The following is a 117435-nucleotide window of genomic DNA, read 5'->3' on the forward strand; positions in this document are numbered from 1 at the left end:
TGCGGAATTCATCGAAATAAGACAGCAGATCATTTGGCTCGAAGGCCTTAAGCTAACCCAGCGGCAAGTGTGTATTGATGTCATGGACACATATCCTTGTCTCATAGATTCAATTAACAAGGAATGGGCGGTAAATTGGCGTGAAACAACTTTATACGAAGGAAGATGGTATGCTGAAATAAAAACCTGCTTGGTTTGCGGAAATTCATTACGTTTCAAAATACTTTTATACGTTGATTAACAGGCTAAGAACCGGACAGGCTACAACTGAAGCGTACTTGCACAAAATTGGACAAAGAGATAGCCCGAGCTGTGACTGTGGATCTCGGGGGGACATCAACTACTACATACTTGAATATCCACTATATGAAGATACAAGATCGGAATTAAGACTCAAACTACTACAACACAACTAGTAAGAAACCAAAGATATTAGAGATATATTGAAAACCAAAAATTTCGATATTTACAAGGCTACACTGAGAGAAATGGATTGTAAGCACTAAAAATATACTATAAGGTAATATAATATTTAATACGTATGTGACAGCGAGACGAGATTGTACTGAAGCATATAAATATAATGAAGATAATACAATGAATTGCTGCATGTTTAATATTTTTTCTATAATACGATTCGTATAATCTATTTCTCTCAGTATACAGTCAAAACTCGTTCTCCGTCAAAACTAGTTTTAACCATAAAAATCGGTCAAAAATAGTTTTGACTGCAAGCTTCGGTCAAAATCCGTTTTGACTGATATATATCGGTCAATACTATTTATAACTGAAAAATAGCGGTCAAAGAGGGTTTTGACTGAGAGTGTCAGTCAATAAGAAAAGTAAGAGCAAGCAAGGACTGGCGTCAAAACCAATTCTCCACACCGAAATGAACAGTCGTTGCCAAGTCGATCTCATTGACACGCAATCGCAAGCAGACTGTGAATACAAATTTATTATGGTCTACCAAGATCATTTGACTAAATTCGTGGTTTTACGATCTCTTAAAACAAAAAGAGCTACGGAAGTTGCGCATCACTTGCTGGATATTTTTTTAACTTTTGGAGCTCCATGCATTCTTCATTCAGACAACGGCAGAGAATTTGTGAATTCAGTTTTAAAAGATGTGGAAAATATGTTGGTCTCTTGGATGCGGAAAAACAAAACAACTAACTGGTCTAATGGGCTCAGATTCGTTCAATTTATGAAGAACAGAGCATTTCATTCTGGCATAAAACAATCTCCATATCGAGCAATGTTTGGATCTGAACCAAAAGTGGGACTAATGACATCGAATTTACCTTTAGAGGTGATTAGTAAACTAGAAGATGAAGTGCAGGTTGCAATCACTGAAATAAATCAGAATTTGAAACACAATAAAGAAAACGAAAGTGGAGAAGAAAATGACGAATATTACAAGGAAGATGAAGGAAATAAAATAGAAAAGGAAGGCGAAATTGCTGAGGTAGAGAAAGATTAAGAGAGAGCCACACCTTGTAGTAGTAATGAATTATTAATACTAACAGCAAGGAAAGATGCTCATTACAATTTGGAAAAGCAGGCGGAAAGAATGAAAAAATCAAGTGATCAATCACATCCACCATTGAATGTCGGAGATAACGTTACTATACCAGTTCCAGACGTGGACAGAGGAAAGGCGGAACTCCGTAATATTATTGGAATTGTACTAGAAGTGAGTTCAGAGCAACTATATAAGATTGGTACAAGGGATGGCATATTGGACAAATTATACTGCAGGTGAATACTCATACATACAAGGCCAGCCATACACAGGTAACATTAAGTCTGCTATAAGCAATGACTGCATGGCGAACCTCGGATATACTACTGTCGCCCGTGTATGATCGGCTTAAGTAGACGTAAATGTGTATGGCCGTAGGGGCGTGAGTCGTGAAAAATGCGTTTATTTTTATGATTTTCTTCTTTTGCTTTAATAGGTCAGAATGTGATGGCTGTAGCGAAAAATTCATCCGTCGTGATGAAGTGCCAAACGTTACAATTACTTTAAGAACTGCTGACAGGAAAGCTTCTATAGGAACAGAGCAAGGTTATGCAAGATGTGTTTGTTTTAAAGGTTGTACCAATAATAAATGTTTATGTAAGAAAAAAGGACTATTATGTAATTCTAAGTGCCATAATAGTTTAAGTTGCGCAAATAAATAGTTTCGTTTAGATGCCTGTAAGATTTATTTAACCAAGATTTCATGAAAAAAAAACAGATGGTTTTTCTTCCTTTCCTGTTGCTCAAGCATCCACACCAGTCTATCTCTCACCTACTAATGCTTCTGCTCTCCCCCTCTCCTCTCCTCTAACCGAAAAAGAATTTTGCCTAGCAATTATTGGTGAATATACTTTTGACTAACGCTCTCAGTCAAAACCCTTTTTGACCGGACTACAGTGAAATTCCCCTAACTCTAACTTCTATATCTCGAATTATCCTCTAAGTCGAATAATTTTCCTAAGCTCAAGCGTTTGACTAGGCTTCAAATGTGTTTAAATGTGTTTCTCCAACTCGAATTTTCCATAACTCGAAGTCTTCTTCCGCTCCTTTAGTGATTCGAGTTAGGGGAATTTCAATGTAGTTATAACTGAATTTTGTGGTCCAAACTAGTTTTGACCGAAAACGCGTTTTAACTGTAACATATATATTATTTTATTATTAAGAGTGAAAAGTTTATTTAATGAAGGTTTTAGATAGGGAAGATAAAACGTACTTACAATTTGTTATTTTATTTGTTTACTTATCTAGTTTTTTGTGTTCATTCTTTTCTTGTGTTCTAGAAATAATACCTATCATTGCTGTTTAGAAGGAATGCTTCATTCCTGAAGAGTTTATGTGTATGTTTCCTTTTTTCCTTTTATTTAAATTGCATGAGTTACATGGCTTTTGTTTTATTTTTATTTTATAATCATTGCTACATTTGAAATGCTTTTGTTTTTGAAGTTATGCATAGAGAATCGCTACGCGGGGCTTTTGTTTTGGTTTTTGTTAATTGCCTTTTAGTATAGTAAATAGAAACAGCGTACTAGAATAACAATACGCAATTTAAACGCAGTGACTGGAAAGTAATAAGGACAAGTTTCCAAATCCCATTGCCAAGCCTTATCATTGTGAAAAGAAGAAGGAAATCAGAAGTAGGTAGGCCGAACCTGTTTACAAACTAAACAGTTCAGTTAGCAGGTTATGCAGATGACATCAATATAATGGAACAATCATTAACGATAGTACAAGAAATATAGCTCACTAAAAGAAAACGCGAAAAATATAGGACTGGAAATTAACACAAGCAAAACAAAAATCCTAATACAGTCAAGAGATGGTGTGGTACTCCGCTTGGAATAACTGATAACAACATCAAATATGTTTCGCTACCTAGGAATGATACTTATGATGGAAAGGAAGATTCAGATATAAAAACGTAAGTACATGCTAATGGAGCGTATTTTGCCTTGCTACATGTCTTCAAATCACTAAACCTGCACAGAAACGCGAAGATACGTGTGTACAATCCAATAAGTCCATCCTATATCTATGTATAAAGCCTATCCTAATATACGGCTCTGGAACATGGAGCCTTACATAAAAAAGCGAAAATACAATTGACACCTTCTAAAGAAAAGCATTGAGTATATTGAGTACAAGTATTCAGTACAAGAAAACGGGATACATGGAATGAGATGTAATCATTAAATATACCGAGAACAAAGAGAACCAACCGGAATCAGAGCTGCAGAGGGCAGGGCATGTAACAAGAATGGGTGAAGATTGTTTACCAAAAAGAATAGCAGATAGTAGAATGCAAAAAAAAAACGCCCAGTAGGAAAAACAAAGAAAATGTGGGAGGAGGCAATAGACGCAGATACTAAAAGGCTAATACTCGTGAACAATAGGAAAAGGATGGCAATGTAGAAAGACGAGTGGAGGCGAAAATTGAGGGAGGTCAAAGCCAAATAGGAACTTTAGTGCCACAGTAGAGAAAGAATTCCAGAAGAATGGAACATAGCCTTTATTTCCACCATACATAAAAGGGGAAAAGGCAAAACTGCGACAATTACAGAGGTATAGCAATGACGGTCATGCTATATAAAGTATATGGCCAGATTCTGGAAAACAAATTAGACCTAGAGTACAAAGATATGGAAGCTGTGGAGCAGACAGGATTTCGCGTTGGAAAATCAACAATAGATCATCTTTTTTGTGTCTCCCAGTTAATGAAAAAAAAAACAGTGTAAACAAGAAATCCACATAGTGGTTATAGACCTGAAAAAACGTATGATAGCATCCCACAAAGCAACTTATAGGAAGCAATGAAAACAATGAACAACAATGAAATTAAACAGAAATTTATACTAACAAGCATTAGTAAAATCAAGATTGAGAGTGTGAAATGACTTCCATATCACTTAAGGACTCTAGCAGGGATGCTGCGTATCGACGACCTTTTTCAAAACGAAAATAGAAAAGTATGAGTAAGATATGGAATAGATGACCAGGTAGCTCTTAGAAGAATACAGTGAATGGGGTGCAATGGATGAATAGCGTGGGTCTTTTTTCGAATTTGGAAGAAATTATTATCAGCAAATGTCGACAGAATACGATCGTGATATTATGATCTTACCGATCAAGACTTGATTAAACGAAAACGTTTAAGGTAAGTTAACTCAGGTTAGGTAAGCAGGAAGTAAAAGATTTAAAAGTATTTATTGTGTGTGTGGTTTATTAATAAAATTAACAATTCTCGATTTACGACAATACCGACCTACAATGAAGACAGTTTCAGAATCAGCACAACATTCTACCTTATAAAAAAATATCACAGTCTTCGAGATTTTTCTTGTAAACTAGTGTTATTTGTCATTTTAAACAACTATTAGTGACTAACGAATGTTGGGTAAGAATTTGACAGTTGCCTTACTACTTTACTTACAAATTTGTTTTCATAGGTTACAAGTAATGAAAACATTTCAAAATCGAGGTTGTATCTTTTTGCGAATAACGCGAAAACGGTGCATTTAATCAAAAATTTTTAAGAGTGAAAATCATTTTAAAGTAAAATCGGCTTTTAGAATCAGTTGGAAATGAAAGGGTTTAGACATAATAAAAAAGTTTTAAGGAAATAAACCTTGTTTGCTCGAAAACGGTTCGGAAACAAAATAACAGGTACTGATTCAAAAAAAAAGAAAGGAGATATTAAAAGGAAAAGATCATGAATAATTATTATTATTAATTTCTTACTTTATTGTCCCTATCGCGATTTCGACACTATATCACAGTTTTTATATACAGGGTGTCACACAAAAAACGCCCCAAGCTGTAACTCTGTCATTTACATTCCGATTTTCATGAGCGGGGTATCAAATGAAATGGTTTTATGAATACTATGATTCATGCCACAAATAAATTTTTTCCAAGGCCGTCTTCAATTTTAAGCGATTATTAACTTTTGCTTTTCAAATTGCTGTATATATTTTTCTTTACGTCATTGGATAGAGATTGCTTTTCTGAATCCATTGATGTACAATACATCCATTTTGAATATAATTTTAGTAGAGAAAAGACACCTGTATGTACAGGTTGCCACACAAGAACGCCGCTAGCTGTACCTCTGTCATTTACCTTCCAATTTACATGACCTAGCTATCAAATGAAATGGTTTGATGAATACTATGATTCATGCTACAAATAAACTTTTTCCAACGCCATCTTCAATTTCTAGCGATTATCAACATTTGATTTTCAAATTGCTCGGTATGTTTTCTTCACGGTATTGGATAGAGTTTTTTTTTCTGAATCCAGTAATGTACAATACATCAACATTAATTGTAATTGTAGCATAGAAAAACATTAAAATAGTTTCTGAACATTCTCTTAAAGTCACTTGTATTATACTGTAGTGTGCCATGGGATAAATGAAAAAACAACTTATAAGTATCATTTACAACTGCTTCGGGCATTGACATAGCATTTAATGACTGTTATCAGTTTTGTGTGTTATTTTTTTCCATGGCACACTGCAGTATTACAGAAGTGACTAAGACAATGTTCCGAAAATGTTTTAATTGTTTTTCTCTGCTAAAACTACAATTAATGTTAATGTATTGTAGATCGATGGGCTCAGAAAAAAATCTCTATCCCATAACGTGAAGAAAAACATACTGAGCAATTTGAAAATCAAAAGTTGATAATCGCTTGAAATCGAAGATGGCGTTGGAAAATGTTTATTTGTAGCATGAATCATAGCATTCATCAAACCATTTCATTTGATACCTCGTTCATAAATATCGGAAGTTAAATGACAGAGTTAGAGCTTACGGCGTTCTTGTGCGACAACCTGTATATACAGGTGTCTTTTTTCTGCTAAAATTACATTCAAAGCGGATGTATTGCACATCAGTGGATTCAGAAAAACAATCTCTATCTAATGACGTGAAGAAAAATATATGGAGCAATTTGAAAAACAAAAGTTAATAATCGCTTAAAATTGAAGATGGCCTTGAAAAAAATTTATTTGTAGCATGAACCATAGTATTCATCAAACCATTTCATTTGATGCCTCGGTCATGAAAATCGGAATATAAATGACAGAGTTACAGCTTGGGGCGTTTTTTGTGTGACACCCTGTATATTATAATAATGCGTAACTTATAAAAGTAATTTTTAAAAGTCGCGTTACAAAGGCGAAGTCAAAATATGTGTGGGTGGTTCGGGTCGAGCCGTATTTCCAGGTCCAGCCATTCCACCCACCAAAAAATATTAATTTTAATTATTTTTTTTTTTTATAAGGAAAGTGTAGATGTTTATTTTATTTTATTTTGGCAACGGACAAATTTTCACTACTGGGCGCGTCAAACGACCAATGCAAGTTTTTAAGGTGACTACTCTGACTACCACGTCTTTTCCGGGGTGAATTTCTTCAATTCTTCCAAGATCCCATTGGAAAGTGTTGTGGAAGTTGTGGAAGTGTGTGTAGGTAGTCGTGTTTCCAACGTTTCCAAAAATCTTGAACGGTTTTTTGTAGAAGCTGCCATCGAGCGAGACGACTGCAAGGTACCGTGGATAGATCAGGATCTACAATACAAGAATTTAATGGTTCAAGATGTAAAAAGTGACTTGGAGTTAATGCTTGCAAATCGTTTGGATCACTTGACACGGGAGTCAAGGGTCTTGAATTTAAAACCGCCTCTATCTGTGTCAAAACGGTATACATTTCTTCAAAGGAGAGCACTTGACTACCAATAACCTTTATCAAGTGAGTCTTAACTGACTTTACATTGGATTCAGCTAAACCATTAAAATGTGGTGCTCCAGGTGGGTTGAATTTCCATTCTAAGCCAAGTTTGACACCTACGATTTCTGCCATTTCTTTCAAACGATTATTACAGCCTATTGGTCAATTGGTCTGAGATAAGTATAGAACATCGTCCTCGATGGGAAACGAATCGGCGAAGTGCTGCTAAAAGTTTTCAAAAGGTTTCAGGTGAATGGCCTTGGTGGCCGTACAGACAAAAACACAGATATACGACTTGACAGATTTAGAACCTCGACTTCTATTTAATGTGGTAAAAACAGGTCCTGCAAAATCCACTGCAGCTTTGGAAAATGAATTTTTTGAATTTAATTTCTTCGATTCGGAACTTAGGGAGATCTGACATGACTGGTGCGTACGAACGTGGTTTCATCTTAAAACATGGAATGCATCTTGATAATACACGTTGGATTACAAATCTTGAGCCCATGATCCAAAATTGTTGCATCACCAATGATAATACAGTTCGGTATCCCGGATGCAAGAACTCACGATGAACCTCTTCCACAATTAATTCACTTAGTCGCGAATTCCGGGGCAACAACACTGGATGTGTCTGATCGAACGGTAACTCAGATTGTTTTAATCGTCCACCCACCCTGATCAACCCGTCACGATCGACAAATGGAGATAATGAATGAAAGGGTTTAGGAACTGATTTATTGTGACGGATAGCGGTGAATAGAAAAGAAAACGTTTGAGTTTGCACATGCTGAATCAATAAATATAATGCAACCTGCAATTCAAATGGTGATAATACCATAGAAAATGATTTCTTTTTTCATTGGCAATGAAGAATGAATCGCTTACAATAAACAATAATACGTTTTATCTTAGATAAAGAAGAAAAACGATTAAGGAGAGTATCAAAGATATGAGATTCAATCACAATAGCATTTATGAAAAGTTGTCTTTGTTCCTCTATTGTGTCTTTCGTTTCAGCAGTCATAGATGGACTAGACGGCCAATTATCGGAATGATCACAGAGCCATGATGGGCCCTGCTACCAAAGATCGGAATTGATTAATTGATCAGGAAACAATCCATGAGAACCGCAATCCGCGGGATTATTTAATGACTGAACATGTCGCCAATGATGAATCGGTAAAATTTCTTGTATTTTAGTGGCACGATTTGCCACAAAGACCTTCCACCTTTGAGCAGGAGATGCAAGCCAAGACAGCACGACTTGGGAGTCTGACCATGCATAAATGGATGCAAACTGAACTTTGTGTGATAAAATTTCATTGATATGTTCAAATAACTCAGTAAGCAGAAGAGCTGCACAGAGTTCTAATCGAGGAATAGAAATAACCTTTAGAGGAGCTACACGAGCTTAAGCACAAACAAAATGAGTATAACATTGGTTTTTATTAGTTGTTGTTCGAATATAGGCAACGGCACAATAACCTATTTGCGATGCATCGCAAAATAAATATAATTGAATGCTGGTGGGATTATCAAGGATCATACAACGGGACAGGTTAAATTTTGATAACAATGGGAGCTTGGATTTAAACATGTTCCATGAAGTCTTGATAAATTCCGGAGGGGAATCATCCCATGACGTTTTCAATTGCCATAGCTGTTGTATCAAATGTTTGGCCTTTAATGTACACGGTGTTAAAAATCCTAAGGGATCGTAGATTCTGGCGATCTCTGATAGAATTGTTCTTTTTGTACATTGAGTAACACGGGCTGTATATGAATAAGTAAATGTATCCTTGACTGGATTCCACTGCAAGCCCAGGACTTTGACGCAATTTATTTCTTCACATTCGAAAGATATTGTTGATAATTGATCAGAAATAGGGACAGACGATAATACTCTTTCATTATTACTTGCCCATTTACGAAGTTCAAAACCACCCTTTTGTAACACCATTATTAATTCTTTTTGTAACTTAAGTAGATCATCGATGGTGGAAGCACCGGTGACGATATCATCTACATATATATGATGTTTTAGTGATCCAGAAGCCATTGGAAATTCTTGTGAATATAAATTGGACAACTCTAAAATTGTGCGAAGCGCCAAAAAGGGTGATGAAGCAAGCCCATATGTTACGGTATTCAATCGATATTCTTGGATTGGTTTATCAGGAGATGATCTCCAAATGATTCTTTAATCTCTGTCTTGGGGCCTATGAAGAATTTGCCTATACATTTGTTTTATATCACAAATGAAAGCATATTTAAAGCATCGAAAATTTAACAGAATTTTCATTATATCTTGTTGTAGTTTTGGGCCGATAAGAAGGTTATCATTTAGGGATTCCCCATTTGATGATCGCGCTGAGGCGTCGAAAACTATTCTTAGTTTAGTGCAGGAACTTTCTGCTCGTAATACACAGTGGTGTGGAATATAGTATGCTAAAGGAGATTTAGTAGATTCATCAGAAATGATACTTATGTGTTCAGATGATATATAATCATTCATAAATTTTGTATAATCGTTTCTTAACTCCACATTTTTGGAAAATCTGTATTCCAGAGAATGAAAACGTTTTAAGGCAGTTTGATAGGAATGGCCCAAGGATGATTTATCACTTTTGAATGGCAAAGATACAATAAACCACCCTGAATCAGTACGCTGGTATGTACTCTTGGAATGGTCTTCACATTTTTGTTCCTCTTTAGACAATGAGGGTTTTATAGGAATAGATTCCATCTCCCAGAATCTCTTCAGGCATTGATCTAAGGGATTTTCAGTTGTTGAGAGACAAGTTGTCAACGAATATGTTGAAGGAGACCTGGATCGGTCCATTAGAATCCATCCAAATACGGATTCTAAGGCGATAGGATCGTTTTTTCCACTCGAATCTCGTGCACCAGTGAGGATGTGCGGTACTAATTCCGCTCCAAGTAATAAATCGACTTCTTTTACTTTAGAGAGTTCTTCGGAGTGATATTCTAATTTACGAAGATGGGGATATGATTTTATATAACTTGACATTAGTGGTTGATCGGCACAAATGTTTGGTGTGATTATGGCATTGAATTCAAATTCAGGTGTAGTGTTGGTACAAGGCTTAATAAGCCAATAAACAGATCCTCGGTTGCATATTGACGTTATGGAGTCGAGGCCTTGGATTTCAATTGAAGTTCCAAAGGTGCGATGGAGTTGAAGACGTTTCGACAGTTTATGAGTGATGAAATTCGACATGCTGTTAGAGTCTATCAAGGCTCGTACGACATGAAATTGTCCAAATCGATCTTTAATGTGGAGCAACGCAGTTGGCAGGATCACATGGGAGACTTGCGGTGACGATGACGTAGTTTCAGCATTCAGATTGCAATTGGTAACTTCAACAGAAACTGAAGATAATTGTGGAGGTTTTAAATGCAGTAAAGAATGATGAGGTTGTTGACAATGCTTGCAGCGTCGTGTTGATAAACATTTATTAGTTGAATGTTTTGAATTTAAACAATTTCGACATAAATTATTTTCTCTAGCATAATTAAGTCTTTCAAGAGGTTTTTTGGAACGAAAGTTGGTGCATCGATAAATCGGGTGTGCTTCTGAACACAATGGACATTTAGTATTCAGTGGTGATTGTTTAACTTTCAGATTGACAGAAGATTTTGTTGGATAATGAACAGAAGCTTTATTATAATTACGGGAAGTGGTTTCACATGTAGTGAGTTGTACTGCATCCAACGCCTTTGCTTGTTTTCCAGGAAATCAATCAGTTGTTAATATGTAGGAATTTCGTGTGAGCTGTGCTCAGTCTCGAATTTAGTTTTGGTAGATTTATTAAGTTTTTGTAAAAGAATGTTGAATAACAGAAAATTCCACTGATCCACAGGGAAGCCAAGACTTCTGAATCCTTCGACATTTTCTTTAAAGTATCGACAAGTAAACGAACTGCTTTTGGAGATGATTCGGATAACGATTTTGTGTGTTGTATTTCGTTGTAATACATAGTAGCGAGATCTCGGCGATTCCGATATCTGCCCTTTAAGGTGGTATAAGCAATGGTGTAATTGTCTTCTGTCACTGGCAAGCCTTTTATTAAGTTCAAAACATCATCTACAACGTGTCGAAGGAAGAATACGAGACCTGCAGGATAACGAATCCAAATCCGAGAATTATTGCCGTGTGCGACAAGCCGCACAAATTGATGTATTTCACCATCACGTTCAGGCCCTTTACACCTCAACCGGGCGGATTAGAGTTCTTATCTGGCAAGGATTACTACTTCATATCCACGTCATCAGGTGCTCCACCAACAACATGAAGATCGTCTTCAAGGTTTGTTGTGCACCCGACGAAATGCAGAATAGCACCACCGCCAGACTACCAAGTTCTACCACCCCCGGCATGATTTGGCCCCACAGATCCACGATAGGACTTACATCTACTCAACCCACCACGTTATATATACCTCGAACGGAGCCTACATCTACACGAAAACCGACAAAGAAAATATCCGGCTCGAAGGACCAATGTTTGCTCGAAAACGGTTCGGAAACAAAATAAAAGGTACTAATTCAAAAAAAAAGGAAGATATTAAAAGGAAAAGATCATGAATAATTATTATTATTAATTTCTTACTTTATTGTCCCTATCGCTGTTTATATCACAGTTTTTATATATATTATAATTATGCGTAACTTATAATAGTATATTAAAAAACAAGTTTCGTAAGACACGCTTGAAATGCACGAATTCAAGTTGAAAAACGAGTGGCGAAGCCACGAGTTTTTTAATGAATGAGTGCTTTAAGTCTTATGAAACGTGTTTTTTATGCTATTTTTTGTAATTCGCGTTTTTATACTTTTTTTTAACAGAAATAAAGTAAATTTTGGCAATGTAGGGAAATAGGTATGTAGCAGTTGGTAACACCGGAACACTTGAAAATAGAAATTTTGAATTGACAATTAGAAACTGTCAAAACACAAAATATATTCACCTGAAAAAAATGTTTGATGTACACCTCCCAAAATAAGAGAAATTGCTCAGAGTCAACATGTCCTCATCATTGTGGACCTTGTATTCGATGCTAAGAACGTGTTTAAACATCCATAGACAAAAATTGTCACATTGACAACTAGAAAAATTAATGACCCAATGTCACCAACTTGAACTGGTTCCATAAAATGTTACTAAAATCTCATTACAGCATCGGATGCTGTAAGGAGTCTCATTACAGCACCCGTTTGAGTACTGTTATAGCTTCCATTACCGTAGCGAATTACAAAAAAGTAATTTTTAAAAGTCGCAAGGCGAAGTCAAAATATGTGTGGGTGGTTCGGGTCGAGCCATATTTCTTCAATTTTTGCTAAGAGCCCGCGCTTGCGCAGCCAACCTTTATGAACAGTCTGTATAGCGGTGATCCCGTGGTTGGATATTTTCAAAAGTGATCATACCCCCTATGCCACCTTTGAAATTAAGAAAAATCAATTTTTTTTCTTAAAAGTGTTCTTTATACTGTCTAGAATGAGAATCCATTGACAGAAAACATTTGCGGAATGTTTTTCTGCCTAAAAAATTGATTTTTGTAACACACCTCACCGGAAATTCTAAGATTTCTGTAACCACTTTTTGTTTCATTTTTTATCCATTGTATATGCAGGTATTTTGACCTTGTTATACAAAAAAGTTAAAAAAAACATAAAATATCATTTTTCAAAAACGCTATTGAAGGAAAAATGGAAGTGGACTCCGTCGTAGAGATGTTTCAACGATCCGAAGAAAAACATAATTTGAAGTACTGTTTGTACATAGGAGACGGAGACAGCAAAACCTTCAAAGGTATTATGGACGCTCAGCCCTATGACAGTGTAATAGTAACCAAAAAAGAATGCGTCGATCACGGTCAGAAATGAATGGGCACACGGTTACGAAATCTAAAAAGAAACACCCGCGGATTAGGAGGCAAAAGAAAATTAATTGATGAACTTTCCTTATATTTGGATTGGCTATTCGCAGAAATTGCGATTCCGTGAAGGACATGAAAAAAGAGATCTGGGCTACTTTGTATCATAGAATTTCAACAGATGAAACTCCAAAGCATGACAATTGTCCACTTGGTGCTGACTCGTGGTGTTCCTGGCAAAAAGCGTACGCTTTGTCAGAAATCGATGAGTACACTCACAAGACAGTAATCGGCAATGATGTTTTCAACGCAGTGAAACCTGTGTACGAAGAACTATCAAGGGAAGATCTTTTGACAAGATGTTTAGGGGGATATACGCAAAACAGCAATGAAAGTTACAACGCCGCGTTATGGTCTATCGCACCAAAAACTATTCATAGTGGCAAGAAAGTGGTTGACATTGCGTCTGATATAGCTGTTTGCAATTTTAATGACATTATGGAAATAATGCAAGCACTGAAATTAACAACCGGAAGATCGTGCTTCGAGTTTTGTCATGAAACGGATTTAAATCGCATTGCCCGCGCTGAGCGCTTCATGACTGCTGAGGCTAAAGAAGCTCGTAGAAGCCTACTGTCAGAAAAGCTGCAGAAGATGAAAATAAGCTTCAGGAAGGACAGCTGTATGGTGCAAGAATCGCTGATTAGATGTATCTAGAAAAAATATACAATCTTTTACATTCGAAAACTTTAAACGCGTTTTTCTGGAAACTACATTTTTCAAATCTCTGCACACGATAACTTCCACATTTTTCAACGGATTCTCAAGATTTTTTTTTTCAAAAGTTTGTATTATCTTATTGTATTATATGTCTCCGATTCTCTGTTTTACAACCATTTTTATGTACGTTTTTTATCGATAAATACGACATTTCTTGTAAAATCGTCAAGTTTTAATTATTCGACTTACGCGTTAGGAGAAATCCTGCGCACAGTTTGACCCTGCACGATTTGCAAGCCTAACATTACCGACATCTAGCGAGTGCAATTTTAATAATTGTTAATAAATAAAATATGTATTTAAAACTAGAAAAGTAGCTTATTCGCACCATGCAACCCGTTTTGAGAAAACTTCTTTCGTCTGATTGCAAAAAAATTTAAAAATACCTATTATTTTCGGGTCTTCAATGTGGCATACCCCCTTAAACGATGTCTTATGATTGTTTTGTGTCACTGTTTGCCAAATTTTATCTTTCTACGACAAATCATATTGAAAATTGTCATCACTTTGACTGTAGTATTTGTTATTAAAAGTATGCCACAGCTTACAGAAACACTCTGTATAATACTATTCATATAGGCATAAAATAATTTTCTGCTATAAATATGCAACTGTTATTGCACTAAATCAATTTAAATTTTATTGTATTAATTAATAATTCAATAACACTTTTTGGGAATAACAATAAAATCAATAATTAACGTAAATGAAAGTATTAAGTTTTTAAATCCTGCTTAATAAAGTAATACAAAATTAAGCAGGGGTATTTTGTATACGCAGTTATTATTATCAAAATAAAAAAATCTAAATAATAATAATATTTGCAAAGATACAAAGAGAAATAAATAGTTTTTAATTCAAATTAAAATAAATAAATTTTAATCTAGGGTTTTTCAGTTTATACCAGCTTGAATGTTGGCAGCTCTGATCAGGACGGCACTTTTAAAAAGTAAAAAAGCACTATTGTCCGGTCGCTTGATGAGCTCATAAACGAGTCGTTTGATTTGGGTTTTTTCCAAATCAATTCTTCGCCCCCAAAAATAATGCGAGTTACCGTAACCGGTATATGACATTAAACAAAAAAATACTAACAAAATGAACGGTAGGTTAAAGATACGCTTTGTTTTTATGTAAATTCTATCAAAAAAAGTCCGCTTTGGTTTAGGCATGTCTGGTTATGTTCTACACTACACTCTTCTTTGTGCACGTACCACAATAAAAACTGTAAACCTTCTTTGAACTTGTATTTTAGAATCTTAATTTAAACACCTGTATCAATAAGTTGTTTGTGAGTATTATTGTATGATTTTCTTCGTTTAACCTTTAAAAATTGTTTTATTTTCTATTTTTTGTTTGCCTTTTATTTGTTTTATTTTTGCAACCAATTTCGACATTTACAGTTTTTACATTGCCTGGGGTTGCTGATATAGGAATGGTGTGGATGGGTGCAGGACAAGCTGCTGCTGACATGTCTCTCGGATTAATACCAAACGAAACCAACGAACTCATGTTGGAACAAGACAGTCCTTACTATACTCCGTCACATCATAGTGCATCAAATCATTCTCTGGATGATATACAAAACATGCACAATTCACCAATGGTAATGGTATAAAAAATAACACTTTATTAAAAAAAACTTCTTTCTTCATTAATATTCACTTCATTGTTGCTTAAAATTGGAATGGACAAATTTAGTAGTTGGTTCAATAAAAAGAAAGAAGGTTTTTACTAATAATTTTTCAATGAAAAAGATTCCTCTAAAACAAACTGAGTTTAAGTTAGTGATTTAAAAATTAACATTTTGATCTGTCATTTGACAGATTTTGCAGGATATACTTGGGAATATTCACAACAAATATATTCAAGATTAATAATAATGTATGAAAAACCATGAATTGGAAATATTAAATACAAAGTTAATAACATACCATGCTGTATCTGTTATGTCATGTATAGCAAATTTGCATATCTGTTACAATGCAATATTTCATGGTTATAAATATTCAAGCAATATTTGAATTTCAAATATTAAAAAATGTTACCTTGACAGAATCATTCAAAGATTTTGATCAACTTCTTTTGTAAGTTCCTTGATACTTCCCTGAAGTTGTTTAAATGTTATAATTTCCTGGTACAGAATGATCTAAAATAGATAGCTCTACTTGACTGCAGTCATGATATATTTATTATCCAGCTCTATTTCAGCTTGTAAGCAACTATTGTTCATTCATGCAGTATTAATTTTTGGTACCCAGTAATCTTCAGAGAGGGTAGGATTTATTTGTAATAGGGATGGCAGAAAATGTGGCTATGATGCTGATTCCAGCTGACCTGGTCAGTTGATTGAAAATCCAGTCCAGTTGAATCATCCAGCAAATGTTCTTTTTTAATGAATATTTATTTTTTTTAATATTATGATGAAATGTCAGTGAACGCATTTCAAGTATGATTTTTACCAAGAAGTAACTTATAATCCAGCTTAGCAAAAGGCTAGAATTCAGGTTTTTTGTAATCCAACCAAACGACGATTCGTTTCACCCTTAATTTGTAGCAACAGAGTAGTCTTCAACAACTTCATTGTTATTGTATTCAATAGTTGACTCAGTATCTAAATCAAAAATCCTACAATATGAACAATGAAACAGGGTTACACAAATATTACCCCTTTAAAATGAAAATTTAAGAATTTCTGTTATGTTTTAAATTAAACACACAAATAGAACACAGTTTGGCCTGTATGACCATTTGGTGGATTGAATGACTAATTGCCAACGATTTTGTCGGTCCTAACCTTAGGAAAAGAAGCAAAACCAATTATCAAATATCTCATAGACCCATAAATTTGCCTTGGAGTAGAAGTGATTGAAGCACGACGACCCATGTAGGAGAAGGTTGACGAATTTTAAGAAAAAGAGATTTTGATAGAATTTGTATTAAGAGCAACTTATCCTCGCCATATGATCTCAGAATCAATAACATATTTTTGGGCTATAAATCTCAATATAAATATACATTCAGAAATTCTCAAAAATAATCAACAATGGATTATGTCATAACCAAAAATTTATACATCAGTACAAGAAGAAGAACATAAACAAATACAACAAATAAACATTGAATTAGTTTAATCTATCGCATATAACAACAATAAACAGTACATTTAACAAATAAAACACTTATATAGGTAGAAGGAGCCCACTCAATAGTGGCCCCAAAAACAAAACTAACCTTTAGGTAAACTTAATACTGGTATAATCGACATTAAAAAATGGGTATAAAAATTTAATTTATTTACCATTTTGTGCAATGTACTTTATTGATAAATATTTTGGATTAATTTTTTGATGTAGATGCGTGACATTCCATTTCATCAACAAGTCTTGTAAAGTTAGATTTCTAATCACTGATGCTTAATCATATAGATGCCATTAAGTGGTCATCAGTCAGAGAACTCCTAAATTGCGATTTGATGTTCTTCTTTTGAGAAAACGCTGCTTCACATAAATAAGTGGAACCAAAAAATGCAAATATCCTCATTGCCACCGATCTCAATAATGGATATTTTTCTTCTGGTAATAAATTCCAAAAATAATTATCATTTACACATCCTTTCAGAATTATATCCGATTGTATTGTTAAAGTTTCTAACTGTAGAGCCAATGAATTAAGTTGAAAAGGAAATTAAATAAATTCAAAAATCGGTTGAAGATTACTGAGATTTACAAATCGTCTCTCAAATTCATGATTAAAATTTTCCGGTTCAGACCAAACATTTCAATATTACATTCACCAGTAAGTTTAATATCTTTTTCTAAATATGGAAATTTTTAAAATGTTGCCTTTTTAATTGTGAAAATTGCAAAAAGTTTTAATTTTGTTTTAAAAGCATTTACCGAATTGAACAACTCAATAAGCGAGTTGTAATGGCCCATAAAATCCATAAGAAATGCAATTCTTTTTACCCATACTGGATCTTCCAATTGTTCATGTTTTTCTCCCAATGTGTTCAAGAATACAATAATGCCTGAAACGCGATTTAGAAATCTTTCCAAAATATTCCTTGGCTGAGGCACCTAACATGATAAAAAAGAAATAAATCTTCATATTTCGAGTTATTGTCTTCAAGTTAACTAGGGAATAGACGCCTCCTTATACTATAGAATTAGCAATTTTCACTGCTACATCCATAATATATTTAACATCCAAAATTTTTACACATAAACCATTATTATGAATTACGCAATGAAAGGATATGAAATCAGGAAACTGTTCATTTTGTTTGCAAAGGGCTAAAAATCCATGATTTCTACCAATCATTGAAGGTGCTGCGTCGATACACATAGCAAAAAATTTATGCAAAGGCAAATTTGTTTTTTTGGATAATGGCATAAAAGTTGCCATCATATCTGGAACTCGCGTTATTCTTTTCGGAAGTATTGTTAAAAATTCTTCTTTTCCCAAAAAAAACATTCTTATAATATTTGTTGACTCATCAAACTATACCGAAAAGAAACGACAACTTTATATGGATCAAATTGTCGAGTTACAGTGTTATTCATATCTTTAATACGACGAGTTACGAGAAAGTTGCAAATCTTTAATTACATTGCGAATTTCACTTTTATTTTTAAAGTTGGAAAATAATTTCTCGCAGCCCTCAAGAAAAGCTCCCTTAAAAAATATCCGATCCCGATAAGGCTATTTATGTTTTGCGAAAACATGAGTTATAACCAGAGCCGCGACGTTGTCGGGCAACTCATTGGCGGCTCGTCGCTTTACGGTAGACACTCGGACCACATGGACCACATCACGCCACATATAGTATACCACGCCACTGGTTGAGTTTTAGTTAGACAATCGGCCAAACACGTATTGAACGCTGCACCGCAGAGAACCCCCCCAAATTTTACATAGGCCAGCATTCAGCCAGTATCGTTACGTTGCGGCACATCGATGTGCTCGATAAAAGCATGTTACTACTACGCTATAACCCGTTCGCTGCTCTATATAGATGGTGACATCAACAGCCCGAAACATCGCGGCTCTGGTTATAACATAAGATGCTTCAGTTGCCATTTTGGATTGATGCATAGTGATCGCAATTTGTAGTAGGATAACAGATTGATGGGTTCTTCATTCCGTCAAGAATAGGATGTTTGATTCGTTGGCGGTGGTCCATAACTGAATTCCGTATTCCAAAACAGGTTTCAGTATAGTGTTATATATATATATAAACAACTTATTGTCTAGACTGAGTTATGAGTTCCTATTCATAAACTAGTACATTTTCCTATATAGCATCGCTTGTTGCAGCCGCTTCGTCCATATTTCTTTTTGGTGATCCAGGTATCCAATATTTGACGTCATTTTAAACGGGCAAAGGTATCTTGTTTAATGGTGTTATGGGTGAACTTACTAAGATTTATTTTTACTTGCCACTGTTCTAGCCACTCTTCCATTACTTATTTCAAGGGATACATGAGTAGCCATAATTACTGTGTCATTCGTATATGTTGGAATCATGGCGTTTTTTGTCGTAGGCAAATTGACTGTGTATGAAAGGTTTAAGGTATCGGTAGCAAAGGCGAATATGCGTCATTGTGTCTTACATGAAAATATCTATAAAAACATCTATGAAAGCAACTGTATAATACTTTTTGGCTTCCAATGCATCTCTGGCTGATCTGATTACTGTGTGATTAGTCTTTTATCTATTATGATGTTCTAAAGTCTCTTCAATAAGAGTTTTTCAAATACTTTTGAAAACAATGGCAGTCCGAAGATAAACGTCAAGTCGTGCAGTTTTATAGAAAGCGTTCAGTGAGGTGTCAATTAATTTTTTGTGCTGAAGTAATTCTGGGTGGGATTGAAAGACATTTCGTAGATGCTCCGCAAAAATGTTTGTTTTCTCTTCGTTACTTCTCAAAACTCCATCACTTTTCCTATGTTAGCTTCCATATTGAATAATTCCTTTCCTTATCGTTAGAGGATTAATAAGAAAGTTTTCAAGATTTTCGTTTTTGTATCCTTTTAAGGCTTCTTGCAGCAAACGGATTATTATTATTCCTGTTTTAGTGCCAGATTTTCCATTTTTTAATCATGTTGCTAATATCACTTGTTTTTCAATGCATATTGTTAAGCTATTTACCGCTCTTTCGATATCCGTTTTGGAGGATAAGAGAAATTTTTAAGTTAATTGAATCGGCACTCATTTCTTGGAGAGTAGTCCAATTAGCCATTTGGTTTGTCAAGTTAGGTTATTTGGGTGCATAGTGCATGAAAGATCAAAACACGGGTCTTCAGAAAGCTATCATCTCCGGTATCTTTCTCATGCTGCAAGATCAATAAGTTGGTTGTCCTAGGGATAGTATGCATAACTTATCTTCTTGTAAGACTTTGTGCAGGTTTCTTCCTCTCTCTATGATAAGTCGTGACTCCCAAAGAAAATCTTTTGCTTTGTAAGCGCATTCAGCTATCAATCAGTAACCTAATGTTACAAAATATTATCTAAAGTGTTGTATCTTTATCGACTTATTTGGGAGACAATATACTGGCGATAAGATTAAAAGGCCATGACAACGCTCGTAATTCAATAAGTTTGATTTGTCATATGTGCTTTGCAGATTAGCAGGATATCTTCTCTAAAAGAATGGAAAGTGAATTCTATGGGCTATTAATTTGGCGATTAATTAAAAGTCAAAGGAGGGAATCAAATGAATTCATTAACACCGGAAATGCAGAAAGAGGTACTTTGGTAAAAAATATCCTACAATAGGGAAATTGTACCAAATATATCAGAAATTTTAACCGACAATGATGCTGTAATAGAAAAGAAAAACGGAGATACCATTGCAAAAACGTAAGAACAGAAAGAATCGAGGCCACAGCAATATCACCAATGAGTTACTCCAATATGAAAGAGAACCTAAATCAACAATTAAAACACTAATAAGAAAAATTTTATTCTAATATTGATTCCCAGATGAATCTTGCATGAAACCCATCATTGTCATGTCATAAGACATAACAGAAAAGTTATAACTAGCTTTTATCTGGGATATCTTCTTTAAAAGAATGGAAAGAGACTTCTATGGGCTATTAATTTGGCGATTAATTAAAAGTCAAAGGAGGGAAACGAATTCATTAACACCAGAAATACAGAAAGAGATACTTTGGTAAAAAATATCCTACAATAGGGAAATTGAACCAAATATACCAGAGATTTGAACCGACAATGACGCTGTAATAGAAAAGAAAAACAGAGATACCATTGCAAAAATGTAAGAACAGAAAAAGTCGAGGCCAAGACAATATCACCAATGAGTTACTCCAATATGGGAAAGAGAACCTAAATTAACAATTAACAACTTGAATAAAAAGAAAAATTTCCTAATATTGAATCCCAGATGAATGACGAACTAGTAAAACGGCGATAAATAATGCCATAAATTATACAAATTTACTCTGCATCACCCTAAAGTAAAACACAAAAATCATTACACACAAGATAAATGAACGAATTTCATTAACAAACGAACAATAAGGATTTAGATCACAAAGATCTTGCCTGGACGGCATCATTGTCATAAGACAAATAACAGAAAAGTCATACCTAGCTTTGATCTGCTTTTAATCTGCAGAAGGTTTTCGACTGAATACAGTTAAAGGATATAATATACCTTCTTTCAAGATTCGATCAACAAGACTGCAATTAGACTTATACTAATTAATGCAGCAAAAACCCGACCCAAGACTCCCTTTACAGCACTTAGACCCCAACGGGCTCTTTGTACATCCCCACAATTAACAATTCATTCAAGGGTCAGAAAAGGTGTTAGACTAATGGGTTAGAAGACATTGAGATAAGAGGCTGTTGGAATGCATTTGCTAACAGTTACTTAGACCCATTTCATGAAAATTCTTATTAGAATATATGGTAATTATAAGTTTTTAAAGTAAAATTCTCGTGATTTTTCTATCAGTTGTCGGATAATGAAGATCTGATCTCTGGTTCCTGCAGGGATTTGTCGTTTCAGATAGTAATTTATCTTTTGATCGATTATTCTCAACAGGACTCTGTTAGCATGAGAGATAAGTGTGATCCTCTGGTAATTCCCACATTTTTGTGTACTAGTATAAAGCGTCAAGGTGTTGTTCCAGTTTTTTACATATCTTTTTAATGCAGTTGTTTTTATCTATTTCGGCACTTCTTTTGAATTTGTTTCGATATCACTCATCTTCACTAGATTTCTCTCTTCCATTAGCTTTATTGTTTCCTGGGTAGATCCAGTGTTTATGTTGTTTATTCTTCTGTCCCTTTTTGTAGATCTCTGTAATTGTTTCTTGTATGTTGTGTTTGAAGCAGCTCTATTTATGCTTTATACATTGATTTGTGGTCGTCTTGAAGGTCTGGATTATCTGGAATATGACTATGTCATATAATATAATCACGAAAGAAGCTAATATTTCTTGATAAATTCTTCTTTAAATATTAGTCATTTATGAATTTCATATTTACTAATTTAAACATTTTGATTTTTTGAAGGTTATGGAAGGATTAGATATGTTACCAATGGTTGATATAAAACAGGATAGTAACGGAAGTTACATAGATGATGATAATTCGGAACCTGTTTACATGATAAATACAGCCACTCAAACGATACCATGTCCAACGAGAAAGATAAAACCGGTAAAACATCCAGGTTTAGTTCTTAAGACACCAATTGCTTACCAAAGTAATACTGATCCATCTGTCATACCTATACAAAAAGACGGAATAGCGATATGTGAAAAATGTGGCGCAATGGGTGTTAAGCACGCATTTTATACAAGAGAACGTCGGTTTTGTAGTATGGCTTGCGCTCGGGGTTACAGCGGTTTAGTACCGGAACCTTTGCCTCAATCGCCTCAAACTACCCCGGAACACAAACCCTACGCCCACCATAGTTTTAAATTGGAGTCTCAGGAAGATCTCTCAGGTTTAATCTCGGACCAACCGTTGCCTCAATTAGTAAGACCGCCGGAACTGCAACCAATCGATGATAACCTTCCGTTAACTCGACGGAAACCTCCCGAATTGGCGAATACTTTTGATTGGGATCGACAACTTGAAACCGAAAATTTCGTTGCCGCTCCGGTTACATGTTTTAAACACGTTCCAATGGCGGATATTTGGGGGAGTATTTTACCTGGCATGAAAGTTGAAGTTGAAAACACAGATTGCGATAACATCTCCGATACATTTCCCGATTCATTTTGGGTTGCGACTGTTATGAAAATTATAGGTTATAAAGCGCTTTTGAGGTACGAAGGTTTTGGTTCGAATTCGACCAAAGATTTTTGGGTTTCTTTATGTTCAAATCAAGTACACCCGGTCGGTTGGTGTGCAACGCGCGGTAAACCTCTTATTCCACCCAAAACTATTGAAGATAAATATGGGGATTGGAAAGATTTCTTAAGGAAGAGGCTAACGGGCGCGAGAACTTTGCCTTCTAATTACAGCAATAAAATTAACGACAGCCTTAAATCGAGGTTTCAATGCGGATTAAATCTCGAGGTTGTTGATAAAAATCGAATTTCCCAAGTGAAAGTTGCTATGATCCATAAAATCGTTGGCAAACGACTTAATGTTAAATATTATGATATGCCACCTGATGATGCTGGATTTTGGTGTCATGAAGATTCACCTTTATTACATCCGGTTGGATGGGCTAAAAAGGTACTATAATTCAAGATGTTTCTCTTTGTTTCACTTGTAATAATCCGTTTTGTATCAATCTAAATGATTTCTAGGTTGGTCATCATTTAGTAGCCCCATTAAATTACCTCGAAAAGGTTCACGAAGGTATTTTCGACGAAGAAGACGCAACGGACGAATTATTCACCCCTTTTCAAGTTGGTTTTAAAGAAAACACCGGGTATTCCGGTTTTTCAATCGGAATGAAACTAGAAGCAATCGACCCGTTAAATTTAAGCTCAATTTGTGTGGCGACTGTTATGGATGTTTTAAACTACGGTTACATCATGATCCGTATCGATACTTACGATTCAGACGCGACGGGTGCCGATTGGTTTTGTTACCATGTCAGTTCACCATGTATATTTCCCGTTGGATTTTGCGAAAAGAACAATATCCCTTTAACGCCACCAAAAGGATATGACCAATTTACGTTCGATTGGAATAGTTACTTACAAAACACTTATAAAGTTCCAGTTACGGTTAGTTTGATAAATCATTTTGTTCCAACGCATGGATTCCGGGAAGGAATGAAAATTGAAGCAGCTGATTTAATGGATCCGAGATTGGTTTGTGTAGCGACGGTGGCTAAAGTTGTGGGGAGGCTGTTAAAAGTACACTTTGATGGTTGGGAGGAGGAGTATGATCAGTGGTTAGATTGTGAAAGTCCGGATATTTATCCAGTTGGTTGGTGTCAAAGCGTTGGGCATAAATTGGAGGGACCTAAACAAGAACCGAAACTGTTAACACCGCCGAAAGGTAATACTTTTAATTTTTAACTTAAACATAATTGTTTTTAAGTTTATATTTCATTGGTACTAAATCAAAGTTTATATCGTGTGTTTCTAATAGTCTCTTCAATAACTTCATAATGAGTTTTCTTAACTATTTGCTTAATTTTAGTAAATTAATTCAGAATTATTCATTAAAACTTTAAAATTAACAAATTAATTATGATACATTTTCTCAAAAAACAAACATTCTTTTTTGTTTTCGTAAAAATCATTGCAATTGTCCATTAGAACCAGGTCCATTGAGTAAATATACCCTCTAACTAGGGCTGCCAGCTCTATTTTTTGTTTTACTGGGCTTAGCTGGAAAAAATACGTGATTTGGGGTCAAAATATATATGATTATGTATAATAAAACTCCACTTATTTATGTTTTGATACTAAATGTATTACAAAAAAACACATTAAATGTACACTTATGTAACATAAAGTACATTCATTTTTCCATAAACAAATTACTTACTTTTGAGAATTACCTACTTATATTTTTGGTTGGTTTTAGTTAAGAACTTCATCATTTTCTAAAATATATTTATAAAAGTCTTTGCATGACAAATTAAAGTTGCTTTTTATTGGTAATTCTGCCTTCACACTTTGTATATCTAATCTGTTTCGAGTCCATATATTTCTGCACAAGGAAAAGATTCTTTAAGCCTGTGCATTGGAGACTAGGATCAAAAACACAAACTGAAATAATTTGACAAAAAAAATGGTTTTCATTAATTTCATCTGTTGTTGACTTTAGAATGCGTATTCCGGTATCGAGGACTTTAGCACAAAATACTCATATAATGCATCTAGGTCGACATTTATATTTAGCCGAGTTATTAGTATTTTCGTTAAAGTCAACTCATGATTCAAGATACTTGATTGCGTCTCTGTACCAGGTGAGAAATATGGATTTATATTTTTCTACTTCAGTATTAGGTAATTTTCGAAGTGATTGTTGCACATTCATAACAAAGAAAGCGTTTTCAAGACGTTGCTTCAGTTTTTGCATTAAACGGTCCATAATTCTGTACACACGGCATATCAGCCTGTTTGCACCTTCAAGTTGGCCACGACATGGTGGTAAAACGCCAAATATATTTCTGCTTCCAACACATCTTCGGTATTTCCGGTACCCGAACCAGATTCTGCATTGCCGCAGAATCAGTAGTCTTAAAATATTTGAGAATATTTGTATGTTTTCAAAGCCATCAGATTTTTGTAGAGTCTTCTATTTCTGAATGCAACGATAACCATCGAGTAGTCACAGGGCAGGAATTCTATATCCATGAATTGAAACATCTTTAGCTCACCTGTTCTCTTTGCGTGACTTTATAAATGCGAGAACTGAATTAAAACGACCAAAGTTCACATTGGCGTTATCAGCGGAATAACGAGATGTTTTTCAATTTCAAGCCATTTTCGGCAAGTTTGTTTTTTATGTTTGTAAATATATCGTTTGATGCCTCTTTAGCGTCTTCATAGTAATCCAGTAAATAGTTTCTCAAGCCGTCTTGTAATGTGAAGTATCTTACCACTAAAGGATTCATTTTAATGTTACCGTGGTTTGCTGCATCTGTACCTATTGAATAAAAATGTCTTTATCAACCAATCTCTTCACGGCTGGTTTTATGGACAGAGGAGCCAGTATGGCACCTGCTATGCTGGATGATTTGATGCTTCCTAATTTCATGTCACTAACATTTTGGAGTCCGAGTATATCATCGGAACCAGTTTAGATATGCAGTCTAACGAAAGGTAAGATGTCTGTGCACTATGTTTAGGAACTTTTTCGATGATAACGTGCCTGCTTGGAATCCAAAGAACTTCGCAATACATTGGTTGGTTTTCACCTGTTTGACTCTATTCTGATGTTCGACACCCCTTGAAGTGCTTTTTGCACAATGTGCAGAAAACTTTGAACGCCTTGTCCTCACAAGGTTTTATCAAAAAAAACTAATCTCCCAATCATACTTGTATTAGCAAACACGTTTACGTTTTTTAGAAGTAACTGATTCGCTGCCACTGCTGTCAGATGACAGCAGTGGCATCTGACGATCGTGGAATCGATTTTGTCGTGTAAACACGTATTAATGATAAAAACTTCTGGAAGTCACTTCTGGAAGCAACTTCCGCAAGAAAACTTGGTAGTGGACACACGGCTTAAAGTTTAGTTAATTTAGTTACTAAACTAACGCGGCCGCCGAATCGAGCAATTCTAGTTATGTCAGACACAGGGTTGGGAATACGCAGAATCACACCCTCGGTGAAACCAGTAACAACTAACGAATTTTTTTATTATTTTTCTATGTTTGTAATGAAAGAAACGCAAAATGTTCGTTACACCAGGCGCACTCAAGCCGTGTAGCGGGTATACATACCAGAGTTTGGGAAACATTGTTCTAGGAGAATCTTACTTACATTATTGTAGGATGACACTAAAATATAATGTTTGATATTTCTTGTGTAGTGTATTGTTATTTATTTTTCAATTTCGATCAAAAATTTCAAAATTGTGTAAAATTATTCAGCAAAGAATTTTTTAACAATTGTATTTTTAAATAAAAAAAAATATGTAATCAGTAAAAAAGTAAATAGATTAATGGAAAATAAGGATTCCTGGAAAAAAAGAACGCTTTTTACTTCTAGTAACAAACATGAAAACCCAATCAAAATGGCAATTCTCATGGAACAACTTTTTACTCACGTGTCATGATGTGGGATCACTGATAAGTCTTCTTCGTCCAATACTACAGTTCACTGTGAGCTTTGGCTTGCTTGGCAACACGTTGTCATTTCGATCGGTCAGAAGCTGCACGCTTCCGGTTTCATATACCAAACGTCCTAAAGCTCTCCATCACATCATCCTTCCATCTTTCTTTGGCTTTCCCTAGCTCTCTGTCCACGTGATATGCATTCTACAATTCTCTTCTAATATTCTTCTGTCTCTCTGCATCATTTCCAGTTGTTGTGTCTTTCAAAGACTCTTAATTTGTTTTGATCTCCAGTAGACATGATGCATCTTCGCATCCAGATGTTGTAAAATCTTGAGTTTCGTTTGTCAGCCTAGTGTTTTACTCATCATTAGGTGTTTGTTAGTACTTATTGCCGCTAAATATTTTAGCATCGATTTCTTCAGTGACAATATTTAGTTTGTTCACTCTGGATCCTAAATATATGAGCCTGTACTCGTTCAAATGAGTAATTTCATATGTAGTTTTATTTTATTTTGGATTCGTTACTTATGAGTCCTATATATGAGTCCTTCTGAAATTGAATTCCAAGCATGCAAATTAACAAATTTTTATTACATTTTTAATTTATGTGTTCAAAAACGTTTATTTTGATTTATTTCAGTTGTTTTACGCTTTTGGTGAACATATATAAAAATAAAAAACAATTTAACATTAAAAAAAATATTTCAACCCTAATTTCAAACGAAGAGTTCATCAGAGCTCCATTGGCTCATTCACTATCAGAATCTTCTGCGATAGATTCCTCATCTTGCCAGCCATGTAGGGCTCAGCAGAAATCACCATTTCTAAGGCTTGTTTACTATGTGGCATAGATTTATTTCGTGGTTTTTGTCTAATGCTAGACAATAATGGATCTGAGCAGAGCAATAATTTATTCATTACGTCTATATTGCATTGTTCTTTAGAAAATTTTCTTGCGTAATTCTGCCCTATCGGCAAAAGAACATTTTCTATAACAATTGCGGCATGGATATAAGTTTATGTACAGTCAGAAAAAAAAGTGATGCGTCGACTTTCGTTCGTATAGGCCGTCCAAATTACATTGTCGGGGTTCATTTTACATACCGTATATGGGATTTTGTGTAATTTGGACGGCCTATACGAAAAAACGTCGACGCATATCTTTTTTTTCTGACTGTACATCTTCGCAGTCTCATACCCATATAGAGCACACTTTTTTAAATCCACTTTATGGGAACTTGAAATAACTTCCAAAATCCACACCGGTGATTTCGGCAGCAACTTTGGAATTTTCAAAAAATCTTCCGCTGGTATTCCCATCATTAGTATTGCTAAAGTCAGCTTTTTTTCTTTGACTACCATTTTTTCACAGGAATTTTGTATGCTAAATGCATACGAAAAAGCGAATCCTAGCATGCAGCAACGATAGCCCAAACTGTATTGCGTCAATGTCGACAGTTTTCTTTATGTTGAGGTTATTAAATTCCTTTGATGTCGCACCACAAATGTAGCATCTCATGGTTGAAGTAGTGACTGTTGCAGCATTGCATACTTTGGCGTCGACCATAGTCACAGTCATGATGTGTTTTGTATACAACAGCATTTCTCCTTGTACTAACTCGCTGTTTTGCAATGCCTTAATAACGTCTTCTACGTACGCGATTTCAGATTGAATGATATCCACTGTTTCTTTGACAAATCTGATCCTTATTGGTCGATAGTACCGTGGCGAAGAAGGAGTTGGATTTTGCCAAACAACTTTTTTGTTTAACTCACAAACTAACCGTAGCGGAACAAAGCAACTTTGGAAAATGTTGCTGTCACTCCAATCGCCGTCCTTTATTTTTTGTTTGAATTGCGTTTGTACCTCTTCTAAATACATAGCCAAACGTTTAGCTGTGTGGTCCAATAAATCCTGCATGGTAATTGCATTTTGATATGCATTTGCTGCGGAGAGTTAGAAATGTCTTTAAGAATATTGGACGCAATTCTCTCTCCAGAACTTTGAAAGGATGTTTGAGAAGCATGCATTAACACATCTTTTTCTACAACAAAAAGTCAAAAAGTGGTCTACGCGTTACTACTATAACCACAGAGGTATCCTCTGAATCTTAAACAAAATGAGAATTCGTTTAAAAGAAAAATAAATAAAATAGTAAAATTAGGTGGTCTTGTACTATATCATTCATTAGACCTTGAAAACTATGATTGCACGGAAGATCGCGGCTAATCCCAATGTTTTACCACACTCACATTTTAGACCAAATTTTCATGCCATAAACTAAACGGTCTCCCACAAACAATGAGAATCAATCACAGTTAATAAGTAACTAATAATTTAATAGCGCAATACAAGTTCTTAATAGAATTCGTGCAACAAATTTTACGTTAAAAAGACACAGACAGCGGAGTATGACTACAATCTATGCCTATTTTTACTGATTTCCATTCTATACTTGTAGTTTTTATTGGAGATATGTTGTCTCAATAGCAATTGTCCACGAAAAGGAATTATTACTTAGTCAAGCTATCATTACACCAGACATATTGTCAATAACAAGTCCAACAGTAACTGTATATGAAGGGGCAACTTATCCATTTCAACTTCGCTTCATTATGTTATCATTGGATTCTATTAAGAAATTGCCATACAACTCCTAATCTGCCGCAAATTCAGAGAAAGATGTGTACAAAATTTTCACTCAATTACAACAAAAGACACAAATATACTTATTAAAAAACTTTGTATAAGTAAAACAACACAAAGACAACTTATCCTCTTACCTCTTTTTCATTTTCTTCATTTATACATCTAAATAATGTACATTGTACATGTTGTACATGTACAAAATAGATTTTTTGAACAAAAATTTTATGTTAGATTTTGTAGAATGAATTAGATGTTCTGTCTTTTTTAAAAATGTATCAAATTAATTAATGTTTTTAAAAATAAAGAAAAAATTTTAATAAATTAACATACATATTAAACATTTAAAATAATATTTTCAATTAAATATTTTAAATTATTTTTATTTATCTAACAATTTTTGGAGCATAACCTAAATCTTACTTCTTTTCTGTTTTATATTTTTTTGTTGGTGTTTTGTATATTAAAGCAGCTAAGTAGAATTTCAATTAGGTATGAAGAAACGCGGCAGGAAAAAGAAAATAAAAGAAACGTCATCGCCAAAAGCTCTCTCTCAGAAAAGTGTAAAATCCGAGGATTCGATGGATGTGGATCCAGATCGTGATATGAAGTCGGAAGCGGATATAGAAGAAGAACCTTTAGAGGTTGAATCGAATCAGCAGGATCCTACAACGGGTAACAATGAAAATTTAGGATGTTTACCTCCGGCCGAAAGAAAAGCTACTTCTTACATTAACGTAAATATAACCTGAAATTATCTAAAAGAAACTTAAACAAATTATTCTTTAAATTAATTTTTTGTTTTTTTTTTTGCAGACGTCTAATAATACAAGTACAAAACTTATACCTCGATTAATAGATAGTAGTGGAGGATCTTGTGAATCTAGCGAACTCTGTCCAGACGATTGGAATGTTTTTGATGTGGCGCAATTTTTAAGGGTGAACGATTGCGCGAATTATTGCGATAGTTTTAGTAAACAGGTAAACAAAATTTCTTTTAATATTACTTAAGATCATAAAAGCATTAGCATAAATGATTAAAACATTTAGTAATAATTAAACTTACTAAAAGTAATTGTTTTTAATATTCTTGACATAAATGATTTAAAATACTTAATTACAAATTTTCATGTCTAAGATCGACTTATAAAAGCCGTCTCTTTTTCACCTATGCATATTTAGTATTATTGCAAGGCTTTAGTAAACGTTTAATAATTAGAATCAACTCTATAATCCAGTACTCAAGAAAATAATGTGTTCTTTACTCCACAATGTCTATTATTTGGTGGATAGGACACGGAACAAGGCATAGGGGGCGGTCCAAGATAAGATACCTAGACCAGGTAAAGGGCGACCCCAAAACCATGACAGATGTCTTGTAACAGATCAGGATGGCGAAATATGCTGGAACAGGTCAAAACTCACAGAGAGTTGTCGGGCCGTGTCTATATTATATGGCTATTGCGATCGCAGTTGACTGTTATAAAAGTTACTGTTATCGCTAGAAAACTTTCTACTTTTGATATAGCAGTAGCGTTACACCCAAACTTGACGTTACTGCCATAGCAGTCTACTGCTACGTGTGCTACGCCGGCTTTCACTCTATCTTATAAAATATGATTCATCAGTTTCACAAGTCCTGACGTTTTTCTAGGGTTCAAAAGCAATAGAGTTCAGTACATATTGGATGTATTAAAAATGAAGGTGTTCCTCTAATAATACTGTTGGTGGTGTATTTCTATAGATGGCAATTTTGGTTTTCATCCATCTCGAAATCATGGACGATCGAGCTGTACATGATTGGGCAGCACTACTTCTTGTTGGCTTTAACCCTTTGGATACCACAGGTATTCAAAAACCACTGTCGAAAAAAATCCCTAGCAGCACCACCGCGTTTTCTCTAAAGAGGTACAAAAAGACCCAAACGACGTGATAGCGTTTTCATTAAGTCGGTGTCAACAATATTTAATTAGATAAAATATTGAAAAAATTGTGGTGAAGCAAACTTTATGAAACACAAATTACTGAAATTGTTTTCGATGGGGATCTAGTCTTCAGAAAGCAGTATTTAATCTTCCAGAGCAGTATCTAGTCTTCAGAAAGCAGTATTTAATTTTTTAGAAGCAGTATCTAGACGTCTGCCAACGTTAGGTATGTTTTGTTCTTGATACTGACAGCTACTTCTTTCTGGGTGTCTATCATCTTTTTGGGAGCCTCTTATTATCTACGGATCTTGTACCACCCGGTACCTCATTTCTGCAGCTGTTACTTTGCTTTTGTGCTTATCCTGCATTGGCAAAGTTTCCGTATTGGTGATTTCCTGTCCTGTGCAATAACAAGACAAGTCCATTGGTTTCTTGTTCATATTCTTCGCATTCTTTTATTGAACACATAAGTATTGCTATGAAAAATCATATTTGGTTTATAATCAATTTTTTGTTTTCTCTGAACAGTAATTTAAGACTTCATATGGACTTTGAATAATGTAATTCCTGTTTTTTGCTGAAGTCTAGTTTATAACTATTGCAATTTCAGACTTTTTCTTGCAAATTAACCTCCTGACCAGAGTATTCCCGACTATTCTCTTAAGTTTGGTTTTTCACCAGTATAATTCTTAAATTTTTGCTGAAGTATGGATTATGATTATTCCAGTCTTTTTTAAGTTTATTTATATTTCTTTAATTATATATATTTTTTTAATTAAAATGCCCTTTTTAATTTTGATTTTTAATCGCTTTCAAAAAAATTTTCAATAAATGAGTGAAGAGAGGCCCTGACATATGAAATCTGGTAAAGCCCGAGGTTTTGATAAGATGCATCCCGAATTTCTCGTCCATTTTGGACGGGGGTGCCTTCGGTGGTTATCTAAGTTTATTATACTCACATACTATCGACATGGCGTCTGCAGAGGGCTTTTAAAAGATCCAAAATAATAGCCATCTTAAAATTGATTAAACCCCTGGAGCAGGCCGAAAGTTATCGTCCTATCGCAATATTGAGTTTCTGCTATAACCTTCTCAAAAGGCTTATTCTGCACATAATTGGTCCCAAAGTTTCATAAATTATACCCATCGAACAAGCTGGTTTCAGAACACAACAAAGCTGCACCGACCAGATGCTGCTTTCAGAGATGCTCCAAAACATTTGTAGATTTTATCATTATAAAACTTATTGGCAACATATTGTCCAATAGATAGTTCTGCGTAACTGTGGAAAACAAAATGACCAACGGACTCTCGCGGGACTCAGTTCTTGCACCCGTTTTTTTAACTGTATATACCGAACCTACCAACCATAAGGTCAAGAAAATTTATCTATGCTGATGATATAGTACTCGCCACGCAACATAAAATCATTAAGATCACTGAAAAGATCCTCTTTAATGACCTAAGAGCTATGAGGAAGTACTTTTATAACTGGAGACTAACACCTCACCTAAAAAAGACTGAGATCAACCCCGTTTCATTTGAATAATAAAATGGAATATTTAATAACATAACCCTGTAGCACTAAAATTTCTCTAAATACTTAGGCGTCACCTTGGACTCTGGGGATTTAACCCCCAACCAAGAACCAAAAGGATTTGTACTTCCCCGTCTGTGGTAGCAGTCCCCACAAATGTTGTCATCGTCTCAGTGTCTGCGGAGCTACAAAATAATCTATTCAGCACATTGTGCAACTTTTTTGATGCTAAATCCGTAGCTCGTAAATTGCTAGCCGAATTGGATATAAAATTTTAAATTTTGGTTGTACTTTCTATTGACCGTTATGTATATTGTTTTGTATATTTTATTCGTTGTTCGTAACTTTTACCTACTATAGTTTGTCCGTTTTATACCAGGTGTTTAAAAATTGTGTTCTGATATTTCACCCACTTATAGTTCTCATCAAGATAAACAAAAAAGTCTCGGTAAACTTAGGTCTCACTGAATCAGTTACATATTGGCGTGGGGGCCACGATGTAACTGATCGCATGTGCGCGCCATTCTCAACATGGGAGAGTTCTGAAAGATATTCGTACGTGGAGTAGGCATGTAAAATAAATAATCGAGCCAAAGACACCAGGGAGGAACACGAAAATTAGCGACCGATAATGTCTTTATAAATGGCCTTATAAATGTCTTTATTGCACAAACCATTGAATACAATAAAAGAAAAAAATATATAATAATAACAAAAATTGTATCTATACTGTAGATAAACTCTAAACTAGAATGTTTAAACAACACATACACAAAAACGAAAAGGAAAAAAATGGCATTGTGCAATAGGCGGGCTCCAGATAACATCTGTTCAACCAACCTTACCACAAACATAAACTTAATATTAATTATACTACACGAGTCCCAACACAACAATGACTTATACAGGGTGTATCTGAATGACTGCAATAAACTTCAAGGGGTGATTCTTTAGTGAATTTTAAGGGTACTGCTGGTGACCCTGGACCCAGATCAGAGAAACTCTGTTATCACAACTCAGTGTGTTTAATGTTCTCTTGCAGTCATTAACCAGAGCCGACACTGTTTTCACGGCTTGCAGCGCTTGGAGAGCGGCTTGACTGTCTGAGAAAATTCGTATTGTCATGTTCTTCACCCCTCTCTCAAGAAGGATTTTAGCACCCATGTCAATAGCAAATATTTCCGCCTGGAATACAATACAGTACGTACCCAGGCTGTAGGTTTGCTTAATTCGAGGTGTCTGGCATTATACTCCTGCTTCGCCCCCTTCCGGCGTTTTTGATCCATCTGTGAACATGCAAATATCTGCCTGAACCAGAGAATTTTTATTTTCGATGTAGGACTGCCGCTCAGGCAGCACAATCTGGTATCAAACATTAATCACTGATAGTGATCCCGCCAAATCTGACGGCATTGATAACACAGTATGTATCAGTGTTTATAATGTCTTCCGCAGCCCATTAGTAGGACATGTCGGAACAGTTTTGAGCATATTGCTTAAATCTGTAAATGGTTGTTCTAGCCACTTTCACTATATGCAAATGCAGAGGAGATAGGCCAAACAGAACCTTTATTGCTAGAGTTGGCATTGTGCTTATCGCACCAGATATTGCCAATCCAGCTACCCGTTGAATTCGTGAAAGTTTACTGATAACTGAAGTCTGTCGGACTTTCCTATACCAGGCTGCTGCTCCGTATGTGATCATAGGTCTAACCACAGTCACATAGAGCCAGTACAGTCTTTCAAAGGTAAGACTCCAATTTTTTTCACAAAGACTGCGACAAGTCCATAAAGATAGTCTAGCTTTGTGCAAAATTCCCTGCAAATTTCCATTCCATGACAAGGTTTTGTCTAGGATTACTCCTAGATATTTGACTTCCTTTGAGAAAGGAATTTCTTCACCTTGGATAGTTGGGCGGATTAATCCATCCAACTTTCGTTTTCTGGTGAAGGGCACAACTCCCGGCCTGAAGCGTATCGTGTCACCGTGGAGTGAAGTAGAAACTATTCTACTATCAAGCATATTGCGGATCCAACCCGCTATAGTTGCTTCCACTCCCTTGTCAAGAGCAGCTCTTTCAAGAGATTGTGGTATTGCGTTGTTGAACGCTTCTTCTATATCCAGAAACGCACAAACCAAGATTTCTTTATTGCTGCATGACGTTAGGCTGATGGGTCGAAAGGCATTACTAGTAGGGACCGAACGGCCCGCTTTGGGTATATAAGATACCCTTACCTTGGTCCATTCTGCCGTATTTCCAGGCACACTCGCTCTGAAAATTTTTACCAAAATTGGCAACAACAGTTACCTTCCTTGTTGTAACAAAGCAGGAAAGATATTGTCTTCTCCAGGCGACTTCAACGGGTTAAATGTTTGAATCGCCTGGTCCACGGATGTGCAAGTGACGACGTTTCTAACCACACTCCAATCCGTATTTGAGGGGCGCTTTGCCTTGCAGGAATAGCCCGCTGTGGCATTATCAGCCCTCATCTTTAAGCTTCCTGGGAAGTGAATCTGCATGAGAAGCTTTAACGAGGCTCTGCTATAGTCCGTAAAACTACCGTCAGGTCGCTGCTGGGTGTATCTTTCACTCCCTCACAGAACCTCCTCCAAGACTCTCTGTTTGCCTTACGTATGTTTTTGGTGTAATTCGTTAGAGCTTGTTTATATTTCTCCCATTCACCTAATGTCTGAAGGTGTTATCTATTGTTAAACCAAGACATTTTGCTTCCTTAACAACATTGATTCTTGAACGATTTATATTAATATCAAGATCCAAGTTCAGCCCTGTGACCCCCCTCCCTCTCCCGAAGCATGTACACGCAGACTTATCAGGATTAATCTTTAGTTTATGGAACGTTGCAATATTAAATATAGTAGACAGGTCCTCATTAATACGCATCTGTGCTAGATTCTTATCATTTTCATGTATATAATCAACAGACATATTGACTTTACAATATTGCACCCGTCTATTAAATTACGAAGCGTACAAAGAGAACAAGAGAGGCCCCAACATCGAACCCTGTGGTATACCATTCAAAACTCTAACTGTGTGAGACAAATCATCACCAATCCTTACCCTTTGAGACCTATCACAGAGGTAGTCAACCAACAAAGATACCGCATCTGAACTTAGCCCCAAATCATATAGAATCTCACCCAAAATCACGTGATTAACGGGATCAAACGCTTTAGAAAAATCCAGGGAAACCACAGCAGTATACAATCCATTTTCCGTGTTTAATAAGAATATCATCAGTTAGGCGCAACATTGCAGTTGCCACTTCGAAAGCCAAACTGCTCCTAAGGCAACAAGCTATTACTCTCCACGTAACTCACCAACTGCTGCTTCATAATTTTTTCAAGCACCTTAGATAATGTTGGAAGAATACTTATTTCCTAGGAAATTTACTCTCCGAAAGACATTAATTGAGAAAGTGAGTCAGATACGGCAAAATCAACGGACTGCAGAGATGTATCATTCCTATGGAAATACCATCACACCCAACTGAAGCGGATGTGATGGAAGCCAGAACAGACCTATGATAGAAAATTTATCATTCGGAATAATTGCGGAAAGTTGATCAATAAAAGAATATAACGCTACGTTATTCAAAAACGGAATATAAACACAACAAACATGAATCAATGAACCGCCATCACGCATTGTTATGCCAATAACATCCAGCCTGATAAACCTATATTGATATAATTCATAGAATTTTGTCTTACAGTTAGAATTTGTAGGACGAAAAATTTTATGTCAGATTAACTATTTTTAAAGTTTAAAACTGTACAAAAAATTAATTTAAAAATGTGTATTAAAAAATGATTTAATTTTTCTTGTATTTTTTAGAAAGTGGATGGAAAAACGCTATTATATTTGAGTAAAGAAGATATTTTGGCATACACGGGTGGTAAAGTTGGACCTTCTTTGAAAATTTTCGACTTGATTCAACAGCTAAAAGTGAAGATGAACCCGTCACAGTCTCGTCACCTCAAAGTAGCAAATATCAAAAAGTTCTTATAGTGCCTCATTAAAACAAAAAACAATAAGTTTATTAACTATGTTTTAATTATCTAAGTTTCAAGAACAATTTCAACAACAACAAATAAATCAAGAATAACAACACTTTTTTGTTCATTATCACCGTTTCTTTTTCTTTTATTTCGATTGAAAGGCGCTTTTTCAAAAGAGATATAATAGGAAATAAGAATGTTATAAGTCGAGAAGTATTTATTATATTTTTAAGTAATATTTTTCTCAAATAATTTTTTTTGAGAGATTAACTTTTTTTTAATTAATATTACTTTTTTTAAGTACAGTGTGTAAGGTTTAAAAAGTACGAAGACGTAAACTTAGTAAAAATAAAGTACCAATTATGTATATTTTAGATGAAAATTATTATATCCTATTTTTTGTTTGTTGTAAATCGAACTTTGTGTATTCTTTTTATTTTCGGGATGTGGTGGGGTGAAGTGTGGACGTTTCCGGGATAAAACGGGGCAAAGGGGGAATGACGCCGATCGGTTTCCTTTTGTACCCGATAGGAGGGGCTACAGCGCCAGCTGGCAGACGTTGATAAGTACTATTCTACTTTAATCCGCGTCATAAATAGTACCACTATATTTTCGCATTTATTTCGGGTTTTTACCACTTAACCTCAACGATTTTAAGACGTTTCATTTAAAATAAGGAAATTGGAGAGTTATCTTGGGAGTTTTGAACGTTTTCGGTTTGAAATGACGGAGGGAAATGATTGGACAAGTTTGGCGTATGAACACACGGACACTAAAACGGCCCCGGTCTGGGTCTCAGCTGTTTCCCGCCAGAAAACCGCTGCTATTCGGTGGCGTATGTTCGTGTTCGGCGGCGCGCACGTTAACTTCTAATTGAATTTTTTTCGGAAAAAAAGCGTCGTTGAAGAATTTGAAATTTTCGATCGCGCGGAAAAAATTATATAAACGAGTACGAATCGTGTCCCGAATTGTAAACGAGGGGGACGTTTTCGGTGCCGCGCTGCCCGCGAGATTATGTCTATTTATGAAGACAGGGGCGCGGTAGAGGTACTACAACACACGGAGAGGGACAGTCCGGCTAACGTTAACAGGTAAGCGGATATTTTTTTAAATTTCTTCTCCGCGTGGTTTCTTACAAAAAATTTATTATTAACTTTAACGAAAAAAAATATTTTTTTAAATACAACTTTATTATTATTTTTTAAATTTAAAGCGTTGTTAGTATCGAATCGGGGCTTGTACGCGTCCGCTTGGTTTTAATAGGAATTTTTGAATGCCGGCATCTCACAGCTGTTGTCCCCGCCATTTTGTGGCGTTATGTCTCGTACACACTCACACACGTTACTCACTCACACTGATAGACGCACACTCTTACAAAACGGCGACCAAGTATGGAATTTTAAATATTTCCACACGATCATTATGTGTTTTCTCTCTCTCTTTCATTCTTATATACGTTAACAAAGTTTAATCAACATTTTTTACTCAATAATTTCAATTCAATTTCGATAAATTTATGACATGTTTTTTTTTTAACAATGTGATGTAATAACACAGCTGACTTGATGTTGTGTACTTGTAAAATTTAATGAATAGTAATAATAATAATACGTCTTAAACTACAAGGTTGAATAGAAACCTTTTTTTTTATTTGATTTTTAAATTTAAATAAAAATTTTTACATGATTTATTTATTTTTGTTAAATTCGTATTACAAGTTCAAGAATAATAAATGTAATAATAGAAAATTATGCATTTTTCTGAGTCATTCTTGTTTTTAAAATACATTTTATTTATGTCGCGATTTTTTTATTGTTTTATTTATGCACAAGATTTTTAATTTATCAAGATACGAAGATTATTTATACAGGTGTCCGGTATCTTCCACATCAGAGCATTATACTATTGTAGGATACATTATTCTAAAGCGATCTTTCTAATAAAATTTTTTCGAAATGTTTATAATAACCGTACGGGAACTGTTTAAACTCATCCGCTATTATCTAATAGCGGACGACTTTGATGCACCGAAAAAGTTTATTTCTCTTCCCGTGTCGAATCTATTGGCAAGTACAATTTTAACAAGTAAATTAATACAGGGTCATCCACGACGACCGTCCATTAGAACTTTACAGGGTTCTGGCCCATACAAAAATTTGAAAATTCAGATTTAAGTATTATTAATTGCGTTCTCTTCGACTAAAATATTTTCAGATTTCTAGCACTTCCGGTTATACCGGAAGTCGCCACCTACTTTATTTTTTTAAATGGAACATCCTATATATTTTTACATATTTGGATTTGTCTATTTTCAAAGTTTATGAATGACTTTACTTTTTGCAATTTGATTCGGCCGTTCTCGAGTTATTCGAATTCTTCTAGAAAAATCTGCTCCAGTAGACATTTGTTAAAAAAATCAGAGAACACTCGATTTTTGGGATATCAATTTAGGATTCAGAACATGCATAAGCAACATGATGGAGTGTGTTTTGGTGCCGAGTAAGGCTGTCTAGATCGTTTGGTCACTTTACTACGGCACGTTAACTTTTCGAAATTTGGAAATCCCATAACCTAATTTTTTTAAATGGCACCCCTCATATTTTATTACTTAGTCGTCTTCGATGTCTCATTTTACATCTTTTATATCCCATATGTCCTATACCTAACATTTATAGTTTAGGAGATAATTAGGGTTTTTTGAAAAATGCACACATATCATATCGATATTTAACCTAGTGTACCATAAATACCTAGTGTGATCTAGTGTATAACCATATGAACTGGCCTTTTAAAAATTTGCGGACTTCTGTGTTTGATGCCAGCTTTTTACTAAAATATTTTCAGGTTCCGGGTGCTTGCGGTTACACAGGAAGAGGTGACAATTTTTATATTTCAAATGGAACAGCCTGTATTTCATTACATTTTTGAAATTTTTGTTCAATTTTAGGCCCCTGTATGTTGCAGCCGACACGTACGCGTAATTATTTGGTTGCACTCTCCATAAATTATTATCAAATACAAATAATCCTCATTACTAAATTCCAAACGTGGCATTTCTTGAGAACAGATCACTACAAAAAGTAACCTAGTCATCACACCAACTCTTTTTACTCTGTTTACTCTTTCCTTAGTGATCCTCTGATAATACATAACCACAACAACATTCCCAACACAAAATTTTTTTTCCGGCGGTCAAAGTAGATGATTTATAAATTATAAAAAGTAACGTTGTAGTTGACATTTTTGATTGAAAAATGTTATAAAACTCAGGGTGTTCCATTTAAAATATGAAAATTGTCACCTCTTCCGGTGTAACCACAAGTACCCGGAACCTGAAAATACTTTAATTTCGATATTTGTGTGCATTTTTCAATAAACCCTAATTATTTCCCAAACTATAAATGTTAGGTATAGGACATATCGGATATAAAAGATGTAAAATGAGACACCGAAGACGACTAAGTAATAAAATATAGGGGGTGACATTTAAAGAAAATTCGAAAAGGTAACGTGCCATAATAAAGTGACCAAACGTTCTAGACAGCCATACTCGGCACCAAAACATACTCCATCATGTTGCTTAAGCATGTTCTGAATCCTAAATTGATACCATAAAAATCGAGTGTTCTCTGATTTTTTGAACAAATGTCTGCTCTAGCAGACATTGGATTTTTCTAGAAAAATTCAAATAACTCGAGAACGGACGAATAAAATTGCAAAAACGAAAGCCATTCATAAATCTTGAAAACACAAATCCAAATATGTAAAAATATACAGGTGTTCCATTTAAAAAAATAAAGTAGGTGGCAACTTCCGGTATAATCGGAAGTGTTAGATATTTGAAAATATTTTAATCGAAGAGAACGCAATTGATAATACTTAAATCTGAATTTTCAAATTTGTATTTTGGCCAGCTGAACCCTGTAAAGTTCTAATGGACGGTCGTCGTGGATGACCCTGTATAAGTACAATTTTATTTATTATTTTTTATTATTTTATTTTTCATAAAAGGTAAAAAAAAACAACAAAAATATTTAAACTCACATTTAATTTCATGTAATATCAAAACATACCTAGATTTTTTGAAGAAACGTCTAAATAAGTGGTGATTAATTATTTTTAGTCAATTTAGTTTGCTAACTTTTTGATTTTTCTCTTAAGGCCAGGTTTTAAGATGAAATCTTTATTAATCTTTTTGATTCTGAAGTACATTTTTGACCGAAATAATAAACGTTTTTCAACTTTTGGGCACTGGACATCTTTAGCTAAATCAATAAATCTTTTTAAATAATTTTTTGAAGGTAAAAGGCCGAATTCTCCATTTCCATTATTGAAAATTTTATCCAACAATATTAAGTAATAAAAATAAGTAATTAGTAGTAGTAACTTAGTAAAACTAGTAATATAAGTAATTTAACATTTCATCAGGGGGTTTTATTAATCCACCTTCCGAAACTAGATCTGTCCATGTGAAAGTATGATTTTGTACAGATGTTTGTTCAGTTTATGACACATATATCCAGCAAAGTACTCTATGATGCGCATCATACTTTAAATCGTCGATATGTTCACATTCTTTTTCTTCTTTTGGTAGCTGTTGATTATCAGTCACTAATCGAGATAAACACGTTTGAGAGTATCAGCAACAATTTTCAAAGTAGGAGTAATTCAAAAGTGGATGCTAGTTGATAAAACAAAATTAATTCTTTATTTTTGAGCCATATTATCTTTCTACGTGGGGTTTCACTGTTGAAACCTACTTTTGAACCTCAATAACACTTAATTTATCAGTTTAACTTTCTTACTTTTTGAAAAGATAACATGAATGATTTTCCTTTGACAACCGTTGTCTCCATAGTCTCTGACATTTCCAAAAGAATGGCCTTTTGTTTTTCTAGTGACAAACCAAATGCCGACATTCTTTCTCGCGTGTCCTTATGAGGAACTTTTGTATTTAAAACATCGAACCAATCATTTACCTGAATGAATGACACGTAAAAACTACCAAGAAAACACTGAAATGTAATTTACTACTCACCAGTTTAAGAAAATTTGCACATTCAATCCAATTGTCTGTTTCACTGAGAAGTCCTAATGTTCCACAACGACTTATGGCATTACTAATGGTATGAGAGAACAATTTTGTGGCCAATTTAACTTTTTGCCGTTGAGTTCCTACTACTGTTAAATTTTCCATACTTATTTTATGTGATATGTTTAAATCCGGCGACGATGTTAAATTTATTAATTTTTCAATTATGTTTTTATTAATTTTATTTAAGGATGATAAAACCTTTATCAACAAAATTATGCCGAATTAGGTGAGGAACATCTGCAAACACATAGATTTTATGGTTGCAAAGGGTAAAGTATGGCTTTTCTTCAGAAATGCAGAAGAAGAAAGTTTATTTCTCTTTGCGTGTCGAATCTATTGGTAAGTACACGTGAGAAACGTGTTTTGACCGGCGCGGCGGTCCGGTTGAGGCCGGTTTGCTTGATTGGACGTCGAAAAACAGTTCCCGTGCGGTTATTATAAACATTTCGAAAAAAATTTATTACAAAGATCGCTTCAGAATAATGTATCCTACAACCTTATAATGCTCTGATGCGGAAGATACCGGACACCTGTATACATTTTTTTTTTTTGCAAAATTTTTAATATCAGGTGGATGAAATGGAGTAAAATGTTCGTTTTTAAACCTACGACTTAGTACATAATAAGAATAGTTGGGGATCAAATTCTTCCCTTTTGGTTGTACAGGGTGTCCCAATTTCGATGCCCGCATAGGCTATCTCCGAAACTAACAGAGATAGTTTTTGCAATTTTTTCAGTTTTTGCTGATAGGGCGAAAACAAAAGACGATAGTTGTTCGGAGTTTTCGGCATTAGCATTTTCTTGAAAAACGAGATCATGACATGTAAGCTACTTTCTTTCTATCTCTTTTAGTTTCGGAGATAGCCTATGCGGACAACGAAATTGGGACACTCTGTAGAGGTGAGCCAAATTGGGCACTTTTAAAAAGAAACTCCTATTTCTATAACAAATACAGAAAAATGAGATCAGTGTCTGAGGGTCGATTTTTATAAGAAACTTAATGGCGAAAACCGCATATTGATATCTCTTACGATTTCAAAGATACAGGGTGTTTTGAAAAAAGTGCATTTTCGAAAAGTCGTCATAACTTTTTTTTTATTAATAAATCTTCCTTTCTGTGAAAACATTTCCAAAGCAACTTTTTAGGCAAAATTCGATGGAATAAGTTAGCTTTCCCTCAAAGCAATATTTTAGCAGTTTTTGACATAAAAATGATTCATTTAAATGGAACATCCTATACAGAGTGTCTCACGTAACTGGTTCGTTAGAACTTTTTTAGGTTCCACTATTCGTACAGTTTTGAAATTTTGCTAGCACGGATTGTTCATTCGGAACGTTCGATCTAAAATATTTTCAAGATGGCTGCCACTTCCGATCTACCGGAAGTAGACCATAAGTTCGTTATTTTAAATAGAATGCTATAGTTTTTATTACACCTTTTAATTGTACGTAAAAAAATATGTTGACTTTCATAAAAGTTATTGGTACCTAGCGTCTTTCGTTTTCGAGTTATTTTGATTTTAAGCTTTTTTTGGCAAATTTCACCATGCTCTTTAAAACCTCATATCCCAGCCTACGTTCATTCAAAAAAGCTTTAAATTGGCACGATTACTCTTGAGATGCTGTTAAATAGATTGTCATTTATTGTATCCGAGTATCTTATACAGGGGTCGCCACACTTTTTTTCGAGCTATGAACTGTCAAAGTTGAGCCAAAAATTTACATTTTATTTTTCATTGTTTTCCATCATGGTATGACAAAACTGTACTCGCAAAGGATGATCAGCAATTTTTAATTCTTGTTTGTGTAGAACACACCAAGTCGTATTTTTGGATATTCCGAAATGTCCGAACTGTAGATATCAATAGTACTAGCAGTACTACGATCTGCCACAAAATCCAACATGTTTTCTTCTAGTTCAGGTATACGAACTGTGACTTCTGATTAACGTTATTTACATATTTTTAGAAACGTTTTTTATCAGGTTGTCTGCGGTTGGGAAATTCTTTGCAATATCGTCTCGCCGCTGCGTTTAGCATTGTCCCAAAGAATATGTTTACTCACTAAAATTGTAATTATTTTCCATTTTAGACAACTATTAGGGTCTAACGTACGTTCGGTAATAATTTAACACTTGCTTTACTTACTACTACTATTTATAAAAACTTGTCAAAAACGAGGTTGTCTCTTTTTGCGTGTGTTTAAAAAATGTTAAAAGTTTGTTTTAATGTTTAAACATTTCCGAAGGCCCATACCTTTGCCATTTATGGGTTGAGATCAAAAATTTTTACACGAGTCGTCATAATTTTTACTATAGTAGTTGTGATTAACATTATGCCACGATTTACAGAAACATCCTGTATATCCAATTTGGCTACGATAAGATTTAATACGGTAATCCTCCAGAATGTAATGGATAGATTGTTTTGGAGCTCCGCAGTCACACTGAGATGGCAACACTCCCCATTTGTGGAGGCTATCACCACATACTCCATGACCAATACAAAATCCTTTTGCTGCTTGGTTGGGCAAGACATGTTGTTTCATTTCTGATTGTGCTTTGGCGTCCCAGTCTTTTTGCTACTCAGAGTTTATGTGTTGTAGTTGCTTCAAGCTTGTTCCTCAGCATGATCTAAGATATATTAGTCAGTTACTTTCTTTAACTCGTTTAGAAGAGCTTTTCTCCTTCGTAGTATTGGGGTGGCGATATTGCTTAGGGTTGGTAACCAGTGAAGAGCAGTAGATTTAAAGCATCCTGATATTGTTCCCATAGTCGAGTATAGTTGTATGTCGATTTTCTAAGTGTATGGACTGTTTAGTTTATCCATACCGGCGTGCAGTATTCTACAGCAGAATAAACAGTTCTGGCCAATGTGGTCCCTAAGCAAGGTGGGAAAAAATCATGATTTGATTAGCTCTTACAAAGAGATGGTTCTCAAAGATCAAAATTTTTCTTTAATGACATTCATAAATTATCCAAATTTTCAGAAAATGTTATTATTAATAATGGAAATTATATTTAAGTAAAGGTTACTATAATGTTTTTTGTATTCTTAAACCGTAAAAAACAGCAGAGTCATACCGGCACACCTAATACTTTCTCTGGTTTCTGGCTTTCTTGGTGTTTTATATTAATTGTTTGTGACTCCTTTCTTCTTTCTAGCTTCTTGCTTGTTTCTGAAGCCTTTCCTTTTTCTTTATTCACCTTCTTCTGGCATCGTTGGAGCTTTTTCTCCTTTTCTAATATCTACCTACTCTCTGGTTCATTTTTTTAGATAGATTATTACTATCTTCCCTTAATTACTAACTTGATAAAATATGAAGTAAACGGAAATAGTTCTAATGCGATCGCCCTCATTTGTCTGGCAACGATGAGTTAACGTTTAATATGTAAGTGTAATATGTCTAGTATTAAGGTAAAAAATTTTAAAATTCTTTACAAATTCAGTTACAAATTAAAGTTGTGAAAATTGTTCATACTAAAAACATTAATAGTAAATAACACAAAGATTTGTTATAGGTATAAATTACTATGTAACATTACTTAAAATAAATAGTAATGCTTAAGTAATACTTAAAGTGAAATATAGTAAAGTTGCAACATCATTTTCTATCATACTATCTATGCAAAACCACATTGATAGATTATGTTTATTATACACATATTCTTTTGTCTTCAATATTGCTCGGTATAACATTTTTAAAAAGAAGTTGTGAAAGCTTCATTACAGCTTTCACAACTTAAATATTTTACTTTTTATATAAAAGGTGTTCCAGAAATTCCTACGATTTCTAACTTCATTTATAGAAATTTTCAGTTTGTTTTAACATGCTTATTACTGAAACAACTTAACTCACTTTTTATAATTTTTCAGGAAACGAAAAAAACAATTCATATGAAAACAAACACAGGTTTGTACTTTAGGTAATATACAAGCAAAATAACGATCTTCCATTTGTTTTAATAAACTCAAAATTTTTTGTCAAAAAAATTGACTTAAGTTGTTTCTCAAATTAAACGAAAGAACAAAATATAACATTACATTAATATAAGACACAGTTACTTAGTTTTGGTCTGTTTGGGCTCCTTGACCTTGGTATTTTCAAGAATTTCTTCGTAAAATTGTTTATTATAATCGTTTTCTACCCATTGAAGCAATGTTTTGATATTTTTAAGTTCTGTTTCTAATATTGGTAAGTTATCATTGTAAGCTTTTTGTTTTGGCAATTGTATCTGGATATTCTTTGCTCTTTTGGGATGAGTCAGCTTAAACTGACCGTAACAACGCCAAGATTTGTTGCTTCATACAGTGGTGTAATTTTGACACTGAAAATAGAATTCTTTCATTTCTAGAATGTTTTTCAGTTTCATCAGAAGCACATATAGACTTGTAGTATTTTGGCCACCAGTTTTTATAATCTATGATATCTTCTGTTGCAACTTTCTTTACAGTAAAAGCGTTTTTCATACTAGAAGTTACAATAAGTTCAGTGGAATGTATAGCAAAAAACATTGTCTTCGCAAGGGGTAATACTGCAGCATGCTTTTATTATGCAGTGATTCTTGTTTTGTTCTGGACAATTATCAGAAAGCAATCGGAGCTCTTTTACATCAAAAGAAACATACTTTTCTATATACTCCATTACGAATGTAGTGACTCCATTTTGCAACTACACCCTCATGGTAAATATAAAAAAAAACGATTTGTTTGTCTTTAAATTGTTCATGCAGAACACACTTACACTTAATTGGTATAGGTAAAAGAGATCTTGTAGAGGGATCTGTGGCAGTTGCAGATTCTGCATGTAATCAAATACAATAGCTGCAAGATCTCAACGTTCTTTACATTCTTCTGCAGTCGTTTTTAAAGCATTGTAGAAGCATTATTCTTTCTTTGCAGCTTCTATAGGTATATTGTCTTTGTCACGTGAACAACTTGCTTCATAATAATTATTAATAATTAACTTTGACAAACGATAAACAGCGCGAATTTATTTTGAGGTTAAGTGTGAGCACAGCATGGCACGTCAGACCATTATTTGTAACAGAAACAACCCAAGTTAGCGACTTATGTTGTTTCAGCAGTAAAAGGCTGTGGCGACATGGCTGTAATTCGGTAACAGTTATCAGCACATAAGTTCTTTCAGCATCAAACAACGGGGAATGGTCGAAACTGTATGTTTATATAGATAAATCAAAATGGCCAAAAAGTGACTTAGGTTGTTTCAGAAATAAACGATTTATATACCGGGTGTCTCACGTAACTTGTTCGTTAGAACTTTTTTAGGTTCCACTATTCGTAGAGATTTGAAATTTTGGTTATTATTCGGAACTTTCGATCTAAAATATTTTTTTATATACTTCCGGAAGTAGACCATAACTTCGTTATTTTAAATGGAATGCTATAGTTTTTATTATCAGAAAGGAAATTTAATTCTCTACAAATTATTTATAAACATTCTTATACTTATTTATTGTAGTTTGGCACATAATAGGAAATTTATCAAAACAAGTTCCGAATGAACCAGTTACGTGAGATACCCTGTATAATTTTATTTTTTTATAAAATGTTTTTTTTGAACTAATTTTTTTAGTAGAATTTTTGAATGATTTTACTTTAATTCATATACTTTAAATGGCTCGCTTGGAATTTTTATCGCCTCCACGGACTGATTCATCGGTATAAAATTCGAATGACTTCACTTCGATTACATTCTAACGAAATGCTCGCTTTTAATAACCACACCCTAAAAGGCCTTTTGAACTCCTTTAATACTCCTTTCTTTATATTTAAGTTTGTTTTTTTTTATAATTTTTTAAAAATTAGTATTTTGCCATCATTTTTACTAGGTTTTCTTATTAATTTACAGAATTTTCTAAAATTTCTTCTTTGAATTTATAAAATCTTTTGAAAATTTTTTTTTGTTTCTACATACAAGGAGTAACGCTTAAAATAGGGCGAATTGACCTGGGTTTTACTCAAACCTATTGTGTCAAAAACTTTTTTGTGTACACCCAGGTCAAGTTTAAATTTTTGAAAAGGATTTAAATTTGTTTCTTTGAAAAATTTAGAAAGATCTTTTGTGTTGAAAGAAACTTTTCTTCTTTATTCTTTTCGTTTTTATTCTCTATATCTTTTTATTTTTCTTCTATTTTTAGTTTTATTTATTTCGTTTTGTAAAGATTTTTAATGGTAGTATTTCCTGGTTCATTCTGAATAAAAAATCGTCCCAGTAATTTTGTGGCGTAGTATCGTGGTCTCTTCTCTCATCCTCCTCTGTTCTCCCTTCATTGGCATACACAAACTGCCTCGTAAAATCGATACTCTCTCGTATACTCTACTACGCAGCAGACTCGAAAAGGACGAAAAGGGTCGTATCCTTGTCGCCCTTGGAAAATATATAGAGGGGGTTGAAACTGCGCAGTAATTTCTTGAAATATTTTCACTCGATTTTTATATATCTTCTAGATGTTTTTGGATCAAATTAAAAATAAATTGGTAATCAATTATTGATTAATTAAATAGAGAGTTATAAACGAGGTCTTAATTTATTTTCATTTTTTAACGAGGTTGGGTTAATTGGGACTTTTTTAGCTTTTCCGTTTCTAATTTTAGTACAAAATAAGTTGTTCCGATTTAGTTTTTAGTTTCGTAACGTGATGGAGTAACATTAACGTTATCTATTTGTAACGTTATCGAACCGTTGTCGTTCGTGTTGCTTCATCAAAACATTGCAAACAGCTGTTTGGCGCCGCACCAAACCATATGATACTAGGAAAAACAATATTACAATAACAACCACTTGAAATTAAAATCCAACGGGATTAGAACTTCAAATATCATTCACCTAATCCACCTATTATCCAATAATATTAAAAAAAAATCTTTTACTGATATAAAATTTGAGTTGTAATAATAATAGAAGTATAGTTTTACGCGTTACCTTCTATATAAAATCGTGTGGCATTGCAAGGTCGCGTACCATTCCGTTCGTTTTCGCTCGTTTTCAGCTCGCTCGTCGCTAAATAGTATAGTGCCTTAGCTCAGTCTCGTTCTCGTTGGCGTTTTCATCGTTGTCGGTTCGTTTCTCTCACAAAGCACGCCCATTTCTATTATTGTCAATTTGAGGGGGCCTCGTTTACGGTAGCACTAGGAATGCGGCGCCTGTGTGTGCCGTGGATTGACGCCGATGATTCATAAATCTGGCGCTTAAAGATAATTCTAATTTAAATTTAATTTCTATTGTAATTTTATTTTCACTTTAACCTTTAATGTTACGTAAGGATTTTTTTTAGTTCTGAGTAAATGACTAAAAGTAGCTTGTGGTTTAAAAATAGTTGGAGCGATAAGGAGGGTACTAGGAAAATATGTTAGGAATTTCTTTTATGTTACAATGTAGTTTTATTTATCAGAAAATTAATTTATTCATACAGAAAATTACGGGATTTTTTTTTATGTATCTGATAAATAGTTGAGTTTGAAAATTTATTGTTTTTGTTGTATATGTTACAGTTAAAGCATTCATTCCGTGAATGTACACATTGTCTAGTCAATGCATACATTAACTAATTTATCTAGTTAATGTGTATATAAAATACGAAATGTAAACTTTTACTAGTTGATGTATACAATTACTAATGACGCCCAGTTAAAGCTTAAAGTACGTTTACTCTAGCTCTTCACATTCTCGTCTCTCATCTTCCTCCGCCACGAAGTACTTCTCATCCCTCAGTTTTAATCCATGACATAGGACTCCCTTTAGGCTTTTATATATTGTATTATTTCATACATACCGATTTGGGGGAGCCGGAACCCAACCCAACCCAAAAAATGGTTACCACTATACTTACTTACTACTAATACCGTAAATTTTCTTTGTTATAACTTTTACTAACATCTGTTAGCAAATTCATACACTGCGCAGTTTATGTACACATTCGCTAGTAAATGTATACACTCTATGACTGATAAATACTTTCACTAAAATGTTACGTTAATGTATACATTGACTGGCTAATGTGTACATTAACTGAAATGCACGGTTCACCTGTGACATATACAGTTTAGCAAATTTATCGTGATCGATCAATTGCATTCATACATTGCAATATTACAGCTTCTCAAAAATACATATTAGAAGTTGTAGATGAAATCATACATGTTGAACATTGTATCAACCTAAAACTGATTGACTAGGTTCAGGTTCATATAATCTTAATCAGTGAGCCTAGGCAGCAAACGTCTTCGGCTGTAGCAAAGTTATAGATCTTTTGACTAACTAACCTAAGGTCGTTTGCGGTCTAGGCGTAGTGGTTAAGGTTATATGAAGCTGAAACTGGTCATCATATTGTGGCGCCTCGACCACGCAGCCTCGGCGTTATTAAGCGAAGTTGTAGATCTTTTGATTAACACAGCTGAGGTCGCTTGAGGCCCACACAGGGCTGAATCCCGATTCTAGCTGGACAAGGGCTAAACGATTAGAATAGCTATGAAGGAAAAAGTAGGTATTTTAGTTCAACAGAATTTTGAGGTTTTTCACTTATTCTTTAAGGAAAAATTAGTATGAAGTAAAATGGAAAGATAAAACAAATGCTAATTTAGTGTCTAGTAAAAAGAAGAACTATTTTTATAAAGATTCAAAATCCGAATCATCTTCCGATTCGCTTGGAGAATCCTTCCCCGCATCGCTATGCTGCTCATCAACTATATCCTCTTCCATTGAATCCGTGATCAACCAGCTCCTTTGCCTACCTTCTTCAATGGGACTTTCTGGAACGTCCTAAGGCCGGTAATAACAGTGTAATGGTTGATGATCCGATGATATTAAAAGCATATGAACTAAATCTTCACAAGTTTTTATATATGAGAACTTCCTGAAAACTACCCTATTGCAATAAGAGAATGTTTTATGGCTAAAGGCTGGGATCAGGCTGGGGCATCATGTACCAACCATATAGCTCCACAAATTGTTTGGAGTATCATAAGTAAATGTGTTTTCTTTAAATTTTTTTTTGTCATTGTCATAGAGAACAATTTGAGGAAGTTGTTTTATAAATACCTGAAGAATAGATCCAAATTTAGATGTTAATCGCATATCAACTCCTGTAGTAGCAGCGGCTTCATCTACATGCTTAAAAAAATCGGCGGGACACGTTCCCGGTGTTGGACATCCCACTTCCTTGAACTACTCTGTCTACTTTTACAGTGTGCGCTGGAAGACTTCCTGTACCAGCCATCAATGATCTCAAAAACTTCCTGGATATCAAGCTTAGCGTAAATTATCCTTTTTCTTGCAATTTTAGTTCTCTATATTGTATTCGCCTTCTTGATTTTTGAAAAGTTTAAATTCTGACCTCAGTTTGTAATCAGCACTCCAAGAGATCTCACCAATACCAAGTTTTATAAAAAAATCAAGAGAAAATGAAGTTGCCAGTTTTAATTGAAGAATTTTTGTTATATCTCCATGTATGGTTCATTATGGCCCTCCTTCTTTGAATATGTTATTAACTATATTATAATAAAAAAATTCTCACAATTTTAAGTCAATATCATCTAATGAAAAAAAGTTAGTTCTAGTTTTACACTAGTACTATTACTGGAACCAACACAAGACCTAGCACTAGAATCATTCGGGTTTAGCCGTCTTGACAGACGTGCGGCTTAATCCGAATGTTTCTAGTTCTCGGTCTAGTGTTAGTTCTAGTTTTGCACTAGCACTATCACTAAAACTAACACAAAACCTAGAAACATTCGGATTTAGCCGCACTTCTCTCAAGACGGCTAAACCCGAATGATTCTAGTTCTAGGTCTTGTGCTAGTTCTAGTGATAGTGCTAGTGTAAAACTAGAACTAACACTAGACCTAGAACCAAAAACAGCCGGGTTTAGCCGTATGTTTCTTAAGACGGCTAAACTCGAATGTTTCTAGTTCTAGGTCTAGCGTTAGTTCTATTTTTAGTTCAAGAAAAATATACAACAATCTAGCACTGAATAACAAATGAAACTAGATTAACACTAGCACTAGAACTAGTACTAGACCTAGAACTAGAAACATTCCGTTTAGCCGTACCTCCGTTAAGACTGCTGATAGGTGGTAGGTAGCGGTAGTTAGCATAAAATATCACTATGTCTAGTTTTACACTATAGTCTGTTTTTAAACCAAGAGGAGCATTTTAAATTTCTCACCAAATTGACCTTGCACGTGATTGGTTGAATGCGAGCAAGGTTCACACACAGGCAATTTTGAATTTGACGGTTAGGTTATTGATCATTCGACAGTTTCATTTCATTTTATTTTATTTACTTTTGTAAAATTATACATATTTTAAAATAAATACACTCATAACTTCAATGTTAATTTGTATGTTTAGTGTTGACGATAACAAACGAAAATAAATACACTAATAAGTAATAAAATAAATAATAATTATTAATTTAAATTTACCGCTAAAATATCTAGTGATATTTTCTGGTGATATTTCCAAGTGTAAATCCTAACTTCCGGATTCACTCCTCCTGGTTTAAAAACAGACTATAGTACTATCACTAGAAGTAACACAAGACCTAGAATCATTTGGGTTTAGCCGTCTTAAGAAACGTGCGTGTTAGTTATAGTTTTACACTATCACTAGAACAATTCCTGTACTATTATGCTATGTTGCATTTTATGCGGGACAGTGCAAGTGCATACTAGTTTCGTATCTATGATTACTGCATTCATATATTGCGAGTGATATGAAATTTCCTGTAGATCGTTTAACTAAGTCGAGGTGATCATATTGTAGCGCCTCGTCTTACTGGGTGATGATACGAGGCTTACTGATTAATATTTTATTAATCTCGTAGTAGTTATCATATTGAGGTGCGTGCCTTAGGTTTATCAGGTTAAGTTGTAGATCTTTTGACTAATCAAGTCGTGATCGCTTGCGGAAAAGACTCAGTGATTAAGATTTTACGAATCTGAAACTGGTCATTATATTATGTCACCTCGGCCGTAAGCGATGTCTACTTTACCAGATAAAGTAGAAAATTTTTGATTAATTAAACCATGGTCCCAATATTCCATATGAAATACGTACACTAATACTTTTGTTGGGCACTGTACACGATACACACTCCATGAAATATAACAGAGAAATGACCTTCACCAAGATAGATTTGCCAAGCTGTACTTGAAAAATTGTTGGGAAATACCAAAAGCGGATGAATCATTTCCTTCTCAGCTGATTTTGATGAGCAAAATGTTGTTAGTAAGTTCTGGATAGTTGAGTCAGTAAATTGTTTTAAAACTCACAGTTCCTGTGCCATTTTTAGTTTTAAATACTATCTGTGGTAATTTAAAAAAACTGTGTAAATTAAAGTTAAAAAAAGGTGTGCTCGCTATATTTATTAATTTTATTTTTTTATTAATAAATACACTGTACATCTACATTTATTACTTTTTTTTCATTGCCGTTTAAAACAAAAATATAATTTATTTTGTTCCTTTTAACACCCAGTACAGTATCATAATAAAAGTGTTACGTAATTATCGTTTTATTTTCCGTGTAAACAACGAACGGAGGTCGAACCACGGTCTGTCTCTTTTATGAATGGACTCGAAAACGAGAGACCGACCTTTTTGTCTGCCATTCTATTTTTCGAACCTCGCCAGTCGCTGCTACTATTGTAAACAAACGGAAAACAATTTTTTTTTAATTAATGATTACGTCGTATTGAAAGAAGTTTTTCGATCTAATTAAACGTGTTTGAACGTGTTTTTCAAGGTGGTTCAAAGGGATCGAAGAGGTGTTTACTTTTTCTATACAATTCGAAAACGCTGGCTACCTGAAAATAAAGATTTTTGTTTGAATAGAGTTTTTGCCTTGAAAGAATTTTAGTGTGACACTCGGTGTGTAGTGAAATACACCTCGACGTGTCCTCTTAAAAATCGTAAATTTTTGCAACCCGAGAATGTTCAATTTGATTAATAACACTGTTAATATTAAATTAGTTATTGATATAAATTTTTATGAAAATGGAAAAAGTGTTTTTGGATTATTGCGTGCCCGTGATTCAATGTACCGGTGGGATAAACAGAAAAAGGTTCGTATTGAATCGATAGATTTATTTTAGAGGTGAAGTATATTTTTGCGAAAACGATCGATTTTATTATTCGTTCGATATAAATGCGTCGAGACGCCGTGTCGGCCGCTTGATCGGTGCACGTGCATTTTGCAAACGTATCCGAATTTAGATCAAGGTCCTTTCTATGCACCCCGAATAGTTAACTGATCCTGTGACACGGTTTATGCCGGCGTCGCGACGACCGACCGTTTCCTGATTCGGGCGTCGATCTCAAATTCTCCGTCCAAAATTAGTTTACAGCAGCAGCATAATCACCATAAACATATTTTGAATATACTAAATTAATGTATAGGAAGGAAATATTGGTTTTTATATAAACAAATCTGTAAATCAATGTGAATTCGTTGCAAAGGATCATAAAGTTAATTAGATATTGATAATTTAAATTATAATTAAAAAATTCTGCATACAATATAGTCCACTTGATTAATTTATTTTAATAAATAAATTAAAATTAAAACAAGGAAATAAGGTAATACTTGTCTGAAGATGCACGGCTAAACCCGAAACTTTCTAGTTCTACGTCTAGTGTTAGTTCTAGTTTTAGTTCAATAAAAATATACAACATAGTAATATCTTATGTTAACTAGCACTACCTACCACTTTCACTAGAACTAACACTAGACCGAGAACTAGAAACATTCGGATTTAGCGGCACGTCTCTCAAGACGGCTAAACCCGAATGATTCTAGTTCTAAGTCTTGTGCTAGTTCTAGTGATAGTGCTAGTGTAAAACTAGAACTAGACAGTATTGGGTTTAGCCGCACGTCTCTCAATACGGCTAAACCCGAATGGTTCTAGTTCTAGGTCTTGTGTTAGTTTTAGTGATAGTGCCGTTTTTATTCGTAATTACAGATTACTTAAAATCGTCTCTGATTTTAAAACTCCCGCAAAAAAATAGCTTTGAAAAATTACACTGTGTAAACGTGACTTTTCATTTTACTCCTCCGAATTAAAAAATAGAGTATAGTCTTCATTTACTATACTCAAAACATGGTTGCAATGGGGCCGTTACTCTCAATCGAATGGAAAGCCCGTCTTTCAAAAAATCAATAAACTATATAACAATAGAAGGATTGGTAACATTTTCAGATCCTAAAATTGTTTCATTTTTGCAATAATTAACACAAAATCCCTTCTAAACCTCTTCCGCTTTGGTGACGTTTACAAACTTTTCTCGTAAGATCAAGAAGACACACAGGTGCGCAGTGTTCGGATCTCTTCTTCTAGCGCATAAAATTTTCGTGGCATCTCGCTCATGCATATTTTATTTCAACCAACCGCGTGCGAAACTATGGTGACGTCACGAAAGTTTTTTCAAATTTTCATAATTTTTTGTGGGAAAATCTTAAGTCCAGTTTGAAAAATAAAAAATTATAGAAGTCTGTAACGGTCTGCAAAAAATGTGTAACGGTCCCATTAAAGATAATTTGCTTGATAAGAGCTTAGACATGAATTAATCCATCACCTTAACAGTAGCTTTGACACAATCTTTATTGCTACTTTGTAATGTCACAATGTTGTACTTTTCCTTCCTCTATCAATACGGTCGATCTACCACTTTTTATTATTGGTACTTTCGAACTTTAAACAGCTAATAGAATATTCCCGAGAAATTTAGTTCATCGACAGTATTGATGGTGAAACGATCTACATGTTTTAATCTTAATAGTAATTAAGATTTAATTGATTCACCTTTGTGGGTAGATGAAGATTTACGAAGCATTATTATGTAATATTATGTTAATAACAATTTTAACGTTTATGAGAAATATGAGATTGGTGTTGTCGAGCGACTTCCTCATCAACATTTTGAAAAATTTTTTTTTAGACTGGGTTGTGTGAAAGCAGAAAAATTTGGCTCATACAGATAAGAAGACACTAAAAATTGAAGCAAGCTTCAAGAGGCAATACCTCGTGTAAAAATTACTTTATTATTGCATGCATGATATTTCTAATTCGATCGTATTGCGCACTGTTAAATAATGGAAAATAAGAACTCAATTTATTCTTTTAGATTATATTGGAAGTGTTTAATTTAAGAGAAGTATTGTTTACCAATTACCAAGCATTTCTAAAGTACCTTCTACAATTATTGTTTTATAAATCTGCAGTTTTTTCTTAATCACTTTCATTTTGTCGGTGGATATGAGAACGTTTTTTTCTTTGTCTCGCATGCTAGAATTCAAAATATTAAGCTGCTGAAATATATCAATTGTAACTTCTTCCTGTATGGTGCTATAGCCCAAATCGGTCCTCTTTTAGTTTGTCTCTCAATTCCCTCTTATCTAGAGCTAGTCTCTTCGAACTTCGCACCCACATCCATGTCTTTGCACCCATGTCTTCCGCAGTGTCTTCTCATTATTCCTTGGTCTTTCAGTTGGTCTTTTTCACTGCATTAAGCTATTTATCGTTCTTTTCGAGTGTCTTCCATTCTCCATCTTGATAACGTATATAACATCTTGATAATGTAGTCGGACAGAGGGATTTCTTTGAGTTGGTACATTTCGTGGTTACACCTTGCTCTCTAAAGGTTGTACTCCATAATGGGTCACAAAATCCTTCTCATTATTTTTCTTTCAAAAATGTTTAGCCTCTCTTCGCTTCTTTGTGTCAGGATCCAAGACTCACATAGGGCACTCGAAATATGCCCTGTTAGCAGTCGTAATTCTTTCTGTCTGTATTTCCCCGTCTTTGGCTCCGTCAACCGTTAGCTCCACGCCCAAATAGGAAAAACGATGTACTACGCTAATATTATCTAGAGTTGCCGTGAGTGGGGCTGCATAATTTGCTCTCGTTTATATCATAATTTTTTTTATTCACGTTGATGTTAAAACTATTTTCGCGTACTTTTTCGTTTTGTTCGACTCTTTATGTTAATGTCATCGGCGTACGTTGCCAATTGAAATATTTTATACTAAAATGATGTTGTTTCATCTGTTCAAAAAGCGCAACAAGTTCTTATCGTAGCTCTATTACGTGAGTGAGTACTTTTCTCTTGATAACCACCTCACCTCAAAGTGAGCAAAAACAGTCTGTGTTGGAAGTCCATATTGACACAAACCTGTTCGAAGAGATGTAATTTAAGAGGTGGTGTTTTAACCATTTGAACAATTTAATCTAAAACTACTTATAATTTTTCTTCTAATGTCTTTGCCATCGAGAATGAAGAAATCTGTGTTACTATAATATTCTCATTTTGTATTTTTACTAAAGTTGTGTGGTCGTTAACACAGCTAAACATGGAAGGCGCCATCTGTACAGACAACCATAAAAATGCTACTTTCAAGGTAGTTATTATTAAAAACGTCTTCATTTTTTTGTAGATACATCAACTTAGACTACAAAATTTGAATTGTAAAGCTTGTTACTGTATGGTTTTTCCTCGATATTAGAACACATTTGTATAATATGCCTACGAACTGTACCGTTAGATAGTGGAATTTTGCTTAGTTTCATTGCTGCTTCATTTTCTAGTATGATCATGTCCATTTGTTTACATGCAGCTAAAATAAGTGATTCACCTAAGGCTTTCATATTTTTTGCGATAAATTGTGAGACTTGATAAGATGCGATTTGAGCTTTATCAGAAACTGTCACCAACGCGTCGAAGATTCACACATCTACGTGACTCCCCTACCGTGCTAGTATGGTTGTATTATAAGGATTCCATAGATGGCGTTGAAATATTATTTGAATTTTGTATAGTTCTTTTAAACAAAAATCTTCGAGTAACTTTGTGATGCAAGGTCCATGAGACGTTATTTATAAAATGAATATGGATAAAATAGGACTCCACGATTTATACAATAGTATTTGAAAAGAGAGGTTGATGACATGATTGGATGGAAGGAGATCCCTATCGCTGTAATTGATAAGTGTAACTATTTAGAAGGGGTGGTTGATGTCTGCATGGATATGGCAGATTTTAATACTACTATTAGATAGTCAAATGAGACTGGTAAAGACTCCGAAATGACGAACTTCATTTTAAATATCTAAAAGAAAATGTGGTAGGTCCAACCTGCGTTATTTCAATTCCTTTTTATAAACGCTTTGAATTTCAAAATTACTTAAGAATTGGAAAGTTGCCAAAGTAGTAATTACAATAGAAGAAAGAAAGACGGCTTTTGCAATCGTGTTATAAACATTTCTGAATTGGAACTTTCTGGAACATGTGCTTTGGTTACGTCGTAAATGCATATTATTAACTGTTCCATTACTTAATCAAAAGAAAGTTTGGAAGATAATTCAATACCAGAAAAGAGATGTGAATGAATAATACTTTCAAATTAACAGCATATCAACAACGGAAAGATACTTTGCAAAATTATGTGGGGAGACGTCGACATCCACACAGATGTAAAACCAAAAATGTATATAAAGGTACCACCAAACAACCATCCTAACCAAATTAAAAACATTAAAAGATCCGATGGCATAGCAGAACTTTTTAAGACAGTAATATCATATGCCACACATAACAATCCTGATAATCAAAAAGGGAGAAAAGAAGAAGTTAGAAAACTATAGAGGCATAACCTCACTCAATATCACGCTGAAACTGTCATATCAGACCACACCACAAACTGTAGGAAATTAAAGAAATTTTGAACGATTAGCAGGGATTCTGTAGGAAGAGATGTACAATAGGCATGATCTTCATAATACCAGAAATTATAGAAAACTCCATAGAATTTAATTGCTCAGAGTACATGTGGTTCATCGACCTTTTGATAGAAAAGGTTTTGATAAAGCCACATTAAAGGAATGTACATTAATGTGACCAGCTCAGGAGATAAACACAGACAATCAAACAAATATTAAAGTACATAACGATGCCACTGAGGAAATCACGGTTTTCCAGGTAATCAGACAGCAATTCACTGATAGATAGAAGAGATCAAACCGCTGGACGAGTAGACCAGAGTGAACTGAAAGGTAGTAATAGGTAGTAATAGTAATAGACGCATAATCAGAGAAACAACTACATACAAGTAGAAGAGAGTAAATTCAAAATATACAAGGCGATAGTTTGGCCAGTTCTATTCTATGGAACAAAGACCAAAGCAGAAATACAGAGAACAAAGCAGAAACTAAGAACGGTAGTGATGAAGTCTTTTAGATCGATCCGAGGACTTGCTCTACAAGACCATCAAAAAACAAAGCGATAAGAGAGAGAAATGGAGTATAGGAAATATTAGCAGGTGAGTCAGGGAAAGGAAGCCTGGCTATCATCATTAATTTTATTTGAGGATCAGCGAAGTTTCTGCAGGCACATGACACAGATTAGGTAACTGAGTTTGATTTCAAGAAAGCTTTTGTATTTAGCTGGCATTATAAGTATCAGACTTCCATCCTTCGCTACCGCATCATGTTTTGATTCTGCCACTAAGACATCAGAAATATATTTATCGGAAAGTTTTGAAAATAATAATGACAGGGTCTCTTTATAAGAGAATAATTCTTGTTTTATGTTCATTCTCTCAAATATCTCTAAACCAGTGGAGTTGGATACAGGAATATATCAATTCACTTCATGTTAAAAATAGGTTTGCTAACTAACCTCGTTACAAGTCTTGATTTGAAGACTTCACTTTATTATAATTCTCGATATATTTGCAGATTATTTAGATGCTTAACACTTTTACCACTATTTGATGATACTGGTAATTGTCACCACTACTCCGCTCATACACAAAATAATGAATTATATCGGTAGTCTTGTTCATTGAAAAGTTGAGGTTCAATCACCCTTCTATACACATTCACTTTTAATAATCATCTCTGGTTTCACTAAGCAGCTCTCTAAGAAAAGCAGCTTTTCCAGCAAAATACAAATTTTATTTCTTTATGATGTTCTTAGTACAAAAATAAGTATTACTTAATTTTGGCCCCTAACCTTGCCTAATAAATGTTGTATATAACTCACAATTTATCTTTGTCGTTTTAATTCTAGTACCTTTTGATTGCCAACGATAAACTTCGGTACCTTGAAATAACTCGATTAGATAAAAATGTAGGAGTTCCTTAAATAATAAAAATCGTATGGAATTTGTTTATTTACAAAAAGATTTTCATTAAATTATAGGAAAATTTAGGTTACTAGCTTTATGGAACATAAAAAAATCTAATTATCTAAGAATCCAAAGAATTAAAAGTTTTAAATTGAGGTGTGTGGATATTTATATGTTTGTGTTGAGGTATCGTTTACCTTGTGCTCATTTCTACTAAACATTTTTAATTTCATGTAAAAAGTATGTTTCATTTCAGAAGGTAACAAGCTTTGTAATTATCTTACTGAAATTTTATTTCTTTTTAAATAATTGTAATTTTAACGTTCCAAATTGTTTAATAATTGTCTTCATTTCGATTTGGTCGTTTTGTTTACGTTGTCACTAGCTCCCGCCAGTGCTAGAGGAGTCGTCGTCGGTTCATTGAAGAAAATGACGTGTTACGTCAGCCAGCTGATTGCCGGCGCGAGTAGACGAGAGAGACCGTCGAATCGATATCATCGGCGTGGTGGGCGCGTTTCTGTTGAAGTTGGATATCGGGTTGTGTGTGCGGGTACAGTTCAAAGAACGAACGGTTTTGACATGCGAAGTTTATTGATTGTGCCAGAAACACAGATTCTCCTGTGCCCTATTTGGGGACGATAGATAGATGAATAGAGAGAGAGGTTGAAACCCTCATTTGTATGTGATTTAGTCGCGCGCAGAGTAAGCTATTTGAAAAGGAATTTGCGCGCTCGATATGGTCGCTGGATTTTACAATTTCGTCATCATCAATTAGTTTTGTTATTGTTTTCATCACGTTTTGGGTTTTCTATAAAAGGAAGAAGATGAAACGCATTAACAGTGCAGTCATGCAAGGAACGGAAATTATTTTTTTGTGCCAGGATGTGACAGGATAATTAAATATCCATTTTGTTGATTTTAACATCCGGAAAAAATACGAGAATGTTCTTGAATACAACGAATAATGCTAGATTTGAAACGTTGTTTGTTAAAAACTCTTGTTAAAAGGGCAGGTGTTAGAAACTATCTACCCTTTTCAAAGAAAGGATTCAAAGATTTCTAAAGATTATCTACCTGGATATAGGAAAAGATATAAAAAGGAAAAGAAAATCTAACACAAATTTGTTCTTCCAGGTAGTTTATGGTCATGTACACCAAAAGAACACCTTTACTATACTCTATTTTTTAATTCGGAGGAGTAAAATGAAAAGTCACGTTTACACAGTGTAATTTTTCAAAGCTATTACTTATTTGTTTAAACATAATAAAAACATACTTACTTTGTCATTACACTAAAACCTCGATGTAACGGATTAATACGGGGAAGGCAGTGTCCGATATAGCTCAATAAAAATATGCAACAATCTAGCGCTGAATAAAAAATAAGACTAATACTAGCACTATAACACTAGAACTAGAAACATCTACAAAAAAAATCACATTGCGTGCTGTTGCTAAAGCTTTTGGAGTTAAATACTCTACATTATTTCGTTTTTTCCGAAAGAAATACCTGTGAAGAAATTTCTATGGAACCTAATTACACTGTTAGCAGAATATTTGATGTGGACGAAGAACAATCCTTATCTGATTACATATCAACTTGTAGCAAGATGGCATACGGAATGCTCTTGGAGTTAGAAAATTGGCGTTTGAACGCAATTCGAAATAACAAAAAGATTCCAGAATTTTGGAAAAATAATAAGCTAACTGGACTTGATTGGTTTCGAGCTTTTCTAAAAAGACAGAAAACTCTGAGTATTCGTAAGCCAGACGCATATAGCATATCAAGGCTGACATTTTTTAACAAGCATAACGTAAAAAGTATAAAAAGTTTACGAGGAAGAACTTCCAGAGCTTGGCGACTCTTCTCGAATATACAACCTAGATGAAACTAGTACTACTACAGTCCATGCACCTACAAAGATAGTTGCGGAGAAAGGCGTAAAACAAGTAAATGCCAGTACCAACGGCGAAGCTAGTCACCACCTGTGCCATCATATGTGCTTTAGGAACTTATCTACCTCCTGTTATGATTTTCCCTCGCAAATATTTTAAGCAACATATGATTAATAGAGCTCCTCCACAAACTTTGGGTTTGGCAAATCCAAGTGAATGGATGAACATTGAATTATTTTTGCAAGTTATAGATCATTTCATTTTTCTATCTCAGAGTAGCAACGATAGGCCTACCTTACTGATTTTTGACAACCATGAAAGTCACATTTCTATCAACGTTGTAGAGAATTATCTAGTCTTATTTTGCCGCCACATTGCAGCAATAACCTGAAGCCTTTAAATGTAGCAGTGTTTGGGCCATTTAAATCGTATTATAATGCTGCATGTCAATCATGGCTTATGAAAAATCCTGGAAAATCGCTAACAACTTATTGCTGAGTGCGTTGATGAGGCATATATGTAAGAATTAACTCCTACGAATATAATATCAGGGTTTAAAAAAACTGGTATTTACGCTTTCGATGCATCAGTGTTTTCATAAGCAGATTTTTTGAGTTGGGCTGTTACTGGCAGAGAATTTAATAACCAAGACCTTACTAATGCACTGATAAACGTTACTTGTCAAGACTTTACACTAGCGCTATAAATTAAACAATTTTAAGATCTGAAAATATTAGTATTGGGTTTAGTTGTGCGTCTGAAGACCGTCTGAACCCAACCCAACCCAAATCTTTTTAGTTCTCGGTCTAGTGTTAGTTTTAGTTTTACACTAGCACTATCACTAGAACTAACACAAGACCTAGAACTAGAATCATTCGGGTTTAGCCGTCTTGAAAGACGTGCGGCTAAACCCGAATGTTTCTAGTTCTCGGTCTAGTGTTACTTTTTGTTTTACAGTAGCACTATCATTAGAACTAACACAAGACTTAGAATTAGAATCATTCGGGTTTAGCCGTCTTGAGAGACGTGCGGCTAAATCCGAATGTTTCTAGTTCTCGGTCTAGTGTTAGTTCTAGTGACAGTGGTAGGTAGCGCTAGTTAGCATAAGATATTACTATGTTGTATATTTTTATTGAACTAAAACTGGAACTAACACTAGCACTAACACAAGATCTAGAATTGAAAAGAATTGGAAAATGAAAGATTTTATCTTTTTATTAAGATATTTTGCTGACATTTTTTAAGTAAACCTGTGTGTGGTGGAATATCATTGAGAGAGAGTGAGAAATATCTTTTTAAAGCGCAAGGTCGTCTCAATTACCCGAGACTGTAACTATAGTGTGACTATTGTCATACTACATAAAACGTAAACATCGGGGACGGAGAATGCGCTGAACGCGCGAGTGTTGCGCGGTTTATTTTTATCCTATCGGGGCACTATATCGAATGAACGAACGAACGCGAACATTCTGCGTCTCACGCTAGTGTGGAAGTAGTAAATGGTACGTTTGACCCGGTTGTTGTATGTTGTCGTTCAGTTTGCGGAGCAAAATTAATACACTGCTTGAAATAGAAAAAAATACTTGTTTGCATTAATTGTTCAATTAATAACTTATGATGACATAAAATTAATGAGATAAAACCTTTCGTTCGGTGTAGTACTTTCAAAATCTTCTTTCATTAGGACTTAATAAATAGAGAAAGCAAAAACGTTTCTTGGTTAGAGTTAGAAATGTGAGAAGACAATTCTTTCCTTCTTTCATTCTTTCTCTTGGTCGTCGGCGATTGGTATTAGTGTAATAAATCGGACGACAATCAAATTTGCGGAAATAGGCGGGGTTGATGATGTTGAGTTCGTTTTCCATCCCGATTCCGTTCTCAAAACACGTTCACCATTGTTCCGTTTAAAAAAGGAACATCTTTAGATCCTCAGTTTAATTTTCAAACTACCATCAACTAGACACAAAAGACACCAAATTTTTTTAACCGTGAGTTTTCCCACCGTAATAATTAGTTTATTGATTGAACCCCTTAAATTTTCTCTTCGTTTATTATTAAAACCCTCTTCGACATTTCTTGCTTAACGAAAGTTTTTCGGTCACGCAAACGACTCTCGCTTTCTTCAGTAATTTTTAATAATGAAAATAAATTTTTAATCGAGGAATTTTATTGACTGAATCTTATTTCTGTTATAGTCACGTTGATAAGGACGGCGAACCTCCAACGGCCACAATGGAACAGGAAAAAAGAATGCGAAGGGAAATCGCCAACAGTAACGAAAGGCGAAGAATGCAGAGTATCAACAATGGTTTTCAATCGTTGAGGTCGCTATTACCACATCATGAGGGTGAAAAACTTAGCAAAGTAAGTAACATTTAAATTTTATCATTTTTTTGAAAACTGTGAGAAATGTTAAAAGTAATAATTAACTGTGCCAAAGTTACTATTAATCTCAAAATTACACAATCTACACTATACAACAAATTGTTGGGGTTGTATTTAAGAAATACAAACTTTTCTATTACAAATAATAAAATTTAGAAAAGTTTTTGCAGTTAAATGTGTAGAAAGAAAAAGTTTATTGTCTCCGAATTTTTAAGAAATATAATAAATAAAATGATACTCAGTAACCCTGCAATAGAATACCATAAAAAAATTCTGACTCATATGTAAAAAAATTACTGCTCTTCTCATTTATTAGAAATTAATTATTTAATCATTTATTAGAGATTAAAGTATTTGTTACAACATTTGATTGCACATTTGTGGTGAGTCATAAACAATTTTATGAACACTTCATAGGTATTAGGTGAGTAGCTTTAATTTACTAATTTATTCCAAAATGTTTCCTTCATGTTTTTGTGCTCATTGCGCAAAATTTTCTTCAATGAATAATGACACCATTCAATAGCAATTATTTTGTTATATTTAAATTCTTATCTTATGAGAGTAGACTAGGATATAAATATGAGCTTTAAAATAAATTCCGACTCAGAAGTACATACCGCATCCAATCATGGTTCTGTCAGGAAGTGAAAGATCATGCCGAGCAAAAACGGAAAAGTTATTTAAAATATAAAAGTGTGCGAACACTGCGTGAAAGAATAAAAGTTATAAAAGAAAATTTGAGATAAAATTTACGTGTGATATGACCTACGACCTGTATAGAGCGTTCTAACCAAGACTGTGTCAATAGAAACTTGGCAAAAGTATTTTAAAGACCTCTAATCAGCTAAAGAACTAGCACATATCATAGAATGTCACCAATACGATCTTGAAATTGAACCCAAACTTAGAAAATTAAAGAACAGAAAGTTTTGCGGAACTGATAACATAAGCAGCGTGTTGTTAAAGTACGGAGAGCATAAGTTGGTACAGAAATTGACAGAAATAACAGAATTCTTTAAGATTTAAAAGTACCAAAGGAATGGCATTAAACGGCGTTACCATTACAATATTTAAGAAAAGAAAAAAACCTGCCTAAAGAGTTACAATGGGATCTCACTCTTAAACATTTTCATGAAATTGAAGAACAACAAGATTTCAGAAAAGGTCGATCTATAACTGACGCAGTATTCATAATCAAACAAATAAAAGAAAAGTCGATTAAGTTTGACAAACCTGCACTCATCTGCGTTGTTCTTACCAAAGCTCTTCACTGGGTGCGTTTGGCAGACATCATAAATATTTTAAAACAAAATAACGTGCCTGCTATCATAATAAAGATAATAGCTGAGTTGATCAAACAACGGATAATACTGCCACCCCGGGGGAAAGACAGTCTTAGCTAGTTTCTGTTTAATCTCTGAATGATGCAGCAACAATCGCAGATACAGAAGACAACCTACAACGACAACTGCATCACTTCTTTTAAGGAATATGTAAACTCAACTTTCTGTTGATAAGACAAAATCCATTGCTACTGCAAAAGATCCGGTCAGATGCAAAATTAAAGCAAAAATTTAGTGAAAGGCTTAAGGAACCAAATTACCAAAGCATTAGAGCAGTTTACAAATCTTTGTTATTTCCAATCATTGCACTGATCGTGTTTTATCAAAAACATAAAGAACACACTGCCAATTGTTGGCAATAAAAATTTGAAAAAAATTTGTTTACGTGCTCTAACCGTTATATGATTATATCACATGATAAAATTCATGAAAAGGTTCTAAAAGCCAAAGGCCAGATCTCATTTTCAAAAATCAAATATAAATGAAACAAAAAGCTAAATAATGAAAAAGTTGAATGTGATTTAACCGATTTTTGACATTATATACACAATACAGAAGATCATTTTCAATCAATTTACTTTGGTAGTATACGTTTATGATATTCCACGACAACGGAATTTTGGAACACCTGTTGAATCGCATTGTCGCTATTGCAACTCTATAAAAACGTATGACCATAAGATTTTCGCTCATAAATTAATTAAAATTACCCGACGTGATGGTGCGAAGACTATATAGAATATCTTTAAAGAACACTTTGTTGTTTGGGAGGACGCTGAAATTACCCTGGGCAGCTTCCAAACTTCAACGAAATCTGGGAGTCATTTGCGGATAACTTTTGAGGGCATAACTAACTATGGGTATGAGTTACCCTCATTAGAGGACATAAAGTGCAGTGCCTAGATGTTTGTATATTAGTCATGTAACGAAGTTAGAATTTGACACAAAGGCGACTGCAAGAACTTTGCTTAAAAAGCTGAAGCTATACTTCAGTCAGCGGCGTGCTAAATTTTATGCATAACCAAAGGATCATCAGGAACTATCAAAAGAATTAACATTAGGTATAAAAGTCTCTTGGAAAAGTTATAAACGTTTCGGACAAATTTAGTCAGAAAAGGCTTCGTCGAGTTAACAAGCATTTTCCATGTGCGGCTAACTTCCCGATCAATCTCTATCACCTGTCTTGTCATCTTTTGGAAATAATTTCCGGCTCTGCTAGCATCTTAGTGTTATCGAAATCTTTGTTGTGGTCCTTTTTGTAGCAATGTTCTACAACATTCGATGTTACGTCCAATTTAGCCAACGTAATACTTCCCAAAATTGTATGATAGCCTCTCTTTAATGGGATTAGTTTGTCTTTAGCTATCGGAAGGCTGTTCCGAATTTTGCTAACCGTATCGTATCGTACCACGATATTGTTTTTCTTCAGACACCCTGCAATCCGCTCCGTTACACCTGAAACATAAGATAAAACTGGCTAGTGCAGTATTTACCTTGTCTTCCATCTGCTTGCGCTGTTTGGTGCCACGCTGGAATCCCTCAGGGTATAGCCGTTCTTCTGGAGTATAAAAAATTCTTTTCGCCGCATATCTTTCTGCTTGCTGGAATAAGGCGTGGATCACTGAACTCTTCTGTTGTAGATGGTGGTGGGACGAAACCTGTAAATAGCTGTTCGTGTGTGTCTTCTTGCGATACACTCCAGTTCCCTGCGCCCCATTTGTTTTCCTAGTGACCAAAACATCCAGAAAAGATAACAAACAGTTATCAGTTAGTCTAATTTTGTTTCAAAATGGAATTTTTATTAATAAATTTTAGTAAATTTGCGGTTATGCTGGAATCAGTGGAAGTCAATAAGGTTAAATCACTATTTCGATCTGCTCGGTTATGAATTATGTGAGATATTTAGCACAAAATCTTTGCAACAACAATTTTGAAAATCGGATTTTCTGCATTGTGAGCTCAATTCTAGCTTTAACTTTTCTTGCCGGATTTACTTCAGATTCGTTGAATTTTAATATTTAAATCCAATCAATGTCATATTGATGCCCTTACTACATAAATATCTATTAAAATAAAATGAAATATTTGAAACAAAATTATCTTGACCTTTTATTGTAGTTGTACATTACTGCCTTCAACATCAAAATCAACAATTCGAATGCACTGATCCATCCCACCATAAACAATTTTTCCATTATTGCTACTATCCAACGTTTGTATTAATTTATTAACTTTAAACATATAAAGGATTCGTTCGTCGTTAAGATTGATAATATCCAAATAAGATTGTCCACTTCCTCCGGCGACAACGCACTCGTCTAACGCTTCACATTTGAGAAATTGACAACAGAACAGAAATTCGCCGTCGAGCGTTTGGACCCTGTTCGTCGGAACAATGTTTGAAACTAATTTTCCGCTTCCGAAATCCCAAAGTTGCAATGCATTTTCCGCCGTCCATTGTCCAGTAAGAACGAGACTGTCGGTAACGTCGATGGCATCTCCGCAAATATGAGGTCCTTCAATGTTTCGAACGCAACCGTTAGCATTACGAGTATCCCAAATTTTTACGCAATCATCCCAACCGCCCGATAAGAATATGTTTTGTCGTTTTGGATGAAATTTGATTGAAAATATTCTTCTCGTATGAAAGTTGATGGCGTCCAAGTCAGTCAGGCGATTCGATTTTTGTAATTTTGATATTAATTTTCCAACTCGAGTGTCGTATAACCTAATTGTACCATCTTTGCCTCCTGATGCTAACAATTCCGTGCGATCGTCAATGTCCATGGCGTTAATTTCGTTTGATTTTTCTCGAGCAAGAATCTTGAAAGAATTTTCTTTGAAATGACACGCATAAATGTTGCCGCAAATTCCAGCGGCGAAAAAAACGTTAGGCGCGTAATTTGAACAACGTATCGCAACGATCGGATAAGAATTACTCGTTGGCGGTTTTACAATGTACAATGGTATTTCTGATTCGGTATCGATTACCTGAATCGATCCAGTTCCATAACTTGCGATAATTTTACTTGCATCCGAATTAAACCTAACCGCGTAAAGACCAATATTTTCCGCTGGAAATTGTATTTCTTTCACCACTTTTCCCTTTTTCGCCTTATCAACCAACATACTTGTGTTCAAAGTATATCGACCAAATTTTTCGTCGTTTTCTTGTAAAGAAACTGACGTCGACCAATGTCTTTTTTGGCTAGACGTCATTGGCCGAGCCGACGAATTCCGACTAACAGACATTTGAAAAAAAATCTAAACGGTGTCAAGTGAATTTCAATTAATTTTGTTGATTAATTCCGATATTGGTGTCTGGACAATTACGGTAAGATGAATCATCGAGATACGGCGCACACCATACTGCTGGTTGCTGTTGTCGGGCTCAGCTGATCACAGGTTTAAAAATATCCGATTTCCGAGAGCGCGGTACGCGACTCCTCCTCTTTGCAGCTGTGTCTAGACGGTTATTTTTGGATTCATACTGATATTTGACCGTGTTAATACTCTACTCATGGGTTTAATTTGTTTATAATATATTTATATAGTAACAAAAATTTTTTGTTTCATTAAAATTTGCACAAGAAAGAAGCAACTTAAATAGTATTTTAAATCCTGCCTTATTTTATATTCATAACTCATGTTCTATCTCTTACAAAAAACTTTTACAATACCCTTAGAAAGATTCTTCATTTTAACGATTCAAATCAAAAATTAAACGAATTACTCGAAACTACTGACAGTTCAACGTCAACTAAAACGCCAAATTTACAAATAACCCCAAAAATAAATTTATGTATAACGATAAAAAGAATGCCAAGTTGACAGGATGATTTTGAGGAAGAGCAACTTGGAATGTAAGGGTTTCGCCGTTTATGGATCGTGGCCATTATCTATGGGGCCCTTTCACTTTCCCTTCATCCTGAAATTACGGGCTAATGGACGAGATTTGCGTCGTCATCGTGGCCTCGTTAGTTTAAGGGGATCTTTTATGCTTCGGGCATATTTTACGTTTTCAGCAACCGTGGATTTTCACGGAAGGAGGAAAATCGAACAGATTAAAAAAAAAAGAACCGAGGAGAGATTATTCTTTGAAAACTTCTTATCTATTTCTCGAAAAGTTCTTATCTCGAAATTCTTTCGTTATCGTTGATAGAACGCGGCTCCATCCGGCTCGGGAAGTGGTCGAATTTATTATCAAAAATTAGATATGTTTTAAGAGTCATATAATTATTCAAAACTTGATTTTTTTATTTACTATTTAATTGAAATATGTAGTCTTAATAGGGCCTTTTCAGATGCTAAAATTGTTTAATTTTTGCAATAATTAATATTAAAATTCAAAATACTCTCTATAAAAACTTTGGTGACGTTTACGAGGTTTTTGCGTAAGATCAAGAACGTACATCGTTCGGATCTCTTCTTCTGGCGCATAAAATTCTTGTGGCATCTCACTCTAGTTCTAGAGATAGTGCTTTTCAGACTCTGAAAGTCTCAGGACGCACGGCTAAACCCGAAACTTTCTAATTCTAGGTCTAGTGTTAGTTTTAGTTCAATAAAAATATACAACATAGTAATATCTTATGCTAACTAGCGCTACCTACCACTGCCACTAGAACTAACACTAGACCGAGAACTAGAAACAGTTTCTAGTTCTAGGTCTTGTGCTAGTTCTAGTGATAGTGCTAGTATAAAACTAGAACTAACGCTAGACCTAGAACTAGAAAGTATTGGGTTTAGCCTCACGTCTCTCAAGACGGCTAAACCCGAATGATCTAGTTCTAGATCTTGTGTTAGTTCTAGTGATAGTAATAGTTGAGTTGGGTTCAGACGGTCTTCAGACGCACGGCTAAACCCAGTATTAACATTTTCAGATCTTAAAATTGTTTAATTTTTGCATGAATTAATATTAAAATTCAAAATCCCATCTATAAAAGCTTTGGTGACGTTTACAAGGTTTTCGCGTAAAATCAAGAAGACACAAACGTGCATCGTTCGGATCTCTTCTTCTAGCGCATAAGATTCTCGTAGCGTCTCACTCTAGTTCTAGTTTTAGTTCAATAAAAATATACAACAAGTAATATCTTATGCTAACAAGCGCTACCTACCACTACCACTAGAAACATTCGGATGTAGCCGCATGTCTGTCAAGACGGCTAAACCCGAATGATTCTAGTCTAGGTCTTGTGTTAGTTCTAGTGATAGTGCTAGTGTACAACTAGAACTAACACTAGACCTAGAACTAGAAACATTTGGGTTGAGTTGGGTTCAGACGCACGGCTAAACCCAATATTAACATTTTCAGATCTGAAAATTGTTTAATTTTTGCATGAATTAATATTAAAATTCAAAATCCCGTCTATAAAAGCTTTGGTGACGTTTACAAGGTTTTCGCGTAAGATCAAGAAGACACAAACGTGCATCGTTCGGATCTTTTCTTCTAGCCCATAAGATTCTCGTGGCATCTCACCACTGCGACTAGAACTAACACTGGACCGAGAACTAGAAACATTCGGATTTAGCCGCACGTCTTTTAAGACGGCTAAACCCGAATGATTCTAGTTCTAGGTCTTGTGTTAGTTCTAGTGATAGTGCTAGCGTAAAACTAGAACTAACACTAGACCGAGAACTAGAAATATTCGGGTTTAGCCTCACGTCTCTCAAGATGGCTAAACCCGGATGATTCTAGTTCTAGGTCTTGTGTTAGTTCTAGTGATACTCCTAGTGTAAAACTAGAACTAACACTAGACCTAGAAACACTTGGGTTGGGTTGGGTTGGGTTCAGACGGTCTTCAAACGCGCGGCTGAACCCAATGCTAACATTTTCAGATTCTAAAATTGTTTAATTTTTGCAATAATTAATATTAAAATTCATAATCTTCTCTATAAAAGCTTTGGTGACGTTTACGAGGTTTTCGCGTAAAATCAAGAAGACACAAACGTGCATCGTTCGGATCTCTTCTTCTAGCGTGCGAAATGATGGTGACGTCACCAAAGTTTTTTAAAATTTTTATTATTTTGTTTTTTAGAAAAACTAAAGCCCAGTTTGAAAATAAAAAAAAATAGAATTCTTCAATTTTGTTAAACTATCTTGATCAAGACCACACACGTTAAGAAATAAAATACGGATAAAAAATTTTAAACAATACGTGTAATTCTCACAATAACCATCTGACTTCGTTTACAAAGAATGTATGGAGGCCTCGAATCTTTTCGGATTCTCGACGCTAAAGAAGAAGGAAGAAAAGAAGTGGAAGTAGTAGACGCAGAGTCGTCCCCACTCCTCCAGTAGTTTTCACCTCTTCCTCCTCTTGACTTCTTCGGCTTAGTGCTTGTGGGATTTAAAATACGGTTTAAAACCCGATGTGGTATTTAAATTTTCTTCTGCTCCGAGAAACTATGCAGCGTACTTTTAAAACCAGATGGCCGGAAATACATGGATACAAGCACTAAGCCAAGAAATGAACGGGATGTTTAAAACGTTTTATGATGATTCACTAATAAATATAATATTGAAGAATCTTTTTGAATGTTTTGACTTTCCGTACGTGTAGTAGAGATGGTCGGATTCTATTTATAGAGTGAGTGAGGCTCGCTGGGGCTCTCGAAGTTGGTGTTGTTTTGCGATTGATGATGACGAAGCAATATTTAAAAAAAATTTGAAGGGAAACGTTTCCGATTAAGAAAAAAGAAATCTTTTGAAGCGATTTTTTATGTGATGTGTTTTGGTTGGAGGTCGATGGGTTATCTTGCAGTAATGAATGAAGTGCTTTTTAATACTCAATATTTCGAAACAATAACTGGAGAAACGGGAAACGTCGTAGTCGTCCTTGCTGTTGCCGTGGGTCGTTTCCCGTGGGATTCCGAGCCGTCTAGACGTTGGCCGTGCGGAAATTGACTTGTTTTGAGGTCATGTTAAGACTCTCCTCTCATACAAGACAAACCGTACATTTTTCTTGTTTCTCACTCCATTTTAATCACTAATAATTATCTTTAGGTTTGTATCTGGACATTATAGAATGTGAAATGAATTTGTATTGTTCAAAAAATTGTAGATTTACAAAATTAGTTAATGCTTTAAAACAGTTTTAGGTCAATGTCGCTGATTTTTGGCGAATGCAAAAACCTCGTGATCGCTCCGCCTTTAAAACTAACCCAGACACGAAGAGCGTAAAAATACCCTGACCCAGTTTTGGGCGATCGTCTCGCCGCAGACCGGCTGGTTATAGACTATGCTGCTGGAGTGGAGGAGTGAAAAGGCCTTCTCTTCTTCGTGGTACGTGATCAATTGCCACTGTTACTTCTCTATGGAAAACGAGCACCTACACAATTCGCAGATTAAAAAAGCCGATCGAAAAGAGGTCACATATTAAAAGCTTTTATTTTTATTCTTTGATATCTTAAACAGTTTCTTAATTCCATCACACCGGAAGAGGTGCCAACTAATTTTAATGTTGCGTAGGTCGTGGTATGACGACGTTTCTACCACGTTTCAAAATCAGATGTGTATTTATACTCCTTTAATTTAACTTGACGTTTGTTATCGCAACCTTTCATTCGTGATCAATACAAAAAAAGCGTACGACCAACTAAAGTCATATGTCGCCGCCTTTAACAGCACCATGTGAGTGACCCAAATGCCGAAGCACTGAAGAAACAACGTGTAATGGTAGCGGTTCTTGAGGCACGCTCCTTTCGCTGGTCATTGATCCATTGTGTTTTCTGGAGTGCGCGTGCACTTAAAAAAAACTCAACACCACCTTTTTCTCCCGATTTTCTTTTTTGTTTAAATCGAATAAAATGTTTAACGAGAAAAGAAAACCGCAACCGAAGTAAACGAGACTTTATGGCGTGTTGAAAATTGTGTCAGCACTTTAAAACCCCGCGAGACCATAACCACACCTACAAGAATGTGTGCGCATTTTGAACATTCTATTCCCACGAGAGTTAGTCTTGATACGAATTCGAAAAATAAAGTTGGGAATCATTGGAAAGGTATTTTAAGTGGTTTTCTTCAGGTGTGTTGCATAATTTCAGTTGAAGGCCCTTGGACGATTATCTAAGCAACGCCGAGAGTTGAAACGGTCACGTGTTTTTACGAGGAGAGGAGAACATACTACACCTATAGTATAGGCTGATGAACTCTCTCGAATCCCCGGGACCTTGAAAATAAACTCCTAGAATAACTAGCCGGGGGCCTCAGACCGTGAAGGTCTCGCCTGGCTGCTGCTCTAAACAAGAGTCTCTCACTCACGGAGGTTGTCTAATTGGGGGGCCCCAGCAGCGCGTAGCCCACTCACCTGAACCGTCGTCGTCGTCGTGGTTGTCGGCTTTTTGTTTAGTCTGAAGAACAGGTGTTTTTAATGGCGCCACAGAAATCATTTCATTTTTATTAAATAAGACATTCTTTTATTTCAGATTTAAATTTACACAAAAATCGGTTTTTCGTCAAATATTTTTTTTGGAGTCGCTAAGGTGCTTCTCACTGGGTATTTAAATTTCTAATTTATTCGGAACAGGTAGAGTCGTACGCGCACGTGTGTGCTGCCGCTGTTGTGAAAACGTTGAACCGACCCGACTACGACGACGACGTAAGGAAACCCGAAACCTCGATGAGAAGCGCAACAAAGCGGTTGCTTGTTCCATTCAAGGTTCGTACTGGAGGAGAACGAGGCTTTAAAACCCAAGAATAAAAATAAAAAACGATATTCGAAGAGTAGTAGATAGTGATCGTTATGTTGTTGGCCTTGAAAGAGGACGCTTTTTTTTATATTTTGGCAACAAAAGAAGCTAACAAAAAAGCAACAAAACCAACAACAAAAAAGAGGAAAACCCGTTTTTTGCCAACACTGAACTAATAAGGAATAGATGTTCTTATAGTGTGCTATACCCTATTTTTTAATTCTGAGGAGTGTTTTCAAATTGAAGCGCCAAAAAGATGGGTGGCTATTGGTCAGTTTTAAGTAAAAATTACACTAAGAAAATTCGAGATGTTGCCGACCGTCTAGAAATATTCGGGTTTAAAATATACAACATAGTAATATCTTATGCTAACTTGCGCTACCTACCAGTGCCACTAGAACTAACACTAGACTGAGAACTAGAAACATTCGGATTTAGCCGCATGTCCTTCAAGACGGCTAAACCCGAATGATTCTAGTTTTAGGTCTTGTGTTAGTTCTAATGTAAAACGAACACTAGACCGAGAACTAGAAACATTCGGGTTTAGCCGCACGTCTCAAGACGGCTAAACCCGAATGATTCTAGGTCTGTGTCGGTGTTAGGTCTAGTAATAGTGTTAGTGTAAAATTAGAACTGACACTAGACCTAGAACTAGAAAGTTTCGGGTCTTCAGACGCACTGCTACGCATTAAACTTTCTAGTTCTAGTGTTAGTTCTAATTTTAGTTCAATAAAAATATGCAACATAGTGATATTTTATGCTAACTAGAGCTACCTACCACCTACCAGACGTTTTAAGTGGTAGGGGAGAGTGGTACACAGTGAAACAAACTTTAGGTTTATGTTAGTAAGTTAAATTTTTTTGATTATATCACTGAAAATAAATATTTAATACATTAAAGAACAATTTTGACATAATATATGCAATAACGTTAAAATTTTGACATAATATTTTGACATAATATATGAAACTCATTTTGGAAAGTAAAAATATTTACCTTAAAAAGTGAAAGAGACAAAAATATGTTTTCTTGGTTGTGCCTTAGGAAATCCTTGAAACTTATGAGGGTTGTCTTGACAACCAACATTTATCAGTGCATTAGTAAGATCTTGGTTATTAAATTCTCAGTCAGTAACATCCGAACTCAAACAATCTGCTTCTGAAAATACTGATGCATCAAAAAGGTAAGTACCAGTTTTTTTTTAAACCCTGATATTATATTCGTACAAGTTAATTCTTACATATGTGCCTCACCAGCGCACTCAGCAATGTTATAAATTGTTAACGGTTTTCCAGAATTTTTCATAAGCTATGATTGACATGCAGCATTATAATACGATTTAAAGGACCCAAACATTACTACATCTAAAGGCTGCAGTTTATTGCTGCAGTGTGGCGGCAAAGTAAGGAGATGAAAACCTGCTGCTTTGACTTTCTCTACAACGTTGATAGAAATGTGACTTTCATGGTAATCAAAAATCAGTTAGGAAGAATGAAATGATCTATAACTTGCAAAAAAAAAATCTGTGTTCATCCATCCACTTGGGTTTGCCAAACTCAAAATTTGTGGAGGAGCTCCATTAATCATATGTTGCTTAAAATATTTTAGAATATATAATAATAAGTTCCTAAAGCACAGGTGGTGACCAGCTTCGCCGTTAGTACTTGTTTTACGCCTTTTTCCGCAACTATCTTTGTAGCTGCATGAACTATAGTAGTACTATACCATTTCAAGTTCAAATTGGCACTAATCAAATTTAAGGTGGCATGAAACAAAACCAATTTAGCAACTGTCTTAATCAAATTGACATTAATCAACATCAAATTAGCCTTCCATAATTTAATAAAACTATCTTTACTTTATGATTAACATTTTAAATATATTATTTTATACTTGGTAATAAAAAATATTGTAAACTCAAAAGGTGATATCTTTCATATTTAAAAGAAAGGTGATGTGCTTTTTAATTCCAGCTATAATATGAACCTGTTACAGTTACTTACATTAATTTTTGGAACATTGTTCCTAATTATATTATCTAATTTTCGAATTCTGTACTCTGTTTGAGACAAATTTTCCCGGTCATTTCCCTCCAAAATATCTGTAATTGACTAAGCATGATCAATTGGTAAGGACTTAGCCTTACAAATTTATGATGAAGAAAGTCTTGTTCTTCAAACATTTGCCACAATGGCAAGGAGCTTCATCAATGACAAAAGCCACTGAACATTAGCTATCTTTGAGCTCTCCTTAAGCATTGCTTAACAAACTCTCTCCTTAATGCATGATAAATCAATCCCAAGCTACTGATACAATGAAAGTATAAAGAATTCCTTTTTTTGAACTTCGCGAGATAAAGAAATTACAGTCTGTTTCATATAAATAAATTATAGGCCAGTTTTCACTTTGACGTTCAAACAAATTTCATATGTATTAAAATATTTTTATTTTCACTTCGACGGTGTTGGTTCTTTCCGGTTCAAAACGTATTTGTTTTAATGTAAATATGAGGCCATTAAGGTGTTGTCGAAGCAAGGCTTACATTAAGCTGAAACTCATTTTGTAATGTTTCTTGCAACTGTTAAGTGTGACTTTAGGATTTTCTTCAATTTTAAGTTCAAAGAAACGGCGATGTTCATCTGTAATTTTTATTTTACGTTTCCTTTCTCTTGGTTTTTTCTTCTGAATTTTTTACCCATCTGTTCTTTTTGCAACATTAAGAATTTCAGCTAAATTGCGCCAGACGGAATTCGTATTCTAAATGGCACAGGTTTGGCAATTTACGTTTACTGCTTCCTTTTTCTTAATATAAGGCATTTTGTAGAAAGTTTGTTAACAGTGACAATTTGTATTGAAGTGGTATAGTTTCATCTAGGTTGTATATTCGAGAAGGGTCGCCAAGTTCTGGAAGTTGTTTCACTAAACTTTTTATAATCTTAATGCTTGTTAAAAGATGTCAGCCTTGATATGCTACTCCCCTCTGGCTTACGAATACTCAGAGTTTTCTGTCTTTTTAGGAAAGCTCGAAACCAATCAAGTCCAGCTAGCTTATTATTTTTCAAACGCCAATTTTCTGACTATTCGGTATGCCATCTTGCTACAAGTTGTTGCAACACTGTGTAAACGTGACTTTTCATTTTACTCTCCTCCGAATTAAAAAAAAAAGAGTATAATCAAGTTTATTACTTGATTTGTCCAACAACATGATCAGATGCTATGGTAGTCATGAAACAACACTGGAGAGTTTGGGTGTGGTTGATCCTGTTTATTCTTCTTCGATGTATGCTATTTTTATTTCATCATTTATTGTTAAGCGTAATCATCGATCAAATTTTGAATAGAAAAAAAAACACATTTTGAGGAAAAAACGTGATCCCCAGCCTCTAACAATTATTTGTGATTAATTAATTGATAATGTTTTTGTGGAATACATTTTTATTAATAAGTTATGTTCGGACAGAGACCTACATCACGGTTTGTTCTCGTTACCCCATCGAACGAGTAACCCCCACCTTTTACGCCGCAGCAAGACCTTCATTGCTGACTGCAGCAGAAGAGAGCAGTAACAGCAGCAGCAGCATCGAACGAACAGATCAATATATGGACCGGTTACCATAGTGACCGCCTCTTCCTACGTCACCGAATCGATATTTGTTTTTAACCCTCCATAAACCTTTAATTATTATTTTTTTTTCCAAATTTCGTTTTAACCCTTTTTCATCAACGTAAAAAACTAAACTGGATTAAGTTATTATCAAAAGTAAACTGGCGAAAAACGAAATAAATCTTTTCTGGGATTTTGGCTTGAAGCCAAGTAGACGCTGTGACGTCATAGAAAGGGGGTGATGGGTGGATTTTCGGGGAGGAGGGAATGTGAGCGTCGGCGTATAGTAAGTTTGGACGGCCGCGTACTACTGCATACACGAACGGTGAGGATGCACCGGGGTATGGAGGGGAATCAGTCAATAAACGGGTGCAGTGCGCAAGACTTGGGGCGCAACGCTAAGCGACGATCGTAGTACGTTGTAGGCGTCGCGACGCCACCATGAAATCCAACCCGACGACGACGTAAAAGCGACCGACCGCGCGTTTGACGGATTTCATTCAAAAGAGATGGAGCACTTAGAGTACCTACTCATCATTAAAACTTGCAAAAATCTTATACTATCATTATTAAATGTTGTACTACTATGATGAATTAATCATTATTTTTGATAAAAAAGATCTTCAGTTTAAAATAAAACAACGACGAAGAATGTTCGAAAATGAATTTTAATTTCTTCAATAAAAAAAAATGTAATAGATTTTAAGCAACTCATATTTCGGCGCTGTTGGCGTCGTCACGTGACCTTTACGCCCGCGTCCCGGTGTTTTGGATCGATGGAGGCGTCGGGGCGGCGACCAAGGCCGACGGCGCAATCGTCGCCGTTTCCGAAGAAGTGACCGACGCCCGATGTCTGGCGTTTCAAGGACAACCATAACTCATGAAATTGTAACTCTGAAAAAAAAATTGTCCAAGTTTTCTTTGAACTGGTTTCGATAAAAAACGACAATTCTGAAGTGGTTGAAACGATTTTGAAAAGGAAAACCGTATATGTTGCCGGTGGTTTCGCGTCACGCCCAATTAAAAATAAACGATTAGAAACGCGGAGAGAAACGGTCCGCAAGTAGTGGTCCCACGCGAATGCCCACGACTTCCCACGCATTTCTCCCAACAGCAGCGTCGGGCTTCTCACCGTACGAGATCTCTACTCGAGTTATCACTTTTTCACTTGAATTATCTTTGAGACCGATCAAGTTCCATTATAGCAATCGTTTAGAGAGTAGAAGATTTATTGAATAAATATTTATCGGTATATGAAAACAACGTAAACAAACTGGAAATGAATCGTGATTCTTATCTGAAAATAATAAAAAAATAAGTTATTTTTAATATATGTACGTAAAAATAATACAACTTAACCTTTCAGTACACGCGCGCGGACCGTCACTCCGCAAAATTCAAACGGTTTAATTTGCCCGTGGCGCCATCTGTTGTTGAGTTGACAAGTCTCTTTTCCACGTCATCCGTAGACCGCGTGTGCATTTCACTGTTTACTGTTTGACAGAGAGTACGAAGTAAATAGTTGTTGTTAATAGTAAATAGTTGTTCTTGTTTTATATTATTATTAAGTAGATTTTAGTTAGTGTTAGTTAGTAATAGTGTTTTGTGTTTAGTAAAGACTTAATAGTAGTGTAAGTAAATAGGTTATTGTGGAGTATTGTTTGGTTAAAACAGGTAAATAAAAGTACGATTTCATTAAATTGTTGTCTTGAATGCGACGTTTAGTTTTCAGAATGTGTTCCAATAAAGACGATGAGGTGCAACTGGAAACGTTTTTAAACAGTTTCACATTGGATGATGCAGCAATCGACCCACAGTACGAGGACGATGAAGACGATGATGAAGCAGATCATTTGGAAGAGAGAACGGAGTGCACAGACACTGAAGAAGAGATCTCAGATACTGAGGAGGATTTCGGTACATCACCGACTTCAGACGCCTTTTATGTATGTAAAGACGGAGTGACAAAATGGAACAAAAAATTAGCACCGAAACATGAAAGAGTGCCTGAAAATTTATTGAAGCATTTACCTAGTCCTAGAACCGCCACTAAAAATCTCATATCTGAAATAGATATTTGGAGCTATTTTTTCAATGAAGGTATGTTGAAGGTTATAGTTGATTGCACAAATCAACACATAAGTGGCACCAAATCACACTTTAGTCGAGAAAGGGATGCTGAAGATACAAATATTCATGAAATTAAGGCGTTGTTGGGCTTAATATATATGGCTGGAGTTTTGAAAGCAAATCGATTGAATGCCAGAGAATTATTCAGCACTCAGGGATGTGGAATAGAAATATTTCGCCTGACAATGTCGATAAATAGATTTTTATTTCTTATGCGTAATGTCCGTTTCGACAACAAGGAAACTCGTGAGCAACGAAAAGAAATCGATAAATTAGCGCCAATTCGCCAGATTTTTGATAATTTTGTCGTAAACTGTCAAAGTGCTTACAGCCCGTTTCATTGTGTCACCATCGATGAAAAGTTGGAAGGTTTTCGAGGACGCTGTTCGTTCAAGCAATACATACCTAGCAAGCCGAATAAATATGGCATAAAAATTTTCGCGCTAGTAGACGCCAAATGCTATTTTACTACCAATTTAGAAGTCTATGTTGGCAAGCAACCAGATGGGCCATATGCTGTGGACAACTCTGCCAGCGCTGTTGTACAGAGATTGTGCGAACCAATAAACGAATCAGGTAGAAATGTTACTACCGATAACTGGTTTACCAGTATACAGTTACTGGAAGCTTTAAAGGAAAAAAAACTCACATTATTGGGTACAATACGAAAAAATAGAAAAGGGTTACCAAAAGAATTCACACAACCACCAAAATCCAGAGCTGTAATGTCCACCCTGTTCGGATTTCGCGACAACGCTACTTTAGTATCGTATAAACCGAAAAAAAATAAAAATGTTTTATTAATTTCAAGTGGACATCATGACGACGGCATTGACGAAAATACTCAGAAGCCAAATATGATCCTTGATTACAACAACACAAAGGGCGGTGTTGATACTGTGGATAAGTTGTGTGCAAGTTATAATTGTGCAAGGATTACACGAAGATGGCCGATGGTGGTTTTTTATGCACTATTAAATATTGCTGGGATTAATAGTATTGTTATCCATAAATTTAATAATCCGACAGTGACACAACCGAGAAGAACATTTCTAAGAAATTTGTCAATGGCATTAATTGATGGTCATCTTCGGCAGCGAGCTCAGCTTCATTGTCTTCCCAGGCAAATGTCATCCAGGATTAGAGAAATTACGGGATATGAAGAGCCACTACAAGGAGCTGCAGCAACACCGAGCGATGAAAATATTCCAAAGCGAGGTCGCTGTGCATATTGCGACAGGAGAAAAAACCGGCCGACAAAATATTCCTGTACAACTTGTCAAAAATTTATGTGTTTAGAACATTGTACAATCGTTTGTGAAGAATGTTTTAATAAAGACGAAATTTTCTAAATATATTTTGATAATTTTTTTAAATGTATAAATTTATTCAATTAATTTCATACTCATATAAAAACCAAAAAAAAAAATTAAATTTTATAATTTTTCTAGCGCCATCTTTCGCCTGGTGGCAAAAATATATTTTAATGCGGACTCTCAGTCCGGCGCGTGTAATCTTGTGTGTATTAAAAACCGCGTGTACTGGAAGGTTAAAACATTCTTTTCTTAAAAATAAGTATGACTTATACAGGTGATTCTCAACCTATACGCATAAACTTGGGATTTATTCCTCATGATAAATAATGAGTAATAGGTGAAAAAAATTATAGCAAAAGATATCCATGAAATTTACTTTCAAATTAAGAATACAAATAAGATTTTAAAATGACATCAAAGTAAGTGTTCCAAGTTTATTTATTTATTTATTCATATTCGGGACACATACAGGAAAAATCCCAAAAAAGTGTCCACTACAATAATACAAAAGAAAAAAAAGACATCGAAAGCATGAAACAATAAAAAATTCAATAAAATTAGCAAGCACGAAGCAGAAAAGAAAACAGTAGATTGGTCCACATAATCATCGATACTGTATGTATGTAGTTTTTTTCTATCTTTGTATCTTTTTGCCACTTTATCGTGACGTTGTTGTATACGTTTGCCTCTTCGAGTGATTGCCAACAGGACTTCACCAACAATGATGCATTGTGTCGTCTGCCAACCGCCAGCATAGCCTGTTTGCTATCAGTACAGATTACAACGTTTCTGCCGACTTTTTTGAAGTCGATAATCGCATCGGCTGCTATGTTTATAGCAGTTAATTCGGCTTGAGCAGTCGTGCAATACGATCCTAACGAAGTGGAAAGGTGCAGCTGGAGATCGTGCGAGAAAATTCCCGCTCTGGAACCTCCAGCCTTCTTTGATCTATCAGTGTAGATGGTCAGCGTTTTGCCCGAGCTTGAGGGTATCGTTTCAATGCCAAAGTGTGGCTTGCCTAAGAAAGTAGTTTGGTCACGTTTTGGTTAGATAAACGAAACAGAGGAAGGCTGCCTGATGTTTTATCTGATTCTTTTTGATGTTCTCAACATTTTCCTCAAGATTGTGTGATCCATACATGTTATTCTTCATCTCGTTACTAAACTTCGCCATTCATCATTTGTGTAGGCAACTCTAGCAATCAGAAAGACGTGAGCGCACTCAAATGTATGTAAAAAATTTTTTGTTCTAAACAGATGAGATAGCTTGGTATTGCTGTGTAAGATGATTTCTGGAAGCAAAGACTGTACGCTTAGGAAATGATATGATAGCGCGGTCTAAACCAGGGTGTTGGCGGATTGTCTTGGCAGAAGTTTGTATCTGATTTCGCAATTCTTGCTCAGTATTAACTTCAGTGACGTACACTATGCTATGAGGTCGAGCGATCGAGACTTCGACCTGTCCATCTTCCGAAAGCACCTTATCTAGATGTCGCCACATATATCGGATATTAACAAAACTAAAAATCTTTTACTACAACTTTTTTTCACTTATTACTCATTATTTGTCTTGAGGAATAAATCCACAAGTATATGCGTATAGGTGGAGAATCGCTCTGTATAACTAATACTTTTCTAATTTTGCTGCTTATAGCCTACTGCTTAATTTATAGCTCAAATGAAAAAACTATCTCAAATTATTGGATAACATACAAAGTAATAGAGAGAAAGGAGGCAAATATCGACCACTTAAACATCAACAGTCACAATGACTTTCCCTTTACAGTGACGAAGATAAACTCTTGCAGGTTTATGGAAAAATGTCTTACTCAAATAAAATATATAACGGGGCCGTTACACATTTTTTTTAATGGCTTATTCGCAAAATTAAAGACTTCTATGTATAATTTTTTATTTTTCAAACTGAGCTTTAGTATTTAAAAAAAAAATAATGAAAAAACGAATGTAAAGAAAAAAGAAAACTGAAAACAATTAACATTTGTTGCAAATATAGTCTTGCGCCTTCTCAACGTCGCGTCGGTACAATCAGGCGTGAGCCCAACATGAGCGACATCTCCACCATAATTCATTGTTTTTTCCAAAATCATGACATATCGTACACGTTTCATCTTCATTGGAATCTTCTCTTGTTGACCTAGACTCTCAATCGCGGGCTTTTATTTCATTTTCCTTCTTCTCTTTCCAGTTCCAGTTTTTTGACTGGCGTTGAAGTCAGAATAATTAAATATTTCATTCTACTAGTGTTACTTCTAGTTTTCACTGTCAGGAATGATAAAAGATCTTGTCCATAGGTAATCTTTAGTGGGCCAAAAAAATCAAACGTCTAGAGGCTGAAGTTTATGAGATGTGTGGGGCGGAATTGAAACAACCTTAATGCCGTTGTCTCTGCAGAAACTGTATGTACATAAGTTAGAATGAGTAGAATGATTGTCCAAAACTAATACAACTGGATTTTCTTTGGTGGGTTTTGTGAATGCAGCAAAATGCTTGATCCATTCAGTGATCTATCCAGACTTAGAACATCGGTAAATAGGGGTAAATAGCGCTTGTTGGTCCATTTCTTTTTAGCGTTTCTTTCATTCTCTCTCTTTTGAAAATAAATATTGGGGGAAAGACAGTCACTAACTGAACTCTTTGCCCACTTGTAACTGCGCCCACATGCTTCTGCCCTTTATTGGCAACAACGCAACTTGGTTTACTTATCCCTGTCTCATCAATAAGTAATGTACACATTACTTATCCCTGTCTCATCAACATTAAAAATACGATGAGCTTCAAATTTATGTTGGCTGTACAATTTTTCCAAATTGTCGTAAAAACTAGTCAACTCTTTTTAGTTGAAGGCTAAGATGCGGTTTAGACTAGTAGCCTCAGGTTTACGAAAGGTTAATGTTGGATTCCGTTGCATGAAGGAGTAGAGCCAATCTTTTTCACGTATATGTTTCTGTTTCTTGAAATTGTCTTTGAACTTATTTGCCTCTGCAAACTCGTAATAAAATACTTTAGAAAAGTTAATAATATCACTGTATAGCTAGCTCTGACCCTTGCTCTATACTAAAGACGAGTTATCTTCCTAGCTTGTACTTTTTTTTGCAGAAAATCGACCTCTTGAGCGATCATGCAAGGTCAAACATTTGCGCAGATTTTCGTATTGATAAGGTTTTGTTTTGACAGATTTTATGGCGCATTGTATGTTCTTTTCTGACCATGCAAAACGTGTGCTTTTCCGAATATATTTTAAACTTGGCATCTGTAGTATGGGAATGCTATTTGTTGTATGGGTTGATATTAAACCTACCTATGGTTTAAACGCATTTTGTTCATTAGCACAGATTATGTTAGGAAATAATTAGTATTCCATTGAAAAATTAAAGTTACTATTACGTAAGTACAGTGTACTACAAAAACGAAACTCACGTTAGAAAGATATACATATCTTACCTTAAGATAAGTAAACCTGTGTTTCGTTGAATCTTGTAGTTGCCTTTAAAATTTAGTGATCGATATTTGACGGCAGGTCGTTTTGTTACTTATAAGTGGTTGTAATATGCCAGCTTATCTCATTTCTTTATATTTACGTCATTGTGATATTTGTTAGTAACTTTTCCTGTCAGCTTGATTTTGTACTACTAGTGTAGTATGGCGGCTTTGAGTGATACTACTTCGAACCGGCGAATATTCCATAGACAATAGAACAATTTTAGATAAAACGCAATGCGTTATTTCTAATCTCCCAAAAGGAAATGGAATTACTTTAACAGGTTTAGCGATAGTTAGGCAGATAATTTATTGGAAGAAGATATGAATAGATGTGGAGCTTCTGACACGTTAAGAGAAATTATGAAATTAATTATTTTACCCGTAAGATCGGAGAAAGTAAGATGGAGTTTTCAGCATGGCATAGTATGGATGGTTGCTTATAGTAGTCAGGCTTAATGCAGAGGGAATCCGTTGAAGTTGTTGATATTGATTTCGTTACTGATCAGCAGAATTGTATGGAGTAGTAATACTGCTTAACATGTACCTGGTGACAAAATATTTTATTGCGGTGCTGGATAGGGTTACGGGAAAAGTTTTGGAAGTTCGTGGGTTCAGATGTTCTAAGGGTAAGAGATGTAGAATTTGCCCGAGAGAGGTCAACTGATGAATGAGTTTGCATCAGAACGTGATAACGTGTTTCCCACATTTGTTCAGTATTTTCAAGCTGATAGGCATCAAGCAGTAATTAAAAATTCGAATTCGAAGATGACAAATACAGTATCAGTAACTTCTGCTGCAAAATTTGTTTCTCTAGTTATATTTTAAGTAAATTTAGGACGAGAGAGTCCTATCCATTAACACTGTGCTTGTTGCAGAATAGTGATTGCCTTGATGAATAGTTTCTTCTAAGATAACTCAGAATGAAATGAAAGATTTCTTGGTGTCTATCTGAGCTGATCCGTTTCAAAGAGAAAATCGTGCAGTGTTTCCATAAACTTCAGATTATGCTGGTGCTCAAGTCATAAGACTTTGTTCTAAAGGGTTAAATTTTATTGATTTAGTTCCGAAACGATATCGAACATGGCAAGGCTTTGAAACTTTTCACGTTCATCAAATTTAAATGAAAATGGAGGAAGGTTATAAAAGAAAACTTTGACTTCATATCTTAGCACAAACGTGTAAGAACTTTAATCCGAGACAGCTTCCTTCTTCAACCCTAAGTATGAAGGAGAAAGGTTTTGTGCATTCTGTCAATTTCTGGACACAATGATGAGATAGCCTTGAATTCGTGTGGTAGGATTTTGGATGCAAGAAAGTATTCGCTTTACCAAGGGAGTTACTCCTTTGATATAGTCGAGAAGACCAGAGTAATAACATAGACTTGCCATCATTTAAGTACCACTATGACCACCTTATTCCTTTTTTAGTAAAGTAGAAAGCAAAAGTGCTTTTACAAAATCATTTCCTTTCAAATATTTTACAGCAACTCAATACGGCAAGTTGTTTCTACATTCTCAGTACAGTATTCTCATTAATTTGAATGGAAAGGTATTTACTGTCAGTGACAGTTTTTTTTATCATCGTCTCCTCCATATTATCAGGATTTTTTTGATTCAACCAGAAATTGTGTCATTGGAGAGTTTTTTTTTTCCTGCTGTCTTACTCAGCGAAAACTTCGTGTAGCTCGTTCAGAAAAGCAGTATTCTGCTTCTTATCTCTTCTCTTTATCTGGCGGTTCTCCTGAGACCATTTCATCTACTCCTGGGTGTACGCGTACCACAAGGTTAAGAAACGCTGACCTAATGAATGGGAGTAATTATGATTGAACCATACCTTCTTGAGAGAGTAGTACAAAATGAAGCTGTTTTAAAATATACGAAAGAGTACGCAAAGTCGATGTTGTCTTTTAGTTATCAAGACATGCATGATGATTATTGTTTGACCTTATTACCATTCGTATTTTTAGTGTTAGCCCTGAAGTCAATCTGATATAATTTATTGATCTATTTCTTTGTTTATTTCCTATTTGCTTTTTATATGTTGGCTGTTTGTTCTGCCATGCGTGTAAGGCTGATTTTAAAAAGCTGCAAAGCTTTAGAAGTTTCATGACATCAAAACTGCTGGAAATTCAAGAAAACAGCAATTTTTTTCAAAAAATCAGTACTTTGTGCAATATTATATCAAAAAGTGCCGAAATAAACTTGATGGTTCTAAAAATATAACCGTACTCAAATTTTAATAGTAAATGCAGAAGCGTCGATACAAAATTAACCGAGAGCCGGACGTCTCACGTTCGCGAAACTATTTATAGAGCCAGACCGACTGACTGACCGAGTAAACTTTGACCTTTTCATGGTTAAAATTAAAAAAATTTCAAACTCTCTCAAAAATCGCCTATTTTATTATTCCTCGTCGTCATCAATTCTAAAACGGGTAAAGTGTTCAAATTAGATTAAGAAAACACAAAAACGAATCTTGTTTATAGACATTTGTTCGTCGTTCACATTCGTTCATTCATAGAGTTTCAACGAATAAAGTCGAAGAAGATAAAGAAGAAGAAGCGGTGGAATGCTCTTTCTCAATACCATTGAAAGAGGTTAAGGAGATCGAGAGAAAGAGACGGAAAAGTAAGATACGTGGGAAAAGATTCGACGATTCGCAGAATTCTGGGAAGTTAGTTGCCACTCACATTCTTTGAGTTATCATTAGAATTTTAATTGTGTGCATAATTTTGTCGGTTGAGGTGAAGATTAAAAAAAATAAATCTCTGATTTTTTACGAAGGTATAAATAAAAATTATTTTTTGTCAGCGAGATATTCTTGGAATTCCATGAGATCATCGTTTTCTTAATTCTTTCAGCTCTAATTTCAATCGTTAAATTTGAAATTCTCGTAAGCGATGATGACGATACAAAAGTTTCGAACCCGCCAAAACTGTTTTCTTCCTCTTGCAGTTGCCATTTAACACTTTAAAGAAACGTCCGGGATGGATGTGCTTACACTTACCGTTGTTGTCGCGGTTGTAATCATCATCATTCTATTAGCATCGTCATATCCTTTCTCACACAAACGGGACGTCGACGACGAAGGAGAGAAGAAGACGCGCCACATAAATCACCGTTTCCGGCTGTGTGAGTTCGCGCCAACTATTGCTGACTTTACGTTTTCAAGGACATTACAACGAAGAAACTCTCTTTACTATCGATGGGACAAGTTTATCAATGAAACTTTTTTGCTTTAAAAGAGAGGTTTTTACTTATAAAATTTCTATTTGTATACAGATCTTATTAAAATGTGTGAATTTGTTTTGAACTCCATCTTTTGGTGTATTGGTTTATTGCCGCCACGCCCCAGCTGATGTCGCAATGACGTCATAGGGCGTCGCGACGTTCGATAATCGAGCACCCGCGCTTTTACGTCACAGTCACGGGGTGAATACTCGAATGCACACTCCACTCTGAGCTATTACACTACCTTTTCTAATTTTATTGTATCTTACGAATTACTTAAATATTAAGGTTAAAATTGTTTTGTAAAGGTTAAAATAGTATATTGGGTTGGGAGGTTCTTCACCTGTAAAAAGCAGAACGTTCGCGCCGTTTCTGCTACGTCAAAGCAATGAACAACTGACGCACAGCTGATGTTTAAAATAAACACGGTGATGGCACGAATGCGAGAGGCGAATACCCACATGATGTTATTTATCGGTTTTCGGAACGATGATAATTTTTTTTCGGAGAATTGCTATTTTTATTTTTAATGTCGGGTTATAAATATTATTTTTATACCAAAGTTTATCTTATAGAATTATTATCTTCTTTCTATTATCTTCTGTCATTTGTTATAATCAAATGAAAATATTTTAACTATTTTCTAAATCACTTTAAAAAAAAAATCTATATTGTGGTTTGCTTTAAATAATTCACTGTCAAGACTCTTAAAGATTGAAGAAATTCATTCAAGTTGTTTTAACTACATCATTTCGAGTATAAAATGACCTGATGATTCTATATTTCAAAATTAACAACGGAAACTATCATACATAGTGTTGAAAGGAGATGTTGTTTGGTCATCTGCGACGCAAAAAACCTGGAGGGAGAAAAAAGAGCATCCTCGAAGATCGTGACGTGAAGATTTGCAACATTCTATATAAGCAGAGATAGGGTGTTTAATGAGAGTATGGTATTGGATAGAAGTGTGTCGATCGCGGGTATGGGAGTGCAGCACTGGGCCAAAGATTAAAAAGTAAACAAGCTGCGACGCTAGAGTGAGAAACTCTAGTTTTGAAAAGAGATAGAAAATATTCCAATTTAAATATCCTGACAATAACAAACTATTCCAATTTAAAGGTCCATAGCGTTCTAGGTATTAAAAAATGGCAGCCCTACGTCAAAGGTGCCAACACGAAGCGTCGCATCTTGTTTACTCTTTAATCTTTGACTGGTGTGTCTGATTAATGTACAGGGTGGGCCAAATTGGGTACTTTTAAAGGGAAACTCCTATTTCTATAAGAGATACAGGAAAAATGATATTAGTGTCTACGGCTCGATTTTTATAAGAAACATAATGACGAAAACCGCAAATCGATATCTCTTACAAAATGGTTTGTTTTATACACAGTCGACATCTTTTTTTAGCCTTTTTTGCCGAGTTGATAAGCTCAATGCGCCTAAACGTTGCAAAAGCATTCACAATTGCGGCTTCTAATTGCTGTCAGGAATTTATTGACTGTTTATAGATAATATCTTTCAATCTTCCCCAAAGGCAAAAATCCATAGGTGCTAAGTCCGGTGATCAAGCCGCCCAGCGAATAGAACTTTGATTACCTAACCAACAATTACCAAAAGTTGCGGTCAAAAAATTGGTGACAATAGCATTGTGAGGCGGTGCACCATCATGTTAAAAAAATACATTTCGCAGATACGCTAGAGGTAAATCGTCAACAACAGGTTCGATTTGTTGCCTAAATATTTTATTTGTGCTGCGCACCAGCACTACTCATATACGCTTCATCTGTCCAAATACAATTTAAAGAAAAATTGCGTGCTTCGTCCCATTTTCCCAAGAGCCATTGGCAAAAATTCATGCGCCTTTCAAGATCTCCTGGTCTGAGGTAATGGACTTTGTTAGTTCTGTATGGCTTTGGTTCTTGGAATTCTTCTAATTCCCCGTCTTCATTCGTATATAAGTGTTTGATCTTTTCTTTTCGAATTGGAAGCTAGTTTGTAGATTATATCACAATCTTCTAAAAATATTATTAAAACGATGCCGCCTCTCTGGATATCAAATAAAAACCATGTAAAAACTTCTAACTTGCATTTATTTATATAAAGTCGTACTAGTTTCGGGTTACCCCATCATCAGCGACAAAGTCAATGAAGCTATAATAGGTGTAGACTGGAAATCAGATAAGAATAAAGCATTTTGCTATCTGATGGATAAACAAAATGAAGATAAAAGATGAAAAAGGAATGGCGACGTTAAAAAGTGTGCAATGTTAAAAATTAGAAAAACTTTAAGAGGATGCGTTGGTGGGATGAGATGAGGCGAGACTGGATAGGCTCTCTGGATATCGTTCATGATGTAAATTTCCTGCATTCTCTCCAGATTGTATAAAACATACTATTATATCCCATTTTTCATAATTTTTATATGACATTATTTTGAAAGTTGATGACAACTAAGCAATACTCTAACGATAAGCACTAACACTTAGAACTTGAATCAAAATTTGACAGATAGATACTCATAAACAATGCATTTGTTTTATCGAAACGCCGTCAAAGCTATTAAGTGTCTTATAAAAATCGGGCCTCAGACACTGATATAATTTTTCCTTTATCTCTTATAGAAAGAGGAGTTTCCCTTTAACAGTGTCCAATTTGGCCCACCCTGTACACTGTATACATATGGTTTATTGTATAGCACTCGATTAATTAACCAAATAAATAATAAAAAGAATCTTTTAAATACGTTTTGTATGAATAATTTGTAAGAATAGTGATAACTAATTACGTACACTATTATTATTCATTGGTACGCAATATTGTCATAAAAATTGTGATAGTGTTGATGAATCACAGATTTCAATTCTTGGAGATTGCGTTACACTAATATTATTGGAATCCATCATTTTATATAGTGGAGGGCAATTTTCCAATAGGATTAGAACTCTATTATTTATTCTGCAAGGTAAATGTCACCACACAACATACACGTCACGGTCATATTTAAGGACTCTTATATTTATGACAGTAGGATCACCATTTTTCTTGTAGGGCCGAATTGACGAGAAAAGTTTAGTTGTTTGAAGCTTTTAAAGAACTGAATATCTGTATGTTTCTTTTAATTGTCATCATAAACAATTTTGATGAAAATTCATCTGAGTATAAGTTCTCTTCTGATTCCTTCCAGATGAAACAAAAATCATCTTTAGTCTGCAATTCAAAGAATGTCAAGTTGTAAGCTGCTAGTTTTGTTTTGTAGGACATTACACAGGCCTGCAAAAATTAATTTCATAAAAACTTTTTAGATAATTTAGGGTGATTTAACAGTTTTGAAAGGTGAACAGTTTTTTCCCATCACCCACCGTTTTTCCGCATCTCAACTCAATAATCTGAAACTAACTAGTATGAATATCACTGTTACTTTTCCTCTTGTGAGTACCTGGATTTCCTCGATGAAGTGACCAGCAGTAATCACCCTGATATCTCCTTTCCATGACCTTAATATCCTGAAGGAAACGTTCACCCTGCTCTTCACTGGTACTACCCAAGTTTTCAGGAAAGAAGATTTTCCATTTTTTTTGAGAAAATCATGCTGATATAGTTAGACTAAAGCTTTGTGGGTTGCCCATACTTTTTGGGTCCAGTGTTAATTTCTTGCTCTGCTATCCCATTCACAAATGAAACATGGGTACTTAGTGTTTCCTCCCTGCAGACCAAGCATCGTGCCCAAAACTTTCAGATCACCACAAACTATCCAGTTCTGATCTGTATCTTTAATTTTATTTAGCACCTCTTTCAAATTCTTATAATTTTCTTTGAGATGTACAGAATGCCCTAGAAGAAAAGGAAGCATATGTGTTACCATTGTGCAGGAGTACAGCTTTCAGGATTTTTTTTTTGAAGGATCAATTAAAAGCCTACATTTATCAGCTTTCTATTCAATTCCAAACCAACTCGCCTTCTTGTTTGAAATAGTCAGTAAATTCACGATCTCTAAATCTGTACTGACGAAAAGATGTTCCAGCAACCAGTAGTTTTTTTTTCTTTTAGTCGAGAACTCTAGAGTTCAGCATTCTTCTTGGTAAGTGCCAAGGCTCTTACCAAATCATCAAGCTCAGACGGAGCAAAAAGTTGTGGAGTGCCATAATCTCAAGGATCTTGGAAATCACAGTCATCTTCATTCACTAGAGTTCATCTCACCTAGCGTTGCTGCAGGCTCCATGAACTATATCTCTTTTATTCTTAGAGTTATAGCTATTAAAGTCATAGTAGCAAAAATAACAGCCATCACTGTGATTTTTTGGTTCCTTCCACACCATCGGGATGCCAAATTTGAACTATTTTTCTTACCTGATGACCACTTCCTGAGATCTTCTACACAAATATAATACACTTTGTGAGGTGCCAATGATTGGGCCACCAAGTCTCACACAGAAATAGGAATAATACACTTTCCTAACAAAGTCTGTAATATCTGTATTAATTCTGTCTTAAATTTGTAATGTTTCTCTGGCGTTTTTTATTGACTTTTATTATTCATTAAAGGAAAACGCGTTATACCGATTCAACTTACCGTAGTTCACCGTAATTAACCGTAATTCAACTTAAAACTATGGATGACAGAAATTTATCATTATTTCCTGGATTCAGCACCCAAAAATCAATAAAGATCACCTTTCAGTTTCAAAAAAGTATTTTGAGCGCAGGCCTGTGCTATTTTTTAGTGCTAAAAGTACTACTTGCAAAGGTAATGTGAAGGTTTTTATATCTTACTCTTTGTCTTTTGCGATTTCAGCTCTCGGTTTCTTCTTTTTGTCTACGTGTAGTCTGTAGTTGCTTCCTTTTTCTCCAGTAAGCAATGACCTAAACCACAACGCAGAACTAACTTCTGATCACTTCCTCATCAGTTTCAACACCATTTTTAGTACAGTAACAACTAGCTACGCTAAATTAGTAGCTAGAGTTTCTTTATGATTTTAAACTAAACCAACATTACCGAGACGACGACGACTTTTGACAAATGTTTTTGGTGTATCAAGAGATCTAGATACTAGAACCTAACTAAAAAAGGTTAAAACACTTAATTTGTGAATTTCTTCTCCGTTATTTCAAATAAAGGACTCAAATGGCAAGGTCTTGGCAGGTAATTAAAAATTTCATTTTGAGTAATAATGTAATAGTTTCAGAAGGAAGGGTTAAAAATCCGGAAATCTGAATGTTACCAATTAGTTTTCAAGCAAGATAATGAGTTTCTAATAAACTATCGACATGATTTGTGCGGCCTTTAACCTTAACGAGTAGAACAGATGATAGTATGTACGAGAAAATAGTTTTTCTTGTATCACCGAGGAAATGTAATAGTTAATAGTAAATCAAATCACGACAAATTTTGAATTGATCATAAAAATAGAAATAATTTTGTTGAATGATTCTCAAAAACACTATCAAAACCGTTTCATAGTTGTGTTTGTAATAGGAAAATATTGACTTTGCCAAAAACTAAACTTATCCATTTTAATTCCCGTTGAAATCTAGATGTAAATGAACTGTAGGAATTTTGGCAAGGTTTAAAATGTTGTATCTAGTAAGCAAAATTATTCCAACCATGCCAAAAAGAAACTCTTCTATCCAATGCTCAACATGAAATTTTATGTTTCACTTTCCTTCCATAGCATTAATTATCCATATTGAATAATTTTTGCATTCCATTCGCGTCGTACAACCATTTTCACATAACTTTTAATCGTGCGTACCCACGTGAGCAATGATTTGCCGACTTGGTATTTCCTCTGGTCTCTATACTCTGTGAACGCGATGTAGCGTTAGAGAGAGGAGAACGTTCACTCCTCCGGTTCGCGCAGCAACGGATAAGAGGCAAGTCTTCGCCGGTTGAAATTCTTCGCGGTCGTGACCTTGAAAACGACATTCCTCCGTGTCCATTTTTGCTGAATTCTTCACCAACCTCCGTGCTGGTGTTTCCCTCTAGGTATTACCGCTTTAAAGCACCTAGCAACAGAAGACTAGTATCTACAAACTTCAACTATTAGATGCTACTAAGTATACGAAGATAAATGATGTAGAAGTCTGATTCAAAAAAATTATGTATTTATTAATAATAAATATAAATCACAGCTCACGCAGAAAAAGAAAATGTGTTCGAAAATACTGTATATATAACAATACAGACTCTTTTTTTGTTATTTTAAAATTAAACTGCTGCAATGAATTATAAAATAGAAACAGCTGATGTTGGACTAGAAAAATATAGTATTCGGTATTTGTAATAGTATAAGGTTCTGGTGTGTGGCGTCGTCGAGGCGCCGGTTCGCGGCCAAGGTTAGATCGGCGGCCGGTCACGTGACGGCGTGAAAAAGCGTTCTTAAAATAGAACGACCGGCCAACGCCGCCGCTGCCGCGCCACGCCAGTTTGCCGCTCACGACACCGTCGCCACCCAACGAGCGTTTTACGTAACTACCCACTACCAACCTACCTCATTCCATCTCTTTCTTTTCGCTGTATGCTGAATAAAGACGGAACGGTCTCCCTGAGTTAGCGCTCAGCGACGACTACCGGTGAAATGAGTAAATTAAAAAGGCGCATTTACAATAGGAAAGATGAAGAAACGTAGTAGTTGATAAATTTTTTGTTTTTGATAAGTTTTTTTAATGTAATCTTGAGAAAAGACCAAATTTGGTGTAAAATGGATGGAGTGGTCGTGGTTTTAACTTTTTGGTTGTTGTGGTGGGAGATTTTATAAATAGAAAGACGCACACGTGGTTTTGTAGAGTCGTTTAAATCCTTGTTTCGTTTCATTCATGGTTCGAGCAGACCTAGCGTCTCGTACCGGAAGTTGTTAGAGGACTCGGATGGTGTGGAATTTACCGTCGCAAAAGCGTTCTTGCTTTTTCTTTTTTTTTATTTTCATACCGCTTCTTCTTCACTTTGTTATTATAGCTTTGTTACGCTTTAAACTTAATTTTTTAAATTATATACTTTCGGAATTGATTATTATTTACATTTTTAAAAAAAATTCATTCTAGTATAGAAAAATAAGTGGAGTATTCTTGTGTTAATTTTTTTTTGTTGTGCATCTTTGAAGAGACAGATGTTTTTAAACAAAGAAAACTCGTGTTCGGTGCGCATCTGCTCGCCTCGGTTCGTTCTTTTTGGCAATAACAGCCTGACGTGTTTTTGAAGGTTCTGTTTACCTGCTCTCGGCCAAGTGACTTTCAAAAAAGGAATCCTATTTTAAATTCCGTCTACTAAAAAAAACATACTTTTTATTTTTATTCCAATTAATTAACTATACTTTTCTCTTCATAAATTTATTTCTTACAACATAAATAATAATTTCAGTATGATTATCAAAGAAATGTCTTTAATTTGTTAGAAAATAAAATGAAATTCAGTGATAAAGGAAGCTGTCTTGTAAAATTAAAGATTTTTTTTACCAATTGGCGAATTATTATACAGATAATAATTTAATTTAATTTACGGTAATAATTCGAGGTACTTGACGATCTCGGATATCTAGATTAATGTTATTGATTAATTATTATTAATAAACAATCTTTACATTTTTTTCAAAAATTTTTTGTAGTAATGGTACAAAAATTTTTCGTCATCGTAAAGAGAAAAGTAATCTCTATCAAATGAGCATAATGAAAGGGCACAGTGCCATTTAAAAAAATTCAAGTGTTATTCGTTACTCATTTGTTTTCTAAATTAAAAACAATTGAATACAGCCTTTTTATATTATGTTTAATTGTATAAAATGTTTTTTTATAAAGTGAACATTTACCGAGATATATACTATATTACATACATAATGGGCATATATACAGGATATGTATATATTAGTGATGGAACGGATAGTGATTTTGCGAAAAGCCGGATATCCGGTTATCCGGCATATCTATACGGCCATTATGGTTATAATTGCTGGTGCATTTCTGAAGTGATTCTCTATATTGCCACATTATTGCAATATATTTGAATAAAAATGAAATTAATAAGAAAGCTGATAAGATATGTCAACTTATTTGGATCCAAGATACAAAATGAACTTTTTTGATGCTGATTTAATTAACGAAGCAACTCTAAAAAGAGGATACTTTAATTAATAATTGGCGATGTTTCCACAAGGATTCTTCAAGAAATGAATTTTATGGCGAATTTTGAAAGTTATTGATGAAAATTGCAACATCGATCATTTTATCAAAACTTCAAATATTGTTTTCTCAAAAACTAAAAGCTATTTTTCAAAACGGGTTGGTTTTATACTCATATTCCAAGAACTGGAGAGAGAGAGAAAACAAATTTTATTTTTGGATGTGCAAAATATACAAATAAATTTTAAAAAAAGGAGTATTTAAGTACACAAAAATTTATAAATTAAAACTCAGACAAAAATAAGACTATCGACCGGAGTCTTTCTGTCCATGCAAGTTCTAGTTAGCGGCAGCTTCAGTCTTCTCTGTCCATCAACAGTTTTAGACGGAGTGGTGGGCGGCCAGATGGGTGGTTTACTCTAGGGATAATGAGCATAATATGGTGGAGAAGATTAGTAGGGAAATTTAGGGTAGTTAATGGGAGAAATATTAGTGGGGTTATTCAGGAGATCATTGCTAGGGCTGAAAAGAGGATTTTGGGGATTCCTTATTCGTGTTACCTCAATGCCGATCTTTCTGCGACTTCTAAATGGTGTCTTGATGTTCTAAGCGCGTGGTTTAGAAGTATAGATCCATATTCTATAATTGGTCTGCATATGGATTTGTAAATGTGCTAGGCACATTTTGTGGAAACTCCGCGACCTCTGGATGACAGGAATATGAAGTGCTTGGCGCGAGTTTTCATTTTCATCTTCACTTTGATGGCGTGGGCAGAGAATTTTAGTGTTCTGTCGAGTGTTATGCTTAGGTATTTGCAGGTTGGTGAGACTGAGAGGGGAGTTGATTGGACTGTGATTGTAAGAGAAGGAGCGTGGACTGGGAGGAAAGGGATGAAGAATTGCGATTTTGAGGAGTTGATTTGAGTGCGCCATTTTCGGTACCAGCTCTCTGTTTCATCGATAAGCATCTGTAGCTTTCGGACCGAAGAGGCAACGTCCCTGTTGTGCGAAACCAGTGATGTGTCATCGGCGCAGAGTAGGGTATATTTATTCACATCAAAGGTGTCTGGGTTGTTGTCGTAAATATCATGGCAGAAGATCCTCTCTGCGGAAGGCCTTGTTGGATGGTTAAACTGCGGGAGTGATGGTTTTTCAGCTTCACAAAATAAGAGCGATCTGAAAGAAATTGCCTTATCAAGTTTAGGAGGTAATATGGAACATTTAACTTATCCAGTTTGAATAGTAGGCCTTTGTAGCAGACTGAATCGAAAGCCTTTCGGACATCCAGAAACACAGCCGCGGATTTACGTTTTTGATATCGTGCCGCTTGAAAGTTGGAAACCAATACTGTAAGTTGGTAGTCCAAATTGGTAGGGTGGGATGTTTTTTGAGACCACAGTCAGGAGCTTGTTCTTGAGATGTATCTCAAATAGCTTTCCTATCACTCTCAGCAGTGAGATGGGGCGGTAGTTTGCTGGGTCGGAAAGTGAGGAATCCTGCTTGGGGACGCAGATTATGATAGAGGTCCTCTAGTCTTGTGGGAAATGTTGAGTCATGAGGCAGAAGTTAATTATTTCCCTGATGTAGGAGTGAATATCAAGGTTCAAGCTTCTCAACACCTTCCTCGAGATGTTATCATAACCAGGAGCCGTGTTCTTTCCTTGGTTAGAAGAGTGAAATATTCATCCTCCAGTATAATAGCATCCTTAGGTGTTTCAGAGGAATTTATAAAAGCAAGTTGATACCAGTTGTCTAGTCCTATTTAGTTATTGTCCAAGAACTGGATTTTATACGAATTTTTAAAACGTAATCGGTGAAAATTGCAAAATTCGAAAAAATTGTCGATTATTTCATAAATTTATTTCTCAAGATCTGAAAGTGATTTTTCAAAACGGCTTTTTGCATTAAAATGAGGATACTTTAAATAATAATCGGAAGTGATAACAACAACAGTTCTGTTAGTAATGAATGTGATGATGAATTACAAGCGAAGAGAAGAAAACTAGGCGAAACTGCAACAAGAGATTTTATATATCGTATTGGGATTGTTATAATGAGGTTGCTAATGACAAACCTGACATAAATAAAGTTGTATTCAATGAAAAAAGCCCTGTTGGGGTTGAACTTGATTATTATCTGCAGTGTCCAACATTTAAAAGAGATGCTTATTCCTGTGAATGGTGGTGCACTAATAGGTCTTTAATATCCGGCCAAAGCCGCATATTTGGTAATTATCCGGTATCCGGTCGGATTTTAAAAAATAGCCGGATGGACCAGATACCGGATAGTTGCCGCGGATATGCGCGCCAACTAGTATATTCCACCACTACTATATGTATAAAATATAAAAAATCAAAATAATATATAAATACATAATGTATAAGTTTTCAAACTATATGACTAGGCAACATCCTTTACATATCGATACAAATCTACAGAATTTCTAAGGATCGACTTTCAATTAAGCGGAGGTCGCTTGTGGCCGAGCAGCTACGTCGCGCGTCGTTCCCCTATCAATTTTCGGATCATTTTGGCTGAATGTGATATTAATGGCAACAACCTCAGTTCGAATAATGGCAATCGTGTACTTTTATATCGATATGATGGTGTATATAGCGCTTCGTCTAGAAGCGACCTCGGCTTAATTACAAAATATATTGTTAGACATCGCGATAATTTTAATAATAATTAATCTTTTTGAAGAATTATTACAACATTTTTCTCCAACACTTCAACTTCACTTTATACTTCCATACCCATAATTGTTGAAACTTTTTACCATGCTAATGATGAGACACTTTTTCCAAATTGTCAGAGACAAACGTCAACGTGGTAGTGGAGCATGTGTGAATAGGAGTCGAAAAGCAGGTATGAAAACTAAACAATTAAGTATGGAAGAACGGATCATCTATTTAGAGCGTGATTATGAGTTCTTAAATTTAAATTACTATCAACAATCGTGACAATCGTTGGAAAAGATGAGAAGGATTTCTATTGTAGCTCCTTCAGTCTCGTAACCTAACTAATCTGGAATATTTTGTGGGGAATTTGACAATGTTGGTTTACGATGCCTCATTTATATAGTAAAACAGGTTAAGCAATATAGGATAGCAGCTGCATTCAATATCATTCGTAATACTCTTACGGTCTTTGAGATAATCCGCTAGTCCATGAGACGAACCGCATCTTAGTAAGAGGAGAGCATTTTTGAAATTTTATATTCATTACTTTTTATGTGTTTCATTATTCTGGTTTTATTAATGTATACTAAGTCAAAAAAGTTTTCCATTTTCAACATCCGTTTCTAGTTTACCTAATATCATATTTATAATAAACATAAAATTCAATTAGGTATTGTATTACACAAAATTTATAAACAGATGAACATCTCAAATATAATAATTTATTTCATGGGAATAAATATGAACTCCATATGTGCAGAAGTCCTAACAAAATAAGTTGCCATACAAACGAACAGGCATCGTAGAATTACCTATTTCGCTCAAATCCAGAATAAATCTTATCGTAAAGACTTTATTTTTTCTTCTGAACTCTCAGAAACCTAAGCAATTAGGGGAAATGTGAGTGTTAGTGTTGTGTTGGAAATTTCGCTATTCTCGCTGTTGTTATTCGCAAAATGAAGTGATTTTGGATACTAGAAGATGTGGACTTCACTAAAGCAGGACCTGTTCCTGCAGGCATAAACGCCGTTCTTTGATAAGACCGTTGTTATTTGCTTTGTGAATTATGTTATTGCATCTAAAAAAACAGTTAGTCGCCAACGACAACTATTTGAATCTTCATTTCATTTCACGACATCAATTGCCTCTTTTGTAACATTCTCGACAAGCTTCCTCCAATCCCTATGCAGACGCATCCGATGGAGGTAACTGGCAAATCTCCACATCGATAAATACCTTCTGCTTTGATAGATGGTTTATGCCTTAATTAAGCCTATTTTGAATCTCTATCATGCCTCTATCAAGTAAGCAATAAGGCAACTTTTTAAAAAGTCTATTGATCTCTGCATCAAGTTACCAAGAATCTAATCTTGTACCTATTGGCCAAAACGAAGCATTGACTGAACAAGTCAGAGTCTGTAAAGTTTACTTCTGCGGCTTTGAATGTTACGGAATAAATGTTACAAGCTATGAAATTTTGGTAGATCTAGTAAAGATTTTGCCTAATGTGGACCAGTTCTCCATGTTTCAAAGAGATTTATCGCCCTCTACAATTATTGCCAGAAACTTCAAGCAGATTGTGGCAGCATTTATCAGATGATGTTGAGCGTTGGCTATATTTCGCAATTGAAAAAAAAATAGTAGGACATAAAACATGTCCACACTTAGTCATTGTCTATGTTATGTTTTAAGTTAGTCGTACGAAATACTTGATATTTATATCGCAATTTACTTCGTTAGAGATCTTTCTTGATCTCTGGTAGACTATACATTGCTAGAAAATTGGATATAAGTAGCACAAGGATAGATAGTACTAGCAGAAATCTAGATGCTGGTAGAAGTTAAAGTATTAATGGAAGACTAGACTCTGCTGGCAGGAGACTAAAAATTGCGGGGAGACCATTTACTACTTGTAAAATGCTAGATACTTCGGACGGAAGACGATATATTACACCACCTTACTTATAGAACACTAACACTGCTTATAGAATTCTAGATATCGCTGGCTGAAGGTTAAATGCATTTAGCAAATGACTAGATACGATAAATGATAAACTAGATTCTGTTAATAGTGGATACATTGCTAGAAGATTAGATATAACTAGCACAAGGATAGATAGGACTAGTAAAAATCTAGATCCTTCTGGTAGAACTTAAAGTATTAATGGAAGACTAGACTCTGCACTAAATATTGCGGGTAGACCATTTACTGCTTGTAAAATGCTAAATACTTCTGACGGAAGACAATATATTACCAATGGAAGACTAAATCAAACATCTTTATTGAGATCTTTAAGTTCTTCGTAAAAACTTTTTTTTAAGGTTTATGAATAAGGTCGATGTCATTCGCATTATAAAAAAAATTCTAAGAGTTATATTTAATAAGCTCAGATGTGTTCTTTAACGTTTGACACAAAATTGATATATTTGTTTTTTATTCTTAATTAATTATCTTTTCCTTTATAACCTAACTAATTTATCTTTTCTTTGTTTTTCAGGCAGCAATTTTACAACAAACAGCTGAATACATCTACCAATTAGAACAAGAAAAAACGCGTTTACTCTCACAAAATTGTCAACTAAAACGTTTAGTAAACCAACACGAAGGTGGCGAGTTACCGCCAAAGAAACGTAAAACGGAAGTAATGCTGCCGATTTCGGAATCCTCCGACGAAGGTCTCGGATCAATGTCTCCGGAACCGATAAACGTGATCGGTGTTGTAAAAACAAGTAGTGATCAATCGACGACATGCGAATTGCGTAGACAGCTCGAACAAGAAAGAAACCTTCGCATTCTTTACGAAGAACAATTGAGACAGTACGAAAATCAACACATCATCTATCAACAACAACCGACGGGGCAAATTTATACAGTCGAAGATGGTGATGATTTAAAACTTCAGTTGGTCGCCCCGGAAAGTTTACCACCAGTTGGACATACTCAAACGGTTGTTTGTTCTCCAGTTCCTTCGAGAAGTCCAAGTCCGGTTCCAAGTACTGTAGCTGTTTCGGCTGCACCTGAACAACAACAGCGACTGCCGTCAGTTTTGGAAGCCGCTATTAAAGCGGAACCGAAAGTTGAAGTTGAACGTCTACCATCGCCGAATACTTCGCCGCATGAAGATGGTACGACGACAACGACGACGATTCCAGCTCGATTATATTCGACGAATACTTCGAGACAAAATTTGGAAACGATAGTTGAAGCAATTCGTCATTTGGAAGGTGATCACATGTTCGGGGATGAGCCCCAAACGACGTCGACGCCGCAACAGGAAGCGCCGTTGGCTTTGACGACGACGACGCGATCCACGGAACATATTATAAAAGTCGAGATGAATCCATACTTGGATTTCCATCAGGTTCAACAGTCTCGACCTGGTGTTATAGTTGTTAAACAAGCGTCGTGATTATATCGTGAAAGGAACAACAATAATGTTAACAACAACCAAGTTTAGAATGTCTTTAGAAATTTTTGTCCTTTTTTTTGAAGTAGTAGATGAAAAATGTAGAAATGGGAAAGAAAAAGGAGGAGGATTTAAAGATTTTAAAGCAAAAAATTAAACGAAATTGAGATTTTTTTTACATAGATCGAATTAAGAAATGCGTAACTTTTTAAAAACATTTAAAAAATGATGGTAAAAATTAAAAAAAATTCTGAAACGTTTAAATGAAGTTGAATAGTCAAAAATTTTGTCTTAATTGTTAACTTTTGAAGTAATCTCTTTAAAAATTAATAACTCAAATTTGAAGTTAATTTTAGTACTAAACATATTTGTACTTTGTACTATAACTATCTTCGATTATAGTTAATAAATTTGTTAGGTAATATGTTGTTCTTTGTGAAATCATGTTGCTTATTGAATAACTCTAAGCAATATAACCTGATAGTTGGTATTATTCGCAATATATGTATATGATTTGGATAGAGTTTCTTGTAAAGTAATTTTAAAAGTTTGTAAGTGTCTCATAAAAAAACAAGGTAGAGTGGGTGTTCAACTTTCTTGAGTTGTGTTGGGTTGAATTCTTGAGAGGAGAAATGTTTATTATTATCATTGTTTCCAAGGACAGTAGAATCTAATAGGACTGTTACATCCATTGTTGTGATAACACGCCTGCACACTACGTCACACCATTTGCCACGCCCAGTCAGCTGTTATTGTGTTTTATGCGTTTGCTGTGTATTTTTAGAAGTTATATCGTAGACGTTATTCATATTCAAACTTATTAATGTCTATCATATAACCTCTAAACACACAGCAAACGCATAGAACGCAATGACAGTTAAATGGGCGTGGCTAATAGTGTGACGTACAGTGCGGGCAACCAACCCGTATTGGGCTACAAAATAACAATGTCCAGTTAGATTCTACTGTCCTTGCATTAATTAAATCATGACTTCTCGTTTTCATGGAAACTGTCTAAATTTGTGTATCTCTTGCAACAGTTTTCTTTTTTATTGTTATATGACTCACTTAGAAATAAGTCTAACATGTTTCTTGGCAATGATTCGAATTATTTTTATAAAGTGGCAAGGTGACAATTAAAGATTTGAAGATTGTAGCGATGGAACCAAATGGACAAATACTAATTAACGGAAATAAACAGTTTTTTGCATTTATTCAGGCTGAAATTTAGAAGTTTCCATCGTCTTTGCGCTTTTTAAGGTAAATGGGAATAAATTTCTGCTTTTATAAGACTCTTTTATTGACAAAAAACCAACTCAAATGTAAAGTTCACATCTTGTTTTGCTAGATTTGTAAATTATTTTCATCTTTAGATACGCTATCCGCAACTTTTGTTTCAACGACTAACGAAATTTCAGCTGAAGTATCATTGTTTAGAATTTAATGAAGATCATCCTGACTCATGTCCACTGGTTATCTAGAAGTGCCACTATCAACTTCATTCTGCTCAAAATTTGAATCAACATCATGGTCGATTAGCTATCTTCACCTTTATATCCTTTATCATCTGACTATTCATCATCACTATCCTCGATAGCTGCTTCTTTCTAGTCCTCTAAATTGTAGCACTCTATCAAAACTTTTACTTTATCTGGATTACCTTTTTATCTGTTCTTTTTATTTTCTTCTTTTTCTTTCGGTCATTATAAACTAAAAATATGGTAAGCATAGGTATTTAGCAATTGTATTTTATAGAGAAAGCTTTCCTGCTTTAGTATACGCATCGATTACAACCGTAACAAAAACTTTTTGGAAAACGCAATTGTTTACATGAAGACGCAACATACAGCGTTAATAGTTGTCGCAATTACAATTGTAATCCACGCGTATACTTCATGAGTGATGCGTTAAACTTCTAAAAATGATCAAAAAATAGTAATCATACATTTCTTGACTCTAACTAAAAGACCTAAATCATTTGGAGATGTGTAATCAAACTACTCATTTTTCGAAACTATATATACAGGGTGTGGCAAAGTAGATTAAGCAGTTTTGAAGGGTAATAATACAACTTTATTGACCTACATTTTTTCTTGCCATTAAAAGCAGAAGTAGTTGTCATTGATGTGAGTCAAGGTCTATGTAAACAAGTCAAGCAAATTACCCTTAATCAGTTTGCTCTCCAGATACTCCAATCCGTGAAAATGTTATCAACTTTTATTGAAGGATGTACGAGAATGATCTGAATTCGAAATACTACCAGCGTGGCTAGTAATGAAGTGATAGCAGTGCTAACACGAAAGTAGTGCTAAAGTGTGTCGTTTATGTTAGCCAAACAATGAATAAGACTGATGGAGGTGGCGATGCTTTTTCTGAAATCTATCAAACCAAGTGTCCTAGCTTGCCGCTTACTGGAGCTATGGAAAAGTAAGAATAATAATCTGACAATATTGGAAATGATCTCCAAAACTTTGTACACCTCGTTCTGATGGGGTTTGAAGGCGACGCGTAAACACACTTTTCGTTGACTATCCCCAGAGAAGTAAGTAACATATGCTCAAATCTGCGTCTAGGAAAAGTTCTCTTAAAGCTGTCGGTGAATTTAACATCCCTAACAGCTATTCTTCAACAATTTCTTTCATTTTTGGCTCCAGGAAATTTCGTAATATTGTCACATACCGCTCCAAATTGTGATGCGGCACCCCACACTGTTAATTTAGGGGATTTTTGCGGTTTTTTGTGAAAAATGTTGTGGAATGTTCAGCCCAGTAGTGAAAATTTTGCTTTTTCATAGCTTCAGTGAGGTAAAAATGAGCTTCGTTGTTAATAAAGAAAGCTGCGTCTAAAGTAATCTGTGCAAGCGCTTATTCTACACAATTTCTTCTGCCGCATCCTGTTCTAGATCTATTAAAATTAAGTATCTGAATGACGCATTAAACATTAAAAGTTCATAGATGATTGGGAATAGTATCATATTTATCAAAGATATGTAATGTCAAAATTTTGGAAACATTTAAAGTCTATATGTTTCGGATATAACTATATATATAGTAAAATATATAATAAAATATATATATTATATATAATTATAATATTTTATTGTATATCTTTTAATATATATAATTAAATTGGGACACATTTTAACATTAAATTATTGCGTGGATGAAATAAATTTAGCAGAGTTTGCGAATTTTTTAAAATTTTTACCATCATTTTTAAAATATATATTACTATATATAAAAATTAGCATTTTTTAATTTTTGAGTTAAGTAAAAAAAATCTCAAAGAAATGATATGGTGATGTTAAAAAAAATTAAGATAAAGGTTAAATTAATCGAAGTAAGTCGAATCTCCTACTATTATTATTATAATAATTAAAAAAATAATAAAAAAAAATGAAAGAAAAATGGTTATTGTGAAATGGTAAACGGAAAAACTATAAAAAATAAAAAAAAATAAGGAAACGAAATGAACCCAACAAAAATCCCCCTTTTTTATAGACACTAAATAATTTTTTAATATGATGTGTTTTTTTTATAATTATTATTTTGTTACTTAAAAAACCCTCGAAGAAACGTTTCGTCTTATTTGAAACACCAAAAAACATATTTATCGTGAGTTATTATTATTAATTATTATTATTAAACGCAACGTTTTGTTCCTTTTTTTGTACATATTATATTATTACATACGAGAAAATATTATTATTATTACGTGTTTACGTCGTCTTTAGGATTTAGTAACGAACCGAGCGAGAGAATTTCCCCAAAAACAACACTCAAGGCTTTTAATTACTATTAATATTATTTTTTATTTTCAACTTTTTTCTGTCTCTCTTCTCTCGAGTCGTCTAGATTGTATAAATCGATCGATTTGTTTTGTTGTTATTATTTTTTAATTATTACTATTACTACTACTACCACTACTACAATTACCGGTAAGATTTACTTTAAAAACAAATACGAAAGATGGAAAAAATTAATTAAAAAAAAAAATGAAGCAAAAAACCCACACACTCTTTGTATATATATATAAAACATACTTAATAAATTTAAACAAGAAAAAAATATGCAAAAACACAAAAGTTTCGTATACGTACGATGAAGTTTGAAATATTATTGTTTTCGTTATGCATAAATACATAGTTTAGATCAAGTTACTGTAACATGTAAAATTATAAAAGGAATTTCATTGATTTTTGTCGATATAATTATTGTTTTTGACGTGATCAAAGCTTATCAGTTCATCAATAATTATAACTACCTCTCATTTCATTTAATTATTTAAAAACCATCAATAACCCCAGTTATTTTTTATTTTTTTTAATACATAATGTAATTCCTTTTATAATTAAAAACAAATGATCAAGTTAAACATAGGCCAATACACATTCAAGTAATAATCGTAGTAGCAACATGATCTTTGCTCTGGGTGATTGGATTTTTGTGATTGAGAAATGTTGTAGGGAATGTCTTTTATGGTCTTTTTTCTTTTGAAATGAATGAATGAGTACGAGATTGATTGGAGGAGTGTTTGTACTTTTTTGGAAGATGCAGGATGAATTTGGCGATTTTTTTCGATCCTTTTGATTTTTTTTATTACATAAATTTAGTGTAAAAATTTCTTAAACATTCACAACTGCAAAAAGATAAAATAAAAAAAGATTTTTTAAAAAAATACTTAGATCTGAACTCGTTTTTTAATAATAATAAATAAATTATTGTAGATTTGCGTCAACTCCTCTAAAAGAGACAGTATTAAGGGGTTTCGATACGCAAATCTGTATTAAAAATTATTTATAAAAAATTTGTATTTGTAAAAGTTGTACGAAACTTTAAATTTGTCGCCATAAGCTTATGAAAAAAAATCTTGTAATCTTTACGAGCTTTCTGTGTATTTTCTTTTTTATTTAATGTAAAATAAACACAATAAAATAATTTTTTTGTTTAATTTATATCATCGAATTCGGTTCTAATTTGTTTTTTAAATAAGTAATTAAGCTCGCTGAAGATAACATTTTTTTAAAACTTATTTCTAATTTTTGTTCCGAATTTTTTTAAACATTGATATGGAATTTGAAGAAAATCATGAAGAACGAAAAAAAAACTTATGTTGTGTCGCTTGTATCATAATAATAATGAAATTATATTCAATAAATCAATCATATGTGAAAAATTATTGTTTTATTAACACAGAAAATTAACCTTAATAACATTTACTGACTATTATAAGACGAATACTCTAAAACAGCGTTCCGCAAACTTTTTTAAGTGGCGACCCAAAAATATTAATAAAATAAAATCTAAAATAATTACTGTTATAGAAAATTAAACACAGTTTCGACATAGATTTTCTCAAATAAATATATATTTCTAGTCCTAACTCTATTATTCACTATAATAATTCAATGTTCTTTTAAATGAAATACATTGTGTGATATATCATTGAAATCAGAATTAATTATCCTATTTTTTGGTGTGAAAATCAAATATGGCGTTCATAAGAATGAACGCTGATGATAGTTTCACGAAAACGAAACGTCGGAGAAAATTTCTAGTTGTGTCATGACATTTTTCATAAAAAGTTGCATTAAGAATGTTTTTTCAGATTCACGAAAAAACGAAAAATAAAGAAGTTATAGGCAAAAAACGAAAAAGTAATATTTTTTGTTTTTCGGCCATATTTTAAAAACTAAAACGGCTAGATCCAAAAATTTAGTTGAAAAATGATGAGTTCTAAGATACGCAACTTTGCCCCCATTTAACCATTTCTATAACTCTTACGGTTTCTGAGATCCCAATGATGGGGGTCGAATTTGAATTACCCTGTATATTATATCTCGGTAAATGTTGACTTTATAAAAAAAACACTGCTTCTCTTCCATATTTATTTATTTATTTATTTCATGTGAGTACAGAAACAGGTCGAACCCAATAATACTGTACCACAAACAACCAATTGTATACAAATAAAATAGAATTACAGTTCACAATAATAATAATAATGAATTAACATTTATGGTACAAAAGGGATTCAAAAGGAAAAAAAAACCCCTCCTAGAGAAGGAAACATTACACTTTGATAAGTTTAATGAAAGGCGATTATTTAAGCAAAAAGCATGTAGATTGTTTAAGTCAGATTGCAGTTTAGAACAATCAAGAGGTGAGGAGATACGGAGAAAGAGTTTTAAATCGTCAGCACACATTAAACATTGGGCATAATTAACGACGTCAAATATGTCGTTAACATAAATATTAAACAGTAAAGGGCCCAGATGGCTACCCTGTGGAACACCAGAAGGAACCGACACAGGATTAGAGAAAAAACCATTAACCGAAACAATCTGGCATCTTTCCTTCAGATAGGAAACAATATACTATTATTAAGAAAATTTAACTAATAACATTAATCTAGATATCCGAAATCGTCAAGTATGCACCTCGAATTATTGGAGATGTACACTAATTTTTAGTTTATTTGTTTTATTTTGTATGTAAATTTAATTTACGGTAATAATTCAAGGTACTTGACGATCTAGATTAATGTTATTGATTGATTTTTATTAATAAACAACTTTTTCATTTTTTCAAAAATTTTCTGATGTAAGGGTACAAACATTTGACATCATCGTAAAGAGAAAAGTAATCTCTATCAAATGAGATTAACGAAAGGGTACATTGCCATTTAAAAAAATTCAAGTATTATTCGTTACTCATTTGTTTTCTGAATTAAAAACAATTGCAAGCAGTTGTTATTATGACAAATAAAATATTAAACAACTTTTGTATAAAATGTTTTTTATAAACTCAACATTTACCGAGATATATACTATATTCCTTTCATCGTGAATGCACTACCTATACATTTATTCCAAGGGATGTGTTTAGACTTTAGTGTGGGATTGTAGTTTAAAGGTGCATAATAATTCCTCTTTCATGTCCTCCAACTCAAAACTAATATACCTTACGTACACTATCAATATAGCATTACTTGTAACATCTGTGGATTCATCTAACTGCAAGGCATAATATGGTGAATGTTCCAATTTTTCAATTAATTGTAATTCCAGGTCGTCAATTGAAATACTAAGTACTCGTCTGCTTATTGTTTCAGCAGACATTGAAATATTGTTAATTTGCACAGCATATTTTTCGCCAAACATTTCCCTACAAACTTCTTTGAAACATGGTTTTATTAACGCTTGTGAAGTTGGCCATAGATTTCAGCCTTAGATTTTAAACTGAAAAAAATGCGTGATCGGGGTATTTAACCGATCTAATTTCAACGGGATCGCATTCATGATCGCCTCTTGTTTCAAATTTGAAAAGAAAATTTTCCTAACCATTTCTTATATTCCGGAAAAATCGATTTTCTTCAAACATAAGCAAATGTCGGCCTGTTCGGGGTTTCTAATCGATCCCATTTCAACGGCATTTAATTCCTGGTCGCTTCTTGCATTAGAATCAAAAAGAAAATTTTCCTAACCATTTTTTATATTCCGGAAAAATCGATTTTCTTCAAACATAAGCAAATTTTGGACCAGGAATACGATGCCGTTGAAATTATATCCATTAGACACCCCGAACAGGCCAAAATTGAAGCAAGAAACTGAAGCAAGAGGCCACCAGGAATACGATGCCGTTGAAATTAGATCGATTAAACACCCCGATCACGAATTTTTTTCAGTTTAAAATCTATGGCTGAAATCTATTGCCAACTTCACATGCGCGTTTTATTAGTGCTTCTCCTACATTATACGCTTTTTTGGTCTTAGCAATATGCAGTGCTACTAATAAGAACATTTCAAATATTTATTATCTATTCCAACATATTTAGTTAAACTTGATTTATTCGCGTTGAGCGACCTAAGACAAGATACCTGGACCAGGGAGTGCGGGAAGTTAGCCCCCATCTTTTGATTTTTAAATTTTTTATTGTTGTTCTAGATTGTTCTAGATTTGTTCTACATTGTTCCAAAGCGGCAAATCGAAAAAATAAAAACTCCGCGAGAAAACCGAAAAAACGGGTTTTTTGACTAGCCCCCCATTTTTGGAAAAATCAAATTTTCTTTGTTGTTCTGGGTTGTTCTAGAAAATCAAAATTATGGGATACAGCATTACGAAGTTATAACTAAAAATGGGTTTGGCCGCCGAAATGCCTAGTTGATTGCTGTGATCATAGTTTTTCTATTATCAATTCCATATTACAAATATATACTTATTATAGCTTACGCAATCTGGAACAGCTATTATTTTCACTAGAACAACTCTCTAAAGGGCACTTTACTCTTTGAAAATTAAAGTTTTTGGAAGATTCAGTCAGTAATTCTAGTGTCAGCGGTTTTATATTACACAATAAGAATTAAAAAACATAGAACAATCTAAAATAACTCAAACTTTGTCTATTCAAATTGTTTTAGATGTGTTTTACGTTTAACACGGACATTAATTTTGCAAAATCACATATTTTTTGTTGCTCTAAATTGTTCTTGTTGTTCTAGGTACTCAAAATGTTTATTTAATCACTGCGGCTTTAGTTCTTATTAAAAATTTAAGTTTCATATTAAAAATTAGTTCTTACAACAATTAAAACAATTCAGAACAGCTGTTATTTTCACTAGAAAAACCTTAAATTTGAATTGTGATATCGGACAGGTTTTGTTGAATCAGTGAATCCAACCTTTAATATAATAATAGTTTTAAAAAATTAAAAAATATGGTATAATCTGACCATCTAAGTTTCTAAAAATCACCCTTCTCTTTAAACTTATAATAATAAAACATAAGTTGCGATTTAAAGTGTATTTTATTTTGTAAAACTAAGTCATAAATTAACAAATTAAACTAACAAAACAATAACTATTCTTTCACATAAACTGTACAAAAACTTATTCTAAAGTAAAGTATAACTAAATAAATTAAATCATCTAAATAGATGTGCACATTTGTGCGTTTATTTCTTCAACTTGTATGAATTTTTTTTAAATCATTAAATAATAACCAATTGGCATTGTTGGGCACAAATGCCGTGTAGTGTCAGGGCCTATTTTACCAAAAGGCCCATAAGGCCCGGACCTTGGGCCCCGTAAAAAGTTGGTCCCGGAAGAAGCCCTCGAAGAAAAATTATATAAACCATTTCAATTTTAAATTTAATAAGATTACGCTAAGATTGGTAAAATAACCAGATATTGATATTATAGTATTTTAATTAGATTCAAAAACATGCATTTAAGCACAGCATTTTTAAGCCTTTATCAAAGCAAGACGTGCCGGCGGCGCGACGGCGCGACGTAACAGCGGTCTCTTTTACGGCGTTCTTCATGCCGCCATCACCGAAAAAGTTTTATTTTATGCTGACGCGACGAATGCGACGATACCAGAAATTACGTGATCTGTATTGGCGCCATTGGCGGTACAGTTTTTTGCGCGTTGTGATTGTGAATGTATAATAATTTTTACAATCTAAATTCAACTTAACTTACTTAAGGTAAGTTTTCAGTTATAATTATTATATTATTTTTGTATATTTGCTATCAGAATTTTATTCAGTTTCGGTTTTTTCGAATTATCATCAACTTTGTTTTTTTAAATACGGACTCGAAATTTTTTTTCGGATGTCAATCATGTCAAATGCTTCTGATGTCCCAAAAGCATGACCTATATGAGTGCGGGAAGTTAGCCCCCCATTTTTTGATTTTTAAATTTTTTATTGTTGTTCTAGATTGTTCTAGAGTTGTTCTACATTGTTCCAAAGCGGCAAATCGAAAAAATAAAAACTCCGCGAGAAAACCGAAAAAACAGGTTTTTTGACTAGCCCCCCATTTTTGGAAAAATCAAATTTTCTTTGTTGTTCTGGGTTGTTCTAGTTGTTCTAGTTATTGTTCTAGATCATCAAAATTATGGGATACAGCATTACGAAGTTATAACTAAAAATAGGTTTGGCCGCCGAAATGTCTAGTTGATTGCTGTGACCATAGTTTTTCTATTATCAATTCCATATTACAAATATATACTTATTATAGCTAACGCAATCTGGAACAGCTATTATTTTCACTAGAACAACTTTCTAAAGAGCACTTTACTCTTTGAAAATTAGTTTTTGGAAGTTTTTGGAAGTTTCAGTCAGTAATTATTGTGTCAGCGGTTTTATATTACACAATAAGAATTAAAAAACATAGAACAATCTAAAATAACTCAATCTTTGCCGATTCAAATTGTTCTAGATGTGTTTTACGTTTAACATGGACATTAATTTTGCAAAATCACATATTTTTTGTTGCTCTAAATTGTTCTTGTTGTTCTAGGTACTTAAAATGTTTATTTAATCACTGCGGCTTTAGTTCTTTTAAAGTTTCATATTAAAAATTACTACTTACAACAATTAAAACAATTCAGAACAGCTGTTATTTTCACTGGAAAAACCTTAAATTTGAGTTGTTGTGATATCGGGCAGGTTTTGTTGAATCAGTGAACCCAACCTTTTGTTGTGTACCGCCGCCACCGATGTTGTATATTCTTACGATGTAACGTCGATATTTACGACTATATTTATTTCTTCGTTGTGAAGGGCAATTTATTAAATTAAACAACTTTCTTCTGTTCTTAATTTTAGTTAAATTTTATTTAAGAGACGACGATGACGACCGGTAACAATTTGTTCTAAAACTAACTGATCAACTAGATCTAATAGAGGCGACTAACTTAATGTGACTCGACTTTTCGACCGCTCTTAGTGAAGTGCCTTTTCGGCTTAACCCCCCTGTTCCTAGTGAACTCTGTTTTCACAGCAGTGCTTCCCACGCAAAATATCATATAACTAAGTATGTTTCCATCTGTTTCTTGATATACGCAGAGACAAGGAGAATTAGGGGTTGTTCCCATCTGGTTCCGTCCCCTGATATATTTATTATTCACACATGTCTCTGGTGGTTATTTGGTTTTTAGTTACAGAATCATTACTTTTGATACCTACATTATTATATTGTAAACTTATTATATTCCTATTATTATAAAGATAAATACTACGTGAGCAGCACTACGTAAACGGGTGGTACCACAACACCTCCCCCCTTAATGAGAGCTTTCATGGAGTTTTAGCGATAATGAAAGTTCGATCGGACATAAAACGGAACGACTTATACCTACTTATTACATAATATGCGACATTAATTATAACATTTTTCTATTGCTTAAAATTTAATTTTGTTTAGCTGGTCGTCTTGCAGGCACGTAAGCGATAGATCTGCGCTGCGGGTATTCGATTGTTACTCTTTCTTCCTCAGAGTCATTGTTAGCAGAGTCTGCGTGACTAGTTACACTACTTCGTCTAACATATCGCGAAACAACTCTGTTGCTGGGAGTAGAGGATGGTTCGACGGTTTGGTTTACTCTAACGCACACGTTCGGTATCATGCCGCAACAATGCTTTTTATTTTTATTACAAAAACATTTCTGATATAGCTTATATCCTACGTAAAACACCAAAACGACGGCCAATAAGTATGCTACTAATGATGTTGGGGTGACATAATATGCCATAGAATTTTTTTTATGAATATCTGTAGCTAACTTTTCTATGTCGTCCAGTTTATGACTGGCGATATTCAATTCGGGAATGTGCTTTCCTACTTTTCTATAGTTTTCGTTTATTAGTACTGTCGATACATTTATTTCGTGTGTTCTTATTTTTTCGCAACAGTCATCACTTATGTTAAAGGGTGGAATAAAATCGCTGTACATTTCAAATTCCAGGACATTGCCGTGTGGTAATAACATAATTGATGACCCGTAAGCTTTGCACTGTCTTGCAAGCGTGACACTACCGCAATCCCTTAATGCTACATCTACTGGTTTTTTATTGTTTGTGCATGAAATAGTTAAAGTTTCTGTACGGGGAACTACAAATAACCAAGTATTGCTGGTTGTTAGTTGTATAAATCTTAAAACAAGAGGTGTATTCACTGTCAGATAACCGTATGAAATGTTGTTTACTTTCATCAATGGGTATAAATTTTGATGAATGGTTAATTAGAATGAATCCATTTATAGAAACTTGTTTCGGAAATGGTGATATTTTATATACGTAAAATAGTTGTGTTTTTGCTAAAGGTGTATTTATTATGTATATCAAACGTTTATTTTCAAAGAAAACTTGCAATAATGTGCAGAAAAAGGTATAAAAGGCAGAAAATTTGAAATATCTAGAGGTATGGGAATTTTCAATCCATGGGGAAAAGATTCAGCAATTTGTTATAATGAAAAGATTCGCGAGTAGTAATAACCTGAAAAATATACGTGTAAGTAAATTCGTATTTTATTATAAAAAATTGTTTTTAATCATAAAAGTGTTTTAATCTATTAGCGTGTATGGTTTGTGAATGCCTACCCTTTTGAATAATATAGTTAACGTCAGATAATTTTTCGGTTATTGTATATGGGCCTATCCATAAAGAGGTTAGTTTTTTGTTTCGACCTCTACGAACTGATTCGTCGTAAAGAAGTACATTGTCGCCTACCGTAAATTCTCTTGAAAATGTATTTTTATCATAACTAGTTTTTGAAACATGTTTACTTCGTAATAGATTTTCTTTTGCTATCTGTCTAGAATATTGCATTTTTTGTTTAAGGTTCGCAACAAAATCATCGTAAGTATATTTAGTTTTTGGTGGTTGGGTTATTGAAGTTGGCAAGGTCGGTGTATAACCAAACAAAAGTTCGAAAGGAGAAAATTGTGTAGCTGTATGAATACTGGTATTATAAGTGAATGTTGCGAATGGAATCCAAGCATTCCAATCTTCCTGCGTGTCTGAAATAAAATGTCTTAAATATTCTTCTAATACTCTATGGGATCTTTCTAATGCTCCGTTTGATTCTGGATGGTAACTAGTTGTTTGAATTTTTTTTATTTTTAGAATTTTACAGACATTTCTGAAAAGCGTGCTTAAAAAATTTGTTCCTCGATCAGTGACTAAAACTTCAGGTATACCATAGAAACAAATAACATTTTTAACGAAGTGATCAGCCACAGTTGATGCTTCTTGATTTTTCATTGGAACGTTTATGTTGTATTTCGTTAAATCATCCTGAAAAGTTAATATGTATTTATGTCCTTCTTCGGTTTCGGGTAAGGGACCAACTATATCCATAAAACATCTTTCAAAAGGTTTACTTGCGGTTGTTGTGATAATCATTGGCATTTTGGTTTTTCGGGACATTTTATTTTTTTGACAAAGTTCACACTTTCGTATAAATTGTTTAACGTCTTTTCTCATTCCCTTCCAATTATATAATTGTGCGAGTTTTTTGTATGTGCGTGATACGCCTTGATGACCTGCTAGTGGAGAATTATGAAATTCTTGCAATATACTATTTTTATTTGATTCTGTTGGAGTTATTAGATCGTTATTGTAAATTGTTATTTCTACATTTGTGTTTCGAAAAATATACCTGATCATTGGATAAATTATTTCCCATTTAATTGGATGATGATAATGATATTTAATAAATGACAGTTTAATTTTTGTATTATTTATAAGATTCCTTAAATTTAGCAAACATGACCAAATGTTTTCATATGAAACATCACTAAATGAATTTTCGTTATCTATTAATAAAAATATATTAGGGTTTTGATGATGGTAAACAGAAGTAACATTTAACTGAATGTCATTTTTAAAACTTTCTAAGAATTGATTTATGGTTTTGTTAGATTCCAAAGATCTAAATTTTCTTTTATTAAAGTTTTTTGGAATAAACATTACTAACGGATCTGTATCATTAGTTTGAAATAGGGTGGTATTTGTCTCTTTTATTTTAGAATTTAAAACTACATTTGTCTTCATATAATCCTGAAATTCTTCATAATCGGTGATTAAATTTGCGTCTACGGTGTTAATTCTACTCAGAGCATCGGCATTGGTATTTTTCTTACCGGCTTTATATAGGACTGTATAGTTATATTCTTCTAATTTCAACCTAAATCGTGTAAGTCGAGATCCGGGGTCTTTAATATTAAAAACGTAAAGTAGTGGCTTATGATCGGTAACTACTTTAAATTTCGTGCCGAATACGTATGGTCGAAAATGTTTTACGGCCCAAACTATTGCTGTTAATTCTTTTTCTGTGGTAGAGTAATTTTGTTCGGCTTTATTCAACGTTCTACTTGCAAATGCGATAGGTTGATCACTATTAACTTCTCCTTGTGATAAAATTGCGCCGATAGCATAATTGCTGGCGTCTGTGGTGATAATGAATTCTCTTGAAAAATCTGGATATTGGAGAACCGGTGGGGAAGTTATACTTTTCTTGAGTGTTTCAAAAGAAATATTACACTCGTTACTCCAATTAAATTTTTGGTCTTTTCTTAATAGTTTTGTTAGTGGTTTGGATATCTTTGCAAAGTCTTTAATAAATTTCCTGTAATAGCCGACTAAACCCAAAAATGATTTTACATCTTTTGGACTTTTTGGCTGCGGAAAATTTTCTACGCAATCTACCTTCGCGGGGTCTGGCTTAATACCATTTTCTGTAATGATGTGGCCTAAATATAAACATTCTTTACGTAAAAACGAACATTTTCCGGGTTGAATCTTTAAATTATGCAGT

The 117435-nt window shown here is 34.4% G+C and overlaps 4 protein-coding genes across 9 annotated transcripts; 3 read left to right on the forward strand and 1 right to left on the reverse strand.

The window, feature by feature from the left end:
* The first annotated feature begins 14886 nt into the window (after positions 1-14886).
* On the forward strand, positions 14887-37670 carry LOC111413430 (Scm-related gene containing four mbt domains). Of its 5 annotated transcripts, none has more exons than XM_023044398.2 (7): positions 14887-15032; positions 15361-15539; positions 22479-23654; positions 23729-24431; positions 30296-30552; positions 30632-30796; positions 37138-37670. In XM_023044398.2, exons 1-7 carry the CDS (start codon positions 15026-15028, stop codon positions 37309-37311), a joined length of 2661 nt encoding a protein of 886 aa, XP_022900166.1. In that variant the 5' UTR covers positions 14887-15025; the 3' UTR covers positions 37312-37670. The 5 variants fall into 5 exon arrangements, with proteins under 5 accessions (XP_022900166.1, XP_022900163.1, XP_022900165.1 ...); XM_023044395.2 differs by having other exon boundaries at positions 14888-15032; positions 15331-15539; XM_023044397.2 differs by having other exon boundaries at positions 14888-15032; positions 15331-15539; positions 30308-30552.
* Positions 37671-37876: 206 nt separating this feature from the next.
* Positions 37877-107769, forward strand: LOC111413431 (transcription factor cropped). 2 transcript variants are annotated; one of them, XM_023044401.2, is made up of 3 exons: positions 37877-38392; positions 64632-64800; positions 101924-107769. In XM_023044401.2, exons 1-3 carry the CDS (start codon positions 38316-38318, stop codon positions 102833-102835), a joined length of 1158 nt encoding a protein of 385 aa, XP_022900169.1. In that variant the 5' UTR covers positions 37877-38315; the 3' UTR covers positions 102836-107769. The 2 variants fall into 2 exon arrangements, with proteins under 2 accessions (XP_022900169.1, XP_071056661.1); XM_071200560.1 differs by lacking the exon at positions 37877-38392 and adding an exon at positions 54399-54481.
* LOC111413432 (uncharacterized) lies at positions 53837-70024 on the reverse strand. Its single transcript, XM_071200561.1, has 2 exons — positions 67661-70024; positions 53837-54223 (listed from the first exon to the last, which is right to left on the reverse strand). Exon 1 carries the CDS (start codon positions 69417-69419, stop codon positions 68277-68279), a length of 1143 nt encoding a protein of 380 aa, XP_071056662.1. The 5' UTR covers positions 69420-70024; the 3' UTR covers positions 53837-54223; positions 67661-68276.
* On the forward strand, positions 79819-81947 carry LOC139432171 (piggyBac transposable element-derived protein 4-like). The gene is made up of 2 exons (XM_071200558.1): positions 79819-80134; positions 80186-81947. The coding sequence occupies exon 2, from the start codon at positions 80194-80196 to the stop codon at positions 81940-81942; it is 1749 nt and encodes a 582-aa protein (XP_071056659.1). The 5' UTR covers positions 79819-80134; positions 80186-80193; the 3' UTR covers positions 81943-81947.
* Positions 107770-117435: the final 9666 nt, after the last annotated feature.

The sequence above is a fragment of the Onthophagus taurus genome, chromosome 11 (assembly GCF_036711975.1).
Source record: "Onthophagus taurus isolate NC chromosome 11, IU_Otau_3.0, whole genome shotgun sequence".
In the NCBI taxonomy this organism is placed as follows: Eukaryota; Metazoa; Arthropoda; class Insecta; order Coleoptera; family Scarabaeidae; genus Onthophagus; species Onthophagus taurus.

Bases quoted from the DNA above. Each gene is read 5' to 3' on its own strand.
- LOC111413430 (XM_023044395.2), top strand. The intron at 23,655-23,728 runs GTACTATAATTC...AATGATTTCTAG, and splicing joins CGGTTGGATGGGCTAAAAAG to GTTGGTCATCATTTAGTAGC. The intron at 24,432-30,295 runs GTAATACTTTTA...GCAGCTAAGTAG, and splicing joins ACTGTTAACACCGCCGAAAG to AATTTCAATTAGGTATGAAG.
- LOC111413431 (XM_023044401.2), top strand. From the start codon at position 38,316: ATGTCTATTTATGAAGACAGGGGCGCGGTAGAGGTACTACAACACACG. The intron at 38,393-64,631 runs GTAAGCGGATAT...TTTCTGTTATAG, and splicing joins AGTCCGGCTAACGTTAACAG to TCACGTTGATAAGGACGGCG. The intron at 64,801-101,923 runs GTAAGTAACATT...TTTGTTTTTCAG, and splicing joins AGGGTGAAAAACTTAGCAAA to GCAGCAATTTTACAACAAAC.
- LOC111413432 (XM_071200561.1), bottom strand. From the start codon at position 69,419: ATGTCTGTTAGTCGGAATTCGTCGGCTCGGCCAATGACGTCTAGCCAA.
- LOC139432171 (XM_071200558.1), top strand. From the start codon at position 80,194: ATGTGTTCCAATAAAGACGATGAGGTGCAACTGGAAACGTTTTTAAAC.